The sequence below is a fragment of the Micrasema longulum genome, unplaced genomic scaffold, assembly GCF_059751315.1.
Source record: "Micrasema longulum isolate JH-2025_06_02 unplaced genomic scaffold, ASM5975131v1 h1tg001601l, whole genome shotgun sequence".
In the NCBI taxonomy this organism is placed as follows: domain Eukaryota; kingdom Metazoa; phylum Arthropoda; class Insecta; order Trichoptera; family Brachycentridae; genus Micrasema; species Micrasema longulum.
The window spans coordinates 326,520-470,698 of record NW_028278782.1 but is presented as its reverse complement, the minus strand read 5'-3'; the positions used below and the strand labels follow the sequence as shown (position 1 = coordinate 470,698).

Genomic DNA, 144,179 nt, shown 5'->3' with positions numbered 1-144,179 from the left:
TCATGTATTACATGATCAAGACACGATGTGTTAAAGTTTGGTGCTAATGGAGTGATCTATGCATCACTGGGTGCGGATAGGAAAATGGTTGTGATGGTGAGTTAAGTACTAATAATTCGTTATTATTACAAAGGCACAGAATGTAATGTAATGGATGGATGTCAAAAAATTAAGTTTTGAGATATACCATTTTTATGCTTTCAAACCTCTTGGACTTTTAAATAAACTATTTAATATAAAGAGACCTGCTTATTGTTAATAGCCTTTACTGTTTTCATATTCTAAAATGGTTTTTATGTATTTTTTATTTTTATTTAATTTTATTAACATAAACGGCAAATCTGCCTTTTACAAATATTTATAATATTTATAATTTATAAATTCATATACATTTATATTAAATTATCGCTTTATTTCCAGTGTTAAATGACATCCACCCTTTATCCCCTGTACGCATTTTTTTCTTGTTAAATTGTCTTGGAAAGTGGAGGTTTAGTGTGAAAATTAATTAGAAATAAATGTAGATTAGATGCCATTATTAGTTTAAAACACATAAAATTGACATCCATCCTGTATATCATCATCAACATCATTCCCCTTTTTGCACCTAAACGTGCATAGAGCACTGGATTGGTACACCAACCGCAGGTTATCTCGATCAATTTTGTTACATGAAGGTAAGGTGATCAGTCTTACGCTTCAGGTAGCAGTCCAGGGACTATGAAATATTCTAGTGTGAACACACCCTTTTAAATACATATTTCACATCAACCATGTCAGGAATCGAACCCGAGACATTTCGCGAGGTAGGCAAACGCGCTGACCATTATACCACGAGGCCGACATGAGGCATTTATATTATACTGGACTCTTATTTGGGTACCATAAAACATGTTAACTTTGCTTTTAACAAGTAACTTTACCTATTCTTGTTTTTTTTGGTCCTGTAGTCTGTAGTTTTCATTAACTTTTTTAGTTAGGATGAAAGCAAAAAGTCTCATGCAATTGACTTCATACTCAAGCGTGTAACGGCCATTGTTGTTTTTGAGTTGTGGCTTGAATGTATAACAACTTTTGACTCTAGAAGAATACACATTTAAGGTATGTTAATAATTTTTTGTCATTTTATTGTAATTACTTTCATATATTTGTGTCAATAATGTTGTTTCTGATAACTCTTCTAATATTATTGTTTCATATGAAAATATGGAAAATAAAGCAGACAAACATTAGTTAAATTGTAAACATAAAATTGGGAGTCAGAAGACATAAGCAGTATTTTATTTTATTTTATTTGGGAAATGAACAGTTCTACATACATATTTATAGTAAACAAACAGATTTAGTGTATAAACTCAGAACTAATAACAGATTTCCACAAAGTATACAAATTTAGTAAGTAAAATATATTACATATCAAACAAATACATATAAGTTTATACATGTAAAAATGTTATTTTCATGTACTCGTAAAATATTTTTCAATAATCAAAGAATTTTTGAATATTTTTTTAAGAACAGTAAGTTTTGTAAATCGGGCGGGATTAGGACAAGAATACTTGAAGAGAGGATAAGGAGGGGAAGGGAGATGTACATATTTATTATTATAATGTCTACCAAGTTACATAATGCATTTTTAGTGTAAATTTTAAATCTGACAGAGTGATATTTGTGTAATCTATATCTTTTAACTTTGTATTGTACACTGAAAAAGTCTTACGAAAAAAAGCATTTGTAACATACGATGTTTTACTTATTGGTACATGAAACAGGTGGTACCGTCTACAAATCCTGGCTGGCACATGTATTGTTATTAAACTAAGTAGTTCTGTACAGTCAATTATTCCTGTCATAATAGGATTCAAATAATCACTAGTTCTTAGTTTCTACTTTAAAAAAGAAAACCAGTAATACATGCATCCGCTTGTGATTGATTATTTTAAGAAAATGTTTAAAACTTACTGTTTTTCTAAAAAAATAATCAAAATAACAGGCAAAGTCATAGGAACGCGAACATTTGTTTTCTCTCCTGTAAAAAATATTATATAATAACTGGAACTATAATAATAACCTTCACTCAAGCTAGATGTTTTTGCCAATGTCAAGTTAAGTTTTGAGTTACATAAGTCATATATTAACAAATTATGACGATTCTTCTTCTTGGTGCCTTGTCAAGACGCTGGCGATCACTACGGCAAAAGCGTCTGGGTCCTGCGCTACTCCGCAGCCAGGACAACTGCTTATTGGATGTATTCGCCATAGTGATTCCTGGGAAAAGATGACCAGAGTGGTTTCCCGTTGCCTTCTCTGGTGGATTTTTCTGTCGGGGTTACCTTCCCTTAGCTGGATAGTTCTGGTTTGGATGCGCCAGAAACTCGCCTTTCACCCTATCGTTATCTGCTGTGATCACACCGTTATGAGTGTGATCCCATTCCCAAGGTTCGCGAAGTGGACGCTAACGAGTAGGACTAGTCAGTAGTGTTGCCGGTAGAATACAACTGGGCGTTTGCACCATTTTATAAAATCACACCCTCCAGCAAGATGCGACTCACTGTGATCCTACTGACAGTTTAAACCCCATCACAATTACAGAATATATATTATTATTACAAACAATATGGTTGGTTATTATAATATATTTTAAAACAGTTAAAGACAACATTTTTTAAATAACTGGAACAACTTTGTGATTGGGATCAGAAACAAGGAATAACAAATAACCTTGTTTGTATTAGTTAAGAAATTACAAGTTGTTAAAATGATTTTTTTTTACAACTATCTGAATTAACGTTAAACATCAAACCAAAAAAGCGTCATTACAAAAAAACCCAGGTAACAAAATAATTAAATAACGAAATGCGTCTTTTGTAAATGTTTTTAATTGAAACTCACAGAGTCAACAAAAATTTGCACAAAAGTAGATTGTCTCTATGATATATCTAAAGAGTGAAAAACCCAATTGAATTTTCACTTGTGAAAATTAATAATACATCCTGAATGCAAACAGACGGACCCTGGCCGGGGGCGTAAAGTGGCTGTGTCAACAGCCCATTCCCTTAGCACTACACCCCCCAGAGTACCAGAGGAATTGGTCAGTGCACTTAGTCGAGATATAAGGTAATAAATAGGGCTGTCAGGATACTATGACGTGTGGGAGATTATATAGTATCAACTCGTGAGCTCTCAATTTACCATGAAAAAAATTTTGATGTTTACGCAATGACGTATGATAAATAGACATATTGTCTGTACTACTAGCTACATCTTAAATATGGCAAATATTTCTCTTCCTTCAATAATTAGACAAAAATAAATACCAAATCAGGGTATAAATGGAATCAGTCATGTTAATAAGACATGCAAATATTCACTTATTTTTTTGCGTATCTTGTTTCCATAGAAACAACAAATATAAATTATTATCAACTTATTTTGTAAATTCTGACCCCGACGTGAACGTCACGTATTAGTTCGGAGGCTGTCGGCGTGGAAAAGAGAGCATTTTTTTGGTGTTCTTCACGTTTTGGCAGCGGCCTCGGTTGGCCGGTCTTGCAAATTGTGCGATATTCTTGTGCGATATTATTGTGCGAATAAGTCTGCTGCAGGCTTGTTCTGTCACAATTTCGTTTCAAAAGTTCGTTCGTTCGTTATATATCCATCTCACTCTAACACAATTAAAATCGTATTTCGCTCTCGTTTCCTCTTATACGATACGAACGAATTTACGTAACGAATTAAATACAGAATAAGGAGACAGGCACATATTGTCTTTATGAATGAAGACACTCTTATATCTGTTATGTTTTTCACAACTGCAGTGCAATTAAAGCATCTTTTCGCTACACACTACGGTATACTTTTTCTTCTTAGCATTGAAAACTATTTGTTTGAAATGAATTATTTAAGTCACTATAAAGTCTTTTATAATTTTTTGCACCATTATTAATTTAATGTCTGTTATTCAGTATTTCATTTATTTATTTTGAAGAGTTTTATTTTTAGATACACTTTTTGATTATATACATATTTTTTAACGGCTTATATCTTATATAGTGTAATATGTCTGTATAGACATGTCCTCTATAAAACAGTATTGTAGCAATGTATAAACATTTGATCATTAAAACAAAATACAAAACACTTGTGTAAACAAAATGAAGAAAAAAACTAAAGTGGCAAACATAGAAAAAAAAAACTTTAGCATACAAGACAAAATAACAGAAGATAAACATATATAGTTTGGCAGAAACAGAGTGAATTGTGAATTCTTAATCTGGCTAGTATTAAATTTCTTTTGTTTTATTGAGTATTTTTTACAACCCCTACTTGCCGCCAGCGTGTAATTTAAATACTGAACATACCTATGTGGAATAGGATCGCAGTTGGATGTGGAGATATTTAGGTCTTCCCTACCGCCCATACGGATCCAACGATGACCGTTGGTTAAGCTTTAACAAACTCAGAAAATTCGAATCTCGTTTTTTGCTTCGATCTCCTTTTTGCTTAGCCGTGTCGCTTCAGTTTCGTTACTTTTTAATCAAATATATACCTTTTCCTGGCAGTCCGACGGATGACGGCGATGGACGTGGGGTCATAACAATAATGTAAAAAAAGGAATTATCAGGGAGGCAGAATCGAGAAGGGGTCCGTATCGGTCCTTTATACAAACACTGACGAGACTGACGCCCAGTGCTGTAGGCGCTTGATTGGTTTTGCCTTTTGATTTATGGGGCCATTCTAGATTCGTCCAATGTACCAGCTCAATCTCATTAGTTGATTGTTTCAAACGTCTAACTCAGTCTACGAAATATTGTGTTTCCATTCACTACTGCTCTGATCAATAAATACATATCACGGAGGCTGGTGGAAATATTCATAAATGTAAACTTCACATCAAATTCCATTATTTCTTTGTTCTTTACATGATGTTTTGTTTTGTTATCGAAACCTCGATAAAGTTTTTTTGTGGTGTATCTAAAACAAGTTTTTTTTCATTTCGCACTGCAGTCTAGTAACGCCTCTGGATTAGATTTTGGGAGAACGTATCGGGTGCAAACGAGTCCCTGAAGCTAATCGCTGAGTGAATTTATTACCAATGCATGGCTCTCCAGGCGCATTGGCAAATGACGCTATGACAAACCTCCTCCTATTTCTGCCTCCCTAGGACTCAATACAGCGGAGCGATGAAATAATAAAGAACCATGAGAATAGAACAGTGAGCAAACCTTTTCATACGCAGCTATCGCTCACCTGCCATTCAATTGAGTCGAAATTCAAACGTTTCCTAATGTTTATTTTTCATTCAGTCATTCATTGTCAAAATTTCAATAGGTAAATCTGCCTCCGTATGTCGAGTGCATATTGTTTGATAGCGAAAACTAACAATTAAACTTCTTTACGCTTCGTGATATGTACTTGTAGCGGAGAAATTCTCCCGGCTTACATAGGTTGACACTATTATCATAAACAATGCATTAAGGTCGTAACTCAAGCAAAGAGTGCGATTTTGGCATTATTTATGCACGCACCTTCAGATTTCCTCAAGTATTCAAGGCATGCACGCTCCACCTAATATTCTCTTCGTCTCTCTCACATACACACCCTTTCACTTAGATAATGTTGAAGGAAAATACAGTCAGGTTTACCAGGGTGACATAAATAACCGGGAGTTTAAACGGTTGCTTAGTGCCTTGGACCGAAATGTCCTCACGAACTAAGGTGTTACACCTTCGTTCTTATTGAAACAGAGGCGGCATGTTATTTAAACTATTTATTTATTTTATTTATTTTAGTTCACAAACAATAAACAATACATACGATATTGGTATAATAATAACAATTCGTTATGTTTAGATATTTTTCATCATTATACGTGAACACAACATGCACAAATAAGTAAATAAAAAGTTTATATATTCGTATTTTTATGACTAGACATTTTTTATAAAACATTAAGAAGTGCAACTTAGTGATTTGAACTTTTAAATGCATTTAAAAGTTAATATCACTGTCTTTGAAAAATGTTTCTGTATACCATGGTTGATTGTTAGGTTGGTTGATAGGTCGGTTGATAAATTAGTTGATAGGTCTTGACTAGGATGCTAGATTTTGAATAGAGCGGTGCTAGGAATAGAGCGAAATTATGAACAATGATTTTCATTTTTTGGCAGGTTTCAATTGTTTGGCTGGTGGAGGGGTGGTAACGGTTCTGGTTCTCCCGATTGGACTTGTTTCAACAAGCTAATGAACTAACATACCCCATCGCCGTCAGAATTGGGAAATTTTGATTGAGGGTGATAGACAAATTGACTGTAAATACTTAGAATGCTCTGACGGCGATCGGGACATCAAAAGCAGTAAATGTAAATTCAATAGATAAAAATACGCGAATCATAAAAAAAAAATAATTCCATTTCATTACGGCTAAAAAAAATAATTGCTTTTGCAATTTGTGGATCCGAAAAGAGGCCACGAGACCTTTAAAATAGATTATCATGGTTTAATGTTCTATTTATTATAATAATTTATTTTTAAAAATTAACTAGTCCCTTGATTGAATCGGAAGCAATCTAAGACTGTCGTCTTCATGTATCAAGTGATAACATATGTTGCATTTGAATATAAATACAGCGCCCTATGCACCACTGGGTGCGGAAAATAAAAGATGATCACTCAATAAAATAATGCGCGGATAGTATAAACATAACACGTGTGTTTTTATCATTTCGACGCTGGAAAGGGAAATGTTACAAAGCGACATGTAGCAATTTTACAGAAGAGCCAATTGAATACTTATTTTTTAAATTAATAAAGAATCTCGTATTTCGAACTGTTATTTTAATAATGTTGGACTCACGCTAAAATAATACATACGTACAATTTTTCATTAATAAAAAAATACGAAAAACTTTGATTGGCTCTTCTGTAAAGTTGCTACATGTCGCTCGATATTTTTTCCTTTCCAGAGCCGATTTGATGAACGCCGAACAATGTGTTTTTTCCACCCGCGCCGCGCCTCTGATTGCCGGGTACGTCTCCCTTATAAAACCATTCACGTAGGTTGTGCCGGGAGCTATTCCAAATCTATAAATCATATCCCTTAAGATATCCTTCTCATAAAGCATACCTCACACAAAATGTACGGTGGTTTATACATATACATTTAATCATCGTTATACACGTAATATGCTCGAATAAGCATAATATTCAGAATGCATATTGATAGAGTTCTCGGAAAATTCTACGAAATTCTCCAAGGACCGTTACTACCAGCATACGAGTATAATGAGAAAGTTGAGTGGTTTTTTAAATATTTTTTTAAAAACATCATTACATTTAATTATATATTTTATTAGTACGAAATATTCCCAATCAGCAAAAGTGCTGTATGAGGGGATATTATATATAATGACACAATATAAAAATTAAATAAAATAACATCACATATCACTCGTCACACGGGCTGTAAGAACTGTTTTATTTAGGTGTTTTTTGTACGTACATATTTTGTGTATTTTTTAGATCATTAAAAAGTGAATTGTAAAAATTTATTGCTGTATACAAAAAACTGTTTCTATTTCTGTTGGTCCTAGGTTGTTCGCAAGTTAAATTATTGGATGCTCTTGTATTTACTTTATGTTGTAGTTAAAATTAAATTTAATATTTGTCTTTATTTTATTCTTTTTCATCTTAAATATCATTTTTATTTTTTCTGTGTAGATCAATTCCTCTAGATTGAGCATTTTTGTTATTCTATATAATTCTGTAGTTTTAGTATATTAATTAAAATTAAATATCACTTTAAGTGCTTTATTCATTGTTCTATTAAATCAATAGCAAATATTAAGACATTTAAATCTAAATTAAAAATAAACATGGGACCCATCCTAACATGAACTCCATACAGTGGAAAATTGTGTATATTTTAAAATATAATAATTAATTTCAATGAATCTGTTCTATATAGTAAAAATCAGACGTCTCAAGTTCTCTTCCGCTTCCGATAGGTCCGTTGACGGTAAGTAAACTACAACGCTCTTATCATTGGTTATTATATTATATATATATTATATATTATTATATACATTATATGAACAAGTGACGTCGTTCAAAGTAGTTTGTTTTTATTATTTTTTTATTTTTTTTAATATTGTTGTATATTGTTATTATGTTGTAATTTATATTGTTTTCACCTTAACATTGTTCTCATTTTATTGTTATTTTACATTATTATTGTAAATTATTCTTTTTTTTAAACTGTTTAAAAAAAATTATGAGGTGTAAACATAAGTTCCGTAAATTTTTTCCAAATTTAAATAATAAGCACTAAAAGTTTTAAAAAATGCTAGTTTATACGTATGTCATAAGATATTGTATTTGATTGAAAGTTACATATATTATTTAATTTTAAAACAAGCCTTCAAAATGAATTATCAAGTAGACGAAAATAAGCATTTTCGACATGTTTTTCTGTTTTCATTCAATCAGGGAAATAAAGCTGCCAAAGCTGCTCGCGATATTTACACAGTGTTCGGTGAAGATACTGTGAATTATTGACTAATTTATTATCGTTTGGAAAAAAACGGTCAAAACATATGTTAAGACTAACATATTGGTCAATAATGTAAATGCCTTATTATTTTATAACAAATTAGTCAATAATTTAAGGTTGCGAAAATGGTCACTTACGTCTACTAGTCATTCCATTTTAAAAGCTTGTAAAAACAAACAAAACATCTTGTGGAGCAGAAATTTTTCTTTCTTATGATTTTTTTTTTTCGGAGAAACCTATACATCTATATATGCATATTTATTTATTTATTTAAAACACATTTTAACAAAATAATATAGTAATACAATCTTATACTTACAATCTAAGTTGACTTATGATATATACATATATCAAAAAGACAATTTCAAAAAGTACAATGAAAACATATTTATAAAGCGAAACAATAATATTTATATACAATATATTTATTACATCGGCACTGCTAAACAAGTCATATAGACTGATTCTCAGCAGCGCTGTATGTATTAGATAAATGATGTACCTTTAATTTAACAAATAAGGTCAAGATACACTGCAATTGGGTACCTATGCAGTGCCCTATGCGCCATTGTATGCGAAAAGAGAAATTATGATGACGATGAATTGTTAAAAAAATACAACTTGTAGTTTCTATGTATACGTTTAGGAATTAATTATTATTATGAATGTATTGTATTTTCTGGAGGAACGGGCAAATGATGTAAAAATATTGCTTCAGTCGAGGGGGTATTCTGTAATTGTGTTTATGTAAGTACCCTTACTCCGTGACCCTTCTCCCAGTGTATTATAATTACGAGTGAGGCAATTTGGCGATAAGACCGTCTAGCCACTTACATTCTAATTAACTGGGTCAAGTGTCCTTTCTAGCCCCTTGTACATAATTTTGCGGTAAGCTTCTTGCATTCAAACTGCCATATTAATGAAAATATTTTTATGGGTATGGTTAGTTTTAAATTACCTTTTTATTCGTTATCTGCAGGTTTTAAGTTACTTAAGTCATCCCAGATATAAAAATAACACTTAGCTTTGAATCGTGTTTTACAACATGTGATTTATGACACGAAAGAGAGAACGAATAGGTACCTACTGCGTCACTGACGTAATACATAGACACGTTTTTCCTTTGCTAACTGTATCCCAGAAAAAAAGTAAGGTTTTTAAAAAAAAAAAAAAAGTGTTTCTCATATCCCCAAGTACTTGGCGTTACTTAACAGCGCAATAATAAACACGTCACGCGTATATTTTGTAAGACAATCAGTCTTGTCAAAGCATTAACTGCCCCCCGAGTGTCTCTCAGACGAGCCAAGCAGTTTGTAGTCTTTCCAACAAACACACTCGTTTACTTTTGCATAATGCCGCGTTTCTTGGGAAAGGAATTCATTAATTTTACACGCTGCTCAGACATTACGGAACGTGTAATGTCAGAAAACGTCTCCTAACTTGGAGGGAGTTTATAAGGTGACACGTGAAACGACAATTCGTTCATTTTCACGCGGGAACATTATCCGCCTACTTTAGAGGGGGATTGTTAGCACTAGAAAAGCTGCCCAAATTTCCTAGACGGGTTATGTGCTCCTAATGAATTTTTCATTATGTAACACCGGATGACAAGGAATTCAGCTAACGAAAGTTTTGTTTCCTCATTCCTGCAAGAGCAGTATTAAATTATTTCACAGTAAAGAAAGAGAATCTATAATTCTTTTTAATAAATTATTTTGTTATTTATTTTACGGCATCCTCCGTACTGTAATGGCTAAGAAGCATTACTTACGCATGAAAGGTTCTGGGTTCAATTCCTAATGATAATATAAAAGATTTAATCAAATTTTCTTAAGCCTAGGTATTTTGTGCTATTTTTCATCACTGCAATTGAACGTAGTTATACAGAAACCAGCCAGCCATAGAAAATTGAAACTGAGATAATAGCATTTTTGAGAAAAGAGTTATTTATGAAATTTACATAACAGTTGGAATGTTTTTGATTTTTACAAACGGTAAACAATGAATACATAAGTTTTTTTTTTATATTACAAAAGAACTTATTATGTATTTGACCAGTTTTAATGATTTTTTAAGTACCATAAGATTTTTCTAAAGCTGTGGGTGTTTTCTGCAAATTGTGAAATGCCGTTTTTGTGATCGACACCTTTTTCAGAAGGTAATTAATACAGTTTTTTGTAAGAAAGCGGTTTGGCTGTTTTTAGCAGACCATAGAATTGATCTTACTGTACTCGATAACATAAAAATATCATTTTTCCAAAATTGTCGACTGGCTGGTTTCTGCATAACTACGTTCAATTGAGCCTCTTTGCCTGTTGTGGTGTCAAATACTTGCTCCAAAGAAACATATATTTGTTCTTACCATATGAATATAATACGTTTACCACGCAATTACTAAATCAAAGATCATGGTTTTATTTTTTAAGCGAAATTAACGCTTAAGTTCCATTTCACTAGTGTTGTAAATGAATCTAGGAAGATGCTTGGATTTGAACTTCGAAACTCTAGATATTTCAATAAAACTACTGTAATTCGCACATTGTATGATACACTAGTCCTCAGCATACAAGAGTACTGTTCCATCATTTGGAACCATTCTGAATCAAACCACATCCTTAAAATAAAGAAGGTTCAAGAGCGGTTTTTTTTGTACTTATATCTTAAAGAAAATAATAATTATACATTCTTGTATCCATCATTATTTCTAGCAGGAATGCTGGATTACAGCACCCTCAAATCTCGTCGACAAATTTTTTTGGGAACCATTTCCATAAGCTTATTTCTGGAAGTATATATACAATCCAAATATACTGAAAGAGATCAGTTTGTATGTTCCCAATAATTAAACTCAAGCAAAATCTCATGCAATGTTTTACGCACCTAGAAGCCGTACAAATGCAGGTCAGAATTCATCCATTTATAAGGCAATTTGCTTGCTTAATACACCTTCCAGAGGACAACTTTTTCTGTACTTATCAGCAGTTTAGCAGCTATCTGCTTTTCATTAATCAACTTCTACCTTATATTTACAGTTTGCATTACGTAATGGATCGAACATCCCGTAAAGTAACGTAGACCATAATCGTCAAATAAATAAACAAACAACAAAAAAAATTACAGTAAAAATAACCACCTCAATAGGTGCTGTATAAAAATATGTACATTATTGATATTTATAAGAGTATGTTGTGGCCACTACAATACAAACAAGGTTGGTATATTGTATTATTTGTGTTTAAAGTTCTACCTGCCTTAAGTTTATTTCTATGTATTTGCGTGTTTACTTCTTCGTGTAATTTATATTGTTTGAATACTCCTCGGGTAGATATAATATATATAAAGAGGCTATTTCCGCTCAGGAAAGGGTGGCAATAACATACAATATCCGTTTGTTTCCACGAAAAGTGTTCCACTCTCACTTACCGTAATATATTATTGCTAACTCCCTCCTAGAACTTTATGGTCGATATTATATTATGTTTGATGCTCAATCGTGTTAAAAACTACCCCGGCTTTTAATTGGCTGTATTAAAAATAATTTAGGATTAAAATGTCCAAGTGAAAAATGGTAGGATACATATTTTCATACATACGGAAAATTACTCCCTAAAGTGGCACAAGAGATGAGCTTCCTACTGCTGTAATTCATAAATTATCTTACGATAACAATGACATGGGTTGTTAAGGTACCTCTGCGCTTCCTTTCATTATTTTTCGTTTTTTATACCTGCTCTGAAGTTACGACATTAATATCTCGGTTCTATACATTATCCCGGGAGTACGTAATGGGGGTGGAGTTTTAATTTCGTTGAAGTATTTTTTTACACGAGAAAAACATTTGAACAATAACTATTGTTTTCGCCAAATCCAATTGCCTCGAGCGGAAAAGTTTGTTTTATGTGTGACTACTTTCTCCCATTAAATGGCCGATAAACATTTTCGCTTGCTCGAAGGTTTTCTACTGAAGTTGGACGCATCGTTCGGGCTATTATTGCGGGGACTCCTACCCCCTTTGATCCTGCCGCCCTAATACCAGGCCGCAGTTTTTTCCTATTGTCCGGCAAAAAACACTTATTGGCAACACGCGCTGGGGAAAGCGATATCCACAGCCATTTTTTACGCTCTTTTATTTCCAGAAAGTGGACGACAAATGACCGCCGTTTATTATTTGGATCGCCACTTGCAAGTTATTCCGAGCCGCTCAAGCAGGGGGCCGGGCGGTGACTTTATTACTTCCACACATCATACCGTACTTAATCGATTTCATTTATTGTAATATATCTTATATTTTATTTATTATACAGCGCAAGCGCCTGTAACAATATAAAATATAACAATAGTATGAGTTCAGCTACACAAAAATAAAAATCAATAATAAGAAAATTAAAAAAAATATAATAACATATATGTACGTCAGTATACAAAATATATAAAAAAGGCGATAGACTATGTACAAAAAATAAGTTAACAGTAGTTTATTGGCATAGGTTGCTTCTGCAAATTAATCGTTAATATAGAACACCATGAAATATTTATACAGAGATGATTCGGATTCACAGAGGCTCGAGTTAAAAATGTCGAATTAAAAGGTACATTTCTTCCCTAGCCTTTGTATACGCAGTAAAGGTGAGCGACATAAAAAATTGGTTTGAGAAGGGTGACAATAATAAAAAGTATTTTGTCTAGTTTTGCGTATTCATTCATTCGCTCAATTTTTTATTTCAATTTACGATTATATACATATTCACTAACCGATTGTGATTTTTTAGGTCGTCTCCGTGTAAAAAAATATAAAGTAACTTAAAATAACCAATACTTACATATATTTTGTTACAATATAAAATTTAAAAAATAACAATCCAAATTCAATAAATAATACCAAATGCTAAGAATATAATTGATGAACAATATCTAAACAAAACGAGTTGCGATTATTATACTAATTTGTTTTGTATTTTTTTTTTGTTTGTAAACCATATAAATCAAATAAAATAAATAAATAATAATTACATATACAATATTATAAAACAACAATAAAATGATAAACTACAATCAAAATAAAAGAAATAACGTTAAATGCTTATAAAACTAATCAAATATAAATCATACATTTGAAATTCAAACATAAACAAGTATACAAAATATAAATAGCATTCACATTAGATTATGAATTGAATAGTGAAATTTGTACTTGCGCGATCATTTCAAGGAGTTTCTAAAGATTTGAGTAAAACAAGTGTTAAAAAAATGATTGTGCGTACAGATAAACACGAAAAACCACACTAAAAAACTTAGATTATTATTAGTGAAAAAAGATTTATTATTATTATTTTTGCTATTTTGCTTTGGAACGTTCATGAGTAAAAAACATCAGAATATTTTACATTCAAAATAATTTGATATTTTTTAGCAGCATTATTTTCGTAACTAACAAAAAAACTCTCGCAATCCCGATAATGTATGAACCTATTCACCGGGGTTCTGCCACCCCGAAGTGGGGAACGGGTGGGGCCAGGAGATGAGGAGATGAGATGGGTGCAGCGGTCTTCGTAGGGGAGAAGTGGCGATAGGTAAATTCCTTTAATTAATCACGTCCCAATAACCACGCACGCCAACAAGGGTGAATGTATCGGGTGGAAGAATGGACACCACGAGGGACTTGACAGAAGAGGGGGTTCTTCGACGGCACAGAACTGGCGAAAATGGCTTTCGGACTCGAAGAAATGATCATTGATTTCATAATAATCATACAAAGACGATAAATTCTCAAGGTGTAAAATATAAATGCATGTTAAAGAATTAAAATAATTTCTCATCATTGCTCGATACTTGTACTCAAGCTTGGTCAATAAAAAAATAAACTAAATACGACAAAAACTTTTCCCATTTTTAAGAAATCAGCATTTTGTATATAGGGGTTAATACGGGCTCTGCTAACAATACATTAAAAATTCAGATTATTTATTGATACACGAAACGATATATTTAAACAATTGATTTTCAATAAACTTACCAGGTAATGCCGTATAATAAGTTTCCAAAGATTGTCGGTTTTCAATTCAGTATGACATGAATTATGTGGTGTCATAAAATCTCACTTTATTTACTATCTATCAGTTCAATTCACTGCACTCATTTACAATATTAAAGAAACATTCGAACTAACCCGACGCTTTGTGACGCAATGCATTTACCGTTACCTTATCTCACAATATACTTATAAAATACTAATACTGAGAGACTAAAAAAATTGTAATGTGATTCTAGTGATGACTGGGACGACAGCAAAGTTGACATCACATAATCACTCATCACTCATAACTATAATTAACGGCGCTTAGTATCCAAAATTCAAGAAAAATTGTTCGTAAAAACATAACCAACTCATTCGTTATAACGCCGTAACAATAATTTTTAAGACGGCCTTACACTTTGGTATAACCTACATACATACAATGTAATAAAATACCCAAGTATTTATATATTTTGTAAACACTGTGAAACGGCAACTTTTTGTAATCTCTTTTCAAATTATTCAACCACTCTATGTTAATTTATAAATTCCTTGTTGTATAAATTAATATAGTTGGTAAAGTATTTTTCTTGTTGAGCTAAGATAATAAACGAGAAATTTTAAATTACAAGTAAAATGACATATGTTTTATTTTCTACCGAGGCAATTTAAAATATATTAAAATTTATTGAAAACTATTATTCTGATCTACAATATTTTGAGTTTGTCCAAATTTTTGTAGACAAGGACTGGATTCAACTCCCTGGGGAGCTGTTTATATTAACATATTACAACAGAGATAAAGAACATTTAAGAGAAGGTAATATAGAAGTCTAGGCATCTACAGGGCTTATGACCTGTCAAAGGCTGGTTTAAGTGGCCACTTTACACACTATGTAACAACTTCAACTTCACAAACATCAACAGATGAAAGAATTGAAGGAATATAGATGTTCAAATATAGGCAGAATGGTGAATGTTACACAGTGTGTAAAGTGGCCACTTAAACCAGCCATTGACAGGTCATAAGCCTAGACTTCTATATTACCTTCTCTTAAATGTTCTTCATCTCTGTTGTAATATGTTATTATTTTGATAACTGATATCTTTGTGATACATATGATACATTTTTCGGTCTACTTGTTTTTTACAAATTATTTGCTTTAAATAGTTTATTGTTCTTTTAGAAACTTTGGTTTTTTAGTTAGTTTTTGCAAGCATAAGGCATTTTAAAACATCACGTATTACTTTAACATATTTTATAACAATAAATACAAAATATTTTTACGTTAATCCGACGATAAACGGTTTGTAAAAATGGCAATTATTAAAAAAATCCACAAACTAAAATTCTCTATTAAAAACGTATTCATTAAATCACCACAAAAATTATTTTCACGCTTCAGGTTTTTTTAATCCCACCAGAAAAAAGAATACGCATCTGAGATGTATTTTTACTATTTTACGCGGGCTTTGCACCTAAGTTGGAGAAAACCTCCATCTTATCCCAAATCCTCCTTCCCATAAATCCTGCCAGGAGGGCAGAAAGCACAAGGAGGCAGAGCCCACCATGTTATTTGTATAAACATCGTCAGGTGTTGCCCTCTCGTCTATAGACAAACAACATGTTGTCATTGGAACCCTAAATGTTTGCCCTGTTACGTTATTATTGGGATACCAGAACTGCTGAAGATGTTAACATCCATGTTATTATCGTTGGAAAATTTGCTGGAATAATTTTGTTATTTTAGAATAAATCATAATATACTGACTAAAATATATTTAAAAGAAGTTAACAAATAGTTATATCATGTTTTCCCGTGTTTGAGGGAAACAAAAAATACGGTTTGTGTGTTTGTCTCGACAGTTACTTTCAGGTAATAATCCTAAAAATTAAAATCGAGTGGAGATGCGAGTACGTCCGCCGTGAGGTGTACTACCTTTTGTTTGCCTACCATGCTTGAGGTATCTGGTTCGATTCCCGACAGGGTCGATATAAATATATATATATATATATATATATATATATATATCGATATAGAATCTTAATTTGAAAAAACAATAATCATTGTAATTTTACGTAGTTTAATTATTTATGTATTCATTCAGCATTTTACTCGTTTACATATTAATGAATTTATTAAGTCTTTTTAGACTGTGCCCGTGTTAAGCCATAATAATTAACATTAAAAAATACATTGTAAAATTAATGAAATTATAATAGCGTGTAATGCAAAAAAAAAACAATGCAGAAAAACAATGTATAAATAATCATATTCCAAAGAAGATAACGTTGTAAAAATAATCTTTACAAAATAATATTTTTTAAATATTGTTTTTGTAAAAAAAATCATCTTAAAAAAAGTTCATTTTTGAATGATTACAAACAGCATTCGCTTTTTATGCATCCCAATCAGATTCTTTCCTTACACTCCTTATAATTTTTACCCAATTTTTTTATTTTTTATGGATTTTCAGTAATTATAAAATAAATAATTTTGAAATCAAATCGTAAACAAGTCCCTAGGTACCCACTTATCGATGGAAGGGGTTTTTCGTTTTATCTTAACAGTTTTTGCTTGCTTTCAAGACAAAATCGGTCATTTTTCTTTTAATTTCTTTTGGTTTCGAATTAAATGTTAAGCACATGCAAAACCCGGCTGGTGGTTAAAAATTGATTAAATTCGCGTTGGACATGAGAAAAGTATCATAATTTTAAAGGGCTCAGGGGAAAACGTGGTCTAACTTTCGTTAATTAAGATGTATTTTCGTATTTTCTCCCTTGATTATGGCACTAGAGTAGTTTTTTTTGCACAATTTTAATTTTAGCACTACGAGGACTCTTAGCCAATCACATGAGGAGATACATCGGAAAACTAACCCTTATTACAAATATATGAATAGCTTAAAAAAAAATAGCGTGTGTCCTTATTTCTTTATTAATCTGGTTCTAGGAAAAAAAAATTGACGAATTAAAAAAAAAAGTTTTGATGGATTTTTTTGTGTGTTTGAGTGTCCCTGGATAGTTTAGATTCATAATTCAACCCAGTAAGTGGAAAATTCGAAAATCGAAAAAACGTTTGCAGAACCAGCTAATAGCAGGCAATCCAACGTTCGAGCAGGACAACGTCTATCGGGTCCGCTTGTCAGATATAAATATTTTAATACAAATTATCCCAATTTAGTTACATATGTAATCAAATATACATAATAATAGTCTCACTGAAACCAATAGAAAATTATACAAAAACATAATTTAAACGATAAGTTACTAGACTAGATCTGAAACATTATAGAATGAGCATCTTGCCTTTACGTATTAAAAAGTCGAGATTCGCTGCTATTGAAGTAGGTACCAATACAGTGCCCTATGCTCTCCTGGATGTGGATAGAGAAACGATAAAAGTTTATATCGAATATTTTTACCGTTAGCTAAATTTCACTGTCAATTTTTACAATTTATTATTTTTTCATTTATTTGCCATATAAATAATTAGAATCGAGTTGTGGTCCCGTTAGTAGTGATGCGGATTCGTGTATTAGCGATCCGAGATTCCAACACCACTCTACACCAAGTTGATTCCCATTTTCTAATAGTTAATTATTGACGATTGAATTCACTACACTCTCCGATTCCGAGTTTACTTAGCACCAATGTGCATGTTGGTGTTAGCTTCAAATCTTAATCAAACTTATTCAAATCAAGATTTTGAGAACTTTTTGTTGTGATATTTTCATTTAATTTATAATTTTCGCCTTATTTATTTATATATTCTATTAGGTAAACAAACAGTATGTACACAAATATTGCCAATTTCTTTGTATATTAGTGTAAGAAACTCATGCACACACCAAAAAAATTGTTTACACTTAATACAATAATTTATAATAAAGTTAAATAAATATCTGCTTCTCTCAAAATTTCAATAATTGTTAACCTAAATTTACATACATTGTAACAAAAAATATCAGCCTCGGTAAATATATTGTTATATTGGTCGCATATTCTAGCTATTGTAGATTGTTTAAAATAGTTTGTTGATGCGTTTTCAGTGTAAAACAGAAGATTTGAAATGTATCTGTTTATAAAATGGCGACCTCCGTGGTGTAGTGGTCAAGATGCTAGACTCACGCACGGAAGGTTCCGGGTTCGATTCCCGGTGAGAACACAAAATTTGTTTTTTCTCAAGCCTGGGTGCTCTGTGGTGTAATTCACCACTGTAATTAGGCCTCCTGGCCTGTTGTGGTACAAAAAAATGTAAAAAAAAAAAAAAAAAACATTTACAATAATTTTAAAAAATATTTTAAACTGTGTACGTTCGCAAAATACTTAACTACAATGTACTAAACTGTTGATAATAACTTATGTAAAAGCCTTCCAGGCTTTTGGGTTGACAAATAAAAATAAACATTTGAAAATAAAAACTTTTCAAAATACGATTGTCGAACGTTTCATTTCATAATAGGATTTGCATTTCCGTTTCATACATAATGCCATTTGGTATTTGCAAAGGAAAATGTTTATTTTCCCGATGGAAGTGATCGGAGACGTCACTGTTTGTGTGTGTTTGTTTTTCTCTGAATGTTTAATTCGATGTTGCATGTCCGACCTGGCGCCATTGCGCAAACATGTTTTTCCCTCCAATTTTTATCCTTTGCAGCAAACAACAAATACGCTGCAACTGTTCTGTTTATACAGCCGGAATGAAAGTAACGCTAAAATTAATTTATTATATATTTATATGGTAAACAAACAGCGCCTACGGATGTCATAGCAACTACGCAAATTGTTGTATTTTTATTTATTTACTTTAGTTAGTACTACATTTTTTGTATAATAACTAATATTTACAATAAAATTAAAATAAAACAACTTTGTTTTTGGCCACATATTTTTTCCACCACCTATCCATCTCGCTTCACACCTCCCATATTAACAAGAACAGCATGTCAAAAATACTTGACTTAGTAGCTTTATATGTTTCGATCTTATATTGAGTAATACGTTCGCGTATTGTCAATCCTTATTTTATTGTTGTCATTTTATCGTATTTACTGCATTTTGTGGTTACCTACCGTATTGTATGGGACTCGTCGCACATTATTCATTCGATGTGTATCAGTTAAATTTTGAAATAAAATGCTTTTTTTTTCAGAATACGGTTTTGAAATTTAACATACTTAAAAAAAAAAACAATTTATAACATTTCTTGATTTGAATTTTAACAAAATGGTTTTTACCTTCTTCTTAGTTCTTTATTGTACCATTTTTAATACAATTACATGTTTAAAACAAATTTGTTTTTATACTTACGCACCCACACACACGCGCCCTCTTCCTCATTCATTCCCACACGCACGTGTATCCTCTCCCTCATTCATTCACGCATACACACATTCACATACACATGAATACAAACGTCACACAAATACAATTACGAAACTTCATTTCTTATATATTATGTGTCATTATATTTACAGTGGATTTTTTATATTGGCTTTAGCATTTTTAATATTTTTCTACTTATTTTGTTTATGTAATAGCTGTAAAAATCTCAAATCAAATGAAATAAAATAATTTAACTGTTAAAGTAAAATAGGATAAAATTCGTAGGTTAATAAGTCGGGTAAAACGTTGGAGCGGATTTAAACAATTCTAATGATGGACATATAAATATTATCAATGCAAATTCTGATTTATAATTTTCGGTTTTAAAAATGAGCACATACAAAACGGCTGGAGGTTGGCATCACGTCATTTTGACGTCACGCGTTGTGCTCCCCGACTGCGCTTCTAATAATCATTACATATAAAGTTTGGCGCCGAAACGTCATGTGTGCCGTTTGTTCCATGGGGCGCAAAACGTCTCGTTTTTGGGTGATTCAAAATATGCATATTTTAAGCCTTTGTAGAAAATTTATGTGACGTCTCACGAAAAAAATATTAAAACCGTTACCATCGTTATAAGTTTTTGCTTATTTTAAATAAAAATAACAAAAAAGCGTAAAAAGACCCTATTGTACCCTAATAAAGAAGCTTATGTTGCTTTCAAAACCGATCGGTAGAAATAATTTAAAAAAAGTTGTTTTACATTTATTTAATTATAATGAATAACCACAAAGTTAGTGCTCCAAGTTGAAAAAAATAATATTAACAATGATGAAAATTTATATATACTTATATGAACATAATATATCTATTATATTAGTATCATATTCTGTCTACTGTTCATAAAAGCCTCTTTCAAACGTCTCCACTCCTTCCTATCACCTGCTTTTATCATTTTAATATTGTCGACTCATATTTTTTGTGGTCTTCCACGACCTCTTTTGTTTACCCATGGTCTCCACTTTATTATTCAGAATGTTCTGCTACATTAATTTTACGGTACAATCCACGACTCCGGTTCGGCGGTTTTATTTCTTCATTTCTTATTATGTCTCTAAGACATACACCGAGCATCTGTCTTTCCATGGACCGTCGCGGCCATTTTAGTTTCTGGCTACTTTTCTGTGTCACAGACATGCTTTTTAGTAAGTATGTGGTCACTGGTAATATATACATTCATAAACTTGTTTTTTTTAATTATTACAATAAACGAAACATTAAAAAAAATCAATAAGTTTTTTTTCATTCTTCACTATCAAGAATCTCATCAAACAATGTCAACCTATATGCAATAACGAAAAATAAAAATATGTTTTGAGAATGTCCAAATGTTTGTAGACTGGCTGGATTTCCTCCCTAGGAAGTTATTAAGATCTAAATCTGGTCACTATGGCCATTTTCTGTCTCTGATGTAATATTTTTTTTGTATTGCTAGCACACGCACTATTTTTTGCCAATTAATGATGAAGAAATAAGGATAATAACTTATAATGATGTAAATAATGCATAGGATATGTATTTGGAAGGGGACAGGAAGAGAGTCCAGAAAAAATAAAAGTACGATATTTTTTAATTTTTTAAAATTCACATAAAAAATGTAGAATTGCTTTTTACTCCACCCAATATAATGTCGATAATGTATAATTCAGTCATGGAAAATGAACTGACCCAAGCATTTATGCAACGGTACAACGGGTTTACTGCAATTTGTAAAAGTTTTACGTTGCATTACCGCGGATATAAATTCGCAAAACAGCGAGTGAAAAACAAGTTAACGCTTGTTACGGCATAGAGATGAAAATCGCGTAACTTTCATCATATTTTTATCGCATTATAATACTCGACTTGTTCTGACTGCAGTGATTAGGCATGGAAAAAATATATCAAAAACTACTTGCAGATGTTCGGGTGGATGAAGAGTTCAAATCAGTGCGTGAAATAGAACCAGCAGGCTTATTCTGTCACAATTTCGTTTCGAAGTTCGTTCATTAGTCTTACTCGAATATCCGCCGCCGCCAAATAGTTAAATCAGCCACTCAACAGAGCGGCTAGGCTGTTTTTTATTTTTGTTTTTTTATTTATTTCACATAAAACGTTTTATTTATTGTTTTCTATATAAACACCCGTGTCGAAGCATTTATCAACATTATTTTTGTATTATTTTCTAGTAACAGTAATTAGTATCTTTAATAATATAGGTATATGTGTAAACATACACATGAATAAATGTAATTATAGATATACAAATACATACATACATATATTAATAAGTACTAAAATAATAATAATAAAAAAAAAAACTACAATAGCAGTAATAAGTAATATGATATAAGCACTACACATAAGTAAATTCAAATTTCTAAATTTTATACATCGGTAGTCATGTGACAGAAGGGATTATTTGTATTTTCAAGAATGTTCAGAAGATCTAAAATAATTCAATCAAACTAAAATAATAACCTTCTCTATACCCAAGACTGGCAACCGATCAACAAATTTGTATAATAATCCACACGTGTAACAAAAGTAATTATTTTGACCGTCCACCTTTGGTCAAATCGTTTAAATATTTAGGTGTTATTGTAAGCAGACTTGACTGGACTGATCATGATATGATCATAATATGATCGTAATATTTTCTTATATTATTCACTACGTCTCTAAGAAAATAAAAAAACTGGGTTTTGTCTGCAAGGAATTACGAAACGCCATTGACTGCAGGACACTAAAATTAATTTACTTTGCTGTTGTACAATCCACATTAACATATGGAATATTGAGCTGGGGGGGAGCTACCAAAGCCAGAATAGGAGTTTTAACGGTGGTGTAAAAATATAGTTTGAAAATAAAGTCAGCGCTTTGCCTGTTTCACATAACTAAAACTAGTGAACAAAGAACTCAGCAAAACAGATACACGAGATGTGCTCCAGCTGAAAATTATGTAACCCTTAACCAGTGTTGTTGCACCAAGAGTGTATAGTCAGTTAGACAGTTCTTTAAAAACCACAAACATCTCAAATACGTTTAGTCAATGTAATTAAGTGGATTGCGGCACAGGACTACAATTTTTATGATATACTCCAGGGTATGCAGTGAATCCAACACAAAATATTTTTCTAATTTCTCCTTTATGCTTACTGTAATTTTTATTTTGTATACCTTTATTATTGTTATTTTCTACTGCAAATCTGTAAATTCACAATTTGTTAGCCATTTAAACAAACTTTGTCAAGTTGGGCGACAAATTGTAAATTGCAAATGTAAAAAAATATATATAAAAAAATCTTCATATATGTAAATTATTTCTTCTAGATTCTCTTCTCTTCAATATAAAAAAATATGTTTGTATGTACACATGTAAATCTTAATAATAAATAAATTAAAGAACAAACATTTTATTACAATATAGTTTGTCCAAATGTTTGGAGACAAAAGACTGGATTTCCCCCCGTCGGGAGTCATTAAGATTAGCAAATTACAACAGGGATGGAGAATACCTTACATAAAGGAATATGGAAGTCGTAAATGCCTAGACTTCCATATTCCCTTATTTAATGTATTCTCCATCCCTGTTGTAATTTGATAGTACATTTTAGTGTTTGGTCCAGTTTTTAATATTCGATTACGAGTGAAAAATAATTTAATCTTTTTGATACACTATCAAAATATTTACAACCAAAATTGTTCCTCCAGGCATAATGAAAACAATCCTCCCACGTTGTACTAAAGATGTTTTTCCTTCATATCGGACCCTCGAGCATTGGCGAACGTAAACATGGCTAAAAATAAAAATAATTGATGCAACCGATGCGCCAGTGCATATCATAACAAAACACGAGGGAGAAAATAGCCTAGTCATCAAAACAGTAAACAGTACTGCATGACGAGGGGTGCATTACTTGCAGTAATTTTATGCAAGTAATGTTTGCATCTGTGTCTTGTAATGGAAGGTCGGAGAAACAATAAAATCTTAGAACGGCACGTGGATAAAGAGCCTGTTTATCGAAATAAGTTGTCCACCTCGCCTCGCGTCGTTTTATTTATTAATTAATATACACGCCCTACGGGCTTTTACATTTATGTGCAGCAGTGAAACATAAGTATGTACATTTAGTTAAAATTAAAGATAACACAAGAAAAACTGAACGATACAATAATAAGTCAAAATAAGGAAATGTACCAACATAGGTATATACGAGTATATGAAAAGATATTCTATTTACTTACATATTGAATATCTATACTTATAATTATAACGGACTCAGTATTGATGTAGACATTTTTAACTGCACGTTGCATTTGTACAGAAAATTTCTTCATGGGGTCGATTATTTGGGATAGTTGCTGAATGTGCATCTTGAGTGGTTTATGCTATGTATATGTGCCGCATGTAATGTATATGTTTGTGTATGTTTTATATGTGCGTTCATGTGTGTGCGTGGATGGCTCGGAGTGTACTTTCGGTATTTTAATTTATTACCTCCACGGAAAACGCAAATGTCAACAATTATTCTTTTCTCACTTAAAATTCTTATTTATTTATTTTTTTGTCACATTTAATGTTTATATCTTTTTAATTTATGAAAACTTAATTGGTCTTTTTATGTTAAAAAATTGTTGTTTTAATACTTATTTTGTATGACTGTATGTTTTCTGAATAAAATAAAATAAAATAAAATTAAAACCTATACACATACATACACATGCACATGCATACATACATACACACATATACATACATGCATGCTTACATATATAAATATACATACACATAAGTATATATGTACATTATTTTGAGATACACGAAAAAAAATATTGAATAAAGAACAATATTAAGAAATTTTATTCAGATTAATTTCTAACCTTTTGAATACTTAACCTATAATTATATAAAAACAGACGAAATATATCAACTTTACCATACTTGTCACCTAGCCGGTGTAGTCTAGGTTTGGGGAATTGTAATAATAATTACATTAATAATAATAAATTTTATTCGAAATGGATCGGACGGGTGGTGCAACATTCGACCAGTCATATAACTATTACAAAGTAATTAGAAATAAAAAAAGATTGAGAAATACACAACTCATGTGATAAATGAAATATATTTAAAAAAAAAAAAAATATTCAAATATTCAATAAAAAACCAACAAGAATTTTAATATAGTAAATCTAAAATGTTTGTAGAACATGTAAATAACTATATTAAGCGTCCTGTTTCAATGCTGTCACAATCTCGATTCCCAGCAGTGTTCCACCAATTGGCTAATTATGATGTTTGGGCTTGGTTTTCCCCTGCAGTTTAAGGCCTGTTGCTGTCGCAGCAGCCCTTCCCAGTGAGGTCTAGCAGCAGCAAACAACCCACTCGCGCAAGAATGTCGGGAGAGCTTGTGTAGGGCTCTACAACTTATTCTACGATTTACTCTAATTACTGGGTATTTAAATTTTCTTATTTTATTACGTTTAAATTGTATCGCTTATTTTTTTTGTGTTTTGAATGTCATGAATATATATTTCTATTTTCTAGAGTCTATTTTTTAAAATCAAAAGCTTTGTTCCAATAAAGGGAAAAAAAAATGTATGAAGCCTATGTAAAAACTAAAATATGTTATATGCAACTACTATGGGGAACAGGAAATTAAAATGACATAAACACACTACAAAGACAGCAAAATAAAATATGAAAGTTAGTATATGACCTTCTCTATCTAACAGCAGCTAAAGAACTTTTTGAACAAACTAAACAAATAAATGTAACTGAACTCTTTAAATTAGAATCTTTAAAATGTATTCATAAATTAGCCACTGATGTAATTGTAGACGAAGAATTAAAACTTGAAAAAAACTGTAGTAAACGTGAACACAATACGAGAATATCAGAAAAATATCATATACAATCTTTTGAAACGAGAAAAGGACAATCGAGACTTATAAACCATGGACTGAAATTATACAATAAACTACCAGACAAAACTAAACAAAAGACTCAGACGACCTTTACAAAAGATGTTTAAAATATTATTATTAACAGTAGAATGTGAATTTTAAAAGTAAAAATATTTTGTTAAATGTATGTAACCCGTAAGGGTTTATCAATGAAATTTAAATAAAAAAAAAAAAAAAAAATTGTTTTGTACATAAACGTGTTAAATAAATGAATTTAAATTTCATACCGAAAAACATCAAATTTTTTTTCGGTATTCAATTGCAAATTTGATTTGTATAATTTATTGACGTTCGCAGGAGATCCTATGACAAATCTTATGCGATTTTTTTTTACATATTAATATTGTTACTATTATTTTTTGTTATTAATAAAACATTAAACAATAAATAAAGTGGTACACAGATGGTAAAATAAAGCACGTATAATTCTTAAATAATATCACACTGACAAGTAAAATAATATCATTTTAACAAGGGCAAAAAGTATGTTAGATTGTTAATTTCGAATTAAAAATAATAATCAGAATTTATGAAAACTGAGAAACTACAAAATTGTTTTAAAAAAGGGCGCACGTTTATAAAACCAACCCGATGATGGAGAAGGGTGTGTCATGTTTTGATTCTTTAGATGATGGGCCAATCAATGGATTACTTCTTCTTGCTGCTGCTCGCGCACGCCTTACAATAAAGTTTGTGCAACGTCATCAAAACAGAGCATTACTTATTTTTCTCTGGCCAATGAACCTGATGAAGGATCCACGTTTCTGTCAAAACAACCCTCGAGAGATCGTCAATCCAGGAATTCGTTGGAAGTGTTAGAAAGCTCTGAAACGATGGCAAACTAGGAGTAAATAAAAATATTTTTGATTTGTTTTGAATGGTAACTACTATTTTTTTAAGTCTTATTGGATATGTAACTGTAGAGTGTTAAAAAATAATAATATTAGTCTAATTCTCTAGATCACATTCTCATTTTAAAAGCAACACGAAATAAAAAATAAAATTTGAGTCTTGCGCCATTTTGTTCCTTGATTTATAAACACATGTTTCAAATAAAAGTTGCCAATTTTCCTACCTCCTAGTTTAAAAAAAGCTAAATAAATGTGTGTAATAGTATTATGACAGTTTTTCATATTTTTACAGGTAGGATTTATTTATCATTTGGTAAATTACAAGAGTATTAAAACACACCCATACAGCATTGAATGTACACATTTTTTATAGTAAATTTTATTTCTATGATAAAAGGTTGACATTTTGTGCTGTCACAGATTTTTTGGAAAGACTTGTATTAACAATTTAAGGAGTACGGACATAAAATTATAATTGTGATTTTTTCTTAAATTTAAAGATAATATTTTTTAATGTAACAGACAATATAATCAAAATTATTTTAGTCACCGCACACAATAAACTAAACATGATTTTTATTTCTTCTAATAACTTCGACAGTGAAGATAAAAACCATGTCAAATTAATGTAATACATATGTATTGATACAGATTCATACAAATCAGACCAAAGGATTCATTCACATCAGGATTGTGTGATAAAATTGGTATAATATTTGGGCCATAATTTAAAATATAATATTGTGCAATGCTGTAAGGGACAAAAGAAAAAATGTTTAAGAGAGGGAAAATAAAAAGAAAATTAAGGATATTAAATATTATTTTTTTTTAATACTGATAGTTTATATATTTTGAAGTAGCTATTGGGCGAGAAAAAATCAAATATTTAAAATTAAAAAAGTACAAAAATCACGTATCAAAATTACTAACTACAAACTCAGTAGGAACCATAAAAATACTGAATGAAACTTTTTATGTATATGTGAAGATACCTATACCTACACCTAATGATTTCCAACTAAAACTTAGAAAAACACTTGTATTTTTTGTTAGCATAGCGATGTGGTAACATATCTTCTTCTTCTTATGGTTCCTCTCCCCGATGGAGGTTGGAAATCATCATTGCGATTCTTACTTTATTGGCAGCTGCCCTGAACAAGGACTGAGTGCTGCAATGGAACCAGTCGCGCAAGTTTTTAAGCCAAGAGATGCGCCTTCTACCTGCACTGCGTCTCCCTTCAATCTTTCCCTGTCGAATGACTTATTTAATTGAAATTTTATATTTTTCGCCTCTCATCACATGCCCAAAGTACTCAAGTTTTCTTTTCTTTATAGTCTTCAGTACCTCTTTATCTTTTTTTTTTTTGGTAACATATATTGAGTCGAATTATAGACTCCGTATGCGCCTGCTGCATAAAAAAGTAAAATGATTTATCATTAAAAATGGTCAACACATAGCAAATAGCAGACCTTAACAACTTTTCGAATTCGTCGTTTTGTAATACTATAGCTGATCTAACAGGAGTCCGAGCGGTTATAAGACACGGGGGCGGCGTAAGCAAATGAAAGCAAAAGCGAATCATACCAAAAATGGACATTTCAAATACATGTCACCATTTATTGTGAACAACGGGGCCTCCTTTGTTTACGATAATTATAATATCTAATACAGAAAAACAAAATCAAGTTGGGATAAGTCAGCCTCATAGCGTAATTATTAGCGCATTTGTCTATCATTCTTGAGGCCTCGTGTTCGACTCCTGGCAGGGTCGAAATTTATCCATAAATTAGCCACTAATGTAATTGTAGACGAAGAACTAAAACTAATAAAAAATTGTAGTCAACATGGACATAATACGAGAATATCAGACAAATACCATATACAACTTTCTAAAACAAGACAAGGACAATCAAGACTAATGAACCAGGGACTGAAATTATACAATAAACTACCAGACAAAACTAAACAAAAGACTCAGACAAACTTTACAAAAGATGTAAAAAATATTATTTTGAACAACAGAGTATAAATGAAAAATGTATATATTATTTTATGTAAAATGAATGTTATAATCCGTAAGGGTTTATAAATAAATTTTCAAATAAAAAAAAAAATATTAGTTTTAGTGATGGTTAACACTCCAATATTCTACTGTCCCAGGATTGTTGGTACCTGAAGCGTTTGAATGATCACCTTACCTTTTATGTAACAAAAATGATCTTGATGTCCGTCGATTGGAGTGCCAATGTAGTAGCATATGCACCACCGGTTACATCCAGGGAAATGATGGTGAGTTCCAATTTCAATTGATTTATTTATATGTATGCATGATCATTGCAAAACATTACATCTCAATTCATACGTCAATTTTAAAAAGTCTATAAAATTAGATTACCTACATACAAATAACACAGGCAGGGCCGGATTCAGAGGTGTGCATACCTACCTTCACCTTGACGGTATAGTTGAAGATAAATTCCCTCTAGCGATTACGAAGATACACTACTGACCCCCCCCCTCAAGTTTTCGGTAGGTACATCGATATGATACAGTAGGAAGCGTACGTCACGGTACATATATCTATGTACTAAAATGACATAGCTTCAGTATGACGTCATAGTTGAACGTTAAATTCTCCCAACCGATTACGAAGATACACTACCGATCCCTCGCCATCAAGTTTTAAAGTAAGTACATCGGTTTGAATCGACGGGTCTAGAACCCCTCGATGCGTTTATCTACTAATTAAAAGTGACAAAAATGTTGTTCCACCGAGCGATTTTCGCTCTTATTACGGTTTATTTAAATTTGTAATCATTCTTAGGTTGGCACTTTTTTTCATAAAAACCTATTAAATTAGTTGATTTTATTTATTTATTTATTTATTTATTTAAAGAAAACAACAGCCATTACAACAAAAAATACAGTATATACAAATAAACCAAAATTTTAGGCCAATTATAGTTTTCTATATAAAAACTAAATAGAATGTAAAAAAATTAAAAAAAAGCGTACCTGTATTAAGCCACTCCGTATCATATCACTTGCAAAAAATAAAAAAAATAATAATAACTAAAAGTACAAAATTTAATTTATTATTATAATTCTTAAATAATTTTTAAAAAAAAATCATTTTACGGATCCCCACGGAGTAGCTTCAGATCAGCTTTTCCTCTTAGACATAAATACAAATGTACAAGTATATAACAAATTACAAATGTTAAATAGATAGTACTGATTAAGTTAAATGATTATTATCTGCAATTATAGCCTTGGCATTTTTCTTATAGTTAATTAAAGTTAGAAAATATATATCAATTTCAAAAAAATGTTTGTTATAACTATTTAAGATTCTGGGAAAAGGTGCATTCTTGTTGTTATTTGTGCTTGATCTTCCAACATGAAACAATTGCTGTAGCCGAGTTGTGCGCTGAGGGATACGAATTTTAATTTTCTCGAGAAGTTGGGGACAATCTAATTTGTTATTTACTATTTTGTAAAGGAAGACGGTATCAGATATAGTTCTTCTGGATTGTAAGGTTTCAATATTGTGATATAGTACAGCTTCTTCATAGTTATTAAAATGTTCATTTTGTCGATAGTTTAGATGCTTCATAAAATTTTTTTGAATCCTTTCAATTCTTAAAATGTATTTGGAGTATTGAGGAGACCAGACTGTAAAGCAATATTCAAGAATACTGCGGACATGTGCAAAATATAATATTTTTTGAATTCAAATTAAATTCTGACATAACTGTCAGTTTTGTGAACAAGCGGCAAGATGCAAAAAATATTGTCGCTAGATTCTGCTCTATTAACATACAAAAGTATCTAGGCGTAGAAAGTTGCCACTACGAAAAAATAATTACATTATCTTTTTGAGTGTGCGTACCGAGAGTCGGTATTGTCATCGCTCAGTAGATAAATACAGACAATCGTTAAGTATACCGTATTGGTAATTCTCAAAAGTTATTTAAAAATCATGTTCAAGCGAGCATGTTTTGCTTGAATTGGGATTTATTGGAGTTTATACTCGCATTGAAGTAGGCACTTTTTATAACAGAGGCGAATTTTAAAATGTAAATGAGAACTATTTTAAATGTCAATGAAGTAAGGAACGCGGACTAAAATTTCGGGGTCATTCATTGGTTCTCTTCGACATCGATCATATGGTGCCGAGATGACAAGTAGATAGAACATACCGAGGAAGATACAGATATTACAGAAGTTATGTATACCGTCTCGATACGTTCAGATGAAGATGGCGTTCATTATTGAGGCCCTAGGGCCCGATTACAATGGGAAGTTGTCATTTATCTACAAAGTAATATTTAGTTTTCTGTATGAAAAGCAAAATATGCATACATTTTTTTCTCCTAAAGATATTCAATTATAGAATACCGACGAAGATATTTCAAATGTTCATGCAAATATAATCATTTTCGTACACAAATCGCTCGAACGTGGCGAGATCACGGATCAACCAACGGCCGCAAACGCAGTAAAACAATACGCCGCCGCGAGCAAAATTAAAATTCGATTAAATTTAAATTACCAAGTTTTGAAATCGTAATTTTTTTTTTTTTAATAAGTACAATTTATGTGGGGGCCCCGGGCAGTTGCCCCGGTTGCCCTCCCTTAAATCCAGCGATGCACGTAGGTTTATAAAAAACGTTAATAAAAAAAGAAAAATTGTACCTCAGGGTAGTTTTTTGATACCTCTCTGAAGAGGTTAAAAATATTTATTTCCAAACTTATGAAAGAATTTTGTCCAATAATAAATTATGGAACTACAGTCTTCAGTTATTTTATTATGATTAATTATAAAATGTTACTGAGCAATCGCTAATTCTATTAGTTGAGTAACGAAATCTTCATTTCGAGCGTGCTCATTATGTTAATTATTTGATTTCCATCTAATACTGCAATGTAAGCCAAAAATCAAATCAATATAACCCACCACAATAGCGACTTATCGACTACGTACACACAAGTATGCGTATCTCCTGAGTCGGGAAATTGAAGACATCCTAATATAAGGAGGTAGGCGTGTTCTCCGATTGGCTGCTTGGTCTGTAACCAAGTCCAGTGGGCGTGATCATGCCACGCACCGCCCCCGCCCTCCCGGGTAGGCGGGACTCGTTTAAAGGACCATAAAGGATATTTAATTAAGGACATCATAAAATGAGACATTCAGGTACCTATTCGAGAATTAACGTACTTTGAAGTTACCTACTTTTGCGAATAAAAATTAAAAGTTTTTTATTTAATGTTAATTTAATGCTACCTCTTTATTACACATGATTTAGATTGCGGTCCCATGTTAGTGTTACATACCTACCTAATGCGAGATGCGAGGTTCGAATCCCGCCTTGACTTTTTGAAGAAAAAAAATCAATCATACATATCCTGTCTGTGGGTACAATGATTTAATCAGTTTTTAACAAGATACCACATACATACTGATACATACATGCACACATACATGGATGTATTACACGCAAATACTTGCATACACATATATAAATAATACACAATGTTTTTAGTGCAAAAAAAACACAAACTAACATGTTTTGCTAGCAATTTAGCTAAAGTTATCAAGTAAATCTCCTTTCATGACCTACTTTAAATCATATATTTTAAAAGTGTGATCGGTTTAGCTTCTCGTGTCTTTCACATCAATAATAAATACATTGTATGGTATAGGAGCGATGAAAAGTGCATAAGTCTGTCCTAGTCTAGTTTTACTGTGAGATACTTTGATTTTAAGGTTTAGCCTTAAACTGGTTTGATTAGTTATAAATAAGTTTTTTCGCTTGGGTACAAATTTTAAAACCTGATTGCAATACTATTTCTTATATCCATGATTTCAGTATCTTTAAATAATAAGTAGGAGGGATAAATAGTGGGGTTTTTATGCATGCTTTTAAGTATTATTTTAATATCAATTTTAATTGTTTTGTGCATTTGTTTAAGGCTCCACCCCTTCCAACTTGATTGATTTGTTCTAATAACGTGTCAGTAGAAAAATTATCCAAAAGTTGAAATATTTCAAAAATTTTAACAACTCATTTATTAATTTCCATGTTTAAAAAACAAATCCATTTCTTTATGATACCACAAGTAGTAGTATCCTCGACTCCGGACCACGGATCAAAGCCAAAATTTTGAATCTGAATAGCATTTTTGACCCAGTTATTGAAGGCTATTTAAAAACGATTATAAAAACTAAACATAATTAGGTTAATAATTTCTCAAAACATGTCCTGTGTCGGATAAATAATTTATTTAACTGTTATTTAAGTGAACTAGAACCCGAACCCCGATCGATCGATGGCTTCTATCAGGTAAAAGTGGTGAAAAGGGGCAGGGATAAATTGACCTCGTAGTAAAGTGGTCGGCGCAATCACCTACAATACTTGAAGTTGTGGATTCGATTCTGCACCGCATATTTTACTGTCCCTGGACTGGTAGTCGAGGTGTAATACTGATTATCTTACCTTTAGTAATAGACGATCAAGACACACTGCATCTGATGCTTGATGTTGAAAGGGAACAACAATGATGAAACCATAGCTCAAATATTTCTAAGAAAATATATGAATCGGATTTGGTCCCTTGGCCGATTAAATTCCAAACAAATTCAACAGATTTTGGAATGCTTCGGCAAAAGAAAAATAGCAGTGTGTTAAATTGGCATTAAAACGAATTATAGATGCAAATATTCATGTTACACTGTACCATGCGCGAGATATTTCGCTTGTGACATTTAAGATGAATTTCAGTCTTACTTTTCTTCGTACAAAGGTATTTCCGATTTTTTTCCCTGGATTATGGTACTATAGCTATGATTCGCCCATTATGGATATTTACAACTGTCGAGTCTCAATAGGGAAATATCACATACATACTACAAATACCGATAAAAATATATGAAATGGATTAAGAATAATTAATTGTATTTTCGAATTCAATATCGATATTGTGGAGAAATGTTTTCATACATAAATGTAAAAAAGAAATTTAATAAAAATTCGTTGCTAGAAAAACGCAACATGCTTGGCCTTGGTAGTTGTGACATCAAGATTCGTGACAATGTTCTTAACAAATTCGAATAATAAGGAACAAATAAACATGAATCGTGACGTATTAGGGGCGTGGCCAATGGAATGACCGTTTTTGCGGGAATTCAAAATTACAAATTAAAAAATATTTTTTTACGCTACTAATAATTAGCAAATTTTTTTACAGTATTTCATAGACCATTATTTTTGAAAATTAAAAAAAAAACGTGATATTTTCCTATTGTCTTACCTTTTTGATATTTTTTTTGTTATGGGAGATAGAACCATTCTAAAACCTAAAAAAGGACACAGTTTTATCTGCTGTCTTCCGATGTGCGGTATACAAATATGATAAACAATTGTGAAAAACGGAAAAAATACCTCCACAGAAATTGTTATTTTGCTGCTTTTTTGAAAAAAAAAACATAAAAAATGGTTAGGTTTTGTGATACGGAAAACGGGACAGCGATCCGTCGATTTTGTCGATTTCATTTATGAAAAATCAGTCAGTCGTACAATTGTCTTTTCGGACTATACCTATCAGAGAGGCATCTGCAAAAAAGCGATAAAAAGACAATGTGCAAATACCTATTCGTCAAAATTCTTACCTACCCCATATCCCCTTTAAAGGGGTGGTAATCGCACCGCGCAGCCTTTGAATAATAGCAGAGGTTTGAAGTTCAAATCATACTCCGGATTTCTTTTAAGATTATTTTCGGTAAGTCTGTCTAAAAAATGGTATTAAAAATTCAAGTGAATACTGTTAGTATTGGCTAGTATCTTGGGCTCACGGATCAAAGGCCCGTGGTTCAAATCCCACTCTACCCAACTTGATTCCCATTTTCTAATAGTGAATTTTTTACAACTCATTGAAAATGACCCTCAAAATGAAATATTTGGGTAAATCATAAGAACGCAAATATTTATTTAAAAAATAAAAATAGCGTATTTATAACATATTATAAGGGTAAATATAAAAAAAAGTAATCACTCGTTTTTAAACAAATTGGATGACTACTAAATAAAAAATGTCTGCAGGTAAAGTCCATAAAATTTTTATTGATTTTTCTAAGAACTGTGATGTTCTTTAAATCCATAATGCGTAAACTGCTAACGACGACTAATTATTCTTAATCATTCTACATGATTATTTTCATCGTTGCTGAGGAGTGGACAAGGTTTGCAGATGTATTTCGTCCCGGAGTAGAAAAATTTAGAGAGTAGTAGACTATACTCGAGGGGAAGTTGCGCAACTCCACTTACCTGATGATGTGTTGAGGCGTGATGTGGCGCTGGAATCTTCCGGTGAAGCAGGGGGTCGTGTGACCCTGGCAAAGCTTATGACTAGAGCTTGCGGTATAGGTAGACCCTAGCACAGCTCCATTGTAAATAATGTTTGTTGGGAGCGCTTAACTTGGGTATCGTAAGCTAGGAACTAGTGATTTAATGTATTGACAGACACTCTTACGCGTGATTATTGTTGCGTGGAGTTGCGCTAGGAAAAATGGGACACGTACCTTGTAAAACGGAAATAAATCTAAAAAAATCGTAATTCAGGTAAATAAGTCATGTCTGTCGATGTATACTGGCTTTACTTGGCACTGTTTATGTTTATTTATTCATTTATTTGTACATTTTATCATAATTACAACTTTTTGTTCACTTTGCCTAGCTAACAAGGGTACATAGCCCGTTCCAAGCTAGACATTTTAATACATGAAATGGTTTACTAATTAAAAGGAAGCACAGTCTAATAAAATATAAACTTACTCGTATACACATTTTGGTACATATACATAAATACACACATGTACACATATACATACATATATACACATATATATAAACATACAAACATATACACAAACATATACATACATAGATTCACACACATGTACATACGCCCATGTGCATACACATACATAGTAGTTTTATTCTAGACCAAACGTTTCTAGATCATTTTAATTTATTTGTTTTGAAGGGAATTCCTGGCGTCCTGGTAGATGATATTTAAACCAAGTAATAATTTATTGTATAATATAATGGATAATTTTAAATATTTCGTGATGTTTTTCGATTTTTTTACAGTTTACGACAGAGTTTTTATTAAAATAACTGTTAAATAATTTCTACAATACATTTTTATAATCAGATAATCTTTAGTACACAGAGATCAAAAAATATTATAAAATTGAAAATAAATTGGAGTGTTAAGGAAAAATATATTAAACCCTTATTAATGTGAGAAGATTCTACCGAGTTACATGATCTAGTAGGAGGCTTGAGTGATTATATTTTTTTCTCTATAAATACGAGTCAAATATGCATATGTAATATTTACTTTTTTATCTACTTTTTACAAGCAATATTTCAGATTGTTTATTTAATTGATGAGAATATATAAAAGTGATGTTTTTTTTTTGGAAAACATAATATTTCGATTAGATGACACGTTCAAAAATCAAAAATAATGACTTCCTACCTCGTATTTTTAATTTGTAATCATATTTTTTTTTAAATGTTTTGATTTTGAAAATATTTTTGTATTTATATTGTTTTTTTTTTCTATTTATATTTTTCTACTACAAACTATAATTAATAATAAAAATAATGTGACCTCACTGGGGTTACCCGTGCCGAAGACACTGGACAATATACTTTTCGAAATGTTTTTACGTTAGAGAATAAACAAAGAAGACTAACATTATAAACAGAGATAACTAACAAAATATTATCAGTTTTAAAAACTAGGTAAATGTGAACATTTGTATTATTTATATTACAAAACGCACAATGAAAATAACAAAAACCTAACATAAGCTATATACTTGTGGAGCGGTTGATTCAATATTGGTTTGAGCGACTGAGACAATCCATTTTACTTCTACCTAGCTCCACTATCCATTTTTTCATAGCCTTTTTAAACATTTTCTCGTCACTTATTGTTTTAATAGATAGTAGAAGTAGGTTATAGATTTTAATAGAATAATACTCAAAATCCCTTTGTGCGAAAGTGGTATTAATTTGTATTTGTTTAAGTTGTCTTTGTGTTGAGGATCTAGTGATTATATTATTTGTTTGTGATGTATTGTAGAGGTTACGTCTTTCATTTGAGTAAGAGAAGTTTTTGAATCTGTAAGGAGTATTGTTTTAGCGTATAATTGTTTTGGTGTCATAAGTTGTGATTTGTGGAATATTTCTTCAGTAGATGTCTGTATCGGAACTCTGAGTATTATTTTAACTATGGATTTTTGTGCAACAAATACACTTTTTAAAACGGTGTCACTCGCATCATCTCAACAGTTAAGGTACAACTATATATTTAAATTTTATTTGTTCATTTAAATACATAATCTTTTAATATCACTGTTAAATTTGTTTTATTTGAATTTAACAAATCGATTGAACGCCGCAAAGTTTTGCAGATCGCAGTTATGTCTGGAGTTAATAAAACCCTGATCCCGAAATAGAGAGAGCCACAAAACAAATTATTTTATCATAAACAAATTACACAAAGATAAAATGCTCATCTGATGATGATGATTCCTCCTTTCCGCACCCAGTGGTGCATAGTGCACTGCATCGGTAAAACAAATGCAGCATTTTTTAATAGTCTGGTCTCTGAAGGTAAGGTGATCAGTCCTACGCTTCAGGTGCCAGTCCAGGAACAATACAATGTTGTAGTGTAAACAACATATTAAAATCGATATTTTACATCCACTCTACCAAAAATACAACCCCGGACCAATATGGTAGGTGAAGACGCTAACCACTACATTACGTGGTGGACTTGTCTTTATTCGATTTTAACACAATACTGAGAGTAGTCATCGAGTCGAAAACACTCGTTCAGTGTTCTGGTTCTATTTCATACACATAACTGTATTCTGCATCAGCCTGGATGCAAAGAGGAATAAACTGGTAATAGCATTAGTATTTTTTAATGTAATAGTAATACTAATTCAGCTAAATTAAAAAGTATTTTCATGCATTTATATATTTATTTAAGTTTTAAAATTATTTTGAGATTTTATCTATCGTTTGCTTACTTAACATTCTTTAATAAATGAATTTTCAGTAGATTTAAATGTACTTTTCCTTGTGATTCGTTAAAATGGGCGTTTTTCTGTGATCGTAGAACCCGAATACTTCCGAACCTTTAAGAAAAAATCCGAATCGCTTTTCTCTTTCTACGAAGTACAACCACCCACCTATTTTGTATGTACATAGAAGGTGGGTCCAGATACTCATACCGGCATTTTCATCCCTTTCTGGTTCACATTTTCAGTAGCGAGGTTTCCACGCTCGCAACTGCACGTGCTTAGGGGTGGATTTCAGGATCAGGAGTGAAAAATCTTTCGTGAAATTACAGTGATAAGAGACAGTTGACAGTTCCAGTGATAAGTTTTTAAAACAACAAAAAAATTAAATAAAATATATCACATTTACTGACAAATATGACCATGGAAGAAAACATACGCTGAATGAAAAAGACGTTGGTTTTATAAATCGGTAAGTAGCATTGACGATACTTTATCCGAACGTTTTATGATAGATACAAATTATAAAATTTGAATACTGTTAAAAAGGTTTTCAGAAATAAATCGTCTAACAGGCAAATCATGGCATAGTGAAAATGATTTTACAGAAGTAAGAAAGCTTATAAACAAATGCTAGAATAAAAACGTAATACATTTAAATCTTGACCGTAAATTAGGTTTTATAAAATAAAATGGATATTGATGTTGTTTTCGCTTTTTTGCAATGAATTACAAATCGAAAATTTACTGTGAGTTTAGTGAACGAAAAGGAAGAAAAATTCGTAACATATGCATAATTAATTGTTTGGATAGTCCTAATGTTCATTTTTTAAATACAAATATGTATCAAACTGTCATTTTAATTATTTAAAAAAATGACATTTGTATTGGTTTTTTTTAGTCTATTAGAAAGTACCAATCAAACGCTTTTCTTTAGTTTTACAATAAATAAAATTATTAATAGAAAAGTAGAGCCGTATTAGCCTAAATGAGCACCAATAACAATCGGAATAATTGATTTTAGGGCTTAAAAAAAATAGTAAAAATATTTAATAAAAGTACTGCATTACATGAAATACACTTTGAATTTATAATTTTTTTCGTTTTTTTGCGTAACGGTTTAGTTTTGGAATTAAATAAAAAACGTTATTATTATATAAAAGGAGTGAGAATGCTCATATTGAAATATGAATACCAAAAAATTTTAAGCTGAGCAGGAGATATTATAAATTTAAGTCTTTTGAATTTAGTTGTATCTCGACATTAATACTGAGTATTCGATAAAGAAAAAATAAATTGAACATTGTTTTTGATTTTTTTTATTTCAGAAAATTTAGTAAAAAATCATGGAACACATTTTAACCACACTGGTAATATAAATGTAAAGAGATAAATAAAGTTGATAAAAACGGTAATTTGGTTAGACCAGATTAATTTCAACCTTATAAATATTAGAAATTTGGTTTAAACGTATTCAAGATTCAAAACAACATTGATATTTGATAACATAATTTTGAGTGTATCATTTTTAACTATTTATATATTGACACCAGCATAATTACACAAATTTAAGCAATACAAATCAAGTAACAACGGATAACTATACCAATTCAGGAAATCAGATATATAAAATGTTTTCTTACCCGTGGTAAGAGTATTAAATTGGAAGGCGAAGTTTTTTGAAAATGCATGATAAATTATTTTTTTTATAAAAAACGTATGACTTTCAACGACGTCATTAGTTCTACAAATCAACCAATGATAGTGTGTTGTGATAGATTTACGATTTTTGGGAAGGCAACACACCAATCAGAACAACTCACCGAAGAGCACTAGTGACATCACGCGAGATTAACTTATACTTTAAAAAATGGTATTGATGATAATACGATACGTGAAAATAAAAATTTAAGATTTCTAGTCTACTAACAATTTTTTTTTTTAAAACCAATGATCCTCATTACGGGTTACACATAGGAACAATAATATTTAAATAAAAAAAAACATAACATGCAGTTCACTAGAAGTTAAGGGAAATGGGATTAAAAAGATGAAATGGGAAAATGTGCCAAGAAGAGAGTATGAAACATGTAGGAAGAGGAAGTGAAAATAAAATAATATAAACAATTAAAATTAATAATGATATTTATTGAAAATAAAACATGTATGTATGATTATATATTCTACATGATATTATATAAATACGTACAGTAAACATGATTTATGTGCGATCCCGGTAGAGATCAATTATCACGTACTAACTATGCCGGTGCGTGGTGCTTAAAATTCTCAAATGTAAAATTAAAACAGTGATATAAGAAAAGTTGCGACCCCTATCTCATAACTCACCCCTTCTCACGTATCATAAAGCACACGTAGGGCCAATAACTCACGGCACCTCGCCTTAGACCTCTGCCGGGGTGAAAAATATCAAATCATCTTTAAAAGTTAACGGGGACGTGGCTATAAAATGCCAGGTAGGTTGCTTGCAATTTAAATAAAACAAAGATATCTGAATACACAGTAGGCCCTCGGTTTTTCTTAGTCCTTATAACCGGGTCACGGATAAAAAGGCGCTTCTATTTGATGTGTGTTGAAGGCACTATCAGTTCATAAAACTGGGATTTTAAAAACAGTGTTAACTTAACCATGGCATTTTTTTTTTCTTTTTCAGAAACATTTTTACTATTCATACACCCGACAGCGGACTCAAAACATAATTAGGAAATTCAGCCCTTCGGTAAAATGAATTTAAAAAAGGTTTTCTTGGGTGCGGTAAAAATTAGAGCAATACGACGAAAGTTAGTGAAAATGTATGAAAAAAATAATTTTATAAAAACCAACTACTTTGAACGACGTCACTAGTTCATATAATTCTGGCGATGATAAGAGAGTTGTGAAAGATTTACAGATCACGGTACGTCAACGGACCAATCGGCAGAACTGACCGATAAGAAGTGGAAGAGAACTTGAGACGTCACACACGGAGTAATTTCATAAATACAAAACTTCAAAAAAATCATAGCGCTGAAAATACGGTATATAAAATTAAAAAAAAAAAATTGGTCAGTTCAATGACAAATAAAAAAAAACCCACTAAACTTCCTCGTTGTGCAAACTTCACACTATTTTGAAAAATTATAGTTTTTTGTTTTTAATTTGAAGGCGTTTTTCTGCTCATACCATAAAATTAGAAATTTTATACCCAAAGTAGACGGATTAATTTTTAATAAATCATACACTAAAACATTTTTTTTCTATTTTTACGAGATGCGCATGCTTGATAAGTAATCGCTCAACGCGTAGCGACCAAACCGACAGCGCGCAGCGCCTTAAAAAAATGTACGGATCATACTTTTCTTAAGATAAAAACGACGCGATGCTACTCAAGCTACATGTACATATCGACTGGGTTCAGGACAAAGGCTTTTAACCACATTTGTGGGAAAAGCAGTTTCCAAATGTGTTTTTAACCAATGACATAGGATTTATACATATTCTAGCAATTAGTATTTAATCCACAAACACCTTTTCATGTAACCCTATTGCCAGAATGTGTATTAAACCCACTTAATGGTTAAAAACTTAATAAAACTAATAAAACAATTTTGGTTGGAATTGCGGTTTGAAGCCTTTATCCTGAACTCAGTCAAAATTATTATTTTTACTGATATAAGCGTGATAAAGGTTAATCACAAACCATATTTTAACACTACACTATATCTAGAATTAAGTATATGGGTATGTACCGAAAGCAATTTGAACCTTACTGACACAATTAAAATCAGGATACGAATCAAGACAGAGTAGGAATAAACAAGACCCGTTTTGCAATAGATTTTTTTTTAGTTGAAGATTTGAATATTAACATAATTTTTAATACTGATCATGAATCATGATCGTTCTCAAAAGAGTTGAGATTTATTGAATATCGGGAATAATAATACCCCAAAATAACAATAAAATGATTAAAATGTAATAGTTTCTACCGTGTCATAAAAATATTGATACAATAGCCATAACTAAGTTTTTTATGTTTCTTTTCTACAAGTCCATGATTTCATAAAAAATAAATTAATAAATATATTTTTTTCATATATATACATTTATATATACAATATATATATATACAATATACATTTCTCATTTTTTCTCAAGAATAATAATAACTACGCGCAGTTTAATCATTTATTTTTTAGTATTTATAAATGCCTAAATGTCCATATTTCTCTCTTACTGGGGTTTCCCGGCTCTTTTCAGATATGTCAAAAATAATTTGTCTAAAGTATTTTGAGTTTGTTCAAATGTTTGTAGACAAGGGCTGGATTTCACCCCCAAGGGAGTAATTAAAATATTTATATTTTATGAGCTAGATTTTATAGAAGGGAATAAGGAAGTTTTGGCATTTACAGGGCTTATGACTTGTATTCGTTTGCTGGTTTAAACCAGTTTGCTTTTAAAGCTCGTATGACATAAATACGAGCTTTCATTTGTGTTTTAAACTTGTGGAAGAAAGCTTCGAATCTAACAGGATTGCAGAAGGTAGCGGAGATCCTTGTTTCTCATATTAAGAACACCGACTTGCCTAAAGCTGTATGGCACCTATGCAAAATATCATATTAAAGATGTTGTAGCAATGGCTTAAGGGCGATTGTTTTGTAACTTGTTAACCATTTCCTTCTTTAGAGCTTGTTCTTAGGGTCGACTACTTAATCTGGCATTCCTCTTCGCGCGATTCCCGCCATACGCGAACCTTTAGCAACCCATATTTTCCCCGCCCGTCCCGCCAATTTAACCTTCTGCTGTTCATGCTTTCTTGGTTTATACCTCATTGGTGAAATTTAAACATGTTTAAGGGAAGATAAGGAGGGGGATTAAGCAGATGAAATAGTTATCTGTTATTTCTTCCGGTGTGTAATACAAAAAAAACCCAGGAAATGTTTTGTTTGAATAACGCTCATTTTAAACATGAATTTTATCTTGAATTTAATGTACAATATGCATCTATTAAATAATTTACAAAAATTGATGGTATATTATCACAAATTATTGTAAAACAAATTGTTTTCTTTTAAATACGTAAAATCCCCATGGGCGAATATATTTTTTTCTGTGATATTCTTGATTCATTTATACAAAACCGACCCCATTAAAAAAAACGATTAAGCCTTTTTAGCTAAATGATAAAATCACGGTCTTTCGGGTGTAAAAATGCTCGGGAAATTATTTGCATAATGTAGGATGGGTGTTAGGACATAAATATTTAAAATATACAAGTTAAACCGCCACAAGCAAAGACATAATCCCGAAAATTAATTCGTTTATCACCCCGAGAGTGTTTTGGGGCGCATTTATCTCCATTATCCCTGGATAAAATCCTCATACTTCAAACCCTATCCAACTTCACTTAATAAATACACGCATGCAAAATAGTATCAGGGTAGCATGAAACTTTAGCGGTGGAAGTAATACATGCAAAACGTGTCTCGGTTTGGCGCCATATGACGCTTTGAGAAAAAATATTAAAATATTTGTTTTCAGATGTATTCATTGATTAAAGATATTCATTTCACTTTTACTGATTAAAATAAACACTTTTCTTTTTTAATGTTTTTTTTTATGAATAAAAAATGGGAAAAATTTCAATTAAACACACCACAGATCAATTTTAAGGAATGAATTATAGAACAAAGTAAATGATAATAATTATGGCATTCCTAATATTATTCATTTCATAAACATAATTTTAAAAATTTCAGGGCAATAATATTAATCAGATTATTTCTCACATAAAAATAAAATAGACGACTTTCAAAGCGAATCAATTTGTTGTTATGATTTAGAATTGTTTTTTCCTTCGAGAACAAATTTGAACAATATAATATCTAGGTATTATTTTTTGTAAATTCATGACAGTGTTTTTTTATAATCAATCTTCTATATTCTGAACACAAAAACATGTAAGAAAAAATGTTACAGCAATAAAGTACACAGGTTTCGCCAAACGAAGCATTGGCGATCTAAATTTTCCATCAATTTCCGTTTCGTTTAGCTGTTTAAAAAATGAAAGTATTTTTTTTAATTTAGGAAACTCCTCTACCTTTTTTTATCTATTAAAAGTGTGAACGTTTACGCTACATATAATTACGTCTCTTGTAAACTATGCAGATTCATATTTCATTAAATTCTAGAATAAATTCAGGAACGCAGAAAAAATAAGTTCTTTATGTCATAATGATATTTAGTTGCTTTTAAGAATCCAGTAATTAATATTTGTATAGGTACGCAATTTGGTGTTCATAACTTCTCTCCCACAACCGAACACAAGAATATTTAATTGAGTTTAAAGCTTTGACTTGAGCTCGTTTTCGTGAAATTCATAATTGATGCTCATTAATTAATCAAAGCCTGAACCGCGGTTCAAGATTTGCTCGATGAATAATAAATATTTTTGTAACCTGAAAGACAAAACAAGAGAAAATTATAATTGATAACGTAATTATAGATATCTACGAAACTACCTACCTCGTACCTGCCCTATAATATTCTAAGTGAATTTATTTTACGAACGTCTATCTTAAAATAAATGGGCAGGTAGATAGTTTTTATTTTTCATTAAGTCCTCTCTCTCCTTGGTTTAGTTTGTTTTGGCACGATCAAAATTCGAACAACATCTGTATCAGGAGCGCATATTTTGCAGAAGGATAAATGTAAACAGGATTTCATACCAAGAGCTTCCGAGCTTTCAGAGGGGGACATGATGCCTTTACATTCCGAAGCGCGCTCGCCTTGTTCCTTTGCAACCCAGCCTTATATAAGATCGCATTTAAAAATACATGATTTATTTATTACTCTTTTTTACAATTTGTTTCAGATAAATTAAAGCTGAGTTTGTGGGTAAAGAGGGACAGTTATAACACAAAAAAGAAAATACCTATCGCATCGTAAGTATTCATTTATAATATTTATCTGCCTATTTTTTGTTTCGTTGATTTTTTTACGAATCTCCTTCAAAGTATCTACTGATTTCACTTTTGAAATAAGAAAATCATGAGTATTCATTTATCTTATTTTATTATATTCCCCTCGAAATCTAGTTAGAAAGCGTGAGGGCAAATTGAGTAATCAGTAAAATAAATATTGCGGCACAAGTAACAGAAAAGCGAAGAAAATTAATTTAGAAAACAAATATTATCTTATACCAAATTATTTACATATTTTAATCAACAACACAGTCTTTCATTCGGTCTTAATTTTAAACACGTTGGATCAATATATAAAAATTATTATTCCATACAAGGAAGGTTTTAATTATGTTATTTTGCAATCGCTTTCGCTTTTCGTTAAAGCTCACTTCGTCTGGCTCAACAAGTAATAATTTATTACCGAGAGCCGACAGGATACATAAAAAACATTAACAACCTTCCATTAAATGGATATTCTGCAAAATTCAAACAACAACTGTATCCGGAAAACATAATACGCGAGTAGGAAGTTCCCGCGAATGAAAACGTTTTCACTTACAACCTACAGAAACGAAATGTTTGTGTATTTGTCTGTTTGTGTGTATATGTTTGACTGTAATATACAGCCAGGGATGTTAAATCTGGTGAAAAAAATGTTTTTCCACCAGATAACATAGACAGCGATTAGGGCCCGATTTCTAATGGGAATTTAAAATTTATCTTCAATTTTATCTACAAAGTAAAATTTAGTTTTCTTTATGCAAAATAGAATATGTGTACATTTTTTTTTCTAAACATGTTCGATTACAGGTTACCTATGAAGATACTTTTAATGATAACTAATTTTCAAACAAATATACACATTTTTTTACATAAATATCGATCTTGGTTTATACCGTCTCGATATGTACCGATGAAGGTAGCGTTCATAATCGCGGCGCTGATATGCCATTCGGCAATAAATATGTACATTCAAGCATTGGAAATAAAACAAAAAAAATATTGCATATAACAAAACATTAATCGTAATGTAAGATTTAAATGTTGAAAAAAAACTGATTAATAATGATGTTACTGAACACTTGTAAAAAAACCTTTCAATATCGTCGGATGGATTTCCTTCGACGATAAGGTGGTAGCTATTTCAATGTTGTTTATAATATGTGACCATTATTTTATTGCCCTTGTTTATGTCTTTGCTACACAGTTTCATGTTCTTTTTGTCCAGTTTCTTGTACATATGTTTCTTCATATAACTGTTGTAAATGGCGTAGGTCGTATATTTAATAAATTTCTCTTTATAAATCAGTCATCATTTTAAACATAATAATAGTTTTCTTATTCTGGCAAAATTTCATAATGGGGAAATATCACATACTACGAATAATGATAATAATATATGAAATAATATTGTGGAAAAATGTTTTCATGCATAAATGTAAAAAAGAAATTTAATAAAAATTCGTTGCTTGAAAAATGCCACATGTTTGGCCTTGGTAGTTGTGACGTTAAGATTCTTGATAATAATTTCAACAAATTTGAATGGTCAGCAACAAATAAACATGAATCGTTACGCATTAAGGGCGTGGCCAATGGAATGTCTTTCTAAAAATATTTTTTATGCTACTAATAAATGGCAAAATTGTTTTTTCTTTACTGAACAGTATTTCATAGACTTTTGTCACTTTGAAAATATAAAAAAAGTTAGATTTCCCCATATTTTTTTTGTGAACTTGACCAAAATAAATTATTGGTTGAACGGTGAAAACTAATTGATTCATTCTTAGAATATGCAGGTGTAAACGTGTTTTCAATTTGCAATTTACAATGTCTGGCTGGGAACAACGCTCTACTAATACCATCAGTGAGCGTAGCCGTAGCAGACTGTGGGTTCAATATCCCACCCCTCATCTATGTTCTCCTGGTAAAAGCGTTCATCTCTTGTGGAACACGTCGTCGAATAAACAAAGCCTTCCAAAGAGGCTTTATTTTCTATTTATTTAACTCAAGGCAAATTCCATTAAAGTTTCCTAAAAAAATATAGCAACTGGGTATTCAGTCAGACGTTGAAAAAACATTTGCGTAAATGATTTACTTTTCTGAAATGAAAAAAAATCCACCGAGTTTCTAAAAATTAAAAAAAAAACTGTACCGCTTTAATGTGTTTCTGTATTTTTTTATTGATCTTCTATCTTCATACGTATTTCTAAATAAGTATTTGTTAATTTGCTCATTCAAATAATGTTAGTAGAAACCATAAGGAATTTTAATAAATTCAAAATTCTCTTCTTAAAAATCTGTCAGTCTCTGTGAACTAAAAATTGCACAACAACCATACCCGGAGCGCAGAAACACACAGAGGTAAAATGTAAACAAGCAAGCACAATAAGGGGTGAATACGGGGGGATTGAAGGGGGCTGTTGTTGTGTGGAGGGATACAGGGGGGAGCGATGCTATGTCAAGGTTACTACGGGATAGAACGAGAAAGGAGATTTTATTTGGTATGCTCCCATACATTTTGTAGGGACAGCAGTAAACGGTGGATTTAAAACAATTTAAGCCGTTAAGAAATGCTTATTGTTAGAAACTACAATTATTTGGCCTGATTTCATATTAATTAAATAACTTTTATTTTGTTTCAGACTTCTCAAGCATCATGAAGAGTACCCAGCCTCCGCAAAGGACAAAAAAACAGAATCACGCCAATATACCATGCCCCATAGAAAATTGTGCGAAATTTACTTATGGGAAACTGCCTGACCATTTAACCAAACGGCATGGCCTAACAGGAGAAGAACGAGAAATTGTAAATGAGAGACAACGTAAAAGGTTTTTTAATGGCGAATTGTGTCAAGTAAAATTTTTGAAAGAATCCGCGATCATGGATTTATGGGGAGACATTTATAACGACCCAAATATAAAAAGGAAAATTCACGAAGGTTACGCCATGGTCAAAATACGAATAATACCAATAACCGCAACAACCAACAGGACAACACCACTAACAGAGCAAGATGCAAATATTCTGACTAATTATAATGCGAGGACCGTCACCAAACAACCGAAAACCATTAAAAGAAAAAGTCAACCTGAAGAAGTTGATGATGAAAATGAATCGATCACTCGTAGCACCTCTAGTAAACAAAGAAGAACATCTTGCGAATCAACTTCAACCGATGGGGAAGAAAATAATAACCTAATTCAAACACCTAGTGAAATAAAGGAAATAAACGCCACCGAACCGCCTCCCGCGAAACGTGATACATCTTCGAGCGAATCGGATAGCAGCAATTACTCCTATGAAATAGTTTCCAGGCAACCAGAAGCAACCGGAGATGAAAGATTACAAGACTTGTTGAATGCAAAGTTAGACGATAAGTACAAATATATAATCAACGACATGAAGAAGTCAATGACGATGGGAAGGACATTAAGCTCCAAGAAACAGCGGACTTACCGTACGTACAAAAGGTACGCCAAGCGTCTTATTGTATACCTTCAGAAGCAAAACCCATGCTCAGCAGATGACATCGACGATTTACTTGGAAAACAAAAATACGTGTCTATGTTCATGGAGGCGATGAACAACTATTTTAAGCCAAAAACAGTACGGAACTATATCATTGCGTGTATCAAGCTCTTGGATTCAAGGTTATTCCTGATCGAAACTGACCCACTTTGCAAGGAAAAGGTGGCGCAGCTGACTCTAGTTTACAATTTAATGCACACTTATCTAGTGGAGTGCATGAAACTACTACCCAAAAAGATCAGACCGGCAAAAGAGTTGAATAGTAATTGTATAGCAAACACGGAAACGAAATCTCAAAAGGAATTATTACGAAATGAATATTCATTATTTTGCTAAAAATGTTTCTGCGTTTATTTTGCGCTAACGAAATAACTTCTTTGAAAGAAGACAAATGTTACCATTACTTGTTTTTAACAAAAACTTTTTTAATCTGACCATCATACATGTACAAAAAAAACTAATATTCTTTTGTTAAGTTTATTTTGTAAATCTTATTACTAATTTTATGCTTATGTTTTTACAATACATATTATGTAAAATAGTATTAATTACGAAGCAATACTTAATAACATTTATGAATGAAATGTTTATGATTTTTTTTGGAAATCAGATTATTTATAAATTTCTGAACCCATGTATAAAAAATAAAATAACTGTCATTGTGTATTAAGTATTTATTTGATTTGTTTTCCTACTACATCATAGATTCCATATGCAAATAAAATAGATTTTGTAAATACATAAAAACTAAAATATGGAATACAAAACAAACAAATTATATAATTAACGTAATAATTAAGTAATTGGACAACCCATAAAGTAATGCAGACTACAATTGACCAAATAAAATAAATAAAACAAGAAAATCATAATTAATATAATCATATAATTATGCAGGCATAAAAAATATATACTAATCGTAAATGTCAGTTTTACAGAATATGTGAAATATCTTATCAATTTCTAATATTATAACATTTTTAAGAACTATTTGAAAAAAAAAAGATTTTCCTGGATATTTAAATTTTGGAGACATTTTCAACTAGTCACAAAAAACTGTAATAGAATGAGAATTAACTTTTGGTAAACGAGGATTCGATCTTCGAACATCTGATCTGTTAATCCAAGCCACTACCATGAGACCCGAACCCGACTCGCATGTACACTGTTTAAAAAAAAAAAACTATTTTATTTTTATTTTTGCACCACAACAGGCAAGGAGACTCAATTACAATAGTAAAAACAGCTGTAAGAATGAGGTATTTGAGGGTTGGAGCTCCTACCCCAGATAGATATTGACAGAGAAGACACGATGTTGTTGTTTAATGTGTATTTATTACATGACGAAAAAGATACAGCACTTGGTTGTGTAGCACGAGCGTACCGGCGATGATGAGTTGAAGAGACTGCACTTGAACTACATGCTAAAACTGAGTGACGTTGTCGAGTTGGACTGACTAACAACTGAACTTGTAGGGTTGACTGACTGGCGTTGCGTCCTGTGGTCTCTTTATAAACCACGTTCCTTTGTAGTTCATTTCTTCATGGAAGGGACGATGTGAATGTACTACAGAAAGATGCTCCCGATGTATGTGCAATACTGTTAGAGTTGCATTAAATGTGATATTGGATTCTATGGAAAATGATGACACTGCTTTCTTCGGTCATTAACTATTTCAGGAGCTCAATCACAGATGGCTATCGACATGCTAAAAAACGTGCTAAGTATTTGAGCGATCACCACGAACAATCATGAACACGCTGAAGTTATCGCGGTCGCGTTGCAAAACGAAATTCAACTTCGGTCAGTTCAAGAGGATTGGTTGAATCTCGCACACGCCTTCTTTCAATTTTTCTCGAGTGCCGTATTGCATTTAGCCGGCGGTCGGCAAGCCAAATGTTAAGAAAAGCAGTCGCCATAGTAATTGTTTGCGTTAAAAACGCCATAGATAAGTTCCGTATCCGTAGTCCGTGGTCAAACGTCAAATCAAAAAAGTCAACACGCGTGTAATCTCGTGCCGGTTTATTACGGTTATTTCGTTTTCAAGTTACAAACAATTACTATGGCGACTGCTTTTCTTAACATTTGGCTTGCCGACCGCCGGCTAAATGCAATACGGCACTCGAGAAAAATTGAAAGAAGGCGTGTGCGAGATTCAACCAATCCTCTTGAACTGACCGAAGTTGAATTTCGTTTTGCAACGCGACCGCGATAACTTCAGCGTGTTCATGATTGTTCGTGGTGATCGCTCAAATACTTAGCACGTTTTTTAGCATGTCGATAGCCATCTGTGATTGAGCTCCTGGTGAAACGTTTTAGCACGTGTGTGTCATCGATTATGGACTCTGAACCTTACACAGCACAGAGCACCCAGACTTGAGAAAAATCACTTTTTTTTTGTTTTCACCGGGAATCTGACGGGATAGTCGGCTGTGGCCTTGTTAAGGAACTTTTCCGCATTTGCTTATGAAGAGGGAACCGCAGAAAACTAGTTCAGAATCCGGACTATTGACATACACCAACAGACCTTTCGTTCCACTTTGAGAGTATTCGGTTAGTGTCGGGGTTCTATTTTTAGTGTAATACTTATGTCGATGTCACTAAAACTTATATTCAGGGAGTTATAATAAAGAGTAAGAAAATGATATGGAACGAATTCAAATGTACCTCACGTGATAAGTCCTTATGACTCATTGCGGTTACGATATCTTCCTGAGGAGGTATTCTGAATCTTCTCTACCCCATAGAGAGTAATTTATTTACGGGTTTTGATTTTTTGAATGCGACGAAACTTTGCTTTACATAATGGCCACTCTGACGATTAAACGTCAAATGATGTATAAAACTGTTTAAAAAACATTAAACAAAATATTATTTTTCAATAGACACATTTTAAGTTTGGCTTTTGTAAGCATTATTAGAGTTCATATTATCTACCAAGTTATTTTTTTGTGTTTTCACACTAGAATATTTCATTGTCCATGGACTGGTACCTGAAGCGTAAGACTGATGAAAACAAAATAACAAAAATGATCAAGATACGCTGCGATTGGTGTACCAATGCAGTACCCCATGCACCATTATGTGCGGAAAGGGATTGATGATGAGTTATTAAAACTACCACAAAAAATAATAAAACATAATTTTTCAATGACACATTTTAATTTTGGCTTTTGTAAGCATTATTAGAGTTCATATTATCTACCAAGTTATTTTTTTTCGTTTTTAATTACAGTCTTCCTATTTGGTACCGGATTGACCATATAATATTATATTTTTACCATGAAATACTTATATTTTTATTTCGAAATAATAATTTGTTATATGTTATTATTTATTTATAATAATGATAGAATTTGATCATTCATAAAAAAAAAAATTAAGGTAGAAACTCTTCTGACTTGGGTGATCTTGATTATATCTATGTAATTCTTCTGTTCGTGTGATGTCACTAAACTCCTCTTAAAAGGCTTAACCGATTTACGTGCGGTTTTTAACAAAATGTAGATCTTTGCGCTGCGCGTGTTCGTAGAGAAATCTGTAATCTAATATCTAAACAAAAAGTTAGGAGCATAAATGTTTTTTAAAAAAAAAAAAAAAAAAATACTAGCGTTTTTATAATTTACCTAAATATTTAAATTTTGGTGGCCATTTTCATATTTCGAATAACTCACTATTAGAAAATGGAAATCAAGTTGTGGTAGAGTGGGGTTTGAACCTCGGACCTCTGGCCCGTGAGTCCACTACACTAGCCACGGGACCACAACCCGATTCTTTTTTTATTAATTTTTTTTCGTCGACCTACCAGGGTTTATTTTGTATTTGAAAATGAATTATTTTATGTTTTGGAATTCAACCATCAACAAGTACCTAGGTACTAGGTACCCACTTATCAATGAAAAGGCTTTTTTCTTTTATCCGACAGTGTTTGCACGCTTTCACGACACAATAAGTCTTTTTTTAAATTTCTTTTGGTTTCAAATTAAATGTCAAGCTCACGCAAAACCCGGCTGGCGGTTAAAGAATGATTAAATTCGCGCTGGGCATGAGTTCACAATTGGACCCGGTAGATGGAAATTTCGAATATAAAAAAAACGTTGGCGGAACCAGCTAATAGCAGGCAAGCCAGGGTTCAGGCAGGACAATGACTGTTGAGTCCGCTAGTATTAATTACAATTTTAAATACGATACAATAGTTTTGGAATGAAAATTTTCCCCATAGAATTAAAAACGCCTTCTTAATTATTTACATAATAATGTTTATAAATATATCCCTCACAGTAAATTATTGTTACAAAACAGGAAAACAGTATTGTTGCTTGATCCGTGGTAATATCACTGACGTCTTTAAACAAATATCTATACCTAAAAAATAGTCCTAAAAATAAACTTTCCAAAATGATACCTACACGGATTTGATTCCCAATATTTTTTTAAATTTTATTCTTACAATTTAATTTTTATCAAATTATTCATATAATGAATTTTCTTTAATGTTTCGAAATGTTACTACTAGCACCATCTCGTGTTCGAACGCGCAAACAATGTTTTGTGAAGCTTAGAGAACTGTTTTTTGGTTCAAATAAATGATCATCAAAATTTGGTAAGTAACATTAACTCTTCTTGTTTCATGTTCTCCTGGTGTTTCGCGTTTTCTTTACCTTCTTACTTGTTGCTGAAGTTGTAAATAGGAGAGAGAATCTTTAAAAACCTGTGAAGTACGTAGTAGTACTTAAAGTTGCATTAAAAATAATAATAAAAATGTAAATAGACCCAGGTAAATAAATAATTATATAGGTTGCATGAGTTGATTTTTATTTGATTTTTGTAGTAGAAATATATTTCTTTCTGTAAAAATATTTTTAGTAAATAACTTCTTAATAAATTGATTTCCTGTGCGACTAATTTCCAATCGATGATTGGCATCGTTACGTTCTATCGACTGATTCGGTTTTTACCAGGATCACATGGCAAACGAGGAGATATCTGATAAGAAATTTATTACCAATCACCTACCTCCCTTCTCATCGATTTCCTCTCTGTTGGAATACAAACACGAAATCAAATACTACTTTTATTCCATAGAAATTCTAACATGTGAACTTATATTCTACCCAATGACTTTATTCACAATTTTTATAAGACCGTATATTATTATCTATTTAGGTTTGGCAATCTTTGTACATACGAATATACTGTATTCATGAGAATCGCGTTACAATACAATTGAACCTCCTCGACGTTATGCTGCTCCAATAGATGGGATTTCCCATGTGAATCGTCAGGTAGCCAAAGCACACCGAGAGAATTTAGTCAAATATCCCTAGTAACCTCTCTCCACATTGTAAATTATAATTATTTTATTATTTATTTATTCCCTATACAAAAAAATATAATTTTATAACTACTTCTAAATATGTTGCAACAGAGGGAAAACATTTATGAGAAGAAAGTATGGAAGTAAACATTTACAGTACTGTACTGTAATTGGCTGGTTTAAGTGGCCACTTAAAACACTGTGTAACATTCACGTTTCTGCCTATGTTCAAACACCCACATTTCCACAACTCTACCATATATTGACTTTTGTGAAGTAAAAGAGTTGAAACCTTTATTGACGTGGGAGATAGATATTTATTTGGCTAAATTATTTCACCAACTAGGCAACGCCTGAAAACACTTTTTCAATTTTTCTACTTCTTTTACCAGTTGTCAATAATGTTCTTTAAAAAAATAACTGTTTTAAGTTTGATGTGACCTCTGCCATATAAAATAATGCTTATATAAGTTATATAACTTATAAAAATAAAAAAACGTAATTATTGAATAAACATTTTTAATAGACAGCTTGAGTAAAAATTACTTCAGTGTTAAAACACATTATTTGTGGGTATTTACAATTTTTTGAGTTGACTGTTATTTGAGAATAGACATGTGATTATGCTAAAACAAAGGAATCGTCCGAGAGATTAACATAAACAAAGTATTCTAATTTTGTCTGCACAGTCATTGCTTGGAGCAAGACTAAAGACATCCCAAGAAAATATGACGTAGCAACTTGCAAACACATTATTTCAACATGAAACTATTTGTTAGAGAAGTATTTAACTCATTCCTGTTGATTGACAAGCCGTACAGAAATGTTTTATTTTCAATATAAATATTAGTGGCTTTTACAAATTTAGACAGTGAAACGAGCAAATATGTCGTCAAAGCTAATTTGGTAACCAGTATTTTGCCAATACATATATGAAGCTCATATTTTATTTTTTTTAAATATATGTATTGTTATATTTTTTTATTGTTATATAGATACATATTAACAGTAAGTGAATAGTAAACAAAGAAATTACACAAAGTCATGGCCTGTTAATAATAAATAGACAGGTTTAATATTTTTGTATAGTACCTATACTATACAAAAAGAGAAAAGAAAATATTCTGTAAAATATTAGATTAGGTACTTTTTTATTTAATAGTAATAAAAAAAGAAAATATTAGTTTTTTTTAAATATAAAAATATTCCTTATTATTAAAGGACAGCAAAATATATCATAGAAAAAAGAGTTGGTATCTTTAGTTTGAATCCAGGATAGTGCGTGTTTTTTATAAAGAAGGAATATTATCAGTAAAAAAAAGAATTAAACATTTTTGGGCCTGTAAAATATGCATATATATCTGTGCTAGCCTGTGTATCTGTGTCTCTTATTTGAGATTTGTTACACATTTTGAAAAACTTTGTTACACATTCAGGAAATTTATTTCACTCATAAAAATGATAAAAATATAGAACGTTGTATTTAGTTTTTATGTATTGTATTTAAAAACGAATGTTTTTTTAATGGTTTATGAAATTAATTGTTCTTTATTTTTTATGATGAAATTCTACACTTTGCTTTGTTTGTTTCAAAAAATTATGACGTTCAATTTGGAAGAAATTTATGATCCGAGTCATTCTTACGTAGACAAGTGTTGATGAATGTTAATTGAGATTGGCCTGGTGCCGGTGGAAATTTAAGCACAACTTAAATCAGTTTTTTTTGGTATTTTTACACGATTATTATATGATGAAAATTATTTATTGGAAATGGTCCGTTTTCATATTTTGTGATTTATAAAATAGGTAGATTTATATTAAATATATTTTTTTAAAAGATACTGGACACTAAATGTTTGTGTAAAACCAATAATACTAAGACAATATGAGACGCATGTGAGTAAAATACAAAGATTTATTACAGGGCACCTTGAGTGAGATGAGTTAGTAACGCTGACGTGGTTTAAAAATATTTACATAATAAGTCTAATAAGACAAGGATAATAACATATAAACTATGCTGTGTAAAGTACTATGCAAGAATTTTTGAAAATATAAAAATAATTACATAAATGAAATAAAATTACGTCAATTTAAAACACTAAAAAAAAAGACAAAGAAGAAACAAGGGGTCATAATGTTTGGTGTAATTTTGATTTGATAAAAATCTGGCAATAGGTACTCAATTGACAAAATAGCTTCTATACTGTTTTAAATGTAAGATGATTTTGAATCAGTGATTGAATAAAATAAAGACTGTTTACTACACACACGTTATATTATTGATTGAATCGGCAATAACTTTGTAGAATGACAAAATTAAAATATATAATTGATAAAAAACTTTGTTTTTAGACCACTGGAGATTGTAATCATGAGTACTTTGGCAAAACTGGGAGAAATTTAAATATTAGAATGAAAGGACATCGTCGAGACCCTACATCCAATACCTTCTCAGAATTTTCCAATTACATAATGGAATCAAACCATTATTTTGATTCATATAAAATCAAACCTACTGAGAACTCTTTAAAACTCATTGGTGCAAAGTAAACTGGAGAGTGGCTCGATGATTTGGGGGCCACATGTACTCAAGTACTCTCTTATGATAGAGAACATCCAAAATAAGTTTCCGAGATATCTCTACATGAGAGAGTGCGGGTGTTATCCTTGGCTCTATCCGACCGAGTTTCTCCAGGGTATGCTTGGCTACAACAGTTTAGATTTAGAGTCTAGGAGGAATGTGTATTTGACTACACATTTTTATAGATTGTTGCGCGGTATGGCCGATAATCCTAAGATTATAATGAGCATTGGTTTGTATGTTCCTGATTACCTAAGACAATGTCAGCATAGATAGTTTCATATTCCGATACACAGGACTAACCTGCTGATTGATGCCTGTTGGAAGGGCTACCGCTATGCTGAACAACATCACTCTGTTGGAAGTGCTACTGGTATGCTAAACAACATCGCTCTGGATATTGATCTGTTCCATGTATCCGAAGGGGTTTTCCGGAGCAGGATTCTCCTACTACTTTGACACGAGGCTCTGTATTTTTTTGTAGTTTTTTCTTTTTTATGACATGTACGTATTGAATGCATGTTTGTAATGTATATGTTATATTTAAGTTAATGAATTGAATTGACGGTACTGAGTCTTTCGAAACTGGTAGTGCTTGAAAATAAACTCAAGTGGTCTTGAAATAATAAAATAAAAAAAACAAAGTTTTTTAAAAAATTAATTGTACATTTTAAACAAACATGATATTTTTGTTTGCATAACAGCAGATCAATTTGTGAAAATCTTTAGTATTTTAAATAAACCTTTAGAACCCTCAATTATTCTTCCTAAGAACCATGAAGCTTTTCAAGCAAAATATTGTGAATCAGATGTATTATTAGGTACGATAAGTAAATCCACATTAATAAAGTGCATAGGGATTCTCGTGAGTTTTGCCAAAAACCCACACGTGATTTGTGTTTGAAACTCAGGACAGAAAAATAATTGAAATGTACAGATCTTGACCTGATTTTAAGTATATGCACGTCCTAAACTGTCATTATACTGAATGTTTTCACGAATAAACGCAGTTTGAAAAATACTCCAGACAGAACATTTAACAATTGGTGGTACAATGATCAAAATAAGAAAACAATTGCTATTTGAGAATTTGATTTCTCTGTTATAGAAGAAAGGATAAAAAATTATTATGTTCTTCTTCTTCTTCGCCTTATTCTCTCCACTGTTGGATAAAGGCCTCTTCCAAACGTCTCCATTTCTTCCTATCACCCGCTTTCATCATTCACGCTTTACCGGCAATAGAGGCAATGTCGTTGACCCATGGCGGCCTCCGTGGTGTAGTGGTCAAGACGCTTGACTCACGCACGGAAGGTTCCGGGTTCGATTCCCGGTGAGAACACAAAAATTAAAAATGTGATTTTTCTCAAGCCTGGGTGCTATGTGATGTAATTCACCACTGTAATTAGGCTTCCTGGCCTGTTGTGGTGCCAAAAAAAATGTAAAAAAGAAATGTAAAAAAAAAATGACCCATCTTTTCTGTGGTCTTCCAACACTTCTTTTGTTTAATAATAATAATAATATAACAATATTTGGCTGATTAATATAGCGCCATTTTTGTGAAAAATCACCTCAAGGGCACTCTACAATTGTATACTTGAACATACATTCTAACTAAGCGAAAGTGACATAATATTTTTTTTATTTTAAATTAAGGGTATGATAGTCTAAAGAAGTGATATTTTAGTTAGAACTGAACTGACTGGGACTGTCGATGATTCGTAAGTTTGAAGGCAATCGCCCATGGTCTTCACTTTATTATTCTGGGTGTCCACCTGCCATCATTTTGTCTCGCCAAGTGTCCTGCCCACTACCATTTCAATTTCGCCGCACGACCCATGATATCCACAACTCCGGTTCGACGCCTTATTTCTTCATTTCTTACTCTGTCGTTTAGACATACACCGAGCATCTGTATTTCCATGGATCGTTGCGTACATTTTAATTTCTGGCTACTTTTTCAATTTCTGGCTAAGTTTCTGCTTTCGGCAAACTAAAATATATTTTTGAAAATAAAGAAGTCCCTATATGCTTAATACGACAAGTATATAAATCGTGAACATTGCCGGGGACAACATACGGACTAGAAACCATATCTGTAACACAAAAAAGTAGCGAGAAATTATTATGTTGCTTTGGAAAATTACATATTATTTTGGAAATATTATTATTAATTTGTAACATTCATATACTTAAGTAATAGCAGATACTGACGTACTGATTATGTAATGCACTAGTTTAATACATTAGCTAGAAATTATTCATTTCGATGGGAAGTATAATTAAATTTAATTAATAAATTTATTCTAAAATTTTGTTGCCATTGAAAATTATTCCGTTTCTTCGTTGAGTAAACAAGAGGAAAGACAGCCATAGTTTAATGAACTCACGCAGTTTTTTTCATTGTTTTAATTCATGCACGGAGATTATCCTCAGTTTTTAGAATAACAATCAATAAAACCTACATAAGAAATACAAGAAGATGAACACACAACACACGTGTGGCGAAAGTTTGAATGTATACACTACAAATGCTTTAGATCAGCGAAAGCTGCTAGAATTATTTTTGTTAAACCGTAACATCTCAGATTATGGTTTCGCATAATTTCTTTAAAATTAAATAATCAACACAATATTGATGGTATTTTCAGGCGTTGCCTAGTAAGTGAAATAATTCTGCTAGATGAATCTCATCCACACCAATAAAGATTCCAGCTCTTTAACACTTCACAAAAGTCAACTTTTTTACTTCATAAAAGTCAAAATGTACCTTGGTGTTTACACCAGCCAATGACAATTCATAAGTCTCGTAATTGTCATAGATTTAAAATCATCATTCAATATATTACAAAATTAACAAACGGTTTTTTACCCGATAAGGATAATATCAATAACACATTATTTGATATAAGACACATAATTAGTCAATTTTTGATATTTATTTTATTTCACACTATACAATTACAATTTACATTCATATAAGGGCGGGCATATTCCCCTAAGGCAATTTCTTCCTAATTTCTTCTTATATTTACTAAGTATTGCTTGGGCACATGTCACGTAAAACAATATGTCCACGTGACCTTTTGTATGTTACGTTCTAACTGACCAATCTAGCCTTACTTTGCTCAATGCACTTGAATTACCTGACCATATAAAGGCAGGTAATGATTTATCTCCATTGACCAAATCTGGAAGATCAATGCTTGTGTGACTACATTTTAAAATGTATGCCATGTAATGACTTATTTTCTTGTTATATTAACCTACCTACTACCATTGAAATAAATCTCATTGCCTACTACCTATTATATCAAAAATACACAAAATTACAAGTACCACTTCTAACTATTTAAAGATTTTTATGAAAATATTATTGGAATTCCATGGTTGACTTTTATTTTGTTTTATCTGACAAACGAGTGCTTTCGTGTAAGTAGCCATTTTGAGGACTGGTAAATCGTAACGTTCTCAACTTTTATATCTGCTATTTTTTTAGTTATACTTAATAAATATTTTGAATAAATCCCCAATTTCTTTCCCCGCTCCATTCCTTAAGCTAAACCCACTCTACCCTCAATGTAACTTTTAAATCATTGCAAGCAGAGTATTTTGCCGAAACTAGTTTGTTAATAAACTATGAAAAATAATGTAAATAAAAAAAAAACTCAGTTATTTCATTGTAATATATTTGGATACATAATATTCCGCAAAGTTGTGTTTCAAATATTAAAAATACTCATTTTATTTATTACAGCTGTTTTAACAGACAAACCGACAATGAAGCTTACACATATGTATAAAACATATTACTGAGACATAATTTATAATATTTAAAATGATGAGGTAAGTAATTCATAAGATATGAAATCATGTGAGGAGTTTGGAAGGAAACTGGAAAAGGATCCAGGAAAAAAAGGAAGTAAATAGTGGAAAATTTGGGTGTTAAGGAAATAAAGTAATGTTTCAAGCATTTTTTAATGCTACTGCCACGTTTATATCAGTCTATTGTTTTTTTTTTTTTTTTACAGGTTATGAAATCATTTAATAATCTACATGGTCTAGAATTAAAATAATATGTTGGATAACATTTAACTGCAATGCAAAAACAAACGCATTCGTTCGTTATTACAAGCACATAAGAGGATATTCGGGAATATGAATATTGGCGAATTAATATTTAATAAATGCAAAGGATCAATAATTCAAGTTTAATTGATATCACATGTTTAAAAATGAGTCATTTTATGAAACATGTTAAAATTTGCAAAAAAGTAAAATCGCAAAACATTAATTTTTGGAGACATATTAAATGTACCCTCTTAAAATATTTCATAATTTTTTATATTATTTGAAAAAATATAGAATCATTCGGGTTTGTAAAACGACAATGTAATATTATTTACAAATAAAAAAATATTTGATCCTTAGGAACACTTTTGTTTCAGTCGTTAAAATAAATATGAAGAATATTTTTAAATTACATAAAAATGTATATATTTAACAAAGTTTGTGAATGTGTAAATGTTGTTTTTACTTGCCTAACCTAGAATGAAGAAACCTTAGTCTGAAGTCTCACAGGTGATCATGAAGAAAGGAAGTTATATTTAAATTGAGAATGTTTATGGAAATACACTCGGTCGAAAGAGTTTCAGTTTACAAAATAAAATCTTAAAGCTTTAAAACATTCATAATAATAGCTTAATGTACAACTTTATTCATACCTCACTAACTACGTTATTACAAAAAATCTACTATCTATCTAGTACTGAAATTATTAAAAAAAAAAAAAACTTTTAGGATAATTTAAATACGTAGGTACTATTCATTTAAATAAACACTAAAAACACAAAAAATGATAATTTTTTAAACTTTACGTTTCATTTGGATGAATACAAAATAAAATAAAAAATACAGTATAACGTTATATTCGTAATGACAATGCAATTTTTTTTTTAATTCACCGTCGATATTTTGCATTTGTATTGTTAATAAAATAATTTACAAACAAATAAATATCACCTTAAAGTCAAAATCAATCAAAAAAATTGCACATATATTATGAAACAATTTGTACGTGCGCCTAAAATGGGCCTTATTGAAATGAAAATAATGATTGGTGTTTACGTGAAATATTTGCATTTTGTCAAGAAAAATGAATAAATCCATTTTTTCTTGAAGAAATATAATAGGAAAAGTGTACAGGAGTAGAATGTGGGCAGAATGCTAAGTTTACCGGAGTTGAGTAAGCACAGAAGTCCCGTGACGTCACTGAGAGGCGCTGGCCAGAGGCGTGTAGCCTGGAATCCCGTTGCTATCAGGATATCATGATTAAAAGTGGGATTTTGCAGTAACATTTTTGCGTGAAATGGTCGTCTCCTCGGTGGCGTGTGCTCCGGGTAGCATTTATACGGGATAAAAAGATGGTACCTAAAAAGAGAGAAATTTATCCTATTTCCTAAAATTGACAGACATATGGATATATATATATTGAAAATTCTGACACAAAAAATATTATAACACATTAAACCAATGTAATAAAATACTAATCAAAGCATTTTTATTAACTTCGGTTACCCATTATTGAAATTACTCTTTTTTTCAATAATCGCAAGTAAAATGAAGCGATAAACATTTTGCAAAAAATAAAATTATAAAAAAACACGTATCCAGTTGTAAGTTATTCGTATATTCCACGCAATTCAAACACATTTATTTTATTTTTTGCAATGCCAATATCAACAAGAGACGCCATTGCGAACAGAGCCTTGTGTGTGCATGGAGTGCATTCCCCTCCACGCTATCTTACCAATGCACTATACTATGCACACACAGCAAACTGCAGCGAAGTGCATTTTGAATCGATGTATCTCCTCAAACTTATGTTGCCTTAATTTGCGATTCCTTTTGTGCATTCAAAGGAAACTGAGAGGCCCTCAAGTTTCCCTTTCGACGGATATGTTGCAACAAGTAGGTCGATTACCTGACCGGTTTTATGCACTTATATGTATTTATATTCTGTAAAACAGAAAATCATATTGTGTTATTGTAGAAGTAGCAACCATCTTTACTTTAGTATCGACACGTGCAGTTTTATTATCTGAATGAATGAATTTATCTGAGTTTAAACTTTTTAACATATCCCTTATGTTTATTTATAAACTTTTTGTCGTTTTACTAACTTAAATTATGTCGTAATATAACCATAAATAAGTTGAAAAACTTAAGTTTCATATTTTAACTCGGCACCTGGCAAAAATGATCTCGAGCATTTAAACAAGAGGCATTGATTTCATCATCATTCCCCTTTCAACACCTTTAAGGCACTGCATTTGTAAACCGAATGCAGCCTACTTCGAACATCTGTTACATGAAAGTTATGTTATTTATGCTTTAGATACCAGTTCAGGAATAATGAAACATTGCAGTGTAAACATCATGTAAAATCAATATTTCTTGATTACCATGCCAGGAATTGAACCTGAGACCTTTCAAATGGTATTTGAATGCGCCAACCACTACACATCAATGTAGACTTATCTCCATTCAATTATCTTATTCAGTATTTTTACCTGAGATCAGTTATCGGCATCGAGTCAAAAACACTCGTCCAGGTTTCTGATTCTATTTTACACACAGAACTGTATTCTTTATCGGCCTGAACAAATATAACGCATTGATATTGATTGTCATGTTTATTATGATTCATTATTTTTCCTGCTGACAGGAAATTTTACTTTTAAAAATCCTTACTACTAGGAGGCGAAGTTACAATAATAATTAATGAATTCATATATGTTTTGAGTATGTCTAAATGTTTGCAGTCTGGCTGGATTTGTGGAATGCCTAGACGTCCATATTTTCTTCTCAAAAATGTTTTCCCTCTGCTGCAACAAATTAAGAATGAATTCATATCCCAAAAGATTTTGTAATTATTATTAAAAACTTGACCATAAAAACAATAAAATAATGCATTTGTATAAATGGCTATGTGCTCTGCAACCTAGGTTCTACCTACCTGCGATTGTTTACCAACCTGGTCGACAGTGATCCTACCAAACTGCTTTTTAATTTAGATCTGGAAGAATTTTCTTACATGAAATGTCGTGAATATATTAGAATTACAAGAACTCTTCTGAACATTTTCCATACTGTGTGTATGAATTTTTTTATTTGTGCTAATTTTATTCGTTTTAATGAAAATAAAATAAATTGGCCAAACATAATTTAATTCCATTTGCGATAAAATAATAAATAAAAACGACATAATTTGGCTGATTATCTTTTATAAAATTATCATTCGACATGTACTTACTTTTTGCTGTCTTAGTGAAAATAATACTCCAGAGAAAACCATTCTGATGTTACTGTAGGTTGTTTGTACATAACGTTTTGAGTAAATTACTTTGATTTTGAGTAAGAGTTTCCATTATATTTTTTTTGGTTATCAAAAACATTTTGAACATCATTCATTCTCTTTAATTTAAAAATGAAAACGTGTGAATTTTTAAAATAAAATATCCAGAGCAATCAAATGGTATCAGATTGATTAAATTTTTATATTTATTAATCGGAATATACAATTATTTTTCATATTATTTATTTATATCTCAAAACTCCTGATGAGTTTTGTGTATATTGTCCCATAATGCTCTGGTTATGCCGATTGGAACAGCAGTCAGGCTGCTGAACATGATCATTTCGAAGATCGAAATCTGGTCAGATATGTTGTCCTGATTTGACTCTCTAAATATTTTGTTTTAATTGTAATGTTATTTCGGTCCAATAAAAAATAATTTAATGATTGATGAAATATTGCGCTTTTCACATTTTAAATAAAAATTAATCTTATTTTGCTAAACAAACTTACCATTCATACACTTCTTTGTCCCAATAACTATAATTTTTCTTAGTTTATTTAAATGAATTAAGTTACCTGAATCGTCTTATTTATTCGCTATTTGACCTCAGCTACGCCACTAGAGCAGAGCGATCACCAATGGACGGTAAACACGGGGATGAGTGTTTATAAAAATAAATACTTGCACAACGCTACCGTGTAGCTATATATATGTAGGTACCACTACCGACACAGAGTAACTTGTTTCCCATGCCGTATAAAACACATGGTTTGACCTAAAACCGGCATTTCATTTCGGTTATTTCAACCAACAAGTTCAAAACGTCTCCAGGGGCAAACCTTCAATTCGTGTCAAGTGTCAAATAGTATTTCGAGTCACTATGCCTGGTCGTCCTTTGTGGCAGGTATGTGGAAAATGCTTATTTTATCTCGCGAAAATCGGTCGGTATCAGTGTTAAAAAAGTGCAAATTTTCGGCTTATTTTGTTGAATAGTGTATTTTTTTGCAAAGTGCATACATGACAATAGTACTAATTGTTGTTGTTTCACAATCCAATATATAATTCTAATCACGTGGATGGACAAAAAATAAAATTGCGCTAAAAAGCCAATCGAAATTATGGACTGAATGTTTTGTGCATTAATGAGTGCTTCTTTTATATGTTTTCACTATCGTCGAGCCTTCATTTAACCTTTCGACGAGCCTTTATTAATGAAATATTCATTGCGAATCATGTATCGATGAAACGCCATTTGCACCACTAGATAAAAATATGAAAAAAAAGAAGTAAAAACAGCAATATAACATACACAAATACATAAATTCTCTTTACCACACTTTGTAAATTATTATTAACTTAGTTAAAAAAATATTTAATGTTTAAACAGTATTTAAAAATATATGTTAGGTACATTTACACTTATAAAAGGTATTTTTGTTACGAGTTTAAAGCTATTTCGGTTCCTTTATGTCCGCTATGAGGAAATTGGCTGGAACTGTGTGGAAAATCTTTTGGAGTATGACAATCATTATGTCCTCTATGGTTCGCGCCAAAATTGGTCGGAGTGATTCAGCCACCGGCCGCCAGTTGGCATTGAGGTAGGTGTTCGTGCTGTCCTCTGTCGGAATAAAAATACAATTTTAACAGGCAACGTTTTCATAGAAATTAAACATTTTTTACAAACATAAAGTTTTTATCAACGTATTACCAAAATACGAATTGCAAAATAAGTATAGCAAATAATTCAATATCCTTTTTACATACATTTTATGAGAAAAATAGCAGGTAATAATAATATTTAAAAACCATATAGTAAGGTCAATTAAATAATAGTGTTTTTATTAGCAGGTTTTAATTGGATAGCCATATTTTACTATAAATTGTTTATATTTTAGATGCAATTTTAAATTCACTTGTTTTCTTTAAAATTACTGTATAACAAAAAAGAAGAATTTATTTTTTGGATCGACATTCTAATCTCTATGTTGTTGGCGATCGCCTCATTAATCTCCCCTTCGGAACGCCTAGTTTCGCGCCCTCACCGCTCTCAGCGCTCTCAACTTGAACGTCAAAATACCAGGAGCTCATATAATCGAGGGGATTAAAAACATACTAATCGATACTAACAGATACTAACGCCGCCGCCGGCGCCGGTGGCAAAAGGTTTCCCTACATTACCAGCGTAAGTTTTCTATCTAACTCTAGATGGCACTGGCATCACCGAGTATGAGGCGAAGAATTTTAATATTTTCCACAACCTACAGAGATTTCGAGAAGTCAGGCCGAAAATAGGTGAAATATTTATAAACTTACAGTTTTGGCCAATTTCCAAAGAAATTTTGACCACCTACGCTTTCCTGGCATCGAGAGACGTCATTAAAATTTGTTTCCCGCGCTTAATAACTGAAATGTATGTATCTACTCTGCAACGCTTCAATCAACTGCAGATAATTTATTACAAGCAAAGCATAAACACAAACTCAATAAAACAATATTTTACGCTATCGCTCTGTACATTATTAAAAGTATGCATTTAAAATAAAACAGGGGCATTTTAACTATTCCGGCGCTGAATGAATTAATTTTTTGGGCCATAATGCTTTACATACTCTGAATCTGAATATATTTTTTCAAATTGAAGTTGAATTTTTAAGTACAGATTAAAGAAGCAATTTACCCAATGTTTTAATGCCGTCGAACAAATTGTTCATTCTTAACGTCAATCCTCCAATATTAAATTTAACATGTGTTGCGGTTACATTGAAAAATGTAAATTCATCTCTTTTATATAATTTCACATCACTGATAATGTCGATCTCCATATTTGCTGAAAACAGAGTAAAACTTTGATCACCAAAATTATATGATAAATAGGTATAATGTAATATATGATAAATAGGTATAATGTAAAAATTTAACAGTGTAGCTGTTATAAATTGGGACAAGTGTGTACAATAATGAAAATAATTTTGAATAAGTACAAAAAGTAAATATTGAATTCTAAATATATTTGACTGTGATTATTATCGTAGAACTAAATGAATAAAGTAACAGTAATAAAAAAAACTACAATAACACGTGTCCTCTCTCTCGTACACTCTCTCTTGGTAGTTTCCATACAAAATGGCCAATACACAGTTTGTACATGATTGTACCAGGCTATCAGAAAAACGTAGAGATAAGGAAATCTAGCTGCAGAGAAGCGGGAAATATAAATCGCTAGAGAGCGCACATTGACGACATTCCTGACGTTAGAGCATCCGGTATTGGAATATGCGTTAGGCGTCCCAGTACCAGAGTATCATAACACAGAGAGAGAGACAAGGTGTGAAATTACCTAACTAAAACTTCACTGAAAGTAAAGTTGCTAACATAATCTACTTAGAAATAGGCATCTACTGAAGTGATAAATAACATTTTCGCTAGTAAAATAAAATAAAATAGATTTATTGTTCAAAATTATAAAATTCATATGTACGTATGTAGGTGCAATGCAATGGTACCGTCGCGCACAGTGCGTTAGTGCATACCGCATTCATTCGAGTGTTTACTTGACAGTGACCCCAATTACTCGAATCTATTACACACCGCTATTTGCAAAACTTATTCCTTAAATTTAGTGTCTTATCGTTTAATACTTACTTGGTTCAAACCAGCATTTTCCTCTGCCAAGCAAAGGTACTAGAAGAATTTTCCCTCTGAGGTTGTATGTTCCCTCTATTCGCAAATGCGGGATTTTTATCCTAGTGAAAAAGTCGTACGTTTTGCTATCTACTCTGAAAAAAAAGACCACTTAAATTTAGCAAGCAGATTTAAAAATTATCAACCTATTAAATAATTCAAATTGCTTTGCGCGGGTGCATAGTCAATATAAATTAATGGAATTAATGAGGATATGGAAATTCAAATAAACTATTTATATTTGTTTTCATTGTAGCATAGAATTTTTAAAATAGAAAATTTTTGTTTCAGGTTTTTACAAGAGGTGTGATTTTTTATAACAAAAAAATCATAAGAATGAGGAAGTTCAGTGGTTAAAAAAATAAATTATTTGTTAAACCAAGCCAAAAAATTATTTTTTGGATTATTCATGTATTGTATTATCAGCGCTATGATTTTTAACAGTTTTGTATTTCTGAAATAGCTCCGCGTGTGACGTTTCAAGTTCTCTTCCGCTTCTTCTCGGTCAGTTCTGCCTACTGGTCCGTCGACTTACCTTAAACCGGAAATCTTTCACAACTCTCTTATTATTTATTTTTTTATTTATTTAACTTCTTGTACATAATGTTATTTGTACATTGGCGGGCTTATTGCCAAATGGCAATTTCTTCCAACCAGCCAATAAATTATATTATCATTGGTTGATTCAAATGAACTAGTGACGTCGTTCAAAGTAGTTCGTTTTTATTAAATATTTTATTTTATTTTATAATATCTAGATGGTTCGTACTTATTTAACGGTGAAAGATAGAATTTATGTAATTACTACAATTTATCATAATCTTGATTTAATTTAAGTATCTGTCCCCTCAATTTTATACAGGATCTTTCATTAAGCGCTTTCTATATTTAAATTTGAATTTAAAAAAAGTGTGTCTGAGATATCATTGAATTTTTTTATTCGTAAGAAAGGTCTATGAATGCCATTATGTATGGAATATAACATCGTTCAAATGTCCACCGCGGCGGCGTCTCTGGGTGGCGCGCATCCGAAATATCCAATTTTCCATCATGATTGAGCCTGATGGATGAATTTGACCGATAGCATGCTTTGAGAGCCGCTGTGGTTTCTGGCTTATTCGCATAGACCTACGACTAAAGATAACTCGACAAGAAAAAGTCTAACGGGGTCAAATCGCACGATCTCGGTGGCCAGTTTACAATACCTCCACGTGAGATCACCATGCCCTAAAATCACTCTTGCAGAGTGTCCAATGAAGCATGAGCTGTATGGCACGTAGCACCGTCCTGTTAAAACCACATGTCGTGTGTGTCCATATCATCCAATTTAGGCGAAAAGAAGTTGGTAATCATCATTCTATAGCGCTCGCTGTTGACGGTGATGGACTGGCCAACGTTGTTCTCAAAGAAATGTGGACCGGTGATGCCGCCAGCCCGAAATCCACACCAAACAGTGACTTTTTCAGGACGCATTGGACGCTTTTGGATGTCATGTGGATTAATATTGTTCTAAATTCGACAATTTGGTTTGTTGACGTTCTCATTCATCCAGAAATGAGCTTTATTGCTGAAGATGATTTTTCGATGAAAATTAGGGTCAGTTTCCAACTGCTCCAGAGCTCATTCAGCGAACACACGTCGTTGTCTATGGTCGTTTACCATCAGTTTCTAGGTCAGTTGAATTTTGCACGGGTGCATACCCAAGTCACGACGTGAAATTCGCCTAGTTGTGGTCTGCGAAAGGCCAAGTTCTTGTGAGCGACATGAAATTGACTGCCTAGGATTCTCCTAAACACTCTCACAAACAGGAGCGACGTTTTCGGCAGAACCTGCGTTTTGTTGACGTTCAAATGTTGGTTAATTAATTAGTGAACCGTGGATTAAAATTATTCACCACACTGTGAATAATCTTCTTGGCAGGACGTCTATGGCGACCGTAAAATGAGAAAAGCGCGCGGAACGTTGCCCTAACAGAAGACCTATTTTGATAAAACAATTTTATCATTTGCACGTGTTGTTAAACGCTATATCCGTCCATGGTGATTTGAAAAAACAAACTGAATATGACAGCCAATTTGAAAGATGTAGCTTCAACAATATAGCCACTATCAACTGTTAAAGTTCGGAAGTCCGTATTGGGAGACCCTTTATAAGTGGGTGAAACATATAAAGATTTATTTAGCTCGAAGCATTTAACAAAACATATACTTACACTACATATTTTTTTAAAGATATTCTCCAAGGTAATTTTGGTGTTAATTTAAACTTTGAGTACTAGAAAAAACCGTAAACTGTAGTACCCTTTTAACCAATTTTAAGTAATAAATGGGCCAATCTCAAAATTTGAGTAAGTCAATTTAATAATTGATCTTGTTCATATTTTTCAGTAATCAAGATAGAAATTCTAACATAATGTTTAAGTACTGTTTGGTAGCTATGATCAGAACGAGGAAGTTTTGTGGTTGTTTTGTATTTATTTGTTAAATAGACAAAAACCATTAAAAAATATATATTTTAATGTATTTTATTACCATCGTAACTATTTTTTTAAGTTTTGTAATTTTGACATTATTCCGCTCGTGACGTCACAAGTACTCGTCGGTGAGTTCTGCTGATATTAAAAAGTGGAACTCCGTTGCGTAAAAATACACTAAACGTTAAAAAATGGCTACCAGAAACCCGAAATCTAAAATATCACAACACATAACAATACTATAATTGATTGGTTGATTTTAAAGGAATCGTGACGTAGTGAAAAGTAGTTCGTTTTTTTAAAAATCATTGTCATATTTTTTACATATATTTTCGAGAAACTTTGCCGAACAATTAAATGCTCTAATTGTTACCGCGTGCAAGAATTTTTTTATCCAATTTCCCATAGCACAGAACTTTTTTATTGTTATTTCGATTACTTAACGTATAAACCAGATAAATGAGATAATTTTTCTTTAATTTTCAGAATGACTTAAATACGCACCAACATAATACACCTTATTCATAGTAGCTTATGAGGCCTAAAAAAATAGCCAATTATTCAGTATCTTAGACATAAACAAAGTATGTAAAATATAACATGTACTTACTCACTAATAAGCACTTTCGTATTTCCGAAACCCTTAACTGTGACGTCATCCAGGGCTGCATTGACGCTTACAGGTCCTTCACCTTGTAAAATTCTAATTTTAGGGATTTTCAAAGGGTCTAATTGTGAAATTCCGATGCCTGGAATTCCTGGGAAAAACGAAATTTCTAAATGATCTGTTTGTTTTATTTTTTGACGCATCTAAACATTCGCGCCCTATCAATAATTAAAACACAGAAAATACGAATGTCAACAAAGCAATATTGAATAGTGAATTTATCAACTTACCATCTTTCAATTCGTCGAAAATTCCCTGCACAGCTTCTCTGGAACAATCTCCGAAATGGGGATTGCTTTTGTAACAAGTCTTTATGAAGTTTGCTGCAATAAACAAATCGTACGTGCAATTCAATGATACACAATTCATTATCCTAAATACTTTTGTATAAAATAGAAAAAACGATACCTAGCGTTATGTACGAGTATCTATCTTAGACATTTATATTGAAAATAAAGCACCATTTATAAAGAAAGGTTACGTTACCCAGTAAAGTATGTTATAGTTACGTTTATGTACATAATGAATGCACATTTACTTACATAGTAATGGTATCAATTACAGATATTAATAAAAAGAAAAGTAAAGAAAACTTTTTTCAAACTACATTTTATTATTATGAATAAATTTGTGTTTTTTGCGCCATTTTGCAATAAAAACATGTAAAAGTAGGCTATTTTAATGAAAATTACAAAATTACACGCTTTATAATTTTCTTTATTTAATTTCGGCTACGATGTAAAATTTTCAATAATTATTATTGATTTAATACTCACGCTTCTCTCTAAAATATTTTTCACTCGCCTCTGCATAACTAAGTAAAATAAACACAGACGCTATTTCCAGGAAAAACATTTCGAATATATTTTTAACTTTATGGCTGTTGCTCGGACTTCCTTATCTTTTTTTGTTGTCCCAATAAAACGGAGGTTCAGAAAATTGGTGACTCTTTAATACTTTGTTGACATTCCAGTTAACATTTGATGTGTGGAACTTGTGAAAAGCAGCATGTTTGAAGGACTGCCTCGGGTTTACTAACATCAGGTTACTCTGCTGTGCAGAATTGTAGAATGTGTAATATTGTGTAATACAACCTCCATTGAAATTGCAAGTAGACAAAACAGGGACGAACTGCAACGCCTTTCTTAGAAGGGAAATTCTGTTCCATGCAAGTCTTTGCACACTGAAAATTACGGATTCGTCTCTGATACATTTTAAATCAGGTTTGATTTCGCCTCAGAGTATATGTATCTTTATTTCTTGTATTTAACTTACTTAAATAAAAAGAAGCTATCTGATTAAGATACAAAGCTTTCAAAATAAATAGTATGGTCCTATAAAACTTTATGCTTTTGCAAAAAAAATTGTCGAACAGCACATTGTTTTATTTTTAGTCATACTTTTATAAAATTTCATAATCACTCCCACATTTTTTTTTCTTAGAGAATGCAGATTTATTTAGCTAAAGTTGAATTCATTTTACGAATATTATTCATTGAATAGATTAAATTTGAATTTAAATTTATTTCAACAGAGAGGGAAAACGCTTTTGAGAAGGAAATATGGAAGTCTAGGCATTTACAGGGCTTATGACCCTGGCGTAGATTAAAATTGATTTATTTTCCAATGTCCTTGACTAAAGTATATTTATGCTACAAGTTTTGTGACTGGGCACAATTGAATCAAAATTTGGATTTCTCAGTTATTTATTACCAAAATCCTTCTATCACTATGTATATTAGATTATTCTGAGTTAAGAACATAATTACAAAAATACACTTGAAAGTTTTTAAAAAAATAATTTACTATGGAACCTAAAAAAAATCGGCCTTAATATTTTTTTCACAATTTGTTTTAATAAAACATTTTATGTTCGGTTCATGCACATAATGTTCACATTCAAGTTATTTACATTTTCCAATCAAATGTTTAAAGTCGGCAATTTTTTCAGTTCACTGTCGTGACAATTTAGAATGTGTGTTATTTATAAAGGATTGCAATCTTTATAAACCTGTATTTTTTATCCACAAATAAAACACATTTTTTCTGATACATGTTTTAATCATTTTATGCATCAGTTTTTAAAAATATTCTATAGGTGAGTTAATTGGTATTTCGGACATTATGATAAATTTGATATAATGATCAATGACTGTCTAATGACTAAACACTACTTCATCCAATCATTATTTGTATTTGTTAACGAGAGTAACCAATATTTTCTTAATTTGAATTTTAAATATATTAAGTATCTGTGCATGGTTTAAATAATAAAAGGTACTTGTGCCTAGCTGCATTTTCCTACAAAAGAGCATTTTTTGAAATATTTTCTTACTTATTTATAACTTTTAGAAATCCATTGAGAAAACACATTGTAGGTCGAGTCATGTTATGTCTCGCTTGCTATATGCTTGTTAATGTTGATTTTAAATTTGTCTCTAATATAACTTTTCTAGTAGTCATGTAAGTCATTGTAGAGTTTCAGTTCATTGTAGAGTATTTATTGACAGTACCGCATTTTTCTTTGCTTTTTTAATGTGGTAGTATTGTTATTGTCCGGTTTTATTTTTGTTTATGTCAGCATTTTTGGTTACTGTTAAGTTACGTATTTTATGTCAAAATGGTGTTATAATAATAAAAATACTTTATAGTTTTATCCACTTTTATTTAAAATTATTTTATAATTTTTTTACCAGTGACCGGGCTTCGTCGTGACTGACATCGTCAGACTGGTGATAAAATAATTATAAATAAAAGTGGAATAAAACTATAAAGTATTTTTATTATTATAATTAAAATGCAGTTCCACCAAGAAATGTCAGTAGAAAAACTCAATATATCAAAATGGTGTGTTTTTTTTTTTTTTAGTTGTTTTCTCCTCTGTTATTTTTTATCGAGTCCGTTATTTCCTTATATGAAGTACCGATTCAGTACAGTTTTTAAATACGCATTCAAATTGAAATAAAATTAGACAAGTGATGCGTAAACCTTTAGCTTGGAGTACTCGTAAAAAGTCAGATAACACTGGTCTCGGTTGAGCGTTCATTGGGAATAATTTTCTGGTGGAAATTTTATCTTTTGCATCTATTTCATCAATAATCTAATCTATTGCATATTCCCAAGAAGAGTTTGAAGGCACACACTAGCCGCATGCAATTGTTATTGCTGTATGGTTCAATAGTCTGTAACTTTCTCCACGGGTACAATTGAATATATTTACGCAGTGCGCAGCCGTAAAACCAGTCCGAATAATTGCATACGGAAACCATAATCAGGTTGTGCCTGCTCGATTTCCTCTGAAAATTAGGAAAAATGATTTTCCGCTGGCATTTTTTAATTACTATTCAAATCCTTTATTGAACGGGGCCAAGATCAGTTCTCACGGATGTTAATAAAAATCTTTCAGTTATGATTCAGGATGAGTCATAATGCAATAGACATCTTTTATTAACAACAATGTTACGAGTACGCCAAATTTATGTAGACAAGGACTGGATTCAACCCCGTAGGGAGTTATTGATATTTATGTATGAAGATATGAATAACATTTTATAAAAGGGAATATAGAAATCTAGGCATTCACAGGGCTTACAAAGAGTCATTGGTTGGTTCAAGTGGTCAGATATATGAATATTTCGTGAAACTTCAGTGACTCGCACTGCTGTTTAGATACACATCTTCAATGGAGTGTTTTTCGTAAAATAATTCCACAAATTAATGTGTCAAAAAAAGTTTTTTAAAAACATAATTTAAGAAATTTTACATAAAGGGTACTACTTCCTTTTTACTTTTTTTTAAAAAAGAAATATTTACGTTCTTATGATTTACCCAAATATTTAATTTTGAGGGTCATTTTCAACGAGTTGTAAATAACTCGCTGAAGAAAATGGAATCAAGTTGGGGTAGAGTGGGATTCAAACCACGGACCTTTAGTCCGTGAGTCCAAGACACTAGCCACGAACTTATAAAAAAGGATTTATACTTTGCTGAGTAAAAGGAATGTTGTTGTTTCGTCATTAATTGTTCTTATATTCTATTCTGCCGCTGTTTAGTTATTTCTTACCCGCATCTTTGATATTATAGAGATTTACTAGTTAAATTATTATTCGAAATCCCAATCATAACTTTGTTTGACCTATTTGGCCTGAACAACTCATCAATCCGTGTGTAACCAACCTCCATTATCCACTTATTGATAGAAGTTTTATTGTGTGAGTACTCACTAATTGTCCTTGTGGAGAATGGAAATAGGTTGTACATTTCAATCGAGAAGTAGACCAATCCTCTTTGACCGAAAATCGTAGTCATTGTAACATCGACTGCCACATGCTAGAAAATTCGCCCGATTATGTGATCGGACCTCCGGGCCTCGTTTGATTGGACTCACGGGCCTCGGTTGATGGCACCGAGAAATATCGCCTCTATTGGCATCACAATTTATTTTTTGCTGTTTGGAATAATTCAAATGTAATAAAGAAGAGTCTCTCACTCAAAACAATGCTGCTAAAACTACACAAAACCACATATAGGTATATGAAATATATATGACAAAGTTCGATAAGTAAACGATTGAAATTGAATAGTGAGGAATCAGTAATTAAAAATAATAATTATATGCTAGTAAATTCGGCCCTCGGTGCCTCATTTAGTCCGCCCTACGGTCCTTGATGAATCTGTCCTCTTGGTTTAGTCAAATCGGACGTCCAAGCCTTCTATAAGATAATGATAATATAACAAACATGTTATTTAGGGTGCAACTGAATTATTTTCGCGATGTCAAAAATAATTCAATTTGAATAATGTAATTTCATTAACTTTATTTTAGTCATTTAAATTTGGTGAGAAAATAATAAATATTCCTCAAGGAAATACAAATATAACGAAAATGGCGCTTAGTAAGTTATTTTTAATAAGAATAATAATTAAAGACGTATTAAATTATTTTGAACACTTCTTTATTTTTGTCATCTAAAAAAATATAAAACTAAAGTATGTTAATTCAATTACAAATTTGTAACTGGTTGAAAATGTAAATATTTAATTTAATGGAATTTAAAATCGTTTTTGTCACTTATTTTTAATGTTTGTCTGAATATCATCTCGTTGAGAAATCTGGTTCAATAGTGAACATCATTAAAAAGTGAACACTTGCGTCGGTAGATATGTAGTAAAAGGGGTCAGCATATATTGCATGAAAATTTTAACGGCTTTCAATTTTTTTACTTATTATTTGTGTACTGCGACAATACCAGGTGGGCCTCTGAATAAGAATTATAATTATATTGACTGTGTTTGCAGCATCACGATGGATCATTTCATGGAGCATAATGGAGCGAAATTGACTTCCCTACCTATGTTTGAACAGCTATTTTTATTTGATACTTAAAAGTTCTGAAACCTTTATCGATAAGAGTAAAATTCCACCAAAGTATTTGACCTAGTATACAATGCCTGAAACTAATTTTTAATTTGTATACTTCTTTACGGAGCTGTTGGTTTGATCAATAATATTTTTAATCAGTTTATATGCTAGCATAAATAGATTTGATTATTTTTATCATATAATTATTTTTAACTTCCCGATTACTAAAGATATTATGTCAACAACTCGCATGTTGTTAATTCGTGACAACGTTTCTCAATATTTCTCACCGCAATATCCGCTTAGATATATCAAGGAACATAATTAGACTACTATATCTTTTGACACCAATATCTACCATCTTTACTTAAGTGACCTCTAAGGTTTTGGAATTTTGTCAAATGATCGAGGGGACAACAAGCTCCTAATACACATATTTTAAACATAAAATCGCCATGTTTACGTAACAAAAGGCTAAGTTTTGTCATTATCATTTTTTTCCTATACGCACCCAGTTTTTGTAAAGGGAATATTCAACATATTTATCAAATAAATGCTTTAAAGAAAACCTAAATCATCAGTGGTTTCAACTCATTTTCTTGACAAAAAATCAACAGAAGAAAGTATTGAGGAAACACGGATCTTCAAACTGCTCTTAAATGTTTGCTTCCTCATAATAATTTGGAAACAATTGAAGGTTTTAGAAAACTTAGACAAGTGGACCCCGCTACCTAAAGGTCTAAAGAAATACATAGTGGAATCGAAAGTAACGTGTCGAGTATTAATCGAATCCAAAAGAAAAGAAAAACGGTGCCCATCACAAATTTAATTCTCAGAAACGATAAACAACTTAAAATATTAAAAAAATAATATAAACATTAATCAGACTCACAATCGTGACATACATAGTTTGCCTCCGCTATAGTGTATTCTTCGTGAGTCCATTTTTTGCAGTAAATACATTATACACACTCTTTTTCAGGACGACTAGTTGATTATGTTTCCATACGCATCAAGCAAAAGCGCTTTTTTAAAAATGTTCTACGATATTCTCTTTGAAATTTTTCTGGATTTACTAATTTTCTTACTAATGACCCCAACTACGTTTTTAAAGTTTTATTTAAATTTTACAAAAACCATAAAGAATACCTTAAAACCATTTACTGACATCGAAAATTAAGTAATTTAAGTAAGACGTTTACTGAAAATTTAACTGATTACATCAGTTTTTAACCACATTATATAAAATATAATAAAATACCTACATCAAGCTTTGAATTATGAATATTGCCTAATATTATACGTGCGCTTTGCGACACAGTAAATTAGTGAATTATAAAGTAAAGTGCTTAAGTACAGTAATCAAGCTACGAATTCTGCTTCTCAATATTATTTACAGGAGAGCAGGGAGGGGCGTTGTGACTTTGAACCAGTGTTACTTTAGACCTCACTCTACCCTACATAAAGTAGTCACTTAAGCCAACCAATGACAGGTTAGAAGTCCTGTAAATAGCTAAACTTCTACATTCTCCATAATGTTCTTCATCTCTGATGCAATCTATATCAATTAAAAAAATAATCATTGTACCAGCAAGTTAAAAACTTAATACGCTTATACTTTTTTATAAACCAGCCGATAACAAATCATAAGCTATATAAATGCCAAGAATTTTATATTCTCAACAGCTTTATCTCTGTAGAAAAAAATATATGGTAAAATTATCGGTTTTACCCTCTAACGAGATTCTTCATAAAGAGACGATTAGTCAATTAAATATTTTATTTACAATGAAATTTTTCGGAATTAATTGACAGTAAATAACATATAGACCGCTTTACTACAACTTAATTTCTATTTTTTAATTGTGAGTTATTTACAACTAGCATAAATGCCCCCCAAAAATAAATATTTCGATAAAAAGTTGGAATTTGTTTGTTTGTTGATAAAACGATTCTCAAACGCGTCTCTTAAGAACTTCTACATTAAATATAAACCTTTCTCTTAAATTTTTTCAACACCATATCCACAAACATTTGGTCGTACTTTAAATATCGTTGATGAAACTAAATGGTATAAGGTGAAGTATAAACATTGAAAGGTATTTTAAGGTGTGTTAAGTAGTAGACAAACAACTCAGACATATGATCTCAACCATGCTCACGTTTATAAAGGTTTCAGCTTTTTTACTTTACAAAAGTCTACAGCTGAAAGCGTTGAGAAAAGATAGAGGTTCAAACGTAGGCAGAATAGCGTACATATATTATACAGGTTGTGGCGTAACTTAAACCGGCTAACTTGAGATCATATGCTTAGACTTTTAAATTCCCTTCGTTGGAGTGTTTTCACTCATTAATGTTATAAATGCAAATATTCAAAAGCTTAATATGTTTGGCTTGTTTTTATTTTTTTATTTGATAAACAAACAAACCTTTTCTTTTATGTGCCTTTGTTGACGTAATTTGAACTCTCGTAACAAACATGTTTTTTATTTCTGTCTCAAATGAGGAAGTTTAGTTGTACGGTAAATTAGATATAAAAATGTTTTCTTACACGCTGTACAAATTAGAGCATTTAATTAAACGGCAAAGTTTCTCGAAAACATCTATTTAAATGGTTAAAATGAACTTCTTTAAACTTCGTCAGAAATTCTTATGAATCAACTAATGATAGTGTCGTGATGAGTATAAATTAAAAAAAAAAAAAAGTTGGCTTAGTTTTGGTAGCCTATTAGCAAATAAAAAACCCACTGAACTTCCTCATTGAATTTTGATAAATTCTGGGAATGTAATGATTTGTATTATGGTATGATTTATAAAAAAAATAAAAAAATATATAAAAATGTCGAGTTTTTAACCTATACCGCCTGCATTTTTACATAAGTTTTATATTAGTTACATTTCTTAATTTAAAGAATCTATTTAGTGTTAGTATTTACGGGTTTTTTACATTTTGCTGGCAGGGGGTTTTGGGGATGTTAATAAAACTATATTACGAGTTACTGTGCAATTTGTATTGGTGTTAAATACTATTGCCATTTTTATTAAAAGTTTCCTTTGTACAAACATTATATTCTATGTTTAATTTAATACTTAAATCTATTTTGGTTATAACATTAGTGTGCATCATAAAATGTAAGGTTTAAAAATATATCTAAATCTACAAATTTACCGATTGTTGGTATGTACATAAAAACATTCATTGTGTGGAAAAAAGCAAATAAAAATATGAGTTACAATTACATATTACATATTAGTATCAAACTGGTCAAGTAACTTGTAGGTTATTACCTGTAATTTGTTTTTGAAAATATTCGTAATTGAATATGTGTATGTGTAAGTATATGTGTAAGTATATGTGTAAGTATATGTGTAAGTGTATGTGTAAGTGTATGTGTAATTGGATGTGTAAGTGTATGTGTATGTGTACGTGTAAATGTAAGTGGGTGTGTAAACGTAAGTGTATGTATACAACTCTGTATAAATGTATATGTATGTGTATGTGTGTGTGTGTGTGTGTGTGTGTGTGTGTGTGTGTGTGCGTATGTGTATGTGTATGTGTATGTGTATGTGTATGTGTATGTGTATGTGTATGTGTATGCGTATGCGTATGCGTATGCGTATGCGTATGCGTATGTGTATGTGTATGTGTATGTGTATGTGTATGTGTATGTGTATGTGTATGTGTATGTGTATGTGTATGTGTATGTGTATGTGTATGTGTATGTGTATTTGTATTTTTATGTGTATTTATGTGATTGTGTAAGTGAATGGGTGAATGTATGTGTAAGTGTATGTGTTTGTGTAAGTTAATGTGTTAGTGTTTGTGTAAATGAATGTGTAGGTGTATGAGTAAGTGTATGTATAAGTGTATGTGTAAGTGTATTTGTAAGTGTATGTGTAAGTGTATGTGCTGGTGTAAATGTAAATGTATATTTATGTGTAAATGTACTTGTAAGTGTTTGTGAAGTGTATGCGTAAGTGAGTGTATGTGTGTGTAAGTGTATTTGAAAGTGTAAGTGTATGTGCGTTTTGTTATATGTATGTGTGTTTCTAGGGCTATGTGCGTGTATGTTTATTAATGTGATTTGTGTAGGAGTGTTTTTATACGTGTGTATGTGTGTTAAACGGTAAGTAAATGATGCGTTGTGCGATATACAATAATGTGATATGCGTGCTTTGGACTGGAAGTGTGTATGTTTGTGAGTACTATTTATACAAATGAACAGGGTTGTGGTCCCGTGGTAGTATTGTGGACTTACGGACCAAAGGTCCCAGGTTCAAATCCCACTCTACCACAACTCGTTTTCCGTTTTTCCAGCACAAGTTATTTACGACTTTTAAGAAATGGTCGGAAAATTTAAATATTTGAGTAAATAATAACATGTATTTTAAAAAAAACGTATTTTAAGGGTGTGAAAACACATGTCCATGTTTGAGATTTGTGCTAAATATTTAATTTATTTTTCATATTAATTCATATTAATTGTGCGAATTTAAGTGTATACATACACATTGTACACGAGTGCATTTGATTTTGCGTAAGCGTGTGAGGGTGGGTGGGTGTGAGGGTGCGTTAATGTGAGGTGAGTGTGCATGAGTGTGAGGCTGCGAGTAAATGAGGGTGCGTCTGGGTGAGTGTGCGTGTGGGTGGGTGTGCGTCAGAGTGAGAGTGGGCGGGTTTATGTGCGTATGCGTGTGCGTTTATGTGTTCGCGTTTCTGTGTATGTTTATGTGTGTGTGTGTGTATGTGTGTGTGTTTGTGATCGATTGTATGTGCAAATGATGTAATATTTGTTAACGTTAAAGGTACATATTATTATATTAGAAATAATTTGATAACTGTTTGTTTATTGCCATATTAGTTTAGCTTTAGTATTATAATTAATGAAAAAAATAGTCCGCATGCAAAAGTAATTAATAATCTAAAAAATATAATGTAGGTATATACGTACGTAACTCAATGTATAATAAAATATGTACATTATAATAAATTTATTGTTATGTATGTTTATGATGCATGTATTTTTTTTAATGTTGCTTATTTTGCCTTTGAAATTATTGCAAGTTATATTTTATGTGAATGAAATAAAGGCACAAAACGTTATGCGCAAATGAATCGTGCTTGTAAAAAAAACTCATTTGTATTCTGTCAGTGTGTAAAAGAGAACAGATTTATTATAATATAAAATAAAGCTATCATAACAATAAAAAGCGATTTTGAATAAATAAAATAAAATAATAAGTGTAGGAGTAGCTTAAAAGTAAAATATTAATAAAACAAGTATCAGGAGTGCATAAGGTTCTACATGTGACGAGTATTGCCAAAGCCTCCGTGGCCGGATTGCGAAGCTCCTTTATTGAATCCCATTTGAAGGTTCATTTGACCCTCAGAAGCTCGGAGCTGTTCTTCTGTGAAGGTACGCTCGTTCTTTTCTGCCATCTTGGGTCCCATACCGGGTCCCGTGTATTCAGGATGTTTTTGTGTCTGCAAAAAAAATACGTCCTTCTGACAATCCGAAAATAATAAACAAAAAAACATTATTTAATGCTTTTTCAAATTAATAGAGTTTTTTCGGCTAAATGTCGTCTAACTAAAAAATATTGTGCATTTTTTATTCTGTTAATAATCAATTGAAATAAGAGAAAACAAAATCCAAAATATTGAATGAAATATATGTTTTTTTTTGTATTAATGTGATAAAATTATGAGAAATACTCATTTCTATAACAAACTGTAGTTTAAATAATTATCTACACAGATTTTTCATTATTTGCAATTAAATATGCACAGACAAAAAAACAACGAATATGATTTTATTTGTGCATGCATGTAAGTTTTTCGTTTAAATGCGTGATATGCAAAATGAAAGAATCAACAATTTTATTTCTATGGTTTATATGATTCGTTATTTTAAATATCTGACTTTATATCTGGATGAAATAAAACCATTGAAATTCACCTAATCTTGTTGAATTTTAAGGAATTCTGTGTCATTTTTCGTTCGCAGTTAATAAATGTTGAACATTAACAGCTTTTGTTTGAAGATGCGAATATCTAAACAACGTTTACCGCTCTAAGCTCCATACTTAATTAAGTTTCCAACGTTTTATAACTTAGTAGGCGGCTGGGAAAAACCTGTTAGAAATTATGTAAAAGTAAATTTATTAATACTTACGATTCTGGCAAGTGAATAAAGACATAATGTAACTTGGACGATGTTTCGGCGCTCAAATAAATCAGCCGTCTGGAAAATTTCTTCTTCGGGTACACCGTATTTTTTAATGGCGGCTTGAAACCTAAACAAAACCGAAATACTTCATTACGATTGGAGACTTTGTAAACAAAACACCGAAAGCTTTTCATCTACATAAATTGTATTTTAAATTTAACAAAACCGAAGATAATTTTAAGAAATTTCTTGCCTTTGAACGTTTTCCATCAACTGGAAGTTAGTTCCTTTTTCTTGAATTTTCTTGATGGATCCGGGGGCAATCTTGTTGATGAGTTTACACAGAACGATTCCATCACGCAGAACATCTTCGTAAGGGGTGCCTGGAAGGGGTTCCCCAAGAACGTTGTAAATCCAGCACAACACTTCCTTTTCTTGGTCCAAGCTACGGATCTGTAAATTTCAACACGCGGTTTCCAAACATGAAATCGATTGAACAAAATATCCAATACCACAAATCTTCAAATGTGCGAAATTCTATATCATCCAGAAATTTGAACAGTATACTCTCTTAAAGTTAAGAAGTTTTTTGATATAAAACAAACCACAAAATACCATAAGGATTCAATTTACGTCAGTAATAATTTTAAAAAAAAACCGATTCAAGAGCGAATCATAATGCCTATGACATTACACATTTTAAGTGGTTTTTTCGTAAGGAATTAATAAAATAGACTGCCATTTACATTTTGTGTTCAAACATAAGATGTTGCACACGAATGTATTTTCATTTTAGATCTGCATATTTTATACAGTTGACATAGAAACATGTCACTGAGCGCGGGTGTAGAAGCTTCAGGAAATTTATTACAGATATTTAAAGTTACCAAAATAGTTCTGAAAATGCAGTATTTGTACTTTCAATTAAATGAGTGGAAGCACATATGTCAGTGGGGTCATTTTCTGTTTTTATCCTTTCCGTTTACGCCTTGTTAACCGAGCTTTATTTAGAAAACCGACTTATTTCATCTCTCAAAATATCCTCCAAGTATATAATACCATTGCCAAACCAGAAACCGATCAAAACATCGATCTACGTCAGCAGATCGTTGTTCAAGTTATCTATTTTCTTTAACTGTTTAAACTGATATTCAAAACTGAATGAATTCAGAAATATACGTATGCACAAATCAGTTAGTAAATTACCTTCTTCGGTTAGTAAATATATATAAATATAAAATATAAATGTTATCCATTTTCTTTTACTATTCAAAAGTGAATGAATCTAGAAAAATACGTATGCACAAATCAATTAGCAAATTCTTTTATACGGTTAGTAAATATACAATTATGCAGATTCAAAAGAAAAAAAATTCAAGGAAAGGACTAATTGTTGTAATATAGCAAACATTTTATGAATCATACAGTTTGAGAAAAACTTTGAAAGAATTTCGTTAATCATATTAATCAACTAAAAAACTTTGTGTTGTTAATTTTCATATTTTTTCAACTTTCGCTATAAATAGCATATTAAAATTAACACCTTTATAAACGAAAGCGTTATGGCAATTACAAATTACGTGTTGGATAAGGTACTACAATATACATACAACGTAATTTTATTAACTCGTTTAAATTTTTAAAATATCAGAAAAATCGTTCAAAATAATAATAATGAGAAAGAAGTAGACAGTGTAGATTTAAACTTTGAGTAGCTAGTATTGACAAGGAAATTTAAAAACAAAACAAGTATTTCAGTGAATTGAAAAATATGATTTACTATTCACATTATTTTATTTGTTGTATTCACAGGATGATCATTGATGATGTTGGGTTAATACATAATTTCACTTGAGAACATACCGGCATTTTGGTAAACTAAACTGATGGTAACAAACTAGGTTTTTCACCGCCGAACTAGGATGGTCCGCGCCTGTCGTTAAACTGTCGCAAGGTAGCTCGCGTCGAGCTTTTTGCTTGGGCGTCCTAACGCCGACGCCTCAAGTAGAGGGGAGACGCCCCTTCAACTTTGTTATTTACACATATATACATATTAGCCATCAAAAAACGTAAGAAGACTTCCGTTCCATTGCATACCGAGAATTTTCCCATGTCTGTGATACGACTAAATATTACTGAATTATGATATTCGACCATTAATTCATATTAATATTATTGATTATTAAGTTTGTAAGATCTGAAGAACGTTCATGAAGTTTTACAGAGTAATATTTTACGGAAAATGTGGATGTTTAAACACAGGTAGAATGGTGAATGTTACGCAGTGTGTAAAGTGGCCACTTAAACCAGCCATTGACAGGTCATAAGCTCTGTAAATGCCCAGACTTAAATACTATCTTCTCGATTTTTTTTTCTTCTCTGTTACAATAAATCTCAATCTGATAATCTTACTTTCATTTTATTAAATATTGGCAAACGCTGCAGTTGGTGATGGTACCAATGCACCATTGAGTACAAGTAAGGAATTAATGAAGAAGATCATTTTTGAAAATGGAATATGGAAGTCTAGGTATTTACAAAGCTAATGATCTGTCATTGTCTGGTTTAAATGGTCACTTAACGCGCTGTGTAACATTCACCATTTTGCCTATGTTTGAAGATCTATGATGTATTTCTTTGGTTCTTCCATCAGCTGATCTTTGTGAAGTGAAGAAGATTTGAATTCTTTATTGATGCGGGTTAGATTCAATGACTGAATTGTTTCACCTACATACTAGGCAACGCCTGAAAATATTTTTCAATTGGATTAACATATGGAAGAATCGAAAAAATCTGAATGTTCAAACATAGACAGAATTATTAATGTTACACAGTGTGTAAAGTGGCCTCTTAAACCAGCCAATGACTGGTCGTCAGCCTTGTAAATGCCCATACTTCCTTCTCTTCCGTAAAATGTTCTTCATCTCCTTGCAATAAATTAATAAATAACTCCTAAGTGGGTTGAATCCGGTCCATGGATACAAAAAACTGGGCAAACTCAAAATATTGTTGATAGGAGCTGGTTTAAAAAGAAGTACAAAAAAAATAAAATATTTTCATATGTATTATTTAAATTTCGAAGTTCGAGCCCCACTCTACCCCAACTTTAAAAAAAATATCATATGTTAAAAATGCTTTTTTTCGTAGGGCTTTTTCAGTGTACAATACAAAATTTAAAGACATAGCCCACACAAACATCACTCTGTCAGATTTAAAATTGACACTAAAAATGCATTATGTAACTTAATGGACATTACAATAATAAATATGTACATCTCTCTTCTCCTCCTTATCCTTCTTATCCTTATCCTTCTTCTTACATCCTTGTCCCAATCCCGCCCCATTTGCAATAACTTTTCTTTTTTTTAAAATGTATATTCTTTGATTTTTAAAATTATATACATGAAAATAACATTTTTATATGTATAAACTTATATGTATTTATATATATATAGAAAATGATATGGTCCCGACGAAAAAACAAGGATGAAAGTAGGCTGAATGCTATCGAAATGCGATCTCTCAGACGAATGTTTAGTTAAACTATGTACGATAGATGCACAAATGTCGAGATCCGTACATTATGTAAGGCTGAGATGGGCACTATCGACAAAATCAAGAAAGGAGCTCTGCGCTGATTTGGGCATGTAGAGCGAATGGACAACGAGAGAGCGGCTAAAAATGTTTACAATGCGAATGTTGATGGATGCAGAAATAGAGGAAGACCGAGAAATACATGGCATGACCAAATCCAACAAATACTTGAAGTGGACATGTCAAAAGTCGGAGTAATCGGCGCGCCTGCATGAGAAGATGTATGAATGTAGAGGAAGCGAGATCTGTATGCAATGATAGAGTGATGTGGCATTCTATCCTCTCTGCCTACCCTTACGGGGGAACGGCGTGATGATTTGTTGTTTTTGTTGTATTATATTTTCTTACTAACTTTGTAGACTTTATGGAAATCTGTTATTGGTTCTCATTTTTAAAAAAAATAAATTAAATAACCACCGTTTTTTTATATGTTAAACTTGGAAGCCCACCACCTTTATTCTTGACAGTGGGATTTGGAAGGGAAAATATTAAAAATAGTTTTTCTCCAAACAATCTGATTTTTGGCATCCATTACCGCGAGTCGGTGAAAGAAAAGAGGGGAGATTAAATCTTGGGCGTTTGGACAGTGATGGAAAATGGCGTGTGATTTAGAAACACCTCTCATAATAAAATTGGTGATGTTTGACATAACTCACATAATTAAATTATATTATTTTAGATGCCATGCCGTTAATGCAATCTCTTCTGGCTCTTGCTAGAGCATATCGTGCTCGACGGATGTACTCCCAGTTCTCCTTTGGATCCAAAGGTCCAGCGAGGATCCACGAATTTCCACTTAAAAAGAAAGCGTTCTTCCAACTGAAGGAATGTCTCAATCAGATATAAAAAAGGTTATTAAATGTTCCTATTGATGCTTGGCAATCGCTATGGGAATCTTCGCCTACAGGGAGGGTTACCTTTCTTTTTTTCATTTAATCCGTCAGCGATTAAACTCTTTTTAGCTTATCTCTGATTACTGGACTACGCAGTTTTTTTCAGGTCCTGGTAAATTTAATGACAAATAATTCGTTATTAATATTGTTGATTCCCCTTCGTGCTGCTGCGGATATCCAAATCAATCTCCTGAACATATATTGTAGTCTTGTTCCTTTCTCTCGTCTCTACGATTACCGAATGGAGCTTCTCGCCACTATCCGCGGCCCTTTTATAGGTCCTGTCGGATATACAGAGCTGGTGGCTTCCAAAAAGAATGAAAAGGCATTTAATATTGTAATCATTTTGCCGAATCAATCATGTCTAATCATTTTCATCCTAGTCAGTGAAGGTTTTGCTTACCTCTTTTTATAATCCAATTAAGTACGCATTGTGTGCTTCTGGATTACCTTATTTCAGCACAAATATGTTAAGGCTACCATATTACAGAGAGCTCCTTCGGGCAGCTTTTCTCGTTCGGCAATGAGCAGTTTTTCCGTATTTGTGGACCCACCAAGGAGACTTACGTCCTTTGATGCGGTGTGCTGTATGTGGTGGACAAGCTACTTGGTCATTTAGCTTTAACGACCAGATTCCCACAACTCGGTTTTGAACTGAACTGATTTTTAAGCTTTTCAACATTGCGCGATAGACAATAAATTCGGTATAAAATGTATCAAATACTGTAAAACATTGATAATTATTGCTGTTTGTCTCTTTTAAAAAATATTCAAACATAAACTTTAAACAAACCGAGTTGCAGAATCACACATAAAAAAAACTCATTTTATAAAATTTGATAATAAATTGTTACCTCTTAAAATTACATTTCAAATGTCATTTTTTTCTTCTGAATATTGGATATTGGAGACTGAATTAGATATAAATAATAAAATAGGATAAGAAAATGCCAGCGCGTAATCTAAAAGATATTTTGAAAAAATAATCCTTGTATTTATTCTATAGCTTGGATTTAAAAGACCAACATTTGTTTTTTCCAACATTTTGACAAGAATTAAAAAAGAATAATAAACTTCGTTTTTTGAGGATAAATTGTTGTAAATAACGCTTTATGATACGATTAACATTTTCCGTTTTAGATCCAAATCCAAACAGTATTAGTCAACAACAGAATATAATATAATTTTGGATAGTTAGAATTTTTCCCTTCTTTTTTTAAGCAAATTTTGTACACGGATACCCACTATAGTTTTATGGAAGCTGGGACAAAAGTTGTTTTAGTAAACAAACTAGTGTTACTATTGATTTCTTTCAATATTTTTGAAATTCTGAATTGAATAGGACAATCTGTGCATTTTTTTAAAATAAACGTATAGATTAAACAAAACTCATATAACTCGGCAAATGTCTTTAAGTCGATAAATATTACTGCTTCCTCGGCTTCTTGCCAACTTATCTATAAAAATACACCCTCCAAATGTCTGGTGAGTTTTGGAATTAGTGTGAAATTAGATAAATAGTATTCTGGAGCTTTAAGCGTTGGATGATTTATTAACTAGACTTGTCGTTATATCAGCTTTCTAATATGTGACATTCGGTCATATAAATTCTAGAAGTTGATTTTGTAATAAATATACTGCATTGGTCTTAAACATCTTCATAAAATGTTAAGCTCTCAAAACTAACAGATGCTACGTAAAATCTATAACTTGAGTTGTTTAATTAAAATATACTGATTTCACTATTTTACAAATATATTGTATATTATTATATTCATTGTATTATGCATTGCTAGCAGGGTGATTGTAACCAATTTATTAGTTTTATCGATCCAAAAATTCAATAAAAAAATGCCTGATACCTTTTTTTTATGAACAAACTTTCGTTAAAATAAAATATACCGCATAAAATTATGTTAATTAACTGTAAATTTACAATATTTTGAGTTTGTCCAAATGAATGATGACAAAAGACTTAAGTCATTAAAATTACCAAATTACAACAGAGATGGAGAACATTTTAGAAATGGAAATATGGAAGTCTAGGCATTAACAGGGCTTATGACCTCTCTTTGGCTGGTTTAAGCGGTCACATTACACACTGTTAATCATAATGACTCCTTAGGGGGTGAAATCCAGTATTTTGTCTACAAAAATTTGGACAAGCTCAAAATATTATAATAAAACCAACTGGTCTAAGACGAAGTGAATCTGGTTGTGGTCCCGTGGCTAGTGTCTCGGACTCACGGCTCAAAGGTCCGTGGTTCGAATTCCACTCTACCCCAACTTGATTCCCATTTTCTAATAGTGAGTTATTTACAACTCGTTGAAAATGGCCCTCAAAATGAAATTTTTGGGTAAATCATAAGAACGCAAATATTTATAAAAAAATCAAAAAAAGTTTAACGATTAGAATTTTTTTTTCAGGCGTTGCCTAGTATGTGAAATAATTCTATCAAATGATCTCTTCACAACAATAAAGGTTTCAGCTCTCTAACTTCACTAAAATCAGCAGCTGGAAGAATAGAAGAAATATGGATGTGCAAACATAAGCAAAATGGTGAATATTACACAGTGTGTAAAGTGGCCACTTAAATCAGCCAACGACAGGTCATAAGTTCTGTAAATGCCCAGACTTCCATATTCCCTTCTCTAAAATGTTCTCCATGTCTGTTGTAATTTTTTCATTTTATATTTACTTCATTAAGAGCCCGTTGCACCACAAAAGATAAAGTTTTAATACATAAAGTAGAATAATAGTTGGGTTTTCGTCAAAACGGTCTGCTTTTAAAGCTACAAATTTTATCAATTTCGACGAGAACGCAAAAAATTATTTGCATTTTTTAACTCAACTTTTTATGGTGAAAGTGGACGTAAGCCTTCTGGAATTGAATCTGGAAAATGCTCGACAATTTACTAGACAAATTTGTACACAGGACCATTTTCATAACCATCAGTATAATAATAAAGGTCAGTTTGATTTGTGGTGTTTACGATGTAAAACATCTCAAGAGTAATCTTTATGATATTAAAAAAAATAAGCCTTAAAATTTATACGCAAAACGGGTATCGTTTGATTAGGTTTTTTTTAGTGAAGTTTTGTGAAATTTAAATGCGGATTCAAATAAATACGACGGATGTCTCGTTATTAAATACTTTGTACATTCAATGTCGTCTTCTTAATATGTCACCTTCCCTACTTGTATTGACGCAGTTTCTGAAATCATAATAAATGATTTCGTGTACCTACACAAGTGAATAAATATGTCACACCATATGATAATTCATGGCACTTGGCGACTTGAGATGACTCTGTCACAGCTGATGAGATAAGTTGCCACTTTCTGACACAACATGTTATTATCTAATATCATACCATTTTGCATTATATCTTGGCACTAGAATCAATCCGGTAATTAATTTAGATATTTATTTAAACAGAAAACCGTTTTCAACATAACTCGGTTCAAAAAATATATATCAGTTATAAATTAGTTTATGTATTATTTATTTATTTATTGACGGACATTGTCCATGTATACAATTTATAGGGTTTAAATATTGCAATAAAAGAATAGTTTAAAACATTGAAAAAAAAGAAAAAAAGCATTGACAAACGTAAGGGACATCAAGACAAAACCTGGACTATTTATTTAGTGCTCGTTTAAATCGTTGTAAACTTAAACCAAAAAAGTCCCGATCTTGTCTTGAGTTAAAAAGTGTTAAAGTTGAGTTAAATTAATTAAAATGATAACTTAGATGTAGCACCAAATTAAATATGCATACAAAGTTCGAATTCAATGAATAAGAATCGGCCAATTCCTAGTTTTCTCAAAATCACTCGAGGCCTGTTACATATAAGGTGAGGTGGGATATCAAAAACCTACATATTTTATTATTTATTTATTATTTTTATTTTCTTTAATTCAGGAAACATACAGTACAGTTACAAAGTTTAAAGTATAAAAAAGAGAAGGAAAAAGAAAAACATAAATGAAAGTTGTTTAAAAATTAAAATTTTTTAATTATTTACAAATGGAAATAATATTAAAAATGAAGAAAATTTGTAAAAGTAATTAAAAATTAAGAATTGAAATAAAGAATGAAAAACATGCTCAGATGTAAAAATAAAATAAAATAGTAATAACATTTAAAAAGAAAAACATAAATATACACATATTTATTTTAAGGGATTCAAAGAAACGATGAGAAGAATCTTTAAGTGAAATACGTATCAATCACTTTAATGTCCATACTTTTCAGAAACAAAAATTACTTTTTGGTTTTATTGTTAAAACCACAGATATATTAAGTTGAAACAGTTAAGAAAATAATTCACTTCGAACCAATATCGAATTAATGAATTCATAGTTAGATTCAAATGGGCTATAAAAATACGACACAACTATTACACATTTGAATTTTTGTGGAAGTCAAATAATTGCTGTCAATGTAACGTAGTTTATGACATTAAAAAGTGCGGAAATTTATTGAATATCATTTTTCACTTAGTATTTTGATAATTATTTACCAAAATATAATAATAATAGGATAACTTTCCATTTTTTTTTATATCGTCGCAAATCAGAATTTATTTTTTTATTTTTTATTCAACTTAGATTTAATCTTTCATTGGCAGAGGATAAAAATCCTTAAAACAAATATTAGTTTTTTATTTATTTTATTTATCATATTTGTACATTCGTGGGCTTATTGCTAAACTGTTTTTTCTAACCAACCAATAAAAAAAGGTTTATTTATATAATTTTATTTTTTGAACGAATGGGAGAAAAATGAATATGTTAAAGTAAAATAGATAGAAAAATAGAACTAGAAATACGTGTTTGTATGTAAATTCATTCATATAAATCTTCTGAGAGCAACTTTGGTTTTTATGCCCCAATGTCCAGAATGTGTAGATTAGTCAATTCATCACACGACTTGGAATTTTTTGGGATAGATCTTCCGGCTTTTCGTAGATCTCTTCGCGACTAAACAGTGTGGGATGAAGTTAGATTGGCATGGTTTAGCTCAAAACTTTAGGTCTTTCGTTTTTTTAAATATATTGTAAACAATTATTGTTTTGCCCTTGTTTGTCTTTGCTAAATAGTTTTATGTTCTTTTGGTTCAGTTTCTTGCATTTATGTTTCTTCATGTAACTGTTGTAATCGGCTTAGGCCGTATATTATAATAAATAAATAAATAAATAAATATAGATATTAGTTTCATGTGAAAGAAAAATTAAAAAAAAGGAAAGAAGTGAGATTAAGAAAGAGAAAGGAGATGTTTCTTCAGGCGCGATTTATCCTATCTGGGAAGAATGTTTTTTTCAATTCTACGACGTTGGTTTAGTCATAGGGACAGATTGCTTATTTAGATCACGGGTGTCTGTTTTTGGCAGTGAATCAAGATTTTATTTTGGATAATTACAATTTAGTCTAAAAGCGGCCTGTTGCTTTATGGGCAAAAGCTGAATGGCGCTTCCCGCCATCTTGTGTAGGCGCGCGCGGGAAAACCCACCCAAGAATTGATGTGCAGCTTCTCAAATGATTAATGAGAACATACAACACCCAACGTCCAAACAGAATATTGCAGTCCTTGACTTATATAGCTACTGTTTGAATAATATTATCATTATAATTGGCAATGGCGCAATGGTTTATATCTGAATACGCCTGGAGAAGCGAATTCTATTATTTATAGATAGCGATTCTGACTTGGCCGCGATTCAGAAAATGGATTTTTATTGGATATATCCACAGTTTTTGCTTTGGTTCTTGCCAATACTTTCGAACCCTGAATACAATTACAATAGTCTAACCTTAATAAACTTAAATTAACAAATTACAACAGGGATGAAGAACACCTTAAATAAGGGAATATGGAAGTCTAGGCATTTACAAGGCTTATGACCTGTCATTGGCTGGTTTAAGTGGCCACTTTACACACTGTGTAACATTCACCATTTTGCCTAAGTTTGAACATCCATATTTCTTCAATTCTTCCATCTGTTGATTTTAGTGAAGTTAAAGAGCTGAAACCTTAATAAACTTAAAGTTATTTTAAATTTGGTACCCACCTAAGTATCTGCCTATCAATAGAAAAATATATATCTTATTATTTTGACCGCACGGGGTAGTGAAATAATTTATTTATACAACCTTTTCATTAAAAAAAAATTGCTTTCTGACATTAAGTTCCACATTTTATATCAGTATTATAGATATATTATTACGACATAAACAATTCTTTCTAATGTAGCAATAATACTATTATCTGTTGTACAAAGCTAAGTATACAAAACACTGCAAAAATTTTCTCTTATCAATAAAAATGAAATATTTGCGATCTTATCAGACATTTATAGTAATATAAGGGGGTTCGATTAGTTTTCAAGCTTCAAAAGATTGGGTGGTACTGATTAACTTCCCTTTGTCAAACATTTAAATCCTTAAGATATGCTGCAGTTGGTATCAATATATACTGTAATGATAAAAGTAAAAAATAAAACTACGAAAGTTAGAAAATAATAATACCAACAATGTCATATTTTTAGCAATGACCTATTCTTAGTCAGTGACATGCCAATGACCTCAGAAGTGATCATAATTTTTAGTTCCCAAAATAATAATCGAATGCCAACATCGCTCTCGCGCGTCGCAGTCCATCATCAGGATGGAATAATCACTCCTTGCTTTGTATGTCACTTGCAAAGACGTTTGAACGAAAGTAACAGAGAGTCTTCATTAGAGCGATGAGGAAACACTGTCCTGTAATGAAAACTGGCCGAGTTCCCAACACTTAACAGCCCCTTGGACTCGAGAAATATTACGTCAGAGACGTTTTGGACAGCCAAATGTAAACAAACAATGCATAAGCAAACTATGTTGATGAAACTTGATAAAAAATATTTATTATAATAAAGGATATTAGTCTTTTTAATTGCCTTTTTTTAACCGCTACCAGCATACTCGTAAAATTATAAACATATTTATTGTTTTTGACATTTTACCAACTGTAAATTCCTTACTTTTAAATAAAAAATTTATGATGTTTTATCTTCACGGTATTTTTAAAAAACTTGAAGAGTGAAAAACAATACGGAAATATCACAAACATATATGAAATGGATTTAGAATGATTATTTGTATTTTCTAAATTAATATGGATATTGTGGTAAAATGTTTTCATATGTAAATTTAAAAAATATATTTTCAAAAAATACGTCACCAGAAAAACGCGATATGTTAGGCCTTGATAGTTGTGCCGTCGAGATTCAAATTTGAATGGTCAAAGTTGAGTGAACAAATAAACATGAATCGTGACGTTGTAAGGGCGTGGCCAATGGAATGACCGTTTTTGCGGGAATTCAAAATTACAAATTTTTAAATATTTTTTATGTTACAAATAAGAAACAATTTTTTTTCCTAGACAGTAGTATTTCATGGACCTTTATTACTTTAAAAATGTTTTAAAAAGTTATATTTCCCTATTACGCGGTGTGAGAAAGTTCAGTGCTACGGGAAATTGGATATAAAAATATTTTCTTACGCGCGGTAAAAAATAAAGCATTAAATTGTAATGCGACGTTTCTTGAAATGTATGAAAAAGAATATAATAACTATTTTAATAAAAAAGAACTGCTTTGAACGACGTCACTACTTTTTCCGAATCAACCAGTTTTAGAGTTTTGTGATAGATATCCGATTTACGGGAAAACAAATCGCCAATCAGCAGAATTCGCCGAGATGAATTTGTGACGTCACACGCCGGGTAATTTTAAAATTACACAAATTTCGCTGATAATACGATACATGAAAAGAGTTTTTTTTTAAATTTGGCTTAGTTTGATTGTCCTTAAAAAAACACTGAACCTTCCTTTAAAAAGGAAAATTTTAAAAAAACATAAGCAAATAAAATCAAAAACACAAATAGTTGCTTTAAACAGAGCATTGATTTTGAGAATTATATTTGAAGTAGAACAAAAGCAATCAGACTCGATTTATAACTAACAAGACCGCAAACGAATTTATTAGCCTTATCCTCATTCCATTACAATGAAGTCTGGGGATAGGAGAGTACAATATTATATATATTTGTTTGTTTTTTATATTAATAATATTTTATTTAATATATAAACCTTTTTCTCTTACTTTAAATAGATACATTATAAAGACGTTATCGCACCACAGGCTAATCATTAGGGCTTTAGAAAAAACCCCTTATTGTAATCTCACCGGGAATCAAACTTCAAACATATGTGTTTGAGGAAAACGTCTTACTCATTACAGCAGATACAAAGAAGATTATTATTTAGTGTTTTTTCTATAATTCTAAAACAATTTGTGAGTAAATTAACATAGAGACAAATGGATACAATATAATGTCTCATTTACATCAGAAGCGATTGTGTTTCCATGCCAAGAACAAGAGGGAGACATATGTATATTATTTAATAGTCTTTTTGCTTGTAACGTGAACGTTTATAAAATATATCTTCATTGTTCCATTCAAAAAAGACACCTGTTCACAGAATGGGATGATGTTGTATTTTCGATTCTAAAACGTTAACAATCTGATTACACTTGGCGTATCTCTAAATATAGTTATAAGTTTGTTTATTTATCTTATCCTAGCACGTTGCGGATGCCATAAAATCATCAAGATTCCGTTATAAAACTGGGTCATTTTAAAGTTTCACGAGTCCATGACGTGCGTTGGCTGATCCGTCATATTGGCATGGAAAATTCGATAGATGATTTGCATTTACTCGAAATATTCGATCAGCTAAAATTGCATTTTGATTTATAAGACTGAAGCGTGGTTAAATTCTAGTTCTGAAAACATTAATTAGAAGTTTAAAAGACTGACAAGCATGGCAAGTCTACGTGAAATCGACGATTTTTCATGGAAGTCATTTAACATATTTAATATTACAACTTTCAGTGACATCAAAATAGATAGCAGGAAGTAAATAAACTAAAAAAAGAAAAGTAGGTAAGGTAGAAAGAAAGAAATAAGCTAATAAAAAATTAGGTTGTCTTGGATTGACTGGTAACCAACATAAATTTACTTTTTAGTATAATATTATAAAATAATCAAAAATAAATCAATATACTAAACTTAAATGTATATTTAAATCTTCATAAAACACATACTATTTAACAATGTTTTGAGTATGTCCAAATGCTTGCAGACTGGCTGGATTTTTTCCCTAAGGAGTTGTTCATATTTAAATTTCCTTCTCAAAAATGTTTTCCCTCTCTGTTGCAACAAATTGAAATATTTACATATAATTAAACTTAAGTTAGGTGGAGTATTGTTTTCTGGACTTCTAAGGATGAAATAATATTTATATTTTTAAAATAGTTTAATTCAATAATCGGCATTTACTTTGAACACTTTATGACAAAATACCATATATCGAAAATTTTGTTACACGTCTATATGTAACGCTAATAACAAAGTTTTCATTTTATATAAAAAAAAAATTGTTTAAAATGCTATTTTCTGTTTTTCACAATGGTCCCCGTTATACGTTAAATATATATTAAATGTGTACATGTACGTACATTAAATACACACGATCAAACAATCTTGATGAAAATGTGACGCCTCTCAAAATACCAGTTAATTTGTAAATTATTCGGAAATTAAAAATAAGATAAGTAATTTTTAAATGAAAAATCTACTATTAAACTATTCAGAGCCGTAAAACAATGACTTCTTTCAGTGCGTAATATTATCTCGTAATGATTATTACTATCGTATTATTAGGAATTCAACCAAAACAATTCCAATTTTTGTCTAAAAAATGTATTAGGGTATCATAAAATATAGTAGGTAATTATATTATACATAGGTGATATGTAAATATTTCGGCGCAGACGTGAAAAAACGTTGGATGAACCGCTAAAACCTAAATTCGGTTCTTAAAGCTTCGAAACGATTATTGTTTTCTATACCACCCAACTTCCAACAGCTGTATCCGACTGTCTAAAAGATTTTGTACGTTTCCTAAATACATTTTCCTTCATTTCTCAGAACCCATACCGTGAAAAGGCAACTGTAATATCTGTTTCAAAACGTGGGAGATTTTTTACAACTAACTTAAAAATAACAATCGCGATACTTTCAATTTTCATTATAAGACAAATAAAACATTAAAATGCGTCATTTTCTTTTTTTTTTAATATTGGTAGGTAACGACAAATATTTATAGAAACATTCATATTTCAAAATATAATATTTTTAATTGGGTACTTTATCAATTTAATGTGTGATATCTTCATGTATAATTTTTAAAAAACAACTAGCAAGGTTGCCGAAAATATTTTGGACACAATGATTAGTTTTATTTGTTAATTAAATAACTAAAAAGTACGACATTACAGATTATAAAAACACACTTTAAAAAATAAATTCGAAATTAATTGTTCAAGGAACCATAACCTGGTTTATAATACTTTATCTGAGGATGTATGAACAATGAATAAGTAATTTTTTTATCATTCATAGTATGGTAGATAATGCACTAGGTTTATATTTACATTAATGGCATTGTTATTTCTTTGTCAAATTTTAAAAAAATCAATCGAATTTCAAATTTACTTTAAATTAAATTGGCGATCAGGTGGAATGTTTCGGTTGTGGCCTGTTTCAAAAGCTTCTCCGCATTATTTGCCCTAATGATGAGAAAACCACAAAAAATTCGCCAGGGGAATCCAGGCTTGAAGAGTGTTCGGAATTTGATGCCCTGCTATCATTGATATTATTTATTTATTACCTAACTATATCTATCGTGTATAATATTACGTATATTATTATAAGTCCCACATAATTATATGAATATTGTGTAAATCCCATTCAAATTTCAGCATTGTTCTTTCATTTTAGTGTTCTGGAAAGAGGGAGTCCGATCAGGAGCTGGAGGCCCAGAGATGGGTAGAGACAGTCATCGGAGAGAAGTTCCCCCCGGTTGCCTTCGAGGATGCCCTTCGTGACGGAATCATCTTGTGCAAGCTGATGAACAGGCTTCAGCCTGGAATCATCACCAAGATTAACGTCAGTGGCGGGGACTATAAGATGATGGATAACCTCAGCCAGTAAGGATAATTAAGATATTTGTAAATTTTATCAGTATCATCTTCATCATTTTTCTTTTCGCTACCAGTGGTGCATATGGCACTACACCGATGTCACCGATACATCATATGTATCTTATTTATAGCAACCATTACATGATTTCTGCTTCAGTTGTGGGACAATATAATATGGCAATGAAATACCCATCAAATAAGTATTTCACGTTGACCCGACCAGGTATCAGACCCGGGACTCAGACATCAGATCAGCACGGTTGCAAACGCGATAACCGTTACACTACGAGGCGGACTTATCTCCCCTTGATTTCCTTTTCTGGGATTTTTACTAGAGAGTGGCCATAGAATAGAAAGCGCTCGGCCAGGGTTCTGGTTGTAATTCACACACATAATTATTTTTTATCCACCCGGACAAAGAATGGATATTATAAACATTATCATATTGCCGGTTGCAAAATAATAATGTGCTGTTCCTCGATCAACACAGCACAAACTATGGCTTGCATGCACCAATGTCCCGATTGTGTCGCATTGTAAACTCGAGACAAGATCTGGACTTTTTTGGTGTAAGTCTTTATAGATTTAAAAAATCACTAAGATAGACCGAATTATGTCTTGAGGTAGAAACTTTTATTTTTTTTGTCCTAGCTTTAATTTTATTTAGTTGTATTTTATTTTATTAGTGCCTGTATTTTTTATAAGAAATTGTATTTACCATCGTTAGAATGAAATGCATAAGTCCGTCAAATAAATAATTAAATATATTTATGTACACTTGAAAGCTATCACGAAAAATATTGCAGAGATAAAAACATTTTAAACAAATTCACCATATTACAAAAAAACTCCAAGAGTAATCCCGAGATTTTTTTTTTAAATTTGGCAATTCTACAGTATCTGATAGCTTTTTGAAAAAAATATGCTTTATTTTTGCTCTCCTCTAAACTTCGCAAAATGAAGATTTGACAGTAGGTACGTAGGGACCGTCGATACATTTGTTTTACCATTGTTCCGTCATCCATTTGTTCTACATGACCAAACCATCTTAATGACCTTTTCTCAATTTTATTAATTATACTCTTATATCTTAGATTTTCTCGCCTGATTTCATCATTCGTAATCCTGTGATATATTGATTTCCCACACAAATTTGTCTCCAATGTAATTTTTAAAGTAGTAAGCCGAGTCATCGTAGTGTTTATGTCAATGTATAGTATTTTTGACTGTCCTGCATTTTTCGTTGCATTTTGAATATGGTAGTATTGTTGTCTGGTAAATAAAATGAGGCTACCATTTTTTTTAAAAGGGAATCTTGAAATTAAGGGAATTTTCCAAATGGCAAAGAAAATCAGGGATTATTAATAAATAATTTAAAAACGAATTTTTTTAAAAGCTTTTGCGTTCAGCGATATCAACCTTGCTGCGTTATTATAAAATATTTGTAATATTTTTTCTCTGAATTTAAGCGAAATCCTACTTTTACAGGCTGAGAAAGTTTAAAGAGTTATTTTGGCTCTGGTCCAAAATGTTTTTTTTATGTACAATTATGTAGGTTGTTTTACTAAAATAATGATGAAGTAAGTCAATTCTTAAAATGTATATAGGTTGACAAATCGCATCCGTTTTGTTTTCATACCTAGAACCATTAAAATAAAGATATTGTTTTTGGCAATTGTCATATCTACACACGAAAGTAAATTTAATTTTAAATTGACCCATGTACCACTTTACATAATATATTTGATTTCTTAGTTTTTTCGACTCTGATTCGATTATTTATTTCAAAATATCAATGCTGAATGGTTGCATTACCGTTTATTTATTATAGTGAAAATATTTTCAGATTCCAAAAGGCGTGCATCAAATATGGCGTCCCTGACGTAGACTTGTTCCAAACGACCGATCTATGGGACGCCAAGAACATATCTCTCGTAACCACCACAATCTTTGCCATCGGTAGAACTGTAAGTTATTATAGTTAATTAATCATCTCAATATTTTATCGTGTACATCTACAAAAGGAGCCCTGAGATAGGCCATGTAATGATAATTGAAGTACGAGCAAATCTCTATTAGGTGAATCTTTCTGCTATCCTACAGATTAGTTAAATATAGTTTTACACTATTTCAAATTATTCTAAGTAGGTATCTAGTGTTATCTTATTGTGTAAACTAAAATCATTATATTTAAATATAACGATAACGTTTATTACAAGAAAGTAAATTGACATTTACGTCGTGGTACATAGAGTCTGGAAATGTTGGCGTTGTTCACCTGTATTAGGCAACCATGAAACATTGTGAGGAAGGGAAACTACAATGTGAACCAAATCTTCAATAAGTAAACCAAGAATGAGCTTATTTTGAAAATCCAAGTAAAAAGTTGAAGTATTAATAATTTCTGTATTATTGTTATTAATTTTTTATGAAATTTTAATTTAAAATTGATTTATTTATTTTACAGAAACAAACAGTAGACAATGATTTAATAAGATAAAAAAATATACAGTTTAAGGACACACCAGCGAAGTTTCTAAATAAAAATCATACATATTAAATTGTGGTACAACAAAAGGGTGTGTTTATGTGTATGTGTATGAGAGTAAGTTTATAGTTGTGTTTGTGTTTATTTGGGAGTAAGTGTTCAGGTGTGTGTAAGTGTGAGCATCATTAAATAGCATAAGCATCATAATTTGTAACGTAAAGCTGTTTTTTGGTTTACACATAAATGAAAGATAATGATTGTTTTTAGAAATAATATTTTACTTTTACAACAACAAATCTGGTAGCTGGCCTTATAAATGTGAAGTCTTCAAAGGCGGCCTCTGGGTTTAGTGGTCAAAACGCTTGACTCACACACGAAAGGTTCCCGGTTCGATTCCCGGTGAGAACACAAAAATTAAATAGGATTTTTTTCTCAAGCTTGGGTGTTCTGTGATGCAACTCACCACTGTAATTGTGCCTCCTGGCCTGTTGTGGTGCAAAAAAATATTTAAAAAATAATATTGCTTTGTCAAAAACGTTAATCATACCTATTTAAACATGTTTATGTTAGTGAAATATATATAAACGATCAAAACAATCTGTTTATAATTTGGAGTTTTGTCGTTATTGTTATAAAAAACTTGTTTTTTTTTAATAAAGACGTTTTGAAAATCTTATTAATATTTAGGTACATACGTTTTTATTACATACAAATCTGTTATTTTATTTTAATTTTAGAAGTCTTGTCGCTAAGATTCAGATTAATTCATTTTGGTACAAAAACTCGCCCACTCGTTGACTTTATTGAATACAATTATATTTTAAAGTCAACTACTTTGATTTCTTTGGTTGCTCATTGATAACTGATTTATTTCTCTATAGGCCTACAAGCACCCTGAATGGCGCGGACCCTGGCTGGGTCCCAGGCCTGCAGAAGAGAACAGGAGGGAATTCACCGAAGGCCAGTTGAGGGCTGGTGAAGGAATGATCGGTCTTCAAGCCGGTACCAACAGGGGAGCAACTCAGGCTGGACAAAGCTTCGGAGCTTCCAGAAAGATCATCCTTGGAAAGTAAAAAGGAACACTCCAGTCACACAAAAACACCATAAGTCAAACAAATTCCACAAAAAGGATAAATAAATATCAACAAAATAAAAAAACATGCTATATTGATATTTTGACGCATTAATTTAAAACGAAAACATTTGAACCGAAATCTATTTGAGATATTTTTAATGATTACCAGTAAATAATGCTTTATTTGAATTAATGTTTGAATACCAAAATATATAAATACTAACTTCCAACTAGCGTTTAAATAATTTTTTTTATGTAAACTTTACCAATGATTTTATTTTTAGCTTTATCTAATTTATTTTAAAATCAGTTGAGACTGGATTATATAACCGTTTTTTTGTAATTTTCTGTTACATGTAAATTTTAAACTTTTTATTGAAAATTTTATGATTTTGTTATTAAATTTTTATTAGTATTCCGTTGATTTATTTGAATAGATAACAACTGCATAAATAAAAACAAACATTTTTAATCGTAGAAACAGTCTATTTTTAAAACAAATAAATACCATGTAGGTATTTTGTATAATTTTTTTGGGATAGTTAGTAAATGTTGAATTAATTTTGTGATAACAATAAAAAATCCAAATGATTTTTAATGGTTTTATTTTGTAAACAAACCATTCTTGTACAATTTAGTTTTATTTATATTTTTAATTGATAACATAAGCCTAAATAATTATTACTGTATTTTTTAAAAGTTTTATAAGCTTGTGATTTATTTGTACAATTTCAAAGAAATACATTAATATCTACTAATTTGTTCCAATTATTTATAAATAATTTACAGGCGAATGAAGTTGTTCAGAAATCTGCCGAAATTCAAATAAAATGTTTCTATTTAAATTGTACAGTGTTTTATTTACTTTTCGTAATAAACCGTTATATTATCAATAGAATTTATAAATTGATTTGGCGGAAGCAGGTGAACACAACATTTTTGTTTATTTATTATTGATCAGTAGGGTAACTGTTTGTGAAATAGTTAAAATTTCTGTATAAGCAGGTACAGAAAGTCTTATAAAAGTAGGTACTTGGTTTTATAATGTAGGTTATTTAGTATAAACGCACCTAGCCCTTACCTACTTACTACTCCTTAGAATTATTCATATTCCACCATTAATATGTTGTGATACAACATTATGTTGTATACACAGTTTTGGTTATTCATCTTTTTAATGCCTACCCTTACGGAGAAACGGCGTGATGGTTTGTTTGTTTTATTTTTAATGAAGAAAATTTTAATAAGGAAAATCCATTTTTTGTTGGTTTATTTTAGTAGGCCATTCAGTATTTTTATACACATTATAATATTTATTTAAATACAATACCGTAAACGCATACAACATGAGACTTGAATGAAATTTGAGACGAAACTTCCGCGGCACATGATATTACATGTGGTGTCATTGCTACTCAGGATACACTGGTAATGTCCTTCTAAAGTTCTTGCTTGTAAACGTATAATTTCTGTCAAGAGGAAATTTAGACAAAGTAAGTAGTATTTATTGAAAAATTGACATGGATTTTTAATTCAAATTTATTTCTGAATTACATACGCCTCAAAACTCTATTATTAGTAAAAAAAACTGTAGTGATCTAAATCGATTCAATAATACGATCTCATGAGGCACGTTTCCGTAAACAAGTCAACGCCATGTTTGACTTTTTAAGCGTAGGTTAGCAGAGCGAATCTAAAAACTCGAAGAAATGAAAGCATTTTTTTTTGGAAGGTAAATTGGGACTGTCTCAAATTAGGTGCATAAGTCTCAATTATTAGTCTCAAATTGTCTCAAATCTTTACTGATAGTTATGTTTAATAATTAGGAGATAACTCAATTCTTTTATACTTAGGTACGACTACAGTAGACTCTGAAGATAGTGTATGCATTGTAATATTTGTTTATTGTTTTAGCATTATACATGTCTTAAATTACACGCAGCCTCAATTCTGAGTTTCAAATAATATTTTTTTTCCATTTTTTCAAGACATTAATTTCGTGTTTGATTGGATTTTTTATTTATTTGATGACGTAAGCGTTTCATATCATGCTTTTTAAAGCTGAAATTTTTTGTTTTATTTCATTTCTCTAATTGTGCATGACATATTAACAATTTTATTCGTAGAAACTGAATTAAAAAAATAAATTATTGTCTCATGGTTAAAACAATTAAAATGCTTCATGGGAAACTACGACTTTCTTATTGTCTCATGTTTGCAACATTTGCAGGTAAATTGGGACAGCAACAAAAAAAGAAAAAAGAAATTGAAGGATATTAATATGTCCACACATGTGGTATGTTTTTGTAATCTGAAACAAAAACTCAAATTTGTGTTAAAATTTGAAAGCTTAATATTAAATACATAAAAAGATATAGCTAGTTAAAGTTGGAAAATGTCTCGTGTCGTATGCTTTTACGGTATTTTATGATTTTAATTTATATCTAAATTTATAAAACGCAGGACAAAATGTATATTTAAATAAAAAATATAAACTTTGAAGTCGTAATATTGTACAAATATTCTTCTCTCCATCTGTCTCAAATGAAAAAGTGAAAAAATATTGTGCTTTTAGATTGCACTAAACCAGTTACTTTTACACACGTAACAACTTTATATCACTGACTAATGGTACTCATTTATATATAATATATTTTTTCTGTAGGTATCTAATTGAATTGTCCATCTTTTTTTAGTATTTATTTTATTAAATACTTGGGAAACATTAAAACCCTCTTTTTATTTCATTTCTCTAAACAATAGTTTTGTTTCATAAAGCCTTAAGTACGCCCAAAGAGTAAAAAAAAACGTCTCGAGCTCAAAAAATAACGATAGAATTTTGTTTACCTACCTACCTACCTCATCATTATCATTTTCTTTCCGCACCTAATGATGCGCAGGGCACTGTATTGGTACACCAATCGCAGTGTATCTTGATCATTTTTGTTACATGAATGTAAAATGATCAGTCTTACGTTTCAAATACTAGCCAAGGGACTATAAAATATTTTAATGTAAAAACACACTTTTGAATAGTTCATGTCAACCAATCGAACCCGAGACCTGTTGCAAGGTAGATAAACGCACTTACCACTACACCACGAGGCCGACCTACCTACCTACCTACTCGAACATTATTATAAAAATAGATTGGAAAAATTAAAAGGAGTTTGATTTAAACGGCACAGTTTTTGAATTCGTTCATTTTTATATTTACAACTGGCAATTTTCTATGCCGGCAACACTTCTGTCAAGTTAAAGATTGCTTATATTTCGATATTATTATGATAACAATAAATTCATTGTCTTTTCAATTAAAAATATATACATAACTGTGAAATTTGCAAATGATTAAATTATTCAATGAATAATGCCTCATCCATTGGGTTTTGCCAGTTCAGCAGTCGACGAATCTCAAGGTTAGTCAACACGATTTGACACTTGACACCAAATATTTATAAAAATATTATCATTTCAACGAAATAACAAAAATTTGCTTCTTGTTAATATTGCAAGCGATGTTTTAGTGATTATTACAGACATTGATATTAATGGTTCATTTGAACACGGATTTATTTAAACTCTTTTTAAATGTAGATATTACCTATTTTAATGGAATAATTTATCAGTAAAGGTATGCATGTGGGAGTATATTGAATGTAGTGTAGTGTGCTAGTTTTCTATTACAGTACCTATATGTAATAGCAAAACATTGTTGTCCAGGTGAAGTAAGAAGTAACTGCGAAAGTGTCTGCAGTGATGGATCTGGTACGACAGTTCAAGCAGCCGGAGGAAAGCCTCGAATGGATGTTGTTTGTGTTATCGATATCAACCAATCGGAGAACTTGGCTCATAGAAAGAAAGCGCTCGAGGAAGTGCAGCAAGCCACCGAATTAGCCAACGCAAACACTCACCACATACAGGTTAGTTTATTTTGAAAACAACAACAATATGTTTGGTTACCAAAAAGTTTATTTAAAAATATAATATTATTTATTTATTTATTATAAGGACAATTGACCTAAGCCAATTACGATAGTTATAATATATGCACAAGAAACTGAACAAAAAGAATATGAAACAATACAGCAAGGACAAACAAGGAGATATATTATATTATAGTTAAGAATTTTAACACTACACTAAAGCAGGACATTAGTAAATAAGTACGCATGTACAACCTATTTTCAATTTTAATTGTATTGTCTACTAAATATGTAATTAAAAAAAATATATATAGGTAAATTTAAAAAAAAAACATATGTAATTCTATCCTTAAAATTGTATGTTTTCTAGAATGTGTCTTTGTTGAATTTCCCTATTAAAATAAAATAAATATTTAAAATAGTGCAATACCTAATGTGTTATTTTGCATGTATTTTTGACTCGTTCGCGTTAACTCAGCCATCTGTACTTATCTCCCGAGTACAAGCTGTGTTGGTTAATGTTCAAGGTAATGCATAACACGGCTCCTCAATACCTTAAGGAACTCTGCGTTCCGGACGAGCTGGCAGATAGGCGCCTCGCTCTCCGCTCAGCCACCCGTTCTGCTGTAGGGAAGGTGATACAACATCATTTACGCAACCAGAGTTCCAAATTTGGCGATACGGCTTTTGCAATAGCCGGACCTTTAGTGTGGAACGCTCTATCTCTGAAAGTTCAAAATTGTGTAACAGAATTGTTTTTCAGAAGAAAAAAAAACTGGTTTATTTGTGAAATCGTTTCCTGACTTGAAAAGTGCTACTTTTTAGATGTAATTTTTAGAAGTACAAACATAATATGTGTATTACATGATTTGTAATGAAATAAAAATAATGTGCATCGCCGTTGAAGTGATTACTCACAAAAACGGCGCTATAAAAATTGACTAAATTTATTATTATTATAGGACCCAAGCTTTTGCCTAGATCGCCTTGAAAAGATACAAAGAAACTAGATTTTACATAAATGAATCATAACTGCATTCTGTTAATATAGTTCAAAATACATATTGCATAGCAAAGAACTTACACTATTTAGCATATTTTGCTTACTTAAGCTGCCTTCAATAATATAAGACCATTCTTTTGTGACGATAATATAAATTGCAACTGCCTCAAATAATGATCAAGATCAACGTGAAGTCGGTTCTTTTATGTGGTTTAGAAACGTGGACCCTGAAAGTAAACACCATGAACTGGTTAGAAGCATTCGAAATGTGGTTACACGGCGGAATTTTTTGCATATCATGGACCGAGATGGTGACGAACCCAAAGATCTTACGAAGAGCCAATAATAATAGAAAACTCTCGTTGAATGTGAAGATTCAGAAAATCTCATATCTTGGGCACCTTCTGTGTGGAGAGAAATACCGCCTTCTCCAAACGATCTTAACATGCATAATAGATGGTCACCAAGGAGCCGGCAGGAGGAAAACATTCTGGCTGTGCAATATAAGAGATTGAACCGAAAAAGTACATGTTGAAGAACTGTTAGCGAAAGATAGGGAAACATTGGCCTCATTGATCCCTGAAGTCGGGGGGACCTTACACGGCACACAAAAAAGATGCTAGCTTAAAAACTGTATTTGCTCAAAGAATTAGTTGTTTCTACTTATTTATTAGTAATTTTTTTCGTATGGTATAATAATGATCATTTTACCTTTATGTAAAATACGAATGATAACTGATATGGTGTGATTATGCTCAATTAAGTGTAAATATGGCCATGATGATAATGTTCATTTTGTATGAATTTTCTTACCAGGTATCATTATTTCGTATTGGGGTAATTGAAACTCTGTGTTTATTGATAAATTGATTAAATATGAATTATTATTCTCTTTACAATAATTGCACCTAATCATGTTGATTTGATTTTATGATTATACTTAATTCATTGCTATAAATTGTAACTATTTACCTATTTGTTAGTAATAAAATTAAAATAGAATAAAAAATATTATACAATTCTACAATGCCAATTGACAAAATATTAAAACATCAGAACACAATAATTAGACTAAATTTATCTGTTTTTATGTTATTTTTTCAGTTTGAAAAGTTGGATTTTGGCGAAACAAATGTGCTGGACACATTTTACAATGCTGATGTAGCGGTGGTTGATTTAAGTTTACAATTCCAACAAAGTTCTTTGTTCTATCATCTCGGGGTACGGGAAAGTTTTGGAATGAAAGAAAACATTTTACTTTATAATGATTGTGACACGGAAGCTACACTACGGTTGAAGGTATGTTTTTAGAGTTTATTATGAGGTTTAGCTTTTCGATACTAGCACAAGAATGCCTGTTTACAAAATGGAGCATCAAACAACTAATTAGAAATGTTAACATTTTTCAACATAGATTGAGAACATTTTATAGGCAATGTGGAAGTCTAGGCATTTACAAGGCATATTACACACACTTTTTTTATTACACACTTTTTTTTTGCACCACAACAGACCTGGAGGCCCAATTACAGTGGTGAATTACGACATAGAATACCCAGACTTGAGAAAACTCGCATTAAACTTGATATAGACCGAAAGTACCGCTGTGCCAAATCCATCAATTCTATAATTTCTTGTTTAAAAATAATTTCTGTAAACGCGTCTATATTTTAATAAATACCGTTAGATTATTTTGGAACCAACAAGGACCCGAATTGCGCCTTTCGCAAGGGTCGCTGAAGGTAATAAAAGTCCGTTCGCCCGGGCAATCGGGAGCCTATTGTTCTTGCCGAGAAGGTACCCCAAGAACCAGCCACATGTCAATATTTGTGAAGCTCAGGACACTTTTAAAAACGCGAATAATAATAGTTTAAAATAATATTTATATTTTGAAATCCAAATCACTTTATTTACATGAATAACATTTTACAAATTTTACATGAAAATTATAACAGCAACCATCACGCCGTTTCCCCGTGAAAGTAGGTAGAGAGGATGGAACGCCACGTCACTCTATCTCATCATATAGACTTCGCTTCTTCTACCTTCATACCTATTCTCGTGCACGCTCGCCGATTATTCCGATTCTTATCATAAGTTAATTATAAGACTAGGTTAATTTAATATTTAAGTAGTAGAATAAGTTTTAAGAACACCATTTGGCGGGAAAGACGGGATTCGGCGGGAAAAGAAGACCGCCCCGACCGAAGCGTGCGCCCGCCAATGAGAGCGACGAGACGAACCGGGAAGGGGGGACGTCGAAAAGATGATAAAAACCGTGACGCCCGCTTCCCGGACTCTCTTCCTACGGAATCTCTTCCTTGTTAGACTCTCTTCCTTGTTAGACTCTCTTCCACTTAAACTCTCTTCTACGGACTCTCTTCTACTGCGTCAGTTGACCTCAAGGGTCACAGGCGGGTGCCTTGCCATCCCCGTGGCCCAGTCAGCAGCCCAGTCAGCAACCCAGTCAGCAGCCCAGTCAGCAGCCACTAGAAAAGCCACCACGCTGGCTAACCAGCCCTGACGTCGCAGCCCCGACGCTGCCGCCTACGACGTACCCCACGCGCTCACGTCGCCGCACCACGGTGACGCAGCCCACGCGCCAACGCGCCCACGCCGCTGCGCTCATGACGAGCCGCCCACGTCGTGCGTCCCTCCACGCACCCGACGTCACTTCTCATGCCCCGCCATGGGACAGGAAGCCACGCCGCCGCTCATGACGAGCCGTCCTCGCGGCACATCTCACCGCAGCTGGACGCCACCGTCCCAGCTACCCCTGTCGCCGCAGCCAGATGCTGCCTTCCCCTACGATGCACCACGCCGCCGCCCCCATCGCGTCCTGTGCCCACGCCGCACGCCAAGGACCCACGCCGCCTTCGCGTCACCACGCCGCGCGCCGCATCAGGGCGTAAGGTTAATTTTAAGGTTATTGTTTAAGTAGGTTAAGGCTACTTCTAAGTTAGGTTAGATTTTGTTTATAATTTAATTCAAATACATTTAATTTCCACATTTTATCTTTATTCCTTTCTTACCCCTCCACATTGACATAATTAAACTGAATGCAACTTTAATCTAATTGTTATTCTGTACGAATAACTGGCGCCCGACTAATCAAACGTCTCTCTTAATCTCTCTTACTTAATGATTTAATTTTTAATTCTAATTTTTATTTAATTGTATATATTTTTAATTTTTAATTCCTTTTTCGAGGTTGTCAAGTGGCGCCCAACGTGGGGCTTTGCTATAATGTAATATAGCAGAATTTTGCGACTCTGAGATTTAGTAATAATATTTAGAATAATTTTATATACATTGCGCATTCAGTTTAATTATGTGGAGGAAAAATTCAGTAAATATTCGTACCATGTTACTCTTCAATTTTTGCATATGGTATGCTCAATTATTTGTACTTGTAAAGCCAAAATTATTATTGTGTGTGCATTTTATGTTTTGTTAATCTATATGTGAATTTGTTGTTTTAGCGCGGGATAATCGGAAGCGTAGAAATTTAGGTAGAACAAGTCTTGAGTTTATTTGTTTCATTGCTAATATTCAATTACATTTTAAATCATGGTTTCATATTCGCGTAGCTAGTCCATTTTATATTCGTATTTTTTCGTGATAATTTTATATTTTTGTTTTTGTACGTTGCGTCGCGTACCGCATAGCACCGAAACCAGTTAGCAATTACCTTCAATCTCGCAAGAGGGATATAATATTTAATTCTAGTGGGAATCTTGCAATATTCCGAGGGGAATATCAACTGTGCGTTAGACAGGAAATTACGAAAGACGAAGCCTGGATGGCCAAGTTTTACGGAGGATTTGATTCGCGAATATCACAGTAGTATGTAGTCAGAACGAGGAAAGGTTATGTTGATTCCAGAATTGTTACGTCCCGATTCAACACACTGTTTACGCCCAAGTACTCCAAGTAAGTTCGAATCGCCGTTTTAAATGCAAACGCTGGCTGCGAGCGCAGACATTTTAAGGGATCGACATACCTCAGACCTCAGTCTGACCGCGTGCTACAACACATATTCAACGAAGGACCCAGCTAGTAGTTAGTTATTAAGTAGTATAAAAACCGCGAATTAATTTTAGATGTTTTTTTAAAATTTATTTAAGTATTGATGGATTTGTCAAATTAGAGTAGGGTGGATTGATATAGACCGAAAGTACCGCTGTGCCAAATCCATCAATTCTATAATTTCTTGTTTAAAAATAATTTCTGTAAACGCGTCTATATTTTAATAAATACCGTTAGATTATTTTGGAACCAACAAGGACCCGAATTGCGCCTTTCGCAAGGGTCGCTGAAGGTAATAAAAGTCCGTTCGCCCGGGCAATCGGGAGCCTATTGTTCTTGCCGAGAAGGTACCCCAAGAACCAGCCACATGTCAATATTTGTGAAGCTCAGGACACTTTTAAAAACGCGAATAATAATAGTTTAAAATAATATTTATATTTTGAAATCCAAATCACTTTATTTACATGAATAACATTTTACAAATTTTACATGAAAATTATAACAGCAACCATCACGCCGTTTCCCCGTGAAAGTAGGTAGAGAGGATGGAACGCCACGTCACTCTATCTCATCATATAGACTTCGCTTCTTCTACCTTCATACCTATTCTCGTGCACGCTCGCCGATTATTCCGATTCTTATCATAAGTTAATTATAAGACTAGGTTAATTTAATATTTAAGTAGTAGAATAAGTTTTAAGAACACCATTTGGCGGGAAAGACGGGATTCGGCGGGAAAAGAAGACCGCCCCGACCGAAGCGTGCGCCCGCCAATGAGAGCGACGAGACCAACCGGGAAGGGGGGACGTCGAAAAGATGATAAAAACCGTGACGCCCGCTTCCCGGACTCTCTTCCTACGGAATCTCTTCCTTGTTAGACTCTCTTCCTTGTTAGACTCTCTTCCACTTAAACTCTCTTCTACGGACTCTCTTCTACTGCGTCAGTTGACCTCAAGGGTCACGGGCGGGTGCCTTGCCATCCCCGTGGCCCAGTCAGCAGCCCAGTCAGCAACCCAGTCAGCAGCCCAGTCAGCAGCCACTAGAAAAGCCACCACGCTGGCTAACCAGCCCTGACGTCGCAGCCCCGACGCTGCCGCCTACGACGTACCCCACGCGCTCACGTCGCCGCACCACGGTGACGCAGCCCACGCGCCAACGCGCCCACGCCGCTGCGCTCATGACGAGCCGCCCACGTCGTGCGTCCCTCCACGCACCCGACGTCACTTCTCATGCCCCGCCATGGGACAGGAAGCCACGCCGCCGCTCATGACGAGCCGTCCTCGCGGCACATCTCACCGCAGCTGGACGCCACCGTCCCAGCTACCCCTGTCGCCGCAGCCAGATGCTGCCTTCCCCTACGATGCACCACGCCGCCGCCCCCATCGCGTCCTGTGCCCACGCCGCACGCCAAGGACCCACGCCGCCTTCGCGTCACCACGCCGCGCGCCGCATCAGGGCGTAAGGTTAATTTTAAGGTTATTGTTTAAGTAGGTTAAGGCTACTTCTAAGTTAGGTTAGATTTTGTTTATAATTTAATTCAAATACATTTAATTTCCACATTTTATCTTTATTCCTTTCTTACCCCTCCACATTGACATAATTAAACTGAATGCAACTTTAATCTAATTGTTATTCTGTACGAATAACTGGCGCCCGACTAATCAAACGTCTCTCTTAATCTCTCTTACTTAATGATTTAATTTTTAATTCTAATTTTTATTTAATTGTATATATTTTTAATTTTTAATTCCTTTTTCGAGGTTGTCAAGTGGCGCCCAACGTGGGGCTTTGCTATAATGTAATATAGCAGAATTTTGCGACTCTGAGATTTAGTAATAATATTTAGAATAATTTTATATACATTGCGCATTCAGTTTAATTATGTGGAGGAAAAATTCAGTAAATATTCGTACCATGTTACTCTTCAATTTTTGCATATGGTATGCTCAATTATTTGTACTTGTAAAGCCAAAATTATTATTGTGTGTGCATTTTATGTTTTGTTAATCTATATGTGAATTTGTTGTTTTAGCGCGGGATAATCGGAAGCGTAGAAATTTAGGTAGAACAAGTCTTGAGTTTATTTGTTTCATTGCTAATATTCAATTACATTTTAAATCATGGTTTCATATTCGCGTAGCTAGTCCATTTTATATTCGTATTTTTTCGTGATAATTTTATATTTTTGTTTTTGTACGTTGCGTCGCGTACCGCATAGCACCGAAACCAGTTAGCAATTACCTTCAATCTCGCAAGAGGGATATAATATTTAATTCTAGTGGGAATCTTGCAATATTCCGAGGGGAATATCAACTGTGCGTTAGACAGGAAATTACGAAAGACGAAGCCTGGATGGCCAAGTTTTACGGAGGATTTGATTCGCGAATATCACAGTAGTATGTAGTCAGAACGAGGAAAGGTTATGTTGATTCCAGAATTGTTACGTCCCGATTCAACACACTGTTTACGCCCAAGTACTCCAAGTAAGTTCGAATCGCCGTTTTAAATGCAAACGCTGGCTGCGAGCGCAGACATTTTAAGGGATCGACATACCTCAGACCTCAGTCTGACCGCGTGCTACAACACATATTCAACGAAGGACCCAGCTAGTAGTTAGTTATTAAGTAGTATAAAAACCGCGAATTAATTTTAGATGTTTTTTTAAAATTTATTTAAGTATTGATGGATTTGTCAAATTAGAGTAGGGTGGATTGATATAGACCGAAAGTACCGCTGTGCCAAATCCATCAATTCTATAATTTCTTGTTTAAAAATAATTTCTGTAAACGCGTCTATATTTTAATAAATACCGTTAGATTATTTTGGAACCAACAAGGACCCGAATTGCGCCTTTCGCAAGGGTCGCTGAAGGTAATAAAAGTCCGTTCGCCCGGGCAATCGGGAGCCTATTGTTCTTGCCGAGAAGGTACCCCAAGAACCAGCCACATGTCAATATTTGTGAAGCTCAGGACACTTTTAAAAACGCGAATAATAATAGTTTAAAATAATATTTATATTTTGAAATCCAAATCACTTTATTTACATGAATAACATTTTACAAATTTTACATGAAAATTATAACAGCAACCATCACGCCGTTTCCCCGTGAAAGTAGGTAGAGAGGATGGAACGCCACGTCACTCTATCTCATCATATAGACTTCGCTTCTTCTACCTTCATACCTATTCTCGTGCACGCTCGCCGATTATTCCGATTCTTATCATAAGTTAATTATAAGACTAGGTTAATTTAATATTTAAGTAGTAGAATAAGTTTTAAGAACACCATTTGGCGGGAAAGACGGGATTCGGCGGGAAAAGAAGACCGCCCCGACCGAAGCGTGCGCCCGCCAATGAGAGCGACGAGACCAACCGGGAAGGGGGGACGTCGAAAAGATGATAAAAACCGTGACGCCCGCTTCCCGGACTCTCTTCCTACGGAATCTCTTCCTTGTTAGACTCTCTTCCTTGTTAGACTCTCTTCCACTTAAACTCTCTTCTACGGACTCTCTTCTACTGCGTCAGTTGACCTCAAGGGTCACGGGCGGGTGCCTTGCCATCCCCGTGGCCCAGTCAGCAGCCCAGTCAGCAACCCAGTCAGCAGCCCAGTCAGCAGCCACTAGAAAAGCCACCACGCTGGCTAACCAGCCCTGACGTCGCAGCCCCGACGCTGCCGCCTACGACGTACCCCACGCGCTCACGTCGCCGCACCACGGTGACGCAGCCCACGCGCCAACGCGCCCACGCCGCTGCGCTCATGACGAGCCGCCCACGTCGTGCGTCCCTCCACGCACCCGACGTCACTTCTCATGCCCCGCCATGGGACAGGAAGCCACGCCGCCGCTCATGACGAGCCGTCCTCGCGGCACATCTCACCGCAGCTGGACGCCACCGTCCCAGCTACCCCTGTCGCCGCAGCCAGATGCTGCCTTCCCCTACGATGCACCACGCCGCCGCCCCCATCGCGTCCTGTGCCCACGCCGCACGCCAAGGACCCACGCCGCCTTCGCGTCACCACGCCGCGCGCCGCATCAGGGCGTAAGGTTAATTTTAAGGTTATTGTTTAAGTAGGTTAAGGCTACTTCTAAGTTAGGTTAGATTTTGTTTATAATTTAATTCAAATACATTTAATTTCCACATTTTATCTTTATTCCTTTCTTACCCCTCCACATTGACATAATTAAACTGAATGCAACTTTAATCTAATTGTTATTCTGTACGAATAACTGGCGCCCGACTAATCAAACGTCTCTCTTAATCTCTCTTACTTAATGATTTAATTTTTAATTCTAATTTTTATTTAATTGTATATATTTTTAATTTTTAATTCCTTTTTCGAGGTTGTCAAACTTTTGGGTTCTCACCGGGAATCGAACCCGGAACCTTCCATGCGCGAGTCAAGCTTCTTGACCACTACACTACGGTGGCTGCCGGAGGACAGCATATGACCTGGCATTGGCTAGTTTTAAGTGTTCACTTTATACATTGTAACATTCACCATTTTGGCTTTGTCTGAACATCTGTTTTTTTTAAATTCTCCGATCTGTTGATTTTTGTTAAGTTTGAATTATAATTCATAATGTTATTTTTACAGATTTAATTATTGTAAATATAAACATTCACAAATATTTCCCTTGCGCTACGAAATTACTTTTAGTTTTATAGTTTTGGGTTTTATTCCTACCTAATAATGGATAATGATTTTAAATATAAAATAATTATGTTAATAACTGACATATTTTATTAACTCTAATTTCAAACAATGACAATCTTATTAAACACTAACTTGCGAAATTCAAATTTTAAGTGAATTACAGATATATTATGTTCTTATTCCTAAAGAAATATTATGTTCTATTTTATGAGAATTCAACATAAAATCATAGGTACAAAATAATGTCAGTTCTGAATAAATAATAATTCAAATCTGTGTTTTTCATTCAGTGTCTTTATTTTGTTTTGGAAAACAATATCCGTTTATTTGGAAAAATAAGGTCTGTTTATGAAATTGTAGTTATCATGTGGCACATACACCTTTGTATCCTACAAGTTGGTGGACTCGGGATTATGTGTTATAACAAACCCGGCTGCCGCTAAGTTCAAAGGAGAAGATTTCACAGATCCAAAGCAGTATCTTGCACTTAAATTACGCCAGATTTTCCAGGATGTGGAAGTTCAGTCTAAGTAAGTTATTTATTTTAATAGCACCTAATAATACTTGCACATATATATACATTATTCAAACATTAGTTGCAGTGTTACCTTAGTTGTTAATTAAATGAAGGTTTAATAAACAGGATGTTTCAATCTAGGTTCTCGATTATAATGGGATAAAAAATGTACCTAGCACTGTTTGTCAATTCAGTCAACTCAATTTTTTTATCTTATAATTGCAATATTATATCCGTTGCGTTTGACACTTACAAAATATCAATTGAAGACCTCGTTCCAAAAACGTCCAAAATTTTCCGAAACGATATTATTGGATGTTATTTTTCTCTGTCTATGGGGCCATACAATCGTTCTTTTCATATGTGCCTCAAATTCACTGTTAAAAATATTGTGTTTTTGTAAAAACAGCAATTGCCACATTAATTTGTATGAATGAACAAAAAATATCCTTTAATAAGCATGGATATTCTTTTATAGAGGTAAAGGTATAATTAAATAGAGATGATGCTTCATAGAACGATAGTTTGAAATTATGTTCTGAATGAGCTTTTTTTTATATATATTTGGACCCCTGTATTTAGTAGCCTTACGTGTCATGTAAAAGCCTAAGGTACTCGGAAAAAATTGTTTTTGTTTGTCTTGGAAATGGGATGTTCGATCACTGATTTTGGTTTATTACCTTTTTGAGTCCAATCACTATTGTTGGAAAGTTCAAGAACAATTATGTGTGATGACTACTTTTAACGCCAGTGTAGATATTTGTTAAGGATATTCCATCTTTCCTGCATTCTGCTTCAAGATTATGGCGTTGAAAACTGAAAAATGGACACTGAAATAACAGATGTTCGATACTCTGTGAATAAATATCATCATTCCTTAATTTAAACCTATGCAGGTTACTTCTCATAGCTCCGTGTCCAGTAAAACAATTTTGTCGTTTCGAAAGTACTTTAGTGATGACGACGGAAGTCTGTTGCATCAGCTAGCGTTAGGAAAAACATTTTAGTGATTTTTCCTGTAGAAGAAGCAACTGAGCATTGTTGCTTTAACATTGCCGTGCAAAACACATAGTAGAGTAAAAAAGACTAACTGTCTATGCCAGTTTACTGTGAATTCAAAGCTGTATGTCGCGCCTTTTTACACTGCTTCACATTTACTAACTACAAGTTAAGTTCCTGAATTTAAGTTGAATGGAACATAAGATTGGTGTTTAATGCTGCATCTAGTGTATACACACACATATATATATATATACATATATGTATATCAATGGTTTTTAGCAGTGTTTACTGAATATTTTTACAAATCTAAATATGGAGAGTTCATTTACTAACTATATAAGTTTCTGAAAAACCCCTATTTTCATTTCAACTATTTATACTCATTTTTGTTTAGTTTGCACTAAAAACCACAAAGGTCCAAATATTGTCTAAAAACTGCAAATCGGGTTGTGGTCCTGTGGCTAGTGTCTCGGACTCACGGACCAAAGGTCTGTGGTTCAAATCCCACTTTAACCCAACTTGATTCCATTTTCCAATAGTGAGTTATTTACAACTCGTTGAAAATGGCCCTCAAAATGAAATATTTGGGTACATCATAAGAACGCAAATATTTCTTAAAAAAAAAAAAAATGTCACACTAACAATTTATTTAATATTGAAATATGCATACAATATTTACAACTTTTTCAAATTATATACAGTTCATTAAAAGTATATTTATAATTTTTATTTTATAAAAAAGACCTGAAAACTATAGTCAAACTGTGGTATTCAGTTTAAACTCTTTCTCGAAATATTGTTGGTTTGTGATATTTGAGTTTTTGAAACAAGGTCTTCAATTACGTTAAATATAAAATTTCACAAATATTTTTAAAATTTTATGTTGAATATTCAAGTTTACTGTTTTGATAAACATTAGTGAATCTCTTACCTTTTCATTTAAACACTATTCCCGGAATGAAAATCATATTAAATACGTATAGTCTTTGAGTCTTGCAAATAATTTCCATGGTTTTCGAAACACTGTATATGAGAGGCCGTAGTGTTGTAATAATTATGCTGTAGTGTTATAATAATTATTTCAAACTTTTTTTGTTTCATAAAGCTGTTAATAAACACAAAAACAAAAGGCTATTCTAAAAAATTGTGCTTTTCTAATCATTGGAACATTGAAAATATGTTAGCGGTTATTTTTGATAGCACCCAGAACTCATCTTAGGATAATGCCTTGGGCAATTTTTTTATGCATATGTAACATTAATTTTTCCTCTTTTTCAGAGCGCACATGCACGAAAAATTCCTGATTGATCTCAGAAAGGCTCGTGACACATTCTCTGGACCTGACCTAGCAAAGATCTTGCACAATATGCGCAAGAGGCTCGATGACCCCAACGTGTTGAATGGAGAAGTAGTTCTAAATATGCTAATATCTTTCCGAGAGATTCAAGACTATGATGCGATGGTACAATTAGTGGATGACTTGAAAACCATCCCAAATAGAAAAAACTATGCCAATGTTCCTGCCATTAGATACCTTTATGCCTTTGCTTTAAATAGGTAAAATTTTCTAAACCCTTCCTTTTTGTTTTATTTTATTTGTTTATTTTTAGTAACCTTATTATTTTTCCCCTCTGATTTGCAGAAGAAATAAACAGGGTGACCGTGAAAACGCTTTGAAAGTTTGCGTCAAAGCTTTAGAAAAGAGAGAAAACCATTTTCCTGACATGCTGTGCCTTTGTGGACGTATTTACAAAGACAAGTTTGTGGAATCTCAGCACACAGACATGGAGAGTTTGAATCAAGCTATTCATTGGTTAGTACTTAAAATAAATAAATATTGAAAAAATAATTCAAAGTATTTTTGTGTTACATTTATTTATTTTGAATAATTGTTTAATAGGTATAGAAAAGGATTTGAGGTGCAACCAAATGAATATGCTGGTATCAATTTGGCAACACTTTTAGTAATAGCTGGAAATGAATTTTATAAATCTGAAGAACTACAACATGTTGGTAAGTTGCTTTATAAAATGTATTTATATTTTATTAAACTTATAGTATTGATTACATTATAAAGAGCAAATTTATTTTGTTTTTTTGGTGGGTCCATCTTTAATATAGATTTCTTAGATTTTGATTCCCATCATGCGTTTTTAAATTCCTTGTATTTTAATGTCTCTTTATTATTATTTTAGGTATGGTTTTAAATAATTTGATTGGAAAAAAGGGAAGTCTCTCTTCGTTGAAGGAATATTGGGATGTAGCCACATTTTTTGAAATATCTGTTTTGGCTCAGGATTACACCAAGGCTATTCAGGCTTCAGAATACATGTTCAAGTTAAAACCTCCTAATTGGTACCTAAAATCTACCATTGGAAATATAACCTTAATTGATAGGTAAGTTGAATTGAGTTACATTTTATTTGATTTTCAAGAAATATTATTTTTCACTACCTGTGGCAAGTCACAAACCTCAAACATTCAAAAACAAAAAACCTCCTTGTCCACTCCTGGAGTATGCCTACCCAATATAGAGTCTCTATTTTAAGAATTAGTAGTTTCTCTAAATAATATATAAGTATATTTTTTTTTTTTCAAATCTTTTCACATTTTTTCAATCAGTGATTAATAATAAAAATAATGTGACCTCACTGGGGCACCCGTTCCGAAGACACTTAACAATATATATTTTAAAAATATACAGAGATATACTTTATGATAACCGCTTAACTCACCGATCACTGGCCTAATACACATAAAACTGACCCTGTACCCGGCGAATTTTTGTAAAATTCTATGTTTTGTGAAGGATTTCCTAAACGTGTTATAATTATGAAAATACTGGGTTAAATCAGCTGAAACTTTATCTGAATCTGAATCTTTAAAATCAAACGTCAACTGCAAACAAAACTGAGCGAAACCGTAATGGCAAATGGCGATATGGCAAATGGTTACAATCAGGCGTGAAAAAAAATTGATTTTAATCGATAAAGGAGATATGTACTTATATTTATCGATATTGCAAATCAGATGACAGGTTTGTATTTGCTATTCATAGAACAACGAAAAAGTTATGATAGAAGTCACTAGATGTCAATAAAGTGCATATTTTTAGACAACTGGTATACCACGTGAAAACACGGGACCAGGATACAACGCATGGTTATACAATCGCGTGTTTACACAGCTCCGGGATACAATGTGTTAAGAGTACACTCTGGAAGAGCATATCTTGACAGGGTGGAATCATTTTTTTACTTTGAATAATAACAAACATCCCTGAGATTTTTTATTGAAATTGAATACTACTTCCTTCACATCCACCCCCAAAAGAACTTTCTAAAAACCGAGTTTTGGATCAATGGAATAGCATTCTTGAGAAAGTGATTGGTGCATGTTTGTTTAATAAGTTTAAAAACTGACTGGATGAACACGAAAATTTATAATGATTTTAATTTAAATGTTTAAAATTTATAATTGTATTTTGTATATATGTACATATATACATATGTATGTATATTTAAAACACAGTAAATTAGATGTACATATATGCAATTATGCATCAGCTTAATACTGCTAGTGTACCTAATAATCATAATAACAATAATTTCCAATGAGAAACATGAAAAATCTTAAGTACATAGTATTTGAGTTTTAAAAATATTTATTGGATAAATCTGCAAATTCGTTGAAGAAGTAACTAATTATTATTATTATTTTTTATTTTTTAATAAAATGGAAACATTTGCGTTCTTATTATTTACCCAAATACTTAGATTTTTGGAGCAATTTTTAACAGTTGTAAATGACTCACTATTAGAAAATGGGAATCAAGTTGGGGTAAAGTGGGGTTTGAACCTCGGACCTCTGATCCGAGAGTCCGCAACACTAGCCACGGGACCACAACCCGATTCAAATTATGCTTTCATAGTAAAATTTGATAGACCATTCTCAATCTATATAAATGAGTGATGATGTTTTATAGTATTTTTAACAAGGTCTTTATTAAACTACATATTTTAATTTTAGGTTCCGCAAACATGAAGATACTGAAGCTTCTCCTGAAGAGCAGGTTTTCCAATTTTGGATGGAATTTTTTGTAGAGGCAGCCAAACCCACTATAGACAGCAATAGTATACGATTTCCTGTAAGTATTATGTGACTTAAAGGTGGAAAAAAAACATTACACAAAATCATCATTGTCAATCTTGTAGAGTCTACCACAAGTCTGGCGATGTCCCTCATATTGAAGCTCGGTTACTGGTGAAAAATCCTAGATCAAATATTTTGTGAAATTAAGATACGAAAGTTTTTTTTTAAACTGATCAAAATAAAAAAAACATGTTATTGAGTTTAATTAAAAAATAGATCAATATTTTTTTTGAACCTTTTGACCTCGCTTTCTCTACATCAATGGATCTTTTCGTGTCACACCAATTATTCCAACTTTTGATATTGTATTTTCTGGATTTGGTCATGTCATGTCTCGGTCTTCCTCCTTTTCTGCATCCATCAACATGATCAATCGATCAATATTGTAGTAGTAATAATCTCTGTATCAATCAAATGTTTTAATTTCATTGTGTTTCTTTCAGATGTTAATTCTTGAGCCTGGAAAAGTTTACATGCCAAGTTTTGCAAATGTAAATTTAGGCGCTGAACAGAAGTCCCTACAGATATGGAATTTGTGCTTGGAATCTCTCAAGGGGGAGTGTCGGCAGGTTCATGATTGGCTCTTCACAGCCAATAGCATCCGCAGTCTTAGGTGGGAAAATGATACTTATACCTAAATTCGAAAACAAATTTATGGTTTTAAATGTTTAAATAGTAAACTATGTGTTAAATTTTGTTTTCAGTTTATATAAGAAAGATGAGCGCTGTTTATTCCTGTATGTCCATCAGAATTCTGATGACTTTCAAATGTTCTTACCATCTGTACAATGCAGACAGAGATTCTATGAACTTATATTAGAGATGACTGCAGACCAGGAAGGAATGGTCACCGATCTGGACATTGAAACATCAACCGACCAAATCAAGGTATAAAACTTTGTTTTTTATTGATAGAGTAATACGATAATGATAGTCTCCATTTTAGACGTTTAGCAGTAACAATTTGACTTCTAAATTTATTTTATATAATGCACCAATTTTATGTCATAGATTGATATCAAAAGCCCCAACTCTAATTATCTTGATTATTTTGTATTTAGCACAGATTACTGAGGGGATTTTTATGTACCCTATAGTTTGAAAACCATAAAAGATTTTTTTTATGTTACTTATCACAAAAACAAAAATAGGTAATATACAAACATGTAAAGTGTATTAAGATTTTAGCCATATTTTTTCATTTAGGTGTTGAATTTTTACAATTTTATGGAAGTGCATATGTATCATCGGTATGCAGATAAAACTCTCTGTATGCATTATTGTTTATTCTGAGAAAAATTTGAATGTAAGACTCAACAAAAGTCTTTTCCGGTCTTCCTTTTTCATATTCAGGACATAATACATACACATGAAACCATCTTAGTTTCTTTAAATTGTTTCAATACGTTGCATTTCAAAATAAAATATCCGGTAAATGGCTTTTATCAGAATACATTTTTCATTCTGCTTTTAGAGGGTTTTTATACATGTCAACTTTAAAACTAAACCTCGGAGGATTTAGAGGATCTTATCGGTTGATAAAGCTAAAAAAATTACTGATTTATAATATTGAATCATCAAACTTTTTTGTCATTTTTTAGTCTAGTATATTTTCATATCTCACTTTCTGGGCTTGAATAAGTATGAGCTATTTTGATTATGTAATAGCTAGTGAAAAGTATAAAATAATAGAATAATTGAACTACTATTTTAGGGTTGTATAATTGTCTGCTTGACTCTAAACTCATTATTTATCAATTCCATATTACTATTTCCAGTATGAGTATGAACTGGACGACATTAACAAGAAAATAGTTCTGGGTAGGGGTACATATGGCGTTGTGTATGCAGCTCGAGATCTGAACACCCAAGTAAGAATAGCCGTGAAGGAAATTCCAGAGAAGAACCTCGGCGATGTCCAACCTTTACATGAAGAGATCAAGTTACACTCTCAACTGAGGCATAGAAATATTGTACAGGTAAAGTTTATTTAAAATGTTGATAAAAATGCATTGGTTTTTCAGAATATTGAATAAAATACATTTTTTAAATTCATATCATTAATTGGAGTCATTTTATACTTACAAATTACGCACACAGGGTATTGTCCAAGTTAACGAGTTGTACAGTTTAAACACTCGCTGTGCGAGCGAGTATCCAACAAGACATTAGACCCTGCATCATTTAATTTAATTGATTAATTATTAAATATACAAAATTGAAAGTTCAAAATGGAATTTAGTGATGTGTTTAATTTCCATGTAATGTTAGTTTTAGTTCAGAGTAAAAATGTTGAGGGAAACATCAGAGTTGTACCAGTGATACATGGATATTGTTGGGAGAAATTTAAAATTCTTTAGGGAAAAAGTGTTAAATTGTTCAAGAGAGGGAGAAGAAAATGAAAAATAACATGTTTCTACCAATTTTATATGAATAAAAATAAGAAATATAATTTAATTTCCATTTGCTTTCTCTCTCTTGAACAATTTACATTTTGTCCCAGCGTTTCAAATTTCTAGATGATATAAAAAATGAATGCATTTTAATATACTTTGGTACACAGATTTTATGCCATCTGGGTGATATATTGTTGTATCTACCCCATTGACAATAATGATAATTTATACATAAATACAAATAATATATTTTTATCTTTATGCTACCCTTTTTTATTTATTTTTTAATTTGAACAGTTCCTCTTGTTACCTACCTATCAGTATATTTTGAAATTTATAATATATATTTTTTAAATGTGATTTTAGTATCTTGGATCGGTGTCTGAAGGAAATTTTTTCAAAATATTCATGGAGCAAGTTCCTGGAGGTTCTTTGTCAGCACTGTTGAGTTCGAAATGGGGACCTCTGAAGGAAAATGAGTCTACTATTTCCTATTATACTAAGCAGATTTTACAAGGTTAGATTCCTTTTTACAGAAAAATTGACATTTACAAGTGAATAAGTATTAATTGTACCATAATTGTATGTATTAGTGACAAACCACTGCATGTATTAATCAAAACACCAATTAGTTTTCATGGACTGAAATAAGAAGCATATTTTAGGGCCTCAATCTGTTTTATTTCAAAAGTTATCTTTCATTCCATTTTTTTTAATGCTTTTAAAATTATTTTATTTATTTATAATTATAAAAACCTGTTCGGGTTATAGAAACATATAAGATCAAGTCATGTTATGTCTCGGCTGGTTAGTTGTAGTCATCATATGATTTTAAATGCTAACCTTGTTCCAACGTAAGGGCAGGTTTATTATACCTAAATTGAATATATGTAATACGATGATTTATCTAGTTTTATAACTAATGTGTTAATTAGATGAAAATGCAATTGCAGTATTTTTCATATCGAAGTTTACAAGTAACAACATGTATTAATTTTTTTTTTTGTTTTCATATTTAATTTATTTATGTTCAAAATTTACATGTGACATCATAATTTGGATAAATATACACATTAATTTCTTGATTACTGATGCAAAAATATGATTTCCACTTTTTTAGGTATGATTTATTTTTAAACTAGAAGGTTGTTTCGGTTACTCCTAAAAATCTGTCTAAATGAAAATGTGTATGTAAAAACAGATATACCTACTTATGATATGCCATAAATCATAATTTATCATTCTGACTTCATGATTTTTCTCCAAATAAATGTATATTGCAAATGTATGTTTGTTTACATAATTGACTTTATTAATCTATAATTAATTTTTTAACAGGACTTAAGTATCTCCATGACCAGAAAATCGTCCATCGTGACATCAAAGGTGACAACGTATTGGTAAACACTTACAGTGGTGTTGTGAAAATCTCTGATTTCGGAACATCAAAGAGGCTGGCCGGATTATGTCCATCCACAGAAACGTTTACTGGAACTCTTCAGTATATGGCACCAGAAGTCATCGACAAAGGGCAGAGGGGTTATGGGGCACCGGTAAAATAAGCATTTTGAATATTATTAAACATTTTCAACAATGTACCTACATTATGTTTATTTTTGTTCAATCAATTTAACTTGTACCGTTAAATACAATTTTACAGGCCGACATCTGGTCACTGGGCTGCACAATAGTAGAAATGGCAACAGGAAAACCGCCCTTCATCGAATTGGGTTCACCTCAAGCGGCGGTGTTTAAGGTGAAATATTAGATTTTCTAATTAGTCTAAATTTACTACATAATGTCCCAGAAAATTGTTTCTAGAATTTTTAGTCATTGAAGGCACGATTAAATGCCTCCTATATTATAAAATGGGAATTCATTAATGTTATATTTATTTATTATACGCCCAGAGGGCTCCTACAATAGACAGTTTAAATGTACATCTAATCATAATAATTTTAATTATTACATTAAGTATGTAATTGCAAACAAAAGGAAAAAAAAATTAAGACACATTGACAATAGTTGGCCAAGAGAGAATTGAGGTGAGGTAGTTCAGTGCTACAGGAAATTTGACATTAAAAATGTTTTCTTACATGCGATGAAAGCATTTAATTGCACGGCGAAGTATCTCAAAAATGTATGAAAACTATTTCACAAATTCTTGCTAATCAACCAATCAACTACAACATTAGATAGCTTTCCGGTTTCTGGAAGCCGACTCACTAATCAGCAGAACTCACCGACTATAACTTAAAATACAATACATAAAAAAAAAATGTTTTGTTTGATAGTCTATTAACAAATAAAAAATAAAAGAAAAGCACTGAACTTCCTTATTATTATGTTAAAAAATATAAGATACCCCACAATTGTCTCATATTATGTCTTAAATTATAGTATTTAATATGAAATGCTGTTTAAAATTGTAGTTATTTTTATTTGTATGCATATTAGGTTTAAATATAAATTTTTGGTTGAAATAATATGTAAGGTTGATGTAGGGAAGGAGGCAATGCAAAGCCTTCAAACAAACTTCATCTTTTCTTTAGAAGAACGATCTTTGAAATATGTATGTACGTATTTTTGTAGGTTGGGTATTATAAGGCACATCCTGAAATCCCGAATGAAATGTCCCAGCGAGCCAAGACTTTTATTCTGCGGTGTTTCATACCTGATCCAGAAAAACGTGGTACAGCTGCTGAACTTCTAGAGGACCCCTTTCTCTCAGAGTAAGTGTGTTTTATGCATACGAGTGCATATCGTTCAACATGTAATAAAATGTTCAATGATTGAATTGTTGTATTTAGAGATTTTTTACTTTGTTCAAATTTGCAGCTATTCTTCTATATGCCAGTGTGTAATTTAAACATTTTCTTAGCTTTTGCTACGTGTTGGCATATCTCGCAAGGAGAGTGTAAATATTCAGCCATTCGTTGCATTCGGTCGCCAGCATATTTTTACTATTAAAATACAATTAAACATGTTAGTGGTGGAAAACCGTAATTGAATCAAAGAACAATTTTGTTCTTTAATGATACATGAATAATATAATTTTATATTCATATTATGTACTACGTTATTTTTTTATTGAAGAAGTGATGAAACTGATAACTGGTAATCTGAAATTTGTGGATTGCTAGTATTTATTTAATATCAGATTAGTTACAATTTAAAAGAATCACAAGTTTTTTTTTTAAAGTGGTTTATTTGAAAATCTTATTTTAGGAAGAAAAAATCATCTACTCGTCTGACTGCCGGTGCAAATGTAGACTTTAGCCGAAGTATATCCGTTCCTGCAACAGGTGTCCTTGTTCTCAAAACCACTCCATCTAGTCAACCTTGCACACCTTCTACCAATATTCCATCATCACCGGAAATTGAGTAAGTCAATCAGAAATCTTATAATCAATTATTTAAAAAAATAAATATCTATGATGCAGTTTTATATCTGATGTGATCTAGACCTAGACAGACGTGCAGCATGCATTCATTTCATTCATACAAGCATTATTTTGCATGGAAACACAGCTGATATTTTTAAAAGATGATTAGTTTCTGTGTCACCATTATTTGGCTGGTTCAGTAAAATTACACACTATGCCATTACATATCTCGCATGGAAGGTTCCGGATTCAATTTCCGGTGAAAACAAAAAAAAATCTTGCAATTTTTCTCAAACCTGGGTATTCTGTGCTGTAATTCACCATTGTAATTGGATCTCCTGGCCTGTTGTGGCGCAAATAAAAAAGGTGATTAAATTAATATCTACATGTTAATTTTTGTAGGACTGCATTTTGAGAAAATCAGAAATAATCTTACTATAAAACAATCAACTCTTATTAGATATTCAGCTGATTCATTTTAACACCACATTATTTCAAACTTTTAAACTTTAATTTAATCCTTTGGTTCACAATTAATTTATTTTAAGTATTTATTATCTAACAAAAAACAATTAAATAAATATGTGCCACATACTATTTACTTTATTCACCGTAGCAGTTATAAGTATATAGTAGAATAATTTTATTAATAATATCTATGTATGTATAAATTTTTATACACAGCTCATACTGTTTGACAGGTTATTAACTGTTCAGTTCCAAGTAACCTCACTCCTATGACAAATCATATGCAGTTTGCAACAATAATAAATAAAAGGAGTGACAGATTGAAAGTGCTTTGTATTTTTATTGTTTACTTGCTTTTTTTCTTAAATAAATAACTATGTTGATTGTCTCAATAATCTCAATCTACTAAAATAATTTAAAATGAGCATAATACATTGTGGCGTCTTATTAACATTTTTATCATAATTATAATTTTATTAATAATAATAAAATATGTTTCGTCAAATTTAATATAAATTTCTGTTTTTCATAATGTGTCTAATATGTTGTTTATTGAGTGGAAAGCCAAATTGAATAGTGATTAAAAAATTTTAAATTTCTTCAATCTTCCGATTTAGAAAAACAATAAAGTAAAACTCTCATAATGTATAACTGCAAATATAGGGTACGAAAAATAAAATCAAATACAGTAATACTCCAATAATCCGAATGAGTGCCAAATTTTACTGCTTTTGAAATAATACAGCAAATTGGAATCATATTGTAAACTTTCATAAACATTTCCAGCAAAGTTAATTGCACAGTTAAATTAATATTAAAAACTTCTCTTTTATTTTTTATTTGCTGATAACGATCTGGATATTTGGCAACCTGGATGACTGGAGTTCGGATAAACAGAGTTCTACTATACTTGTATTTTTGTTTGGGATTTCCCATAATTTTGTTAGATACATTTATTAATTTATTTTATTTATGCAGCATTATCTAGTTTGCAAATAAGACACTAAGGTATATAGATATTTAGATTATGGTAATATTATTTTTCATAATAAATGAAATACATCAATGAATTTTTATAATTCCAACGATTTCCATAAATGCATTATTTTTTAGTTTTGAAACTGTAGCCGAATCAAATGGTATAAATATTTTTCCAATGTAAAAATTTACTATAAAAAATAGATGTATGTACGTGGCACTAGCAAAAGTTCAATATTTTTTTACGTATTGCTAAGTTGATTTTTTAAAGGCAGATGGATTCATAAAATAACTTTTTTGTTTTGTAGTGATACATTTTTGCAACAGTTATAAAACTTAATCTTAAATTTGAATTAGGCTTTACGACGAAGAAATTTCCCCCTATCATATCATGGCAGCCGCAGGTAACTTCAAATACTAACTTACGTATTTTGAATGTATGTATATTTTATCAAATATTAATGTGAAATCCCACAACTTAAACGTGTAGTATTTTTTTTAAATTTACTTATTTTATTTACGGGATTTTGCTATAAAAAAAATGAAGTAATGCAGAAGTAGGCTCTCATGTAATAGAAAATTTGTATTTTACTTGAAATACACATTTCAATAGCAAGTTTGTGTTCTAATACATACATGTTTGCTTGTTTAATGAGAAAGTTTAGTGGTTTTATTTTTTAAAAATATATATTTAATAAATTATATTGAATACATACATATAATTTGATGGTATATGATCGATTTAAGATTTTTTTGAACCCTACTGAAATTTGGTCCTTTGATATCATAATTTCATGTAAAATAATTATGTGCTAGTCAAAGTCAGTTCTAAAACTGACAAAAACAGTTTGAAATAAATGGTCCGACTGTCACTTGTCGTATGCCTTGCTAACTCAGTTACTTCATTCTATTTGACTTATTATGCTCATATTTGATTGACCAACGTTTTGGAATTTGAATGCCAAAATATAATGCTCATTTTTTTATTTATAAATGTAAAGCATATACATACATATTTGTTACCAGTGAATCCATATTAGTCACTATCTAACATGGCTCAGCCTGTTCTAAGATGGGGATTTTTTGTGTTTAAAATTAAAAGTAGTCAATATTGAAAGAGAGTCACATAATAAGAAAACTAAAACTACTTAATCATATATTAATTAACTGAATGTGAGAGTAAAATAATAACAATTAGATAAATATAAAGTATAGATAATTATAAATATTCACTAAGAATACATAATGTCACTTGAACATAAATAATATTGGGGGTAAATACTTCAACTAGGTAACTTCAAAATCAGCATTTGTGAGTTTCCCATTAAAAACATATTTTTTTATCCTCCTCCATGAATGGTACAATTATGCAAGTCATGTATTAAGTCATCATAATATGATTTGAATACATCACGACTTGAATTACTTAAAATATAACACTTTGTAAATTTACCACACAAGAGTTTAATACATTAAAACACGACTAGTTTCGGGTAATCTGTATTACCTATCCTCAGGTGTAAATATAAACAGTTGTGTGGTAAATTTACAAAGTTTTTTATTTTAAATAAATTCAAAATGTTTTTCCACAAAGTAAATGCTGAAACAATAAATAATATACATCACGACTTGCCTATTTGTAGCATTCATGAAGGAAGATACATATATGAATGTGTTTTTAGCGGGTAACTCAAAAATGCGATTTTGGAGTTACCTAGTTATAGTAATTACTACCCAATATAGTAATAAATATTTTCTTAATAATTAAAGCAAATTGATCATGGCACAAAATATGGCTACAGGAACGGTGAGAAAGGGGTGACATAGATACATATAAAATTCTTAACAGTCACTATAACTGCCCAAATTTGGATTTCACATTCAAACTAATACAAGATCCTTGATTTCAAGGCCACAGTCTCTCAGTTCTCAGAGCTGGTCTTAACGTATAGTCTCAATAACCTTAAAAAATGGTCTAGATTTGTTTTGGAAGTCAAAAAAAGCCAACACCCAACTTTTGCTAAAATAGATTTAAGCATATCAGCTTCTAAGCTACTGGCTTAAAATTTCAATAATACGAGTAATAATAAAATATGCTTCGACAGAAGTTTGTTGAATAATAAATATTTCCTATTGTTATCAGGACGAAGAAAACATTTAAAAATCTAATTTCAGGTAGCACTAAACTTCCTCATTTACGCTTTATGTTGATGTTCTCAATATATTTGTTTTTCGTTTCTTTTCCCCTTTTCCTATTTGTTTTGTTTTTGCAACTGTAGAAACACAATGGCAACTCGCTCCATCCCCGCCACGGGTCGCCTCGCCTCATCACTGCTTTCTCCGATACAAATACACTCTCCATCGCTATCTTTTACCAGGTAACATGTATAACCACTGACTATAGTTGGGACTTCTGTCATTGCATGTGCGTTACATTTCATTTTGGACAATTACTTACCGTTTCGAATTCTATTAATATGTTTAATACGAGGTATCAATCAAATCTCTTCGTTTGATTCACTTTTGTTTTTTTTTCTAACTGTCGAGCGTTTTTACTTACATCTTTAAGCTTAAGTAATTCCATTATTGAATATACTTGTTCAAGCGAATGTGCTCAATAAATAAATAAAAGTAATAAAAGTGAAAAGGCAAAACTAAAGCGAGGAGTTTGGTCGATGCCTCGTATCAAAATTACTATGAAGGTTTGTCAAGAAATTTCTGCAAAAAATATCTATTAAAATATTAAGATTTAAATATTCAGGAAAATAATGAAAATTCAATATATTTATTCTAGCAACAATAACAGTTACCATTAATAATTAAATAGACACATCAAAACAAAATGTTACTGGGGCAGTTATTCTTTGCATGCGTGTACAGTGTACATGTTATATCAGTATTGTACTCCGACATAATTTGGTGTTATCTCATTTAATTAAATTAATGTTTTAATCCATTAACAAAAATAATTATACTTTATTTTATAATAAATTATTTTTTCTCTTATGTTTTATCCGCACTTTTTAGCATAACCACCTCAGTATTTTTGTTTATTGATTTGCAGACATGAGTGGATGTAGACGTTATATTGCAATTTTTTTTTTCTTTTATACAGAAATGAAAATTTTATGTACAGCTCTTTCACATAAAGCCAACTACACCTTAAAAAATATAGCAGAAAACCGATTTTGAGAGCGAATGAAGGTTCTACTGGTGTTTAAAACTTTAACCTCAGATGTGTCCCCTTTTTGTTTTTGTCAGATAACACTTTTATCCACTCATGTCTTCAATTGTTTTTGTACAAATTCAATATACACTTTTTTCTAGCATTTGTGCAATAAAGAAGTTTAGTGGTTTTTAATTTTTTTAATTTATTTGTTATTAGGCTATCAAACTAAGCCAAAAATTAAAATAATAAAAAAAATAAAAAATGTATATGATCCGTGTTATCATAGCTATGATTTTTTTGCAGCTTTGTAATTTTGAAATTACTCCACCTGTGACATCACGAGTTTTCGTCAGTGAGTTGTGCGGCCATTCAAAATTATACCCTGTAGCTGTCAAAATACACTTAACATTGAAAAAATGTGTACCCGTAGACTGTTAATCTATTGCAACAAATAACTTTAGCTATAATGAGGAACTTCAGCCCTACGGGAAATTGGCTACAATAAATGTTTTTTGCGTGCGGTATAAATCGGAGTTTTAAATTGTACGGCAGTCTCCTGAAAATGTACCAAAAAAAAATTAAAAACATTTTAATAAAACTGACTACTTTGAACGACATCACTGGTTCATTTGAATTAACCAATGATAAAAGAGTTATGGAAGATTTCTGGTTTGCTTGCTGTGAATGAATCAAGGGGCAGAACTGATCGATAATAAGCGAAAGAGAACCTCTGATGTCATATGCGGAGTTATTTCAGAAATAACGAAACTTAAAAAAAATGTAGTGCTGATAATACGATACATAAAATAATAATTTTTTTTTGGCTTTAATAGTAGTAATGATTGGTTGATTCACAAGGACCTGTGATGTAGTTCAATGTAATTTGTTTTTTAGAACCATTTTTATGAATTTTCTCATACATTTTTGAGAAACTTCGCCCTACAATTATATGCTCTAATTTTTACAGTGTGTAAGAAAACGCTTTTTATATCCAATTTTCGGTAACACTGAACTTTTTAATTGCAGTGTATTTAAGTTTATTACATGGAGATAAGATGATCAGTTTTATGTTTTCATTAGACTGCTCAATCAGTTCAAATATTCCAAGTTAGGGATCGTACTGAATACCTCAAGTGGCTACAGATATAATATGTACTCAAGAATTTTTTTTATAAAAATACTAATACCACGACATACCGCAGATCGCATCTGAGGATATTAGTCTCCTTGGCGGTGTCCACATACACGGAAAAGCTGCTCGTTGCCGAACGAGAAAAGCTGCCCGAAGGAGCTCCCTGTAATCTGGTAGCCATAATTCTTTGTACTGAAAGAAGGTAATCCAGAAGTACATAATATGCACTTCATTGGATTGAAAAAAGAGGGAAGTGAATTCTTCACTGACTGGGATTAAATTGATTGGACATGATCAATTCACCGAAATAATTACAAAACTTTTTTAAAGCCTTGTAATTATTTTATTTTTTTATTTTTATTTTATTATTAATTCTCTTTGAAAGCCACCAGATCTGTATATCTGACAGGACCTATAACAGGGCTACGGATACTAGCGAGAAGCTCCATTCGGTAATCATAGTGAGGGGAAAAGGGACAAGACCACTACACACAATAATTTACTTGATTATTCGTATACTCCCTTATTGTTCCAATAATTAAATGTTTATTTTATTGTTTTTCAGTACTATTTGCAGTACACCACCTATAGAAACTGATAGTGAAGGATCTCATAACGACATGTCTATTACTAGGCGGAGTTCATCCGGAGGTCTTCTCTCCCCAGAGGTGAGGACCTCGTTTAGTTTTGTGATACTCCCCATGTATTTTAGTTCATTGAAAAATAATAAAACGTCCTTCAAATTCTTTAAAGACGATTATTTTGATTAGAATTTTATTTATATTTTTTAAGGGAGCATTTGTTATTGTTTATTATACATTTTGAATTTACTTGGTCTAATCCATTTATCAGTTTGTGCACAGCCCACATCATAATATTTTTTTTACTGCAGTCTTAAAATGTTTTTTTTAAATAGTTTTTGTGGACTAAGAAAGCACATATCTACATAGTACATTTTTATGAAAAAGTACATAGTTGTGTTTATTTTATGTGCATTTGTGTGGTGCATTTTGTCATGATTTATTTAATGGAATTGTCGAATTATTTTTGAGCAGTTTTTTGGTTTTGTAAAATTACTTATCTCACCAGGTAAGCCTGTATCGTGGCAGGATTTTTTTCTAATCAAGTATCAGCATGTGTGCATTTATCGTTTACTCTTGAGTGATCATGTCTTCTGCTAATAGGGTCTTTTATAAATCAGGAATAACGTCAAAAATATATTGAATATAGACCTGAATTTTACGATTCTTTTGATATAACTATCAATGCATAAAAATATGTTTTTATTCATCATTTTCAGTTTTAAAAAGTCGCCATTGTCATTTGTAGTGTGAAACGAAGTTTTGATAATTTTTCCTGTTAGAAGATGAAACCGGACGCCCACTGCAACCACCTTGAAATCCATAGAGTACTCGTTTGCTTTACATTGATCCAATGACAAGCCAAAGAGAGGTATCATACGGAGCTAATTAAAATATAATTTTGGGTCCCGTATAAATATACCACAAAAAATACACATAGATACATACCCCCCCCATACCATATAAAATAGTCACATCTCATTGACGTCATCCCTGCCTAGTGGGCTTCTAACATGCATTGCGTACAACTCAAGGGTAGTGTAGCACGGGTAATGTCATACGGCCATTTGTCCTATTATTCATGAAATGTCTCATTTCCAGATAATTTAAAATATATATGTTTTAAGATATCAAATCTGTAGAATTGCCAAACATGTGTCAATTGAAATACAATAGCAGATTCCAAAGTATACGAGTATGTAGGACCGTCGATTAATCCCATGTCACATACAAAAAATAATACCATTGTTATTTCTTTCCTAAAAAAATGTTTATTGTAAACTTGAAAATACCATATTGATCTGGTAGGCTGGCATTTTTAGTTTTTGGGGCAGGTAGTTAAATACTTTAGGTCATTGTCTCAAAATAATGAAGCGTGATTTATTATAATCTATTTTCTGTTATTTAGGTGGAGATAATGACTTCAACGGGATCCCGATCTTCCACAGTTGTCGGCACAAACCACGGTGATAGCGAGCAAGATGGATTTTATCTTCTGAAGAAGGATTCTCAACGCAGAACTACGCTGTGCCGTGTACTGGAGCAGGATCGGAGTAAAATTTGCAACCAGTGGATGAGAAGCATCCAACAAGACGTGAACTGTACTTTGTTAACCAAGGTAAAATTCAATAATGAAAATATGTCACTTCATGGTTAAATTATGTTTTATAAACACGGGCAGGAATCTTCAAGATAGTTTTATTTTATTCTCAATACACACATTTAGTAATGTGCAAAGTAAGTAGAGTATTTATCGTCAAAATGTATTGTTTCAAAGCAGTAGACTAGTATGTATTTTCATTTCGAGTTCAAAAATGACAAGTCAAAGAAAGGCATTTTAAATTGGGATCCATTTTTAACGAGTTGCAAATAATTCACTATTAGAAAATCGAATTGTGGTAGATCGGGATTAGAACCTTTGATCCTCATGTCCGCAATACTAGCCATGGGACCACAACCCGGTTCGATATGAAACTTGTAATTTCAATGGCTTGTTTACTTTCAAAATCTATTTATTTTTCTTAAATACTTTTATACCTTACATTTTATCTTTTAAACTGCATTTTTATAATATGGATTATAATATGGCTTGTGAATTGTAAAATTGATTATTACCATACATCGTTTCTTATTTTCAGTTGCATTTAGAGCCTCTGATGGCAGCGCTCAAGGAATATATCATGTTACAAGACCGAGAGTGTTTGGAAAGGGCCATCACTACATTAAAGGAAGAGCTGGACTTTGATTCCGACGCCATCAACCAGCTGCACCTCGCCATATATCTCTTCCAGGAGGCGGTCAATGTGATACTCCGAATGCATAGCATCAAGCCTCATTGGATGTTTGCTCTGGACAATCTTGTCAGAAACGCAGTTCAGGCTGCGATCACAGTCCTGTCTCCAGGTAAATCCAATTTATCAATGAATTAATTAAGCATTGGATTCTACCCATTAAGGAGATTATCCAACTAGATATTTTAACCTCTTGATAAGTAAGTACATATTAATGAAAAGGGCGTATTCTAGAGAGAGTTATTTTCAACAGATAAAATATGTGTTAAGTGACCAATATTTATTTATTTTATTAAAGAACAATGACAGATAACTGAACATACATACATAGATATGGTCATAGGTATGGTCTTTTTTGGGTGATTCCAGGTAGGTTAGACTTGTTTAGACGTTTTGGTTACTGTTGCAAGGGCAATCTTCTAGATTAAGTGGGTATTGTGTAGAAAATAATGCGTTTATGTATTTGTATTGTTCGCAGTCGGCAGTGTACATTCACTGTCATTTTGTTGTATTTTCTCACAGAAAAATGAAATTGTTGCATTTTCATGAAAATGCAACCATTATTTAACTAAAGAGTTTTTTGGACAACTAGCCTCCATTCTATAGGATTTCATTCTCCTTTCTAAGACAGTAAAAAAACATGATTAAAAATATAATTTTTTAATTTTATCTTTAGAACTGGGAGCTAATTTGGCCGGACAGGATAGAGCCGTGGCAGCTCGCGAAGATGGCGGGGTGCCCATTAAGGGGGGTGTAACGGGGAGAGGGGGAGGGGATTGTCCATCTGTCATGAACTCTGTCAGCTCCAATAACACCAACAATAGTTTACTAAGGGGAGCCTTAGACAACCAAGTTATTCAGCAGCTGAGGGCTGATAATCACAGGTAGGAACAGAATATCAAATTCAAATTTCTATCAAAACCAATTTCATCATCATCATTCCCCGATCAGTACTTAATGGTACTCCAATCAAGTGAAGGAATAATAAGCATTACTTAAATCACACTGTTTTCCTGCAGGGCAGGATAGAACGCCACACTACTCTGTCTTTGACCTCTATTCTTTTATTTATTTATTTATTTTATTTTATTTAGAAAACATACAGTCATACAAAATCAGTATTAAAAACAACAATTTTTTAACATAAAAAGACCAATTAAGTTTTCATAAATTAAAAAGATATAAACATTAAATGTGACAAAAAATAAAAAATAAATAAGAATTTTAAGTGAAAAAAGGATAATTGTTGACATTTGCGTTTTCCATGGAGGTAATAAATTAAAATAAATAAAAATACCGAATGTACACTCCGAGCCATCCACGCACACACATGAACGCACATATAAAACATACACAAACATATACATTACATGCGGCACATATACATAGCATAAACCACTCAAGATGTACAGTTATTAATCTTCATTTGCACGCCCCCTGATTATTCTGACTGCTTATTATTATTAAAAACTATTGCTGTTAGCTATGCAAAGAGCCTTTTAATATGTATTCCAGGTTTTGATGTCAACCTTATCAATATTATGTAATTTAATGATTTATAGACTTGTGCAAGAAATGGTGGCGAGTGAGCAAGCGTACCAATCACTTATTAAGCAGATCCTCGATGAGCACAAATCCCGGTTTCAAATGATGACAGACCTTTGCCAGCAGCTAACTCAGATGGATAACCTAGTAAAAAAAGAGTAAGTTTAATATATTGAGTGTCCCTACTTTTTAAAATTCAAATTCAATATGCATACAGAACCTTCCAAACATACTTCACATGATGGTATCATATTTTTTCTTAACACAGAAATTACCAATAATATTAACTAATAATACAAATTACAAGAATTGATAAGAGATACGGTTTTTTGGGAAACATTGTTTTTTTAGGTTTAGGTTTTATTTCTTATATTAAAATATTTATACTCTATAAAATAAATAGCTTGCAAAACAAAAGAGTTATACTCTTTTGGCAAGTAAAACCTGAACTGTCATGTTTTTGTATTTTTTTTTAACAAAGGCCAAAACATACTAGGGCGGCACGGCACTATGGTGCTTCATGGCATCACGAAATATTATTTTCACTGTTTTGAAACAAACCCCACTGTAGCTGCGCTACACTTCGCAGCACTCCAAACAAAATATTGTCAAAAAAATATACCAAAAAATAGAGTTTTATATTAAAAGTGGTCCAATATAAAAAAAAAATACATTTTGCTTATTCTGGTTCTTCTTTTGTATTAAATATGTAGTTTTACTTTTCATTTAAAATAGTATTTAAAATAATTATTTTTCGTTAATGTTAGTCTTTCACAATGTTTCTCAAAATATTTTTTATGAACAGTTTTAACCACAGTATCATCTATCTATTGTAACATTTAAATTCTTAATGTGTTATAATACAAGATAACTCGTGCTTGTATGAAAAATGCCTTAAAAAAAAAAAAGAAAAACAAAAATGTTAAATTACGTATGTTGCCTAAATGAACTATACAAAATGTATGTACAACTAAAAAATGCTTTTGTATAATTTTATCTGGCATTTAAAACAGTTTAGCAATCGATAGAAAATATGTATATGCCAACGAAAAGCGGACTGTATGATGTAAAACCTAATATCATTCAATTTTGTACAAAGTTGGAGTATTTGAATAGAGGAAAAGAGCACGGGAATGGACCTACTTTTTATGCGACGAGGATGTTCTTCAATATTGGTGCACTGAATGTTGAATGTTCACTATGATTATGATTAACGATTTATGATTAAAACTTTCACCACAATGCATGACGATTCCAAGAATTCTTATGCAATGTCAAAATTTTGTTTATAATGTTCCAAATCCAAATGTTCTATTTATGTAAATCTTCTATCTTGATGTTAGGTGAGTACCATAAGGATGAGTCAAGGGATAGATGGGACAGAAAGGTAATCGGCCAGGAATAATATTGATAAATGCTGTTATACAATTATTCATCACTGCAATATATTATATTTAAGTTTTAGCCGTTTTTGGAGTAGAAAGTTATGCTTTGTATGTTATTTAAATTGTTTATATTGCAGACCAGAAAAGCCTTCCCCTACTAGTCCTAAGAAAGAAATAGAATATAAACCGCATATAGATGTTCGATTATCTGAGTGGTTAAAGGAACACGGAGTTACACAGCAAGCTATAGACATAATCACTTCAGAAGAGTACACTCTGGAGGACTTTTTAGGTCATGTTCAGAGAGAAGATTTAAAGAAAATGCAGCTAAGGTAAGTTCCTACTCAGATTTTTTAAAGGAAGTTTGTGCTAACTATACTGGAGTGGAGCTAACTGTACTATACTGGTGGGAGGAGGCGAGAGTGCTGGCTAGCAATCGGGTCTGCTGGAGGCAATTGGTGATGTCCACATGCTCCACTTGGGAGTGGAAGTGGAAAAGAAGAAGAAGAAGCCCAAAACTCATATCTAAAAAAAATTCATTTGTATTAGATTTTTGATAGCCTCACTTATTTACTAATTTAAAAAAAAAATGAGTTCAATTTAAGGAACTAAAATACAATAACAATTTTAAAGCAGTTATGATGAAAGCAAATAATTTTGAACACAATATTCGACAGCTTAAGACTTTACTAATAAATTAATTAAAAATTTGAAAACAAGTTGAATTTCGAATCTTATGAAGCCATCGCTGTTTGTTTCTTTTGTAAATTCCATCAAGACTTACATTTGTGTTTGATTCGTGTCCTGGCGAAACGAAAAATACAATTCTGTGACTGAAATAGAACCAGATTCTTAAACGGTGGATGCACTCAAGTAAAAGGCCTAAAAATGGAAATCGATTGAACATTTGGTGTGTTTGCCTACCCTCTTAAGGTCCCGGGTTAGATTCATATCAAGGTTTACATTGATTTAAAAGGTAGTTTTATACCGAAATATTTCACTGTCCCTAGACTGGCACCTGATCCATTTGGTGTACCAATGTAGCGTATCTTGATCATCCAATGTGGACCGAACTTAGATATACATAAATATTAAGGTACAAAATACACAGTATTGTCGATATTTTATTTATTTATTTACTTACATAAGTTTACTGTGCATTATTTGAGACATAAATCCCAACTCCATGGGACTAAAAGTCCTGTGTTGAGATGGGATGAGCAATTAGACACAGACACATGAGTATATCACTACAAAAATAGGATCAGAAACATAAAAAATAATTTTTAAAAAACATATACATGGCACATCAATATGGTAAACAGTAAACTCAAACATTTGGAAAATCATCAAGGAGTTTCCTACTCAAATCCCTCCCACTAAGAAAAATCCATTTCCTAACACCTTTCTTGAAAATAGTTTTTGTCCTTGAGAGCTTATTACGCTCTTCCAAAATATTGAACACTCTCGGTGCGATAAATGAGAGATGTCTCTGGGCAAAAGTCGTATGGGTTTTGGGTATGACATAATTCGTGCTCTGGGAAAACCTCGTATGGATATTTTGCTGAGAGCTCTTCTCATTGTTCGGCCAGAAGTGTGCAAGTGCTTCTTTTAGGTACATTTAATGTGTTTATTATTAAGTAAACACATTAAATGTTTTATTGCAACAGAGGGAAAATATTTTTGAGAAGGTATATGGAAGTCTAGGCACTTGCTGAGCTTATTATTTGTCATTGACTGGTTCGAGTGACCATCTTACTCACTGTGTAACATTAACTTTGACCAGCCAGATACAGGTCATAAACTCTTTAAATGCCTAGACTTCTGTATTCCCTTCTCAAAAATATTTTCCCTCTGTATTTCAATCTTGATAACTCCCTACGGAGTGGAAACCAGCTTTGTCTGTAAACATTTGGACACACTAAAAAATTGTACATTAAAATTGATTTATTTTACTTTTCAGGAACTTAAAAAGTTTTGTTTTAATTTAATAAAGTATATATTTTTTTGGTAACTTTTCAGAGGGGGTGTAGAATTACGTATATGGCGAGCTCTACTAGAACACAGATTTCTCGATGAGTCAAATAAACAATCAAAGGGTGGGCACAGAAGGGAAAGTGGCAGCGAAATAGACACGGATCCTGCCAGCACGATGGTTGTAGTCGAGTGCCAGAAGTGCACTTCCTCTTTTGGCCAATCCAACAATGGTTCTTCTCGTCAAAGTGTAAAGTCTAAAGATAATTTGGATCACAGCAGCCACGACGAGAGCACAGAAGACTACAGTGGCAGCGGAATCGTAAATCTATGACTATCTCCCGGATGGTGCAGTCTTCAATAATCTGTTTGTATAAGTTTGATACTTTTAAGTGATTATTCTTTATCTTTTTTGGTGTTGTGTCAGAGTAATAATCTTCTCGTTAAAATGCCTTTATTACCAATTTAAATATCTTTCAATTGTACAGAATTATACAAAATGAGCCCATTGCAGGTGAAGTGAACCAACTTAACACCTCTCTTGAAAATATTTTTTGTCCTTGAGAGCTTAATACGCTCTTTCATAATGTTGAACACTCTTAGTGTGATAAAGTAGAGGTTTCTCGGAGCAAAAGTCGTACGGCCTTTGGGTATACCATAATTCGTGCTCTGGAAAAACCTCGTACGAGCATTTTGTTAAATTCTCTCCTTATTATTCGACCAGAAGTGTGTCAGTGCTTCTTTTAAGTTGAGTAGAGTTGCCTCATATCCAGCATCTTCATGCATTGAAACAACTGTTCTGACGGGTATGTCGGAGGGCGCCGGAATTTTATTCCCAGATCTGTAAAATTATGAGAGGCTTTAAGATGGATGCCGTACGACCCTCCCAGCCAATTATTCCATAGGTTGCAGTGGATTGAAACGGAGCAAAGTACACTCTTCTGAGAGTGCCAATATCCAGAATGTCTAAGAAAGCAGAATATATGGCACAGCTTTCTCAACCTAGAAGTCGGTGACTGCACTTCAGCCTCCCATCAGAGTAGATTCCTAGATTAAGCATGCTGCTTGGTTGGTAGTGTACTGTTATTTATACAAAATGTAAGGTATTAAAAAGATTATCCATATAGCCATTGTCGAACAATGTTTATACCACAGTTTGCTTTCTGAAAGACAGAGTTCCAGTCACCAACCTTGAATAACAAAACCGTGTCATCTTCAAACAAAATAATTTTTCTTATTATTAATTTCACAAAGAGAGTGTGACAAAATGGTCAAACTTTTATTTTCAAAGTTTTACTCTTTTCGCCTAATTTTTTTACTAAATTGTTGTGATAATTTAAATTAACATAAATTCTTGGTACACAAAGAACCGGGGAAAAAAGGTTTTGGTTTTTGGACTGATTACAGAAATATAATATAAAAAATGAGTTTACTTCACCTTTAAAATATCAGTTATTTTACATCTGCAATGGGCTCAATTATGAAGATGATACGATATTTATTATTGTTGATCTTGAAATGTTTTCACTGTGATTAATTATTTTTGAAATTGAATTGTATATGTATTTCAATCTTCTAACAAAAAGAAAAATGTGTGACTGCTGTTTGATTGAAATAATAATGTATGTACAGTGCATTCAAATGTTCAATTATTGCCTATATTAATGTGTAAGTGCCTGTTGGTGAATCAAGTAAGTGTAGAATTTTTGTTTGGGCTAGTACGCGCACAGAATATTTTATTTGAAAATATTTTGTTATGCACAGATAGACAGAGGCTATTAAAGATGTGAATGTACTGTACATCTTGACACTGCACTGATAATAACAAACTATGTATATCTATATAAATAAATCAAATGCTATATTTTTGCATCACCGACTAATAGGTATAAAATAATAAAATCTGTTAAGTATTTGAAACAATCTCAAACTATTTTGAAATATTTAAAAATGTTTATTTATTTTAAATTCCCCTTTTCTTCGTCATGGTGGTGAAAAGACGCGATGAAAAATTACCTAGTATCTCTTTAGCAACAAAAATTTTCATAGAAAGAAATTTGTAGTTTTTATGGTAATCATTATTTCTTGGAAATTGCACAATCCTAGCTAAATAAATGTTATTTAAAAAATATTAAAAAAATATCGGCGTTCACACCTTTCATCACAATCTTTAAAACAGAAATAGTTTTACTTTACAATTTTTACTGTGGTATTATTTTCTTATTTTGCTCGAAGTTTGAAATAGAAATACATTTTGACGGTGAAAAGCCTATTTGACTAACGTACATATATACACTTTAGGCAAATGGGCTTTTCTCCGTCGATATGTTTGTTATTATATCTATCAATCCAAAGTTTTTATGAAACAAAGTTAAAACAGTTTTTCTTTCTTACTCTTAAAATTTACCTTGGATTTTTTCTGGATTATTTGTATTGTCTTTTTAGTACCTTTTTATAATTGAATTGTGCCCACATAGAAAGGCATATAGCATACAAATTAAAAGATAGTTTTATTTAAATGTAAAATGGTGTATATAGCAATGCTGTACTATTGACAATCCTCACTTTTGTGAAACAAGCATTGCTTCATAAAAAAAAAACAAAACAATAAAATTGACTTAATAGAGCTTTGCCTAAAAGTTTCTGTTGAATTACTCTAAAAATCACTTTTTTTTTTCCAAAAATATTTTGAAATAAATTCATTATTGAGACTAAGAGCTGATAGTTTTTAATAATAGCTATGTTTACTCTAAATAATTATAGTTTTTCTGATCCCCCTGTGGTATTTTTGGTTGATTAAAAACGCTTTTTAGGCTACCCCGCGGAAAAATTAAATTGATACTTACCTGGTATTGCATTATCACCGACGATATACCCTTCCTCGTGGGCACAATTTAATTGTCTACATTATTTGGTAGAATATAAACACCAGTGTATCATCCAGTTGTTATTTCAGTTTTCCTCCTGTTAAGATTATCATCAGAAACCTATTAATTAAATTCGGAATTATAAATGTTATCTACAACATTTTCTTTCAAAATTGAAACCCATTAATTAAATTCGGAATTATAAATGTTATCTACAACATTTTCTTTCAAAATTGTTTTAATAAATATATTTTTATTTTTTTTTAATACTTCTATCGTTCAATTTAACGTAAATACAAAAAATGTTCTCATCATGTTTCTCATTTTTTATATCTACAAATCATAGAAAAAATTCTGTTTCATGCAATAATGCCTTTGCAGTATGTTTATTCTTATTAAAACTTACTAAATTTCTTATAAAGGACTCACCATCCTAATGATTGAATTAATTCTTAACGTATGTAGAATTAAAAGTAGATTTCGAATTCACATGTTATAGTGCCTTGAAAAATAATGATAAATAGACTGATAAGTTTTGGCACAAATTTACCAAGTATTTTTAGAATCTGTTGGTAGTTTGCAATATAATGTAAAGAGTATAAAATTTAATTTTAAAAGCCATTATTACCTTAGAAATCATCTAACTGTAAATAAGAGTTATATAATATAGTAATATGATATACTGTGTATATTATAATTTTAATGTGAACATTTTAAATATGTATTCGAACATCGATCTTAACAAAATCAATGAAATGAATGAATCATAATATGGACGTATTATTATGGAGATTTTTAGCTATTATATTTAGGCTTAAAAAGCCACAATTTGTAAAATTATAAAGAATATAGTGTAGAAATCTTAAATACAGTGTTTTATAAATTCTCTATTTATTTGTTGAATGCAGTAGTCTTGTAGTGTTCTTCACAAGCTAGCTTTACGAATTCAAAGACCTGCATTTGATTCTTCCATTTAATTTGATAAATTTGAAATGAAATATTAATGTTGTGATCATTAAATGAAATATTAAATTTTTTACAATGTGCTGTTATCTGAAATATGATTTAGAGAATCTGCATACAATCTACATCTAACAATATAACTAATTTCCGTTCCGTATTTGTGGATTAAAGAACAGAAATTAAAAGTTGGCTAGAAAAAATTAACTAAACTAAACAACTTAATTATTGAAATTGATCGATGTTGTGTTATGCTACTGGTAAATTATACATATTTTCAATACTTGAACGTATATTATGATTTTTCAAAGAATTTTCAAACTTTGTTATGATATAGGTATTTTTACCCTATTTTAAGAATTGAAAGATTAATTGTCCTATTTTAAATTACCCTTTAACACCAATTGTAAATATCATTGGATACATACCTATGTATTGTATGTGTATTTTTGAATCACCATTTAGAATTTAGTTTTTTGATATGTAAAAAAATCTATAGGTAACTACATATATGCTGTAATTTAAATAATATCGTAACTATTGAATAAATCACCACCCTTATGGATTATTTTGTGTCACTTTTGTATAAAATTGGTGCTTTTTACTTACTGGTGCTTTATCTGTGTTTCATTATTTTGCGATCTCCACCAG

At 31.8% G+C, this 144,179-nt stretch overlaps 5 protein-coding genes and 2 long non-coding RNA genes across 8 annotated transcripts; 4 read left to right on the top strand and 3 right to left on the bottom strand.

The window, feature by feature from the left end:
* Positions 1–26,659: 26,659 nt before the first annotated feature.
* On the top strand, positions 26,660–38,122 carry LOC148274722 (uncharacterized). The gene is made up of 3 exons (XR_015824220.1): positions 26,660–26,782; positions 28,915–29,043; positions 38,107–38,122. It is a non-coding gene; the product is annotated as an uncharacterized LOC148274722 (long non-coding RNA).
* Positions 38,119–49,022, top strand: LOC148274721 (uncharacterized). The gene is made up of 3 exons (XM_088236747.1): positions 38,119–38,330; positions 44,733–44,802; positions 47,466–49,022. The coding sequence occupies exon 3, from the start codon at positions 47,480–47,482 to the stop codon at positions 48,686–48,688; it is 1,209 nt and encodes a 402-aa protein (XP_088092873.1). The 5' UTR covers positions 38,119–38,330; positions 44,733–44,802; positions 47,466–47,479; the 3' UTR covers positions 48,689–49,022.
* Positions 49,023–64,398: 15,376 nt separating this feature from the next.
* Positions 64,399–71,480, bottom strand: LOC148274720 (protein takeout-like). The gene is made up of 6 exons (XM_088236748.1): positions 71,210–71,480; positions 70,664–70,756; positions 70,377–70,524; positions 67,255–67,388; positions 66,290–66,439; positions 64,399–65,230 (listed from the first exon to the last, which is right to left on the bottom strand). Exons 1-6 carry the CDS (start codon positions 71,286–71,288, stop codon positions 65,064–65,066), a joined length of 771 nt encoding a protein of 256 aa, XP_088092874.1. The 5' UTR covers positions 71,289–71,480; the 3' UTR covers positions 64,399–65,063.
* LOC148274718 (muscle-specific protein 20-like) lies at positions 64,399–101,959 on the top strand. Its single transcript, XM_088236749.1, has 4 exons — positions 64,399–64,516; positions 97,349–97,557; positions 99,398–99,518; positions 100,921–101,959. The coding sequence occupies exons 1-4, from the start codon at positions 64,493–64,495 to the stop codon at positions 101,110–101,112; spliced, it is 546 nt and encodes a 181-aa protein (XP_088092875.1). The 5' UTR covers positions 64,399–64,492; the 3' UTR covers positions 101,113–101,959.
* LOC148274719 (myophilin) lies at positions 78,785–83,963 on the bottom strand. The gene is made up of 4 exons (XM_088236750.1): positions 83,829–83,963; positions 82,219–82,418; positions 81,972–82,092; positions 78,785–81,280 (listed from the first exon to the last, which is right to left on the bottom strand). The coding sequence occupies exons 1-4, from the start codon at positions 83,832–83,834 to the stop codon at positions 81,098–81,100; spliced, it is 510 nt and encodes a 169-aa protein (XP_088092876.1). The 5' UTR covers positions 83,835–83,963; the 3' UTR covers positions 78,785–81,097.
* A 2,370-nt stretch (positions 101,960–104,329) lies between the features above and the next one.
* Positions 104,330–141,292, top strand: Ask1 (apoptotic signal-regulating kinase 1). Of its 2 annotated transcripts, XM_088236743.1 has the most exons (25): positions 104,330–104,533; positions 104,838–105,037; positions 107,148–107,342; positions 115,086–115,255; positions 117,523–117,801; positions 117,887–118,057; positions 118,145–118,257; positions 118,440–118,641; positions 120,274–120,391; positions 120,840–121,009; positions 121,101–121,284; positions 122,175–122,375; positions 123,159–123,309; positions 124,131–124,345; positions 124,453–124,548; positions 125,385–125,524; positions 126,021–126,176; positions 129,904–130,002; positions 132,491–132,593; positions 133,915–134,124; positions 134,645–134,909; positions 135,474–135,681; positions 136,360–136,500; positions 137,865–138,059; positions 139,750–141,292. In XM_088236743.1, the coding sequence occupies exons 1-25, from the start codon at positions 104,485–104,487 to the stop codon at positions 140,033–140,035; spliced, it is 4,317 nt and encodes a 1,438-aa protein (XP_088092869.1). In that variant the 5' UTR covers positions 104,330–104,484; the 3' UTR covers positions 140,036–141,292. The 2 variants fall into 2 exon arrangements, with proteins under 2 accessions (XP_088092869.1, XP_088092871.1); XM_088236745.1 differs by lacking the exon at positions 129,904–130,002.
* LOC148274716 (uncharacterized) lies at positions 140,350–142,680 on the bottom strand. Its single transcript, XR_015824219.1, has 2 exons — positions 142,548–142,680; positions 140,350–140,542 (listed from the first exon to the last, which is right to left on the bottom strand). It is a non-coding gene; the product is annotated as an uncharacterized LOC148274716 (long non-coding RNA).
* Between the last annotated feature and the right edge of the window lie 1,499 nt (positions 142,681–144,179).

Bases quoted from the DNA above. Each gene is read 5' to 3' on its own strand.
- LOC148274721 (XM_088236747.1), top strand. From the start codon at position 47,480: ATGAAGAGTACCCAGCCTCCGCAAAGGACAAAAAAACAGAATCACGCC.
- LOC148274718 (XM_088236749.1), top strand. From the start codon at position 64,493: ATGCCTGGTCGTCCTTTGTGGCAG. The intron at 64,517-97,348 runs GTATGTGGAAAA...CTTTCATTTTAG, and splicing joins CTGGTCGTCCTTTGTGGCAG to TGTTCTGGAAAGAGGGAGTC. The intron at 97,558-99,397 runs GTAAGGATAATT...AAATATTTTCAG, and splicing joins ATGATGGATAACCTCAGCCA to ATTCCAAAAGGCGTGCATCA.
- LOC148274720 (XM_088236748.1), bottom strand. From the start codon at position 71,288: ATGTTTTTCCTGGAAATAGCGTCTGTGTTTATTTTACTTAGTTATGCA. The intron at 66,440-67,254 runs GTAAGTATTAAA...CTCTGTTTTCAG, and splicing joins AAAATGCTGGTTTGAACCAA to CAAATATGGAGATCGACATT. The intron at 65,231-66,289 runs GTAAATTGCTTC...TTATTCCGACAG, and splicing joins CGACGGCATTAAAACATTGG to AGGACAGCACGAACACCTAC.
- LOC148274719 (XM_088236750.1), bottom strand. The intron at 82,093-82,218 runs GCAAGAAATTTC...GGTTTTGTTTAG, and splicing joins TTGATGGAAAACGTTCAAAG to GTTTCAAGCCGCCATTAAAA. The intron at 81,281-81,971 runs GTAAGTATTAAT...TTTTTTTTGCAG, and splicing joins TTTATTCACTTGCCAGAATC to ACACAAAAACATCCTGAATA.
- Ask1 (XM_088236743.1), top strand. From the start codon at position 104,485: ATGCCTCATCCATTGGGTTTTGCCAGTTCAGCAGTCGACGAATCTCAA. The intron at 104,534-104,837 runs GTTAGTCAACAC...ATTGTTGTCCAG, and splicing joins AGCAGTCGACGAATCTCAAG to GTGAAGTAAGAAGTAACTGC. The intron at 125,525-126,020 runs GTAAGTGTGTTT...ATCTTATTTTAG, and splicing joins GAGGACCCCTTTCTCTCAGA to GAAGAAAAAATCATCTACTC.